General features: G+C 38.9%; 2 protein-coding genes and 1 non-coding gene across 4 annotated transcripts; 1 reads left to right on the forward strand and 2 right to left on the reverse strand.

The window, feature by feature from the left end:
- Positions 1-183: 183 nt before the first annotated feature.
- Positions 184-23400, reverse strand: Cyp2u1 (cytochrome P450 family 2 subfamily U member 1). Of its 2 annotated transcripts, XM_076864683.2 has the most exons (6): positions 22853-23400; positions 8124-8759; positions 5248-5409; positions 3830-3997; positions 2710-2915; positions 184-1889 (listed from the first exon to the last, which is right to left on the reverse strand). In XM_076864683.2, exons 1-5 carry the CDS (start codon positions 23343-23345, stop codon positions 2737-2739), a joined length of 1638 nt encoding a protein of 545 aa, XP_076720798.1. In that variant the 5' UTR covers positions 23346-23400; the 3' UTR covers positions 184-1889; positions 2710-2736. The 2 variants fall into 2 exon arrangements, with proteins under 2 accessions (XP_076720798.1, XP_076720797.1); XM_076864682.2 differs by having other exon boundaries at positions 184-2915.
- A 15736-nt stretch (positions 23401-39136) lies between these two features.
- Sgms2 (sphingomyelin synthase 2) lies at positions 39137-121615 on the reverse strand. The gene is made up of 8 exons (XM_076864237.2): positions 121514-121615; positions 88287-88416; positions 77297-77398; positions 55120-55818; positions 50668-50785; positions 45436-45589; positions 40612-40778; positions 39137-39340 (listed from the first exon to the last, which is right to left on the reverse strand). The coding sequence occupies exons 4-8, from the start codon at positions 55572-55574 to the stop codon at positions 39137-39139; spliced, it is 1098 nt and encodes a 365-aa protein (XP_076720352.1). The 5' UTR covers positions 55575-55818; positions 77297-77398; positions 88287-88416; positions 121514-121615.
- On the forward strand, positions 100239-100342 carry LOC143406606 (small nucleolar RNA U13). The gene has a single exon (XR_013092246.1). It is a non-coding gene; the product is annotated as a small nucleolar RNA U13 (small nucleolar RNA).
- Positions 121616-121896: the final 281 nt, after the last annotated feature.

A 121896-nucleotide genomic window follows, 5' to 3' on the forward strand; every position in this document is an offset into this window, starting at 1 on the left:
ACTTTACTCTGGGGCATATTTTTAAAAGAATTTCCCTCCTGTCTAAAGACCATGCCAATACTGTATTGCGGCCATCTCTCTTTGAAGGTTTGTTTCCTCTGTCATTTCTTAACATGCCATTTGGCAAAAACAAAACTTTGTTAGGAATTAAAATAAAACAAAAAAATCAGACATGACACTGTCTCCATAAAAACAAAAAGTTTAATAAATGCACCCAAAAGTATAAAATATGAAGACTAAAAGTTAGATATTAGGCAGAATTATAAAATAGAGTACAATTACTTTCATAGTTCAGAGAAACCATGAAATGTCAAATTGAAGAATGTCAGTGTATGAGAAAAACATCAACCGTCCTTCAGTCATGTGCCATATAAAGATATTTTTTAAATGCTACAGTTAGAGGCATTGTATTTAAAAGTTTAATAAACTTCTGATTCTGACACAATGTCATGGAAAACAGATCTCTTTGGTTAGGAATACCGAAAATCCATCTATAAAGAGTAAGAAATTTGCTAATGCTGTTATTAGTTCCATTCAAAAAAGCATATGAATTTCATTTCAGGAACAAACTGTCCCATTGCAGTATAGGATAATCAATCTACACAAGTATTGCCTTGTCTAAAATCTGTACAACCTCTCCAGTTCTTCTGCATTTAGTCTATTAGCTTTTCCCTTTTTATTAAAAATAAAATTCTTAAGGCACCTAAAGATTAGCCTGTACTTCATCTACCTGTATTGCAAGTGCTTAATTATATTTATAAAGAGCAAAAGAATGGTATATAGATAATACAAAGAATGTAGAGTCAAACCAAATCAATAGTTGATTACATAATATTCCATCTTTTCTTGGGTTTTTATTAAGCAGAATTATTTTCACTCCTTGAACATGCAGGAGTCTGCCTAGGAATGTGCTCAAAGGAAAAATCCAGCCTCACGTTCAGAATTGCCCTGGAATGCCATTCATGGACTAAGAAGATCTAAGTACCTAAAGTGGTTAATGACAGATGAAGAAGTCAGAGGTAAATGAGATCTGGTGTCTTTACTGGTCTGGAAAACAGAGTCAAGTTCAGTATTTCATCTTTGGCTCTTTTCTTGCCTTCTTAGCTATTGGGAGTAAAAGCAGTCACTCCTTCCCTCCTTGAGGAAAGTAAGTATGAGGCCCATGGATGTGGCCCAGGCTCCAGCTGCTGGGAGCTTACATTCTGTTATATCTAAACACATAAGGCATCATTCTAAGTTAGTTTAGAATGGTTGTTTTAAATGAACAAATGTCTAGTAATTTTTTAAAAGCTGGCTTAAACCAACATTAATAAATAATACATACTGATTTTTTAACATCAGCTCTAAGCAACAAAAAAACAACCTGTAGCATTCAAATGGGATGGGGTATTCCCTTAAGCAACCTTCTTAAAATTCATTCACATGTGGACCGGGCAAGGGGCTGAAAGAGAGCAACAGTGCTACATCCTTGCCACAAGGAGTCAGTCTGGGCTGAAAATGGCTCCAGCTAACTGGGGCGAGCTACAGGCTCAAGAGGTGGTAGTACTGAGAAGTGGCTCAGAGAGCACTCTCCATCACAAGGACTAGTGGTGCCAAGGGATGACACTTCTTCACCAGGTGCCTTAAGTTCACTAGGCCTCAGCTTTATTAGCTTCAACCTGGCACCCTTTTAATGTGGCAACCATAAACACACACAAAGCATTAGGAAAGGCTCAAAAATACAGTTGTTCATATTTTATCATGATTTCTTCCACATAAAGAATATTATGGGAAAATCAAGGAAAGGGCCAGTTATTCTTTGAAGTACATCCTCACTGGAGGAAATACCAGCATACTGGGCAGGACAACTCTTCATTGCACAGGACCACTTTGCATACAGCATCCCCATCCTGCATGTCAGTAAAAGGCCAGGAGCAGGACATCCATCATCATGATGAACCAAAAAAAAAAAAAAAAAAAAAAAAAGAAAGAAAGAAAGAAAAAAAAGAAAATGCACTCACATATTTCCAAACATCCCTGGAAGGGGTTACCACCTGGGATGAGAACTGTTCTTCTAGAGGGATCTTCTTTATTAAGAAACAACGTAGTTCTTTTAATAAAGAATAAGCACACCTTCCTGTATTTGTCCTGTATTCAAGGATCAGCCATAGAGAGCCTGGTGGCAGGGAGAACAGGAGAGGACTCTAACCTACACCCACATCCATTCTGATGACAGTGTCCAAGGGTGGACGCCACTTTCATATTGTTGGAGGTCTTAAAAAGTTGGGAGGTAGATCTTCTACCTCTTATTTTCATCTCTAGACTTTTGGTCAAAAGATATGAGGATGGGGATGCTGTATGGAAAAGATATGAGGTATTTGACCTTCCTTAGTGCTGAGAGGTAGAGAGAAGGCAAGTGTTGCAACCTTCATTGTAACATGATGGATGATGGAGGCCCTGAGGGATGAGAAGATATATTCATTGGTGGATGCCATGACAACTAAAAGCCAGAGTTCCTGCTTCCTGATCGGGTACTTTGGTAAATTAGATACATGTGATACTAAAGTATCCTGCTGAGGAATTCTCCAAGATGGAAGCTCCCATGAGCTCTATCTTCTCTCCAGCTACTGTTCTCTTATCTGAGTCTAACCTGGATCCGCTAAGGTGCTGGACCCACTGTCAATTGCAGTAGTCAGATTTAGAAGAACACATATTTAGGTATCTGTTTACCTTCTCTTTTTTAGGTATCTGTGTGCTTCATCTCTTCGAAATGATTATATTAAATGGATAAGGAGCTGACGTTAGACCAAATCTTCCAGTCAGATTGGGCTTCTTAGAATCCTTAGGTAAAGCAAATGTGAAAGTCTGCATCAGGCTCACAAACATGAGGAATAATTCCATCTTTGCCAGCTGCTCTCCCATGCATACCCGCTTCCCTAAAAATGAGATCAGAAAAAAAAAGTAAAGATTGTAATATCATCCCTTTCACTATTTCTACAAGTACGAATTTATAAGAAATCTCTAAATTTAGTACTTTAAATGCACATGGGAGAGTTTTAAAATTGCCAGTTATACCATAAAATCTCCCATGGTGTATATTAATCAAAATTTTTGTATACCAAGTTCACACTTTCACTCCTACTAATAAAAACCTATCATCTAGACAGGAACCGCAGACAGATCCAATGTGCAGCTACCCTGTCTTTTCCACACGTACTTATGTCTTTCCTTTACTGTCACCTGGAAGATTAAAGGGGGAAAAGTCAGATTAGATTCTTTGGAACCTTGCTTTTCCATAGAAAGGATCCACATTACTAATCTGGAAACCCAAAAGGACCTGGTGAGATTAGACAATCCCCCTCACCCATCAGCCTACAGGTCACAAGTTTCTCTTAACTCCAATGGTTTCCTGTGACCCAAACAATAGCCTAGACAGCCCAGAAAGGAAGATTTCAAGGCATAATTAAAGATCAAAAACCAACTGCCTTCTTTTTTTCTTTTTTAAAATTGAACCCAAGGCCTTGCACATACTAAGTAAAATGTTCTACCAGTGAGATACACCTCCAGCTCTTATTTTGTTTTAAAATTTTGAAATGAACTTAGAGAAGATGCATTATCTAAATTATTTGCCTCTTACATTATCTTGTCAATAAAGAGGCATTCTTAAAACAACATAAAATAATAAAAGATTGTTTTTAGTTCTGCCTCCCCCCGACACCCACCTTTGTGTGGGAGTCAAACCCAGGGATTCACGCATGCTGTAACAGAGCACTTACTCTACTGTGCTCCCAGACCAAAGTTCTACTTCTTTTTAGACTTATACCATTAACAAAACAAAAGTTTGACTGACCTATCCCAAATGGAATAAAGAATTCTTTTTTTAAAAGTTGTCCTTGGTCATCCAGAAATCGATCTGGGTAGAAGTCTTCTGGTTTCTCCCAAATGGTTGGGTCTCTGTGTACTGACCATAAATTGGGTAAGATCAATGTTCCTTTAGGAATGGTGTACCCTTGGAGCACTACAGCAAACAAACAAAAAAACCGCACAGTGTTATTCAACGTACTTGTTAGTTCACTAATAGTTCTCCCTAACTACCACTATCTGACCAAAAAAAAAAAAAAAAGAATCTAGTTTTGTATCTATCTATCTATCTATCTATCTATCTATCTATCTATCCTTGCCATCTTAATTAGCTGAGAGTAAACTGTGAGGAACTTTAGGGTAGGGATAAGATGTTAGTATGGCATCCTTCTACCCATACCATCCCAGGATCTAGCCAGAGACGGGACACAGTAAGTACTCTGATATGTGTTGAGTTAATGCATTCAGTCAAACCATAAAAACATTATGATTAAGTGAAAACACAAAAACAAAAACAATAGAGCATCACAGATGAACTTTCCCAAAGAATCACAAATTCCTGAGAATCATATAAAACATATCTGTTTACAGGGTCTTTTACATCTACAGATCAATCTGATGAGGAAGGTAAATGAAGATAAAGGGTGTACAGGAAAGTCAGCCCCTGCTCTTACTAGCTAACAAGTTAGTTTGCACTGTAAGAGTCCATTATCTAGGGCCAGTGCCCAAAAGACACCATGCACGTTGGAGAGCATCTAATTTGTACCAAAAAAATGGTTAAGTGATCCAACATCATTTACAAGTAACTGCTTGCTACAACTGTCTTGTAGTACATTCAAGCCCACTGAATTATGCACTATCTCTAAAGATGGTAAATTCCTTATTAATAGGGATGTTCAAAGACATCTGGAAGTGACCAACTGGGCATATTTCATGGTCAGTAAGAAGTTGAAATGAGAGACCCTAGACTCAGAGGGGCTCCTTCTAATTCTTTAACATTTATACTTTAGTTGCAGAATTTAAAACATTGAAGTGGGATAATTTCCAGCTAAATCCTTCATTTCCCGACATTTTGACCAGCTCTTCTGACTTCCACGTTGAGGACTAGAGATGCCTTTGTTAATTCTGGAATTGTTTCCTGCCAACACAGCTGACTGAAATGGTGGCACTCTTTGTTTTGCCAGGATAAGCTCTGAAGGCTGGAGAGCTATCAGTCACACTCAGCTAGTGCTGGAATGTCAGTGCAACTAAGGACGGACAACTGAGGGCTGAAACATCCCCCGGAGAGTCCATTATCTAGGGCCAATGCTAATTCCAGTGCTCACCGTGCCTCTCACCCCAGCTCTACAGGGTCTGGGGGCTGTGCTCCCCCCAAGGTCATCCAAAGGAGAAAGTCCCTGCACTTACCTGTTTTCTCTGAGGTCATATGAGGAACGGCGAGTGGCACCACCACGGTTAGCCTCTGCACCTCCATGATGGTGGCTTCCGTGTAGGGCATCTGGGCCTTGTCTGTGAGGGAAGGAGGTCGGTGGGGACCAATGACCCTTTCAATTTCTTCATGAACCTTTTCTGCGTAAAAAGGGAAGAATCAACCAGAAGTTGAGCCTGCACCCATGCACACTTCCCTTTACCACTTACACGTGATTGACCAGCTGGCAGGGCAGGGAAGTGCTGTGCCAAGTGGAGACAGCTATCCCCAGGAGGTTGTACCATGCTAGCGGGGACTTTTAAAGGAGGACAGCAGAACAGATAGAGGGACAAAGGAGTAAGCACCTGGATTCAGGAGCACCCCGAATCACACTCTCATGTGAACAAGAGCTTGACTCTCTGAGCTGACTGTAGCAATAGTGTTAGCTCAAGATGGCCTCCAGTGAACCCTGTTCCATGAGGTTTGCTATTACTGGGATCTGGAATATCCCCTGAAAGCTCGTGCATTAAAGGATTTTCCCCCATAGTGTCACTAAGAGGTGGTGGAAACTTTAAGTGGTACCTAGTGGGAAGTTCTAGTTCAAAGGGGTGATCTTGAAGAGGGCAGTGGAATCCTGCCCCTTCTTCTCTCTTTCATATTCTGACCATGAGGTATGCTTTGCTTTAGCATGTGCTCCCTATATGACGTGCTGCTCTGCCACAGGCCCAAAAGCAATGGAGCCAACTAACCATGGACTGAAACCTTTGAAACCATGAGCCAAAATAAAACTTTTCTTGGTAAGTTGATTGTCTCAGGTGTTTTGTTACAGTAACAGAAAACTGACTAACACAGGGTCCTTATCCTAGTACATTCCCCCTCACATTTTGTAGCAAGTTGGTACAAGTTGTGATCAATGAGAAGGGAGAAGGTCACTTCTGAGATTAGTCTTTGCCACTCATTCTCTCAAGTCACTCACTCTGGGGGAAGGTAGTTGCCAAGTTAAGTATCCTTATGTAAAAGGTCAGAGTAGTCTGTAGCCAACAGTCATGTGGATTGTCAACTTAGAAGTGGGTGCTTCAGTCCCTGCCAAGTCTGTAAACGACTGTGGGCCCAGCCAACATCTTGACTGCAACTCCATGAGAAACTTTGAACTAGAATCATCCCAGACAAGCTGTTCCTGGATTCCTTACCCTCAAAAACTACATGAGAAAATAGTTATTGTTTTAAACTGCTAAATTTTGGGATGATCTGTTATTCAGCAATAATTAATATAGGTCTGCACCAATTCTACCCATGGTAGGAAAAATAACAGCCCCTCCAAGATATCCATACCCTAATATTACCTTTGGTACTTTGTAAATATGACATGTTACATGATATCTTCTTCCATTTTCTGTAGCTCTAACAAAATACCTGAGGCTAGGTACTTTACAAAGACAAGAGGCTTATTTAGCTCAGAATTTTGGAGGCTGAAAGTCCAAGATCAGGTTAGCCCCATCTGTTTGGCTTCTGGTAAAGGCCCCTTCAACTGCATCACAACATGGAAAATGACATCACAGCAGCATCGCATCTGAGAGGGAGAGATCGTTCAGCAAACAGGAAGCCAAAAGGATTCAGGGGCAAACCTGCTCTTTTTATAATACCCACCCTTGCAGGAACTAATTGGTCCTATGAGAACCACATTAATCCCTTAAAGGGTGCAGCCCCACAACTCCATTACCTTGCTCTAGGTGCCACCTCTCACAGGTTCCACCACCTCAACCCTGCACACTGAAAACCAAGCTTCCATCACATAAATCTCTGGGGGGACACCTTCAAACTATACCTAATCCATGGTACCTGACAACAGGGACCACGTTGATGTGATTAAGTTAAGCTCCTAGAGGTGGGGAGATTATCCTGGATTATGTGGATGTGCCCAACCAGTGCAGCCATATTCTGCATAATGATGTTTCAGCCAACGACAGACCCACGGACAGTGGTCCATAAGATTATATTGCCTAGTGACACTGTGGCTGCCTTGTTGTAAGTGCGCTCTGTGATGCTCGCCCAATGATGAAAGCACCTAATGAGACATTTCTCAGAACACGTCTCATCGTTAAGTGACACAGGGTTGTACACAGGTTTGAAGGTCAGAAAGCCTTCCCAGTTGAGTGCAGAGGCCCAGGGAGATCTGACTATGAAAGAATGGCCAGAGATGTGACATGCTGGCTGTGAACTAGAGGAGGGAGCCAAAAGTCAAGAATGCTAGGAAGGGCAAAGAAATGGATTCTCCTCCAGGGTCTTGGGAAAAGAACTGTCAACATCTTGATATTTAGTCCAGTGAGACATATGTCAGACTTCTAATGTAGAGAGCCAAATGATAACAAATTTGTGTTCTTTTAAAGACACCAGCAGCAATAAAAACCAAAGGTTATATCCTGTTATAGCAGCATAGAAACTAAGACACCACCCTTTCCTCTTCTCCTATTTCCTGTTGCCAGTGCTCACTATCTATTGGTCCTGATGTGGTGCAACCAGCTGTGCTACTTTCATGAGCCGCTCTAGGCCTCTGTCTTCTGTTTTCAAAACCAGGTGAGTAGGTTCAGAGGAGTGTTATGATCCCCTTCAGCTCCAAAATGTCCTACCACTGTACATTCCATAGGTAACAGACCTGTGGAGGTTAAAGGGGGGGGGCAGTTAAGACAGGAGTCCTACTGTCTACAAACTCGGGGTTTCACATGCACTTTGCACCAACTCCCTATGGGATGCAAGCATTGATTTCCTCATCCAGCCTGAAGATATTGCTTAGTGCCTGAAGTCACCAGATCACTAAGGTTGCTAATCCTGATTTCAATAATCTGGCTTTGCTATGAATAAAGAATTTATCGGTTACCTTGCACATCAGGGTTCAATGACATATACAGCAGGCACCACAGCAGAGAGTTTGTTGTGGTATCTGTCCCAGCAATAAAAAGATCCCCGATGATATAGAATAAGTAGTCTTCATTAAAACTACTGTGGCTATTATTTTTCCTCTCTTTCTCCATGTGCAGAAGGTACATGTCTATGAAGTCCTGAGGGTTCTCACCATCCAGAGAGTCTTGATGGTCTTTGATGATCTGTTTAAGGAAAGTGGTTATGTCCTTTTCAATCAGTCTTAATTCCTTGTATGGTCCAAAGGGAAGGTAATACAGCCAGGGGCATATGTTGATCAGGAGGAGCTGGCTGTTGAGGCAGATTTCTAACCCTCGTGACATGAAATCTAGCATCCTCTTGAACTCACTGTTGGTATAATCAAAGCGTCGTCCAAAGCACAGGGAGCAGATGATGTTAGAGACGGCGTTGCTGAGGATGGGGAAAGGGCTGAAGGGATTTTCTCCCTGCTTTTGCATTTCCTCCTTCACATACTTGAACTCCTCAATAATCTTGGGCTCCAAGCTAAGCTTTCCCAAGCCAAAATGGCGAAGAGTGGAATGAGAGAACTTCCTCTGTTGTCTCCAGACTGGGCCATAAGGTGCGAAAACAACCCCTGTAAAAGGACACCCGAGAAAGGAAGGTGAGAGAGAAGGGTGCACAACAAGACTGAACAGGACCTGCAGGGGCTTATATTCTGCAGGTTTCAGAGCATTCGTGCAAAGTTCATAAACGGATAAAGACCACCGGTCAAGAAGGATGACTAACAAAATTTAGTCATTGAGATAGTAGTTTATGTTTCTCATAACGACGAAAATCACTTCCACTTCAATTGGAAGAATTTGCTATAGAGCTATTTTGCCATTGATAATAATTCTTGGTAACATGAAGAGCAAAGTTTCAATGTCCAAAACTACTCTGTGCATTTAAAAATCTTTCTATTTCATAAGAGTGAATCCATGCTTAGAAAATCTATCAAGCCAAGCTGGGTGTGGAGGCTCACACCTGTAATCCCAGGGTTTTGGGGGGCTGAGACAGGAAGATTGTGAGTTCAAAGCCAGCCTCAGCAATGGTGAGGTGCTAAGCAACTCAGTGAGATCCTGTCTCTAAATAAAATACAAAATAGGTCTGGGGCTGTGGCTCAGTGGTTGAGTGCCCCTGAGTTCAATTCCTGATAGCCCCCCCCCCAAAAAAAAAAGCAAATATATCAAGGCAGAAACATCCATGAGCAAATCATCTATATTCTAAACATTAGCAACAGAGGGATAAGTACGGTAACAGATGAGGGCAGAGACTATCTCTGATTGTGTTCGCCATTAAAATTCCAGCTTCTAGAATACTGCTGGGTACACAGGAGGAACTTGCTAATTATTAGCTGAATAAATGAGCAGCACAACTGGATTAAAATTACTAGCCTTCAATGTTTAGAATCTTGCAATTGGCAAGTAATCTTAAATATCAGTGGTTGGTAACACTCCTCTTTTATTTATTTATTTTTCATTTTAAATATATATTTTTTAATTTGTTCTAATTACACATGACAGTAGAATGCATTTTGACATATATGGAAGTAACTTCTAATTTGTCTGATTGTACATGATGTACAAGTCATGTAATCATATATGCACATAGGGTAATACTGTCTGATTCATTCTACTATCCTTCCTACATCCATACCTGCTTCCCTCCCTTCACTTCCCTGTCTAGTCCAAAATACCTCTATTTTACCCACCCCTTATTATGAATTACCATCTGTATACCAGAGAAAATATTTGGACTTCAGTTTTTTTTCATATAGTTATTGGCCTATTCTGGCTTCTTATTCTAATAATTCAAGTTTCTAACAATTTGCATGCCTGAAAATGTATTTATTCCACCATTGCACTTCCTCTGAATTTAGAAGACTGTGCTAAGACTTGATTGATGGAGTTATAAAGTAAACACATTATTTCACTTAGCGCAATATTCTCCAGTTTCATCCATTTACTGGAAAATGCCATAATTTCATTCTTCTTTAAGGCTCAGTAATATTCAGTTGCATATATATATACCACAGTTTCTTTATTCATTCCTCTAATGAAGGGCACCAAGGTTGGTTCCATACTTTAGCTATTAGGTAACACCCCTCTTTTAAAAATATCTGCACTCATTAAGTTCATTATAACTACTTGATTACTTGATTCTCACTTGCTCATCTCCCACCATCAAACCCAACAATATTATTCCCAGATGTATCAGTTGTTCTCAAATATTTCCCGTTTCCTGTCACCTATTTTATCCTCCTGGTTTTCATGGTGTGCTTTATCATTTCAGCCAGTTCTTCATCCTTCCCATATCATTTCTGAATGCTTACTCTGTGCTAGGAAATAGGATTGCAGGTACAGTTGAGGATAAAATACAGACCCTGCTAGGTGGTTAAGTCTTCTCATACTCTTTAATACTTTTATAAAAATGCTTTTCAATGTTGAGCATCCATGTGGTCAAATAAATCATATGATCTGTCTATCCTTTGTTTCTTCCTGGACTCTTCCAAATGTGTACAACTCTGAAGTGGCCGCTCCCTAGGTTTCCCATCATCACTTGGGGATTTCCTTAGGACTCTTCTGTGTCGGAATCCATTTCCTGGTTCCTATGTCTTCCTCTTTCTTGTTTTACTCCCAAATTTTGCTGAAGTACTTTCTCTAGTAGTTCCAAGAAAAAATGCATGGAAGGCCAGTTTCTAACAGTTTGCATGTCTGAAAATGTACTTATTCTACACTATGGCACTTCCTCTGAATTTGGAAGACAGCGCGAAGGCTTGATGGATGTCATAAAGTACGGACATCTTTGACATAACTAGACATTGCTAAGTTACTCTCCAAAGTGAGAGCGTACCAAAAATGTACCCACCAGAAGTAGATGAGCATTCTCATTTGTTCCAAATAGTTGCCAAGTTGCCATTACTTGATATTTGTCAACATTATTATTTTTGCCAATGGGAGGACTGAGATATACCTCATGATTTCTATTTGCATTTCTCTGAGGGTTAACTGTGGCTCAGCGCAGCTTTTCATATGGTTACCAGCCTATTTTGGCTTCTTATCCTATGGGTTTATGCTTATCAACCGTACAATTTTCTTCTTATAAATTCTAGGTGCACGGCAGATCTCTCACCACCTGCTTCCCACCCCCCCCACTTACGGTATTTGATAAACAGGAAGATTTACACTTGCATTTATCAATCTTTTTCTTTATGATACGTGCTGTATATCTTACTTTAGAAATATCTTCCTGCCATGAGCTCAGAGAGACACTATTTTCTTATAAAACTTGAAATTCAGCTTTTTTCCCCATGTTCAATTCTCTCTGCCTGGAATTATAATCATGTTAGGTGTTTCTACCTAAATATAAAACTAAACCTTTTTTCCTCCATGTAGATGCTCCACTGTTCAAGCACAATTCATTTAACACCTCTCTCACCCCTGGCATCTGTAACGCTGCTTCTGTCGGGTTTCCTACATACTGGTTCTTATAGTTTAGATTTGAGGTGTCCTCCAAAAGCTCCTGTGTTAATACAGGAATATCCAGAGTTGAGATGATTGGATTACGAGTTGTGACCTAATCAGTCCATCCTAGTTCGAATGGGCTGAGTAGGTGGTAACTGTAGGCAGGTGGGGCGTGGCTGGAGGAGGTGGGTCACTGGTGTGCCCCGAAAGGGTTGTTCTTCCTGTGGCCCTTCCCATTCACTCCTAACCTCTCCCTCTCCCCTCACCCTTCTCCCACTCTCTGATTCCTGAGGCTGACATGAGCTGAGCAGTGTTTCCTCACTGGGCCCTTCCTCCATGATGTGTGCTTCATGGACTGACCTCTGAAACCCTGAACCCCAAACAAACTTTCTCCCCTCTGAGCTGTTCTTGTAAGGTATTCTGATCACATTGATAACAACACTGATAAAACATCAGTTTATAGGTTTTCTATTCTGCTACATTGGTCTATTTATCAATGTTTAAAGATGATGATGATGATGATGATGATGATGATGATGATTTTGATACAGGGGATTAAACCCAGGGCCAATTAACCACTGAGCCATATCCCCAGCTCTTTTTTTGTATTTTATTTAGAGACAGGATCTTGCTGAGTTGCTTAGGGACTCGCTAAATTGTTGAGGCTGGCTTTGAACTTGAGAACCTCCTGCCTCAGCCTCCTGAGTTGCTGGGATTATAGGCATGCACCACTGCACCCAAGATAAAGCATATTATCTTTTTTTTAATATTCATTTTTTAGCTGTAGGTGGACACAATATCTTTATTTCATTTTTATGTGGTGCTGAGGATCAAACCCAGTGCCTCACGAGTGCTAGGCGAACACTCTACCACTGAGCCACAACCCAGTCCCAAGCATATTATCTTAATCATTTATTTTATAATAAGATGCAGACTTTTTAATACGTATTAAATCTAATAAGGAAGCCCCCTTTCCTCCCTCAAAACCTTGTTTTTCAAAATTGTTTTGGGTTATTCTTGCCTTTTTACTCTTTTATGAATCCTTTAAAACCAGCTTGTCATGCTTTGTAAGAAAGCTTTTGGGATTTTTATTGAAAATGCATTTATAGGTTAATTTAAAGAAGGTTTATTGACTTCTTTATGATTGTTGGACTTGCTTGCAATCCAAGGATAAATATAAATTTGGTTAAGATGTTTTAAAGCTTTTTAAAAACAAAACATTGCTGGAGTATTTTCTTAATTAAAAAAAAAACTCATAAAGGAAAATGGCCTATAAGTCCCCTGTTTTATGCTGTACTTTTCTAGATATATTGACTTCCTGAAATGAGCCAGGGTGTAAGCTTTTTAAAAGCATTTGTCTAAAATTAAAATGACTTGTTCCTCTTTTCTTTTTATAGTACATAAAGTTGGTCTCTAACTCATTAATTTTCAGACTGCCCCCCCCAATCAATGTTTTTGGGTTTTTTTGGTCCTGGGGATTGAACTCAGGGGCACTCAATCACTGAGCCACATCCCCAGCCCTATTTTTTTTTTTTTAATTTTATTTAGAGACAGAGTCTCACTGAGTTGCTTAGTGCCTCACTTTTGCTGAGGCTGGCTTTGAACTTGTGATCCTCCTGCCTCAGCCCCACAAGCCACTGTGTCAAGCAATAATTTTAAGCTCTACATTTATCTCTGGGTACCACTTTAGCTGCAATGCACAATTATCATTTGAAGCTTTTTAAAAAATATCTACTTTTTAGTTGTAGTTGGACACAATACCTTTATTTTATTTATTTATTTTTATGTGGTGCTGAGGATCGAACCCAGGGTCTCGCACGTGCTAGGCGAGCGCTCTACCGATGAGCCACTAGCTCCATTTGCAGGTATTTTTATCACTGAGAATAAATAATTTTTTCTATAAGCCTTAATGGCTACCTGAGGTAATCTGTCTTCCACGGTTTTTTGTTGTTGTTTGTTTGTTTTTAATACTGATTTTTGACATTTGATGAGACTTGCTTTTCAGCCTAATTTTAATAACATTTTCAATAAAATAAGGAAGTGGAGGAAACGTCTCCACAGAGGCTAAGATTGAGAACTGGACATTTTTAATGACAAGCTGATGGCAATAAAGTTCAACAGACAAGAGGGGACCGGGAGGTGGTGGCTGGGAAGGCCCAAGGTGAGAGGCAGGGGCGGGAATCAATGGCCTCAGGATCACAGGCTCTGCAGGACAGACAGCCAGAGTGGCTTTTCATCTTAGGAGTGTTTGGCAGAGGGTCAGCCACATCTTGCAGTTGTTGACATCTTTTTTCTTAGGGCTGAAAAGCAATGGTAATTATAGATGTAGACAAAAACATCATTTGCAGCAGGATAATAATATTAAAAAATAAAAAATGACTCCAAAGCCAAAAATCAGGACTCTTGGTCGAGAATGAAAAAACACACGGGTTTACCAGAAAGACCAACGAGGCCATAAAACCAGGACCCAGGAAGGGAGGGTACTGCCACCTCAGAACCCTTTCCACCTTTCCCTTCTCTTGAAGTTTCCTGCTTTCCAACTTCAAACCAGATTTTCCTTGAAACAGGTGATCCCTTGAGATTACTTTTTTCCCAGTCTCACAACCAAAGTAAAGCCCTCTATTTCCTTTTTCTTTCTTTCTTTCTTTCATTTTTTTTTTGTGGTGCTGGGGATTGAACCCAGGGCCTAGTGCATCAAGGCAAGCACTTTACCAACTAAGCATATCCCCAACCCAAGCCCTCTGTTTTCATTGAAAAATTCTGGGGAAGGATTCAAATGCTTCAGTCAGGTATCCCATGGTGATACCAATTTGGGACACTATTTACTTCATGGCTCAAGGTGTCCAGACTCAACTATGAATACAAATTCTTATCCCAAAACTATGTGAGGACAGAACTAAGCTCTGGAGCCAAGCTAGGTGCCCTTCAACAGCTGAATGGAGAAAGAAATTGTGATATATACACACAATGGAATACTACTCAGTTATAAAAAAGAATGACTTTATGACATTTGCCAGTAAATGGATGGATCTAGAGACTATCATGCCAAGTGAAATAAGCCAATCCTAAATAACCAGAGGTTGAATGTTTTCACTGATATGTGAAAGATAAACCACAAAACGGGGAAAAGAGAAGGAAAGAAAAAAAGTTCAGTAGATTAGACAGAGGGGAATGAAGGGAAGGGAGTGGGGACAGGAATTGGAAAGACAGTACAATGGGAATTTGATATAATTTTCCTATGTACATATATGAAAATTCCCAAGTGAACTCTATCATCATATACACCCACAAGAATGGTGTCCTAGTTAGAATAAGATATATTTCATGCTTGTATAATTTTATCAAAAATGAATTCTTTACTGTCATGTATAACTAAAAAGAACTTCTCCCTTCCTCCAAACCAACAAACAAAAAACTACAGTTGTGAATTTTAGAGTTCTGCACCAGACTGACCGCTGTTAGAAAGAGATGAAATATTCTGATGAATCCATCTTTTAATCAGTCTGTCCCTCAACTAATGCTGTGGTTAGGGACATGAGCTAAGGTTAAGTTATGGCATCTCCCATTCCCACCACAGTTAAAGAGAACGAGGACGGAGGGTACAGATAAAAAGTTCCTCAGAAGTGGGTAGCCTCATCGGAGGAACAGGTGGCCAGGCAGCTGTAACACAAAACCCCACCTCCAACGGAAAAAAGAACAGGCTAAATGGAGTCCAACACATCCTCCCAAGGGGTACAACACAGCTCTGAATGATTTTATAGGAGATATTTAATAATATGGAAATATGCTAATAATACTTTCAGAGATAGAAGAAATGTTAAAGACTAGGAAGAGTATGATTCCATTTTGAGTAGGCAAATATATTTTTAAAATACATGTACAAATACAAACAAGACTGGAAAGTAATACATAAAAAATCAATAATGACTACCTCAAAATAATGTTAACCATAGATAATTTTTAAATTTTTTCTTCCCCAGGTCTTATTTTCCAATAACAAACATTTATTATTATAATAATGAAATACTTAAAATATATTAGACATACAATTCTACATTGACCACATGTACATTTTCTACCTAGTGGAACAGAGAGTGCTCTCTGCTGATGACACTTAGTGGTTCCTTCTGCAGGGTCGCAGGGGTGCTCCTATTAGTGGAATCCAGGCCCTCTTTATACAAGTAGCAGACAACTATTCTGCACATTCAGCAACTTATTTTCCTTATTAATTTTCAAATTACCCAGATGAAATTTTATTTTCTATTCATCTTCACTTCCTAATTTTACTTTGCATCTTGTCCTCCTTTGAGGTATTCAATACTGAGTAATAGATCCCTTACTTTTTGAAATTTTTCAAAATCCCCTTTGCCTTCCATTTTTATGGTTTTGGCAATTTGCTTGGGCTCTTGTTCCAAGCCTCTAGCACTTTCTTAATATATTAAGTGCTTTCCTCCATTTTTGTCAGTGATGTTGTCTGAGCCAAAGTTTTCAACCATCAAATGAATATTTCATTTCCCACCTTCACAATCAGTACCTCACAAATATGTGTGGCAGCATGCTTATAAGAGTAAAAAAATGAAAAGTACCTAATTTCTATCAGCAGTAAAATAGAGACCATTTTGTGTATTTCACTTACTTTAATACTGCAAAACATAATATTTTTAAGTAAAAGGCTAGAGGTAGAAAGATACTTTAAGTATCCAGTGTATGTAAGCTAAAAAAAATAAAATTAAATTAAATTAAAAAAAAAAGCTAAATGGGCTAAGTAACTGAACAGACACTTCACAGAAGAAGAAATACAATTGATCAACAAATATGTGAAAAAAATGTTCAACATCCCTAGCAATTAGAGAAATGCAAATCAAAACTACTCTAAGAGCTGGGTGCAGTGGTACATGCCTGTAACCCCAGTGGCTTGGGAGGCTGAGGCAGGAGGATCATGGGTTCAAAGCCAGCCTCAGCAACAGCAAGGCACTAAGCAATTCAGGGAGACCCTGTCTCTAAATAAAATACAAAATTGAGCTGGGGATGAGTGGTTGAGTGTCCCTGAATTCAAGCCCCATACCAAAAAACAAAAACAAACAAACAAAAAAACCTAAGATTTCTTCTCGCTCCAGTCAGAAAGACAATTATCAAGAATATAAGCAACAATAAATGTTGGCAAGTTTGGGAGGCCATTCTCGCACATGATTTGAGTTACCTCCCTTGCTGGGTGAGAGGCACTTGCTTAGAGACATCTTTGTGTCCAGAGCTTTCCCCGCCCTTCTCAGGTCCAAGGGCTTGTCCATGTGGAGGTGTATCTGGCCACTACCCCTAAGACCCAATTGTCTCACCTGACCTTGGGATGCTGCTCCCTAATTTTCACTGGATGGGATTTTCCCCAGAATTTTTTGTTCCCCAATAAATGTCCATTCCCTGGCGTGTTCTCTCTCTCTTTCTCGCTAGCCTCTTCAGTAAACCTCACTACTCTAACAGGTGGCTTGAGGCTGGGGGTACCAGAAGCCGTCCTGGAACTGGTTTAAAGGTAATTAGAGTCTGTGTCTTTAATTCAGACTCCCTTTTGGATTTCTCAGGTAGCCGAAACTTCACTTATGAAGCCTGTGCTGGCGCAGGCTAAAAGCAAGAATATGAGAAAAAGGCACACTCATACATTGCTGGTGGGACTCCAAATTGGTGCAACCATATGGAAAGCAGTATGGAGACTCCTCAGAAAACTTGGAATGGAACCACCATTTGACCCAGCTATCCCACTCCTTGGTTTATACCCAAAGGACTCAAAAGCAGCATACAACAGGAACACAGCCACATTAATGTTTATAGCAGCTCAACTCACAATAGCTAAACTATGGAACCAACCTAGGTGCCCTTCTATGCCCTTCAACAGATGAATGGATAAAGGAAATATGGTATATATACATGTAATGGAATATTACTCAGCCTTAAAGATAATGAAATCATGGCATTTGCTGGTAAATGGATAGAGCCAGATAATATCATGTTAAGTAAAATAAGCCAATCCTAAAAAAACAAAGGCTGAATGTTTTCTCTGACATGTGGATGCTAATTCACAATAGGGGGGTGGTGCAATTGGGAAGAATAGAAATATTTTGGATTAGGCAGAGGGGAGTAAAGGAAGGGGAGGTGAAGTGAGGGGAGGGGGTATGGGGTAGGAATGATACTAGAATGAATTGGACATTATTACCCTATGTGCATATGTGACCACACGACCGATATGCTTCCACATCATGTACAACCAGGAGGAGAAGTTATACTCCATTTTTGTATGATGTGTCCAAGTGCATTCTAGTGTAATGTATAAATACTTAGAACAAATTAAAAAAGAATCTGAGCAAATCTGAGCAGAGAATGAACAAATTTATATTGCTTACTGAATTTTATATTTCAAATAACTAATAATAAAATGTGACATGCACATTGAAGAAACAACCACCCTCAAAGTGAAGCACTGCTTTGCTATCCTTGGCTTTCATTTTGTAACTTCTTTTTCTTTTCTTGGTCAGGAAAAGAATCTGGTAGATTAATCATAGTGAGAGACACAGCTAATACAGAATATCTTTGTGGGCTATTGAGCTGTCTAATCATGTCTAGTCAACTGGTCTAATTTTGAACAGAAAAAAAATATAATAAATATCACCTCACATTCTAGAACTTTCTTGCAAGTGCTGAGTCAACTATTTATACATCCCTGTTTATGACACATCCCCTTCTCTGCTAGCTTCACCAACTTTAGCAGCAAATTCTCTCAAAATGTCATATATATTTAATAATGTTATTGGCCTCTTAGTCCTAATGTCATTTATTTTCTATTTTGATCTACACATCTTAGTTTCTGGGCAATTTCTCATTTTACTTTGTTGACACTTCACTCTTTTTAAAAAAATTTTATTTATTTGTTTGGTGCTGAGGATCAAACCCAGTGCCTCACACATGCTAGGCAAGTGCTCCACCACTGAGCTACAGCCCCAGCCCTCCACTTCACTCTTGAAAAAGTTTCTTTACTGTCTACATTTTCTTATTCAAATGATCTTTCTCTGTTCCAAGTTAGGTCCACAAGAATCTTTGTATCATATGGTCCTCCCTTTGCATTATATCATCAGATATCTTCACCAGTCACACAAATTTCTGTCATTAAATCTTTCACAGCATTCACTCAGCACATATCCACCAGAGCAGCATTGCCTACAAACTCCTGTCTCTTGGAGGAATGCATGCTGTAGCTGAAGTACTAAAGCACTAAGTTACCCTAGGCTCCCAGCTCTTTCCCTAAACAAAGAGGATCTAATAATAAGCAGTGATCCAAGTAATGCTTAGAAATTACCCTTATTATAGATTTTAACCAAACAGCACTGTGACAAACTGTTTCGTTCAGAGCTGGGCATAAAACTGTTAGGATCTGAAAGAAGAAAACTGACTTCCTATTTTAAGAAATCCAGGAAAAGAGATAGAAACACAACACCAATTATAACACAGTGTGATGAGTGTATCAACAGATGCTTGTATGCTTTGTTCATTTTTGATTACCTCTCTATACCAAGCAGTGAGGCCCAGTGGTTAACAAGAGGAACAAAACCTTTGCCCTCTACCTCTAACATTCCAGTGGTGAGTAGGGGTGGAATAGACTAAATACTTTTAAAGTTTGTAATGAGTGATACACGAATGAGTGAAAATAAAGGGTGGTATGTATAAATAAGGGAAGTGACTAAAACGAAACTGAAAAGTGGCAACTGGCCTGAGAGGTGTGAGGGATGGGAAGCAGCCAGTCAAGTGAAGATATTCTGATGCTGAGGTAACAAATGCAGTAGCCTGGGTTGGCACAGGCTTGGCAGGAATGTGTTTAGGAAGGCCAGGCTGCAATGTACAAGCACAGATGGTAACTGACTTATAATGGTTTGTCTTATGATGGTGCAGAAGCAATGGACATTCAGATAAAACTATACTTTGAAAATCGTGTGTGTGTGTGTGTGTGTGTGTGTGTGTGTTTGTGCATGCTAGGTGTTGAACTCAGGGCTTTGTACATGCAAAGAATGCACTCTTCCACAAAGTTACACTCCCAGTCCCTGAACTTTTACCTTTTTCTACACTGGCAATGTGTAGTATGATACCTTGAAGATCCTGGCAGCAGTGAGCTGCAGCTCCCAGTCAGCCATGTGATCAGGAGGGCGGATGACCAAGACTCTACAGTGTGCTACGTTGCTTAGCTATGATGTTGTTTGTAGTAAATGCATTTTTGACTTATGATATTTTCAACTTACAATGTGTCTACCAGAATGTTACCAATCATAAGTAAATAAGTATCTGTAAATGGACAGTAGAAAGAAAGAGATAAAAGTCAAAAAGGCAGGCAGAAGCCAGATTCTACAAGGCATAGTAGGTCAAGTATAGAACTAGGAGAAAATTAGCTTTGGCTGGAGAGAGATGTGGTTTCATGATTTTTAAAAAGATCATTTTGGGGGCTGGGGCTGTAGCTCAGTGGCGGAGTGCTTGCCTAGCATGTGTGAGGCCCTGAGTTCGATCCTCAGCACCACATAAAAATAAATAAATAAAATAATGACTACTGTCATGAACAAATAATTAGAACAAATATAAAAAGATTTAAAAATGAAGGTATTTGTGTATTCATCTACAACAAATACACACGCACATAATAATTTTAGCTGTAGTATGGAAAAAGAATAGCATGGAAGCAAGTAGTCTAGTCAGGAAGCTTTTGAAGTATCAGATGAGAAATAATGATAGCTTGGATGCTTACAGTGGGGAGGGAAAAAGGGGGTGCAGGACCCTTTATTCTACAGTTGGAATGAACAAGGTTTGTGGATTGACTGGAGGGGCATGGGATGGGTCTTAAAAGGAAACTGTGGTCATAGAGAAAAGGGAAGCTCATCTCTACCTGGGGACAGGGAAGCATGTCAGAGAACACAGTATTAAAGAAGTAATATTGAAACACAGTCTCAAAAGTAGGTATGAAAAAAAGAAAATAAGTATCAATGATATGGAGAAATTGGAACACTGTGCCTGGCTGGTGGGAATGTAAAATGTGCAGCTACTGTGGAAAATGGTATGGTAGGTCCTTAAAAATTTAAATAGAATCATATGATCAAACAATTCCAATTCTAGATGCATGCCCCAAAGAACTGAAAGCATGAATGCAAACAGATATTTGCACACCCATGTTCACAGCTGCATTATTCATAGTAGCCAAAAGGTGGATGAACCCCAAGAGTTCATGAGTGGATGAATGGATAAACAAAATATGGCATATACATACAATGGAATATTATTTAGTTTTCAGAGGGCAATTCTCATATATACAACAATATGTATGAGCCTTAAAAATTATACCAAGTGCAAATTTTTAGCTGCAAAAGGAAAAATGTATGATTCTGTTTATATGATATTTAGAGTAATGAAATTTACAGAGCATGTGCACAGTGGCACATGCCTGTAATCCCAGCAACTTGGGAGGCTGAGGCAGGAGGATAGTGAGTTCAAAGCCAACCTCAGTGATTTAGAGAGGCACTAAGCAACTCAGAGAGACCCTGTCTCTAAATAAAATATAAAAAGGGCTGGGGATGTGGCTCAGTAGTTAAGTACCCTGGGTTCAATCCCCAGTACCGAGAGAGAGAGAGAGAGAGAGAGAGAGAGAGAGAGAGAGAGAGAGAATGGTAGTAGCCAGAGGCTGGACCAAGGAAGGGGAATGGGTTCTGAGAAAGAAGTAAAAAAGAGTTCTGTGGATGGATGGCAGATTACACAGTAATGTGGATATACTTGATATCACTAAACTGTGCACTTAAAAATGGTTAGGATGGTAAATTTTATGTGTCTTTCACCAGTATTTAAAAAGAAAAGCAGGTAGGATTTGTCCAAGCAGTCACCAAGATCAGGAGAATCCCAAGTAGAAGCAGCTGCATGTGTGAAGACACAGAGAGGGCGAGGTCTAAACTATGATGCTTGTTTTCAGGAGGACAATTAAGGTATTATGGTAATTATGATTGTTTAAAATCTTGATATAAAACTCTGGTGTATCAGCTCCTAAAAAAACCCCAGAATCTCTTCCTGCCACAGACAGGGAATGCCAGTTCATTTACTTAAATACTTGTTGAGCTCCTACAGGTGCCAGACAGCAATAGCTCTGTTCTCCTACATGTCAGCCCAGTGATGAAGACCTACATGCAGGACCAAGGTTACAAAATTATGTAGTCTCCATTTTGGTAAGTCAGTGAAGGAAAAGTATAAGAGCAACGAAATTGCTTCTAACAAGGGGGCCTAACCACTGGACAGTGGGGTACAGGAAGCAGGAGGAAAAATTTTTAAATTGACACTAACTGATGGGTAAGAGTGACTGAGACAAAGAAGTTTGGGACCTACCAGCCAATAAGGCAAAAGAGAAAAGTGATTTAAAAAAAAAAAAAAAAAAAGGGTGTGTGTTGGAGGGGATGGGGGTAAAGGAGGGGTAAGAGGACACTCTATTCCACTGCAACAGACAACATATTTTCTGAACTACAAAACTGAGCTATATAGATTCCCATAAACAGGAATCAAACAAGCTATGAATCAAAGCATTAGATTTGCTAACAGACTCTGAGAGTGTTTTCTGGACATGCTATGGGAAAATAATTCTGCTTAAGCTTCTGCCCTCAAAACTCATAAAGTGAAAAGAATATCCTTTTTTATTTTTTATTTTTATTTTTAACCCAAGGGTGTTTTATTTACCACTGAAGTACATCTCCAGTCCTTTTTATTTTGAGAGGAGGCACGGTCTTGCTAAGGTGCTGAGGCTGGCCACGAACTTGGTATCCTCCTTCCTCAGCTTCTCTGGCATTACAAGCGTGTAGCACCACGCCTGGCTATTCTCCCCTCCTAACAAGGCCAAAGGTTTTAAACTTTGGGATCACACACCTTGTGATCCTCCCCCCTTCACTCAACTTCCCCATGGGTTTCCTACTTTTGATCTTGGAATCTTAACAGCCATGCATCCCTCAAACTTGGCAGAATCTTAAAGACCCAGGATGGTAGAAGGGCCGCTGCCCCCACCACCCGTACAGGATGCAGGTGTGCGACGGGTTGTGTGCAGGTGGCAGGAAGGGGCTCGATGCACCACCGTTTGGGCGCACCTGGAGCCCCATCTGCCACAGGACTGCCATCTAAACACACCCTTGACCCCTCACCCCTACCCCAGGTCCCGGCGGCAATGGGACCTGCTCACCCTTCTCCTTGGTTAACATGGAAATGAGGGGCACCCTCGGGCGGTCGCTGAAGACCTCCGCCTGCTGTACCAACGCCTCGCGCACGCTGTGGAAGTCGTTGAGCACCACCACCAGGTAGTGGCCGATGAAGAAACTGAAGATGTTGCCGTACACACGAGCCAGTTTTGCCAGGATCACCTGCGGGGCCTGGGTCGTGGGGTCCATCCCTGCGGCCCTCGCAGTGTGGCTCACCCAGCCCTGTCGCCGCAGGAAGGGCGGCAGTAACACGTGGCCAAAGTTGCCCACCAGGGGCCAGGGCGTAGGACCCGGGGGGATATCCCGCGCCCGGTGCCACCGCACCCAGCTCCAGCTCAGCAGCGCGATGAGGCCGCACAGCAGCAGCAGCGCGCCGCCGCTCGGGTCCAGCCGCAGCAGTCCCCGAGTCGCAGGCAGGAGATGCATCGTCCAGGGCGGGTCGTCAGCCGGGAGCTGCTGCTGCCCGCGAGAGGACATACTCCACACGCCGGCGTCGGCACCCGCAGCAACCAAGTTCCTCTAGGTGACCCAGGCGCCGTGTAAGCAAACGCCCGCCCTCGCCCGCGGCCAGCTCCGCCTGGGAAGGTCAGGGGCGGGGCCTGGAGAGCTGAGGGCGCCCTGGATTGGCTGCGCCCAGCACATTCTCCCCGCTTCCTCCAATCAGCGGCGCTCGAGCGGAGCCTGGAGAGGAGGTCGGCGGGTGAACTGGTCGCGCCTTCTGATTTGTCCCAAAGTTTCACCCCGTGTTTAGGTCGGGCTTGATGGTGACAGCCCCTGAAACTAGGATACTGCAACACGACCTTAGGCACTAACTGACGCACTAACTGCCGGTGTGTGTGTGTGTGTGTGTGTGTGTGTGTGTGTGTGTGTGTGAGTGTTTATCACTCATCTCGTCTGCATCCCTCATCTTGTCTGCTGAATACATAAATTTAAACAGGTTCTCGCGTCTGTTTCTGCGTCTGACCTGGGACAAGCAGAATACTTTATTCTAAGAATATAAAAAGAATTTGCTTGGAGGATTTAAGAACTTGCAATATAAAAACAAAAGCAATCTGTTGCGGAAGGTGACAGTATTGTGATTGGCCTTAGACCAAACCTGAAATGCTGAGGTTGCAATTTAAAATATAAATTGCGTAATATTTTAAAAACAAAATCCTTCTTCAGTCTCTCTTGATAATGGCTCGGGAGTGCTTCCCTTTCCGTCTTCTAACAGACCGAACCCTGTAGTTTCTCTTAGATTGGTCATAGAGTTGTTCTGTTAGACCAATATTTTGATCCTTTTCCTTCTCCATACACTAAAAGTTTGATCGCCCTGCACTTAGAAAGGTGACACCAGAGCATAATGAGCTCTCTTCCGTCCATGGTCCATTCTATTTTGTTTCTATAAACAAGTGATTCCAGTAAGATATGTTAAATTTCCAGACCACTCTGTTCTCACACAATTTTTTTTAACCTGTTTTTCCTAAGTTAAGCTTGGAGTTGTGCCCCCTAAAAAACAAAAACACACCTTGCATCTTCTGTAACTAGCCATTAATTGTTAGATTACTTTTCGTGTTCTTTTAATATCTAAAAGAATTTTTAAAATCTAAACTGTCTTCAGATATGATCTTCAACATAGGATCTCATTTTTTCACAGCCCTGCTCTCTATAGTAGTAGCCACTCAATCTTTTCTTACAAGCAATTCACAAATAATTTTAAACTATTTGAAGCTATACCTAATTTACCAACACTAACAGCCTTATTCTTGTGATATTACTACGACACACATGGTGTTTTCCTAAATATTCTCTTACTTTTGTTAGGTTAACAGCTTTGTGAGGCAGAGAGGAATTATCATGGGTTGGATTGTGTGTTCTCACCCCAAATCAGTGCTGAAGAACTAACCCTCAGTACCTCAGAATGTGACTGTATTTGGAGAAAGGCTTGATAACAGAGGTAAAAGTTAAAATGAGGTCATATGTGTTCATATGCGTGAACGTTAATCCAATATGACTAGTGTCCTTGTATGAAGAAGAGGCTAGGACAGAGACACAGAGGAAGACTATATGAGGTCAGCAAGAAGGCAGGGAGACTGTAGAAGAAACCAAGCCTGCCAACGCCTTGATCTTTAACTTCCACATCCAGAACTGTGAGGAAATTACTTTCTGTTCTTAACCACCAGTCTCAGCACTTTGTTGTGGAGGCCCTAGATCAGTGCAGGAAGCTATATTGTTCCTCTTAATACTGTGGGTAACCCATACATGAGGGTGCATCTCAGGGATGAATTTCACCAAATTGCATTCAGGGAATTCTTGCCAGGGGAAGAATATTTCCTTCTCTATCTTCTCTTTTTTAGATAGAAAAATACAATAACAATCAGTAACAATATAGGAAGAGAATAAAAAAAAAAGATCTTTGGGGTAGGGATAGAAAGCAAGAAAGACGATAAAACTTTAACAAGACAATCATTTTATTGAGCCCCCCCAAGACATTTTAAACTAGTCACTTTCCCACTGAAATCCTTCTGGATTTACATGGATTTGGTAACTGTATAACTAAAACATCTAAGTACTTATTATTTTGTTATCAAGAGTGGTGTTAAATTACCCTATTTGTAAAACTACAATTGTCCAGCTGGTTTGTAATTCCCTGGGAGGTACATGCCACTCACCACATTCTTGCAGAGTCAGTGAATTCGAACAGAGAGAGGGCTTATGGATTATGAAGTGTTTGCAAAATGCTAAAAAAGGAGAAGTGTTATTTATTCATACTACTTGGTTGTATAATCCCACTGACCATTTAAAAATTAACCCCTTCATGTGCATGTGTGAGACTGTAACAACAAATCCATTATGTATTATTATAAAAATGCACCAATAAAAATGATAAAATAGGGGCTGGGGTTGTGGCTCAGCTGTAGAGCGCTTGCCTTGCATGTATGAGGCACTGGATTCTATCCTCAGCACCAGATAAAAATAAGTAAACAAAATAAAGGTATAAAAAATGACAAAATAAAAATAATTGACGCCTTCATATCTTTTCAGTTCTCATGATTTGCTTCACATATACCTGAATGTCTTCTATTTATATGTATGGATATGCACTTCTTCAAGTAAGTAAACTCTCCATCCTCCCAAGTTCCTTACCTGAAACTGAGGTAATAAATGTATCTATGTTAAGCATAAAGCTCAAGTGAAATAATCAGCACAATATCTAGCATTTTATTAATAGTGAATTAGGTACAAGCTGTAATTATAGTAGTTATTATTGGGCCTGATACCTTAAATTCAACAGATTGGTGCTATCACTGACATTTTCCCCCACTCCTTGAAGTTTTATGAACCATGTCTGAGATCAGATTGTGAGACTGGACAGAGCATTATTTCCTATACTTAGCATTTATGCCTTCGAGTGTTAAATTAATACACTTACCCATCTTCAATATTACCATCATTACCCTCTACCCGCTTGGTTACATGTATGTACTGTGGTAGCTGCAAAAGACACGAAGGGAGGGAAGCCCTTGAAGTATCTGTCTATTAATGGAAGGTGGAATCTCAAAGGTAACAGAAGCCAATTCCTGAAACTTTTTTATTTGGACAAAATAGTGCCAGGATTGGGAATTTTTTTTTTTCTGAATTTCAAACCAGAAATGGTCCAAGTGCTCTACAACAAAAGAGGGGGTCAGGAGAGAGGGAAACTGGTATATTTATTCAATAAACTGCTCCTGTCCAATAAAAAGGGGTACACTATGGTAGACTCCACAGCATGGATGAATCTTAAAACATACACTCAGTGAATATGCCCGGGCTGGGGTTGTAGTTCAGTGGTAGAACACTTGCCTAGCACATGTAAGGATTCGATCCTTAGCACCACATAAAGATAAATCAAAAAATAAAATAAAGGTATTATGTCCATCTACAACTGAAAAAAAAATTACAAAAAAGCCATACCAAAAAAGAGTAGATACTGAATAACTGCATTTATATGAAGTTCTAGAGCAGGAAAAACTAACCTATGGTGATACAAATCAGAACAGAAAGTTGACTGACGGGAAAGGAATAGGAGAACTTTTCCTGGAGTGGTAGGAACATTCTACATTTTGATCAGTATATTGGTTACTTGGGTGTATGCATTTGTCAAAATCGAAGTGTGCATTTTACTATAAATAAATAAATAAATAATATCTCCATAAAACAAATAAAAAATAATAAATAGAAACCAATATTTTGGAGAAAAAAGACATGATGAAGTAAAAAGACAGTAGTTTTGGTTTATGAGATGTACCTATTGTAAGGTGGGTGCCCACATGTATGTTGTTAAAGTGACAATAGTGATTAGTGGTTTAGTATGTAAATAAAGAAAAATGAAAAAAATGTCATTAAGAGATACATTCCTCTTAAAAAATAACATTCTCTTAATTCCCCTGGTTGTAAATGTTACTGGTTCTCCACATTTTATTTTTGTGTATACCTAAGCCTTGCTGAAATTCTATTTCTCCCCATTTATTATGCAGAAACCATCATAGAAACCACAAGGGACCTCTGTCCAAATCTAACTGGGTTGCCACCGGCATATCATTAAAGTTCTGATTTTGGTTCTTTTTACTTGGTGAAATTAGGGTTTAATACACATGTTCTATGTCCTCTAGTCCCTAACATTCTCCTGCTTATGTGGATTTGCAGCACTTTGAATCTGGCCTTTGATTAAAACAACATGCTTAGCCAATTTAATTGAAAAAAATAATATGTTCAAGGTAAAATATAAGCCAGTTGCTTCAACAAAGCTAGCACAGGGCTGCTACTTCCTGGTTCCAGAGATGAGATTTGGCCCTGTGCCTAATTAGGAAGGCTCTTTTCCAAGTGTTGTTAAGACTCACATTTTAGAAAGGACATTGAAAATTTACCTATTCTTTAGGCAAGAACATATTCAAAGAAAACTGATATTTTATTCATTCACTTATTTAAGGTTCAAATTAGGTTTATTTTTCAATAAAATATACCTGGGGCTCATTTTGAACTTTAAGAAATCGTTATCATTGATGTCACATAAAACACAGTCAACTTCAGTTTTGCATTTATTCCTTAGGTGACTTTAAAACTCTTTAGTTAAATTGAAGACAATAGTAAAGCCCTACAATTTAACTTTTAAAATATAACTTCATTATTAACTAAAGGATGTGTACAACATTGTGAAATGTAACATACAGATTGAAGTGTCTCAGTGACACTCCAGAAAACTAGATATTTTAAAGTAAATATTTCACTCTGATTTTTAAAATACTAAGTTTTTGTAGAAAAACTGAATATACAGAACATTTTAAAGTAGGAAATAATCTCATCTTTTTATTCTTACCATACAAGGGGAATCTTTGTAACTTAATATGCATACATATTTCCACTCTGGAATGTATATATTTAATCATTACAAATATTTCTATTTAAAATGTTTACATATCTGTTAATGTGTGAATAAAGAGATATCATGAACATTTCCCATGTTGTTCTCCCACAAATTGAAACTTCTATATTGTTGTCTAGCGATCAGAACTCTTTTCTTGGAAAGGGCCAGAAAGAAAATATTTTGAGCTTTGTGGGCCATTATGGTCTGTGAACTCTACAACACTGTGAGTGCAGGAAAGCAACCGTTGACAATAAGGAAAAAAAAAAATGAGTGTGGCTCTACTCCAGGAAAACCTTTAACAAGAGGGAGCATCTGGGCTTAGCCTGCAGGCTATTATTTGCTGATATATGGATTTTAAATTATCTCATCCATTGCTTCTTGACCTTTTGGCTAGATCATTTGCAAAAAATTTAGGCTGTTGTTTAAGACTATTTCAAAATGTATTGGTTACTTGATTGTTGACCCTATTTTCAGGTGTTTTGCTATTAGAAAAAATATCTATATAGATATTTAAATGTTTGATTATTTCAGTAGGATAAATACCAAGAAGAAGTGGTACATTTCTAATACTGTTGAAATATAAAACAAAGTGAAAACACACACACACACACACACACACACACACACACACACACACACCACTTTGACCTTCTATCTCCGCAGAATGAAAAGTATACTACCTAACGAAAAGTATATCCTTTCAGACTTCTTAGCTTTGGGTTCACCAACCTGCCCTTTTTCATCGATTTCTGTGTATTTTGAGAATCTTGCCATGCTTCATGTCCTTTTACCACTGTCTGGTATTTCACTGAATGGAATTGTTCATCAATACACATATACTGAGCCCCAATTATCACAAACTGTTCTCGGCACCGGGAATATTATATGAAAAAATAAGTGCTTGCTCTTCAAGGAGCTTACTTTAAGTAGGAGAAGGCAGATGACAGGTGAATGAATGTTTAATGTACCAGTTGGCAATATTATGAGTGAAATAAAGCACAAAAAGGAGATAGCAGCAATGCTCTGTGTGCTGGGGAGAGTTGCCATCTTTTTTTTGGGGGGGGCGGTTACTGGGGATTGAACTCAGGGGCACTTGACCACTGCGCCACATTCCCAGCCCTATTTTGTATTTTACTTAGAGACAGGGTCTCACTGAGTTGCTTAGTGCCCAACTTTTTGCTGAGGCTAGCTTTAAACTTGGTTCCTCCTGCCTCAGCATCCTAAGCCACTGGGATTAGAGGTATGCACCACCGTGCCCAGCGAGAGTTGCTATCTTATATAGGCAGTTCAGGAAAGTCCTCTCTGGAATAGAGAGCTGATCACACACAGGAAGGCCTGTAGATGTCCAGGAGACTTCTACATAGAGGAAACTCCAAGTACTAAGAGCATGCCATTTGCAAAGTTAATTTTACTTCTTTTTTTTTGAATTTCAATGTTTTTATTCCTTTTTCTTGATTAATTACTCTGGCTGGAACTTCCAATACTATGCTGAAACAAAGTGAAGTGGACTTTCTTATCTTGTTCTTGTTTAAGAGGAAAAGCCCTCAGTCTACACTGAGTATAATGTCAGCCACACCTTTTTCATGTATGACCTTTATTGTGTTGAAATTGTTTCTGTTTATTCCTAGTTTAGTGTTTTTAATCATAAAAGATTGTTAAATTTTGTAAGAATTTTTTTTCTGCATCAACAGAGATGACTGTGTTTTTTTCTTACTTCATTCTGTTAATGTATTACATTGATTGATTTTGATATGTTGAGTCTTCCTTGTAACTCCAGGAATAAATCTCACTTGGCTGTATATATACTCCTTTCAATATATGCTGAATTCAGATTGCTAGTATTTTGTTGAGAGTTTTGTGTTAGTATTTATATGGGATAATCTGAAGTTTTTTAAAAGTAGTATCTTTATTGGCTCTAATATAGAATAATTCTGAACTCTTAAAATGAGTTTGGAAGTGTTCTCTGCCCTTTAATTTTCTGGAGGAGTTTGAAGAGTGATATTAATTCTTCTTTAAACGTTTGGTGGAATTGACAAATGAAACTATGGTTTGGGGTTTTTCTTTGCTGGGAAGTTTTTGGCTACTGGTTCAAACTCTTCAGTGTTTGGTTTAGTCAGCTTTTTCACTGTGGTGACTAAAAGATCTGACCAGAACAATTGTAGGAGGAAAAGTTTATTGAGAGCTCAGGGTTTCAGAGGTGTCAGTGCACAGACAATCAGCTCTGTTCCTCAGGGCTTGAGGTGAGGCTGAACATCGTGGTGGAAGAAGCTCACATGATGGTCAGAAAGCAAAGAGATAGATTCCACTCACCAGATAAAAAATGGTGCCCCCTTCAATGCCCACCTCCTCCAGCCACACCCTACCCACCTACAGCTACCATTCAATTAATCCCATCAGGGGGATTAGATCACTGATTGGGTTAAGACTCTAAAAACTCCATCATTTCTCCTCTGAACCTTCTAGCATTATCTCACACGTGAGCTTTTCAGGGACATCTCACCTCCAAACCATAATAGTAGTTATAGATGCATTAAAATTTTCTATTTCTTCCTGATTCAGTATTGATAGATTTTGTTTCTCCAAATGTGTCCATTCCATCTAGAATGTCCTGTTTGTTACTATAAATTGTTCACTGTTCTCTTATAACCCTTTTTATTTCTGCACAGTCAATACTAACATACCCAAATCAGAGGTTTGTCATTTGTTAGAACCAACTCAAAGCATCATTGCTTTCTGTGTTGTGGTGGTGTTGTCATCTTATGTCAATCCTTTTTCCTGCCTGCCTTCCTTCCTCCCTCCCGACTCCAATGCCGGGGACTGAAGCCAGGGTCTCACACATGCTAGGAAAATGTTTTACCACTGAGCTACCCACCCAGCCCAGTCAATTTCATTTTAAATTGTTTCAGCAGCAGGTTTCTCAACACTTTTCTTTAAAAGGTTATTATTTATCAAAATAACTTTTAGACACTTATTTTTACTACCGCCCTAATTCAAAAGTCAGCTCACTGGTTAGTTACTGCTGAAATATGGAAACTTTGTTGCCAGTACAATATGGTAACAGACACATGGCTCTACTGTGATGGATTAGATATAGCTACCTGACACTGGGGCAAAGTGACCATTCTTTCCATAGTCCAAGGCAGCAGGGATAGAGTGAGATAGATTATTTTATTGAATCAACTGTTTTATTAGAAAAAAAAAATTTCCACATCAGGAATGCATCACTCATATTTCTGGAAGTTTCTGGGGAGACAGAGCAACACAATTCAGGTTATCAGTGTGTAAAACATGGGAAAGGTAGGTAGAATAAGACCTTTGGAAATAGAAGCTTGAGTTGGTGACATTAAATTTCACTGACAATGAATTTGCTTTATACTAACAAGCTTATGAACTCAAAACACGTGCAAATTCTCTTGTGTTCAAGGCCCTTTTGAATTGGGAGCCAGCTTTCTCCCTTTTGAAATGTGGAAAATTGAATTGCAAGAAACAAACTGTGAGAGTGTAATTATGACAGGGAGGCAATTAGTTATCTTCAGTGAAAACAAAACTCAAGTTTCAGCTCCAACACTTATGAACCCTTTCATCTCTTGAAATGGGGTCACCACCTCTTACCTCACTTACTTCATAAGGTTTTATGAAGATGAAAGAATGTATGTCAAGCATGAACTGTAAAATGCTGTGCCTTATTAAACATGTGCACTACGTATGTACTCATGGTAGCACCTAATGCGTTACTGTTCTAATTTACATTAGTGAGCAACCCAGTTTTACACTTCTGATATTCTTATGTACTTTATTAGAAGAAAATGAAATGTTAGGTATTAAGATTTGTGAAGCTTCTATGACTTTACTTACCTATTCCTATTTCATGGGTACTGGGAGAAGATACAAGACTCTTAGGTCACAGACAAAGGACTTCGTAACTCAGCACAGCAGTAGCTGAAATGTCAGCATGGTTGCTTTGAATTCCCTTGTTCCCCAAATCCCATGGAGAGAGGTGACTTGGAGGGATCAAGACAGATGCCACACACGTAGTGGGTTTGCCAATCAGTAGAGGAACATTGAGTTTGGGATTTTATTGCGTTAAACAGAAACAAGCCTCTTTAATTTGGGCAATATGCTACCTAATCCCTCAAGATGGATTGCTGCAAGCACAACAGCCTGGGTAACAATCATCAGGGTCATGCACTCTTGGCAGACTCAGCAAAAAAAATGTGTTGGTATAAATGCTCAGGGCCCATAGCTGGTTGCTTCTCCCAGCATTTAGATGAAATAAAACCTGGTGTCTCAAATAGTAAGTAAAACCTTACTATTCTACTGCAGTTCTGCTAAAATAGTAAATAGAAAACAAAAATGGCAAAATAAGTGGCAATGTATCCAAAAAAGTAATCGGCTTCCAGTTCTTCAGAATACCTAGTCATCAAGGCCCTCCCCAATGTTTTCTTAATCTTGCAAACCCAAGATACCATATTTTATGCAACTGAGGTTTGTTGTTCTTGTTGCTGTTTTGTAGTACTGGGGATTAAACCCAGGGGTACTCTACTACTAAGCTAAAACCAGCCCTTTTTGAGGCAGGGTCACCCTAAATTGCTAAGGCTAGCCTCAAATCTGTGATCCTCCTGCCTCAGCCTTCTGAGCAGCTGGGATTACAGGTGTGTGCCACTATGCCCAGCCAGTAATTGAATTTTTTTAAAGTTCTAACTTAGTTATAGGTGAATTTTACAGTACAGAAATTCACCTCTTGATGTCAGGAATTGTATTTATCAGCAGCTCTGGTATGATACACAGTGGAACTCAAGAAGCTAGTGAACAAGTTTAGTTCCTATCTTCCTCTCAGGAGGAGATTAAAAATATTGAAGAAGATGAAATATCATCAAAACTTGCAATCCCCTCTAAACAGATGACATTATCATTCAGATAGAATGAAGTCTCTTTCTGAGTTCAAGATGTAAGCATCTTTAACCTAAAAATCTATATCCATAGATAAAACATGCATATAGATGTTGCTTTTCCATCTTCAAACATGGAGGGGATAGGATGGAGGTAGTACCTCTTAGTGATACTAGCTAAAGTCTTTTACTTACTCTTAGCATGTCCAACACTGGTCAAGACTTGGACACACCACCACACTCTAATTGTAAAATCAACAACTGTGAAGTCTCAACCATGCATGCGTGGTGATCAATTTTTCCTGCCAACCATTCTTTTTTATTTTTTGGTACTGGGGATTAAACTCAGGAGTGCTTTTCCACCGAGCTAGATTCCCCAATCCTTTTTGTTTATTTTTAAAAATTTGAGACAGGGTATGTATGGCTAAATTGCTTGAAACCCTCTTGCTTTAGCCTCTGGAGTCACTGGGATTACAGCCATGCACCACCGTACCCAGGTCCTACCAATCATTCTTATTTTTGTTTTAAAGTAGTTATTACTTACAAATCTTACCATTATTATGATTCAAAATGCCACTTTAACTGGGTGTGTAGAGTTGCCTACTGATTCGTTAATTGGAATTAGCTTAAAAAAGAGAATTGCCATTTTAAAAATGTCTAGAGATTTTTACTCTCTCATAGGAGGGGCATCAAAAGTTTTCATATAAAGAGAACAATGGAACCCAGAATGAATCCACCAATTAATAAGTGCTGCCTGGTCCCCTGTATGACGATCAAGAGTTCACATTAGCCTCTCGTACAGCACATTCTAGACAAGGGCATAAGGGCAGTCTGGGGCCGTGGCCAGCAAAATCAGCATGCAATGTTTCAAAAAGGACAGGACTTAGGCATGATGAGCTTTCCATTCCAGGCCTGGGTGGATGTGGTGGAAAAATTTTACTTTTCTCTATCATTTCCAGATAATATCTATATTCAATAATCCCTGATCTTTGAACCTCAGTATCTTATCCTACTCCCTTTGACCCACTGAACTACTTTCACTAACTTTGACTTTTGGGTAAGGGTCATGCTCTCATCATTCATCAAGGGGTCTAAAAATAACACCCTGCAACCTGCTTTGGCAAAGACTAAGGAATTCAGAGGGCATTGACCTCAGATCCCTTGGTGGAGGCACAAGGAGACATTTCTTTCAGAAATGAGCGACAGGACTCTGCTTTCTTTAAAGAATTAATGATTTTTTGCCCATTTGTAAACAGAAAATCAGAATCATAGAGCATGTAACTAATTTTTTTCCATAAATGAACTTATATTGCTGTACCTTATTTTTTATTTTAAATTTAACGGCAGGAAAAATAATACGGTGCTGTTGACTCATGGTTCCATTAACTGGAGGTTGTCACCTTATTTTTAAAATAGTGCTAGAAGAAAATAACTCTCTGGTAGTTTTATTAAGTACTCTACTACTAAATAAATATAAGAACACATTTTGTTAAATTGAAAGAAACAGTAATACTAATTTTGAAAAGACTGTTGATGTCACTGTGGTTTATTGGATAAATACAAAGTATAGGCTCTTTAAAGCAAAACCAAAGGGATTAAAAACCAAGTACACAAATCCTCTCTTGAATAGAAACATAAATTAGTTTAACTAACAATTAGGCACTTAAAATGTAAATGTAAGACGGTCCTTTTAGAAGTATAAACAGTAGTTATAACTTCTAAATTCCTCCTGAAATGTTTTTTTTTTTTTTTTACAAATACAAAATCACAAGCATGGAAAATATTTCTAAACAATAACAACAAAAATTTCCTCTCATTAAAAAAAAGAAAGAAAAGAAGGAAAGAAAAAAGGAAAAAGAAAAAAAAAAGAACCTGAATTCAAATCATATGATAGATCAATGATTAAGGTACTGGTGGGTAGGAGACAACAGTTTCTGAAATTTACATATTTGATTAATAAACTATTCAATAGCATACAGTAGATATCATAATGAAAATATAGGTCAGGAAAAATAATGAGTTCTAGACTTAAAATTTTACTTTACAACAAGGCACTTAACACATTGAAATAGTACAGTAAATTTCCAAAAGAATGCAACTGGCTACCCCTCAAAACCTTGTAATAATATTTCTTTTGTGAATATACTGTAACATAATCATACAATTTGCAGCATTAATCATTGCATAGGAGGTAAATTAAATAATGAATTCCAACTTGGAAACTAGATTAGCTTATGTTTATAGTTTTTCTTTTAAAGGACAATTTAAAATAATTCCACAAGACAGCACTCTTCTTTCATGATTCATTTAGAACACAAATATAGTTATTAAGTAAAAATAACTCAGAACTTACAAGGTGTCTATTTGTAAAGACTTATCTTTGGGTACCTTTGACATGATTTGCAGTGTTTGGATAATGAAGTCAAGAGCACTTCTTCATAAAAGCAATATTTTCAGCAACTGAGTCAAAGGAGTTAAATTATTGCAACACAATGACATTAAAAACACAAATATGAGGAATCTTTATACATAAAAATAGAAAAGCCTTCCACACATTACACATAACTTATAATAGGCTTGATTTAAAAGATGTAAACTCATTTATTAAGAAATTCCTTCTCACACTTCCTTACACTACAGAGGTGAGTGCGTTAAGACCGGCTTAAGTGTTTAATCAGTTTTACAGTACAAAATTAAAACAACAACAGTAAATGAAATGTTCAAAATATTCAAGGAACAGGATGTGAGCTTTCAAATACAAAGGAAACTTACGAGTTTGAGCATGTAAATTTTAAAAAATAAGAATGACAGCTGACTTGGGGTTTCAAAGTAAACGAAGTGTAGGTAGTTATAAAGGGAGACATTAATGATTGTGTAGCTAGAGGTAAAAATGGTCTGCAAATTTTCTTTGATCATATGGATGAAAGATTCAAATTGCAGCTTCCTATAATCTGAGCACATTTTACAAGTGGGAAGGGCTTGAAATGTCTCTAAAATAACTTTTCCCCCATAGTTTCAGTTGGCAAAAATTGAAAACAAATGCCTTTAAAAACAAAAATACATACTATAAAGTGACCTCTGCTTTCTAAGACATACAACCTATAGCCACAAGGGGGCGCTGGAATACAGCAAAAACCCCTAGTGACCCTAATGCCACGTCACCCACAAAACAGCTTTCAAACTTACTCTTCAAATAGCCTGTCTTCCACAGCAAAACTTGTTTCCCAAGATGCCAGTTAATTAAATGACAAATTTGTCATTTATTCAGATGGAACTGGGGGAAGAATGCTTTCTTTTCAGATCTAGTGGAGGAGCTTGAAAACTAGAATCTGAGAGAACTTCATTTCCATTGGAAAGAATTTAGGAAAAGATATAGCATAATTTATAGGCATTATCTATTATAGCTATTTCATAGAGGGACTAAATTACAAGAAAAGGTTTCAACAGGAGCACAGGCTTACAAAAACGTGGATAATCGATAACATGTGAATCTTCACTGGCAAAGAAAAGATGTTGCAAAAATTTGCTGTTTCACAAGATCATAATTGTTTGTTTTCTATCTATCTCAGAGTAGCATGTTGGGGTAAATCCCATGTTTGCTTTCCCACATGTCAATGAGTTTCACTATTTCTCTTCTTTTCCCATCTTGAATCTTTGAACGACCCCCACCCCTTATTTTCAATCCACATTCTCCCTCAGTACCTGTCAGAAAGCTATGACACATCTTGTGTAGACTACATGGGAACAGTAGTGTCCACATCCTGGGTCATGGGTGTTTCTAAAGTTCTTGAGAAGGTGAAGATATTATTTTTTAAAAAAGTGAATTACTTGATATAAGTGCAAGGCTTACTGTTTCAAAGGTGTCCAATAATCAATACATACGGATTTTTAAATCTTAAGCACTTTTCCTTATTCAATTGGAGAAAAGTGGGTTATCCAAGACACAGATGAGTGAGGCTCTAAGGGACACTAGATTGTTTTATTTGAATTAGAGGCTCAGGGAGCAGTATCCAGGCTTTAGTGTCTGATGATTTTCCTCCTAATCAGACAATGGAATTTAAAATCAGTGTTTTCAAGCAGAACACCTTGTGCTATCACAATTGGCAATATTTAATAGATACACTTAAGCAAAAATTACATAGAATGATGTCTAAACACACAAGGCATATGTTTATTATCATTTTATGTAATAAAAATACTGGAAAAAATCCTTGTGTTTCAAAATCTGCCAAGATGTTTAAGGTTTTAATTCTTATTTAAAATAACCAGATTAGAGAGCCTTCTCCTGGTCTTTGAATTCAACCACTTTTCCTTTAGTGATTCTTCTATTACATAGAGGAGGGGAAAAAAAAACACTCTGAAAACTACACAGAATTTTAGCACCAAAGGATAATGACCTCTCTGAACAGATCTATATTGTGCTTTTCTTAAGCAATTTAATGACCAATTTTGTATAATCAAGGCTGACTAGTGTATAATGATAAATTTAGAGATGTTTCCCATGTAAGAGGAAATTTCACCTTTAATATACTTGTAACTGCCTCATCCCAATCTACTGGCCTCTCCTACCTCTGCCCTCATAGAATGTTTTCTAAGTTTACCAGAAGTCTTACAAATTGACCTTTAATTAGTTAAGAATTTAAGCCAAGAATTATCCAAAAATTTCAATAGCAGTAAATAAAGCACTAAATCTGATAGTATTAAGTCTGATCAGATTTTTAAAATCCACCTGTTTTGCATCACCTCAATGAAATTTAGAAACAATTATCTCCCTTTTTCCATGTAGCTGTGCCTGTCTAACAAGTTGATTCCAAAAGCATATTAAAGTACAGCACCATGTATTAATTTTCACAGGGTAAAAGTCAAATTACTCAGTGGTGGTACATGTCCTCAGGAAGAGTATATGGGAGCTGAGGCTGTTGATAAAAGGCAAAGGTACATTAAACCTTCAGGCTCTGTCTTTTTTATTTTTTTTTCCCATAAAGTACAATGCAACTAGGAAGAAATAATTTTTAATGAAATGTGCCCAGATATCTTTTGGGGTTCCAATTAGGAACCTTAAAACAGACTTTACCCCAGCACCTGAGCTGGAAGGGAAATACATACTTGTTCCCCAAGGGGTGTGAGCACCTGTTCACACACGCATGTTTCCAGCCTGTGCTGGCGCAGTTGACATCCCTGGGGTCCCAGATGCAAATCTGCCAGTCAGGCTGCATCTAAGTGTGTGCATGAGGGCCGTTCCTTAGCAGAAGGAACCCCCTGCTTCCTGTGTATCTGCCATAGATATTTTAAAGTGAAATATTTACACATGTGTAAAATCTGTGGGTGTGTCAAATACTTTCATATTTCCTTGGATCACCTTTTAAAATAAAAAAGATAAAATTGTCAGTTAAAAACACAGGACTAAAAGTGATACATAGTGCATAGGGTGGTAGCAGCAGAGCGCATTCCTAGACTCCCCCCAACCTTCCCTGCAACAGGGTAGAAGCAAAAGTGCACCCAAATGTGACTCGCAGCCGTGGACTGCCAACACCCCCCAAGCCTAATGCTAAAAACTACTTTCAACATTAGGCTACTCTATTTACACAGTGGCTGTATACATCCAGACATTTTATTCAAAACATTAACAAATTCTTCTGACCCTGGGAGGAAAAAAATATCCTGAAAGAATGCTGAAGTAGAAGATTTTAGTGGCGAAAGAATAAGAAAATGGGTAATATGTTCTTTGGCACCTCTTTAACAAGCTCACTAGTAAAATCCCAGGATGGGGGCTTGTCTCCAATGAATGAAGAGCTGCAGGAAAATATATCTTTCTCAGGCTGAATTAAAAAAGAAAACAGTCAAAAAGTAATACTTTGTTCATCTTTCCAATCATTTACACAAAATTTGGTCCACGTCTTCATTTACCAGTCTGTTTTCCTAAAATAAAAACAAAGCTATACCTTTGGTTGCAGCATGAAAACTCTTTTGGTGTAAGAGCTGGTGCCTCTGGATCCTCAGGTAGACTTCTCGTTATCCTCACCAATCTTTTGGACCCGTGAATACTTTTTGCATGATGACTTGAAGCAGCCAGGAGGCCAAGACAGTGGCCAGGAGAAGCAGCAAGGAATTGAGCCTTGTACATTTTTTTCAAAAAAATAAAAGATGGGGAACCACCACGCTCGAGATAAGAAATTAGTCTGTGAAGAGACTTTCAAGTTCTGCAAAGGGGAGGAAAAAAGCGAAATGAGACATCTTTTATGATTTGTCCCCTAACTTTTTTCTTAACTAAATGGTCATTCATTGTAACTTAACAGGGGAGGCCGAGTCTGTATCCCATGGCAGTAACTGCTGTTACCCACTTTCCTCAACTCTGCTGTGACTCTAGTTCTCAACATACCAAGGCCCCTTTTCCTGTTTGAGGCACATGCCATTTCTTCTGCCTATAATTTCAGTAAGAAGGGAGAGTTGGGAATGGTATTCAGGAGTAATGATTTCTAGAATGTGTGAGTGTCACATCTAGCTGCCTCTACTAGAGCTCAGAAGGTTGAACATATTGAAGAGGAAAGGCGAAAAGTTTGATTTGGTAGTGTGAAGAGGCATCTAGAAGGAAGTGTTAAGAAGGAAAATGGAAACGGGAAACTACAGAATAGGAGAGAAATGCATAGAAAAGGTATTTATCAGTGGACACCAAGAGATGGATGTAGGTTTTTCCAGAATGACATATCGATCACTCACAAATTTTCCATACATTGTATGTACTGAACAATATGGCAAAGTTTATTCAGAGGTAAGATAAGATACACAGACTAACTTTATTACAACAACAACAAAAAAAACACATCAAAACTTGAAAAAGAGCAGGAGGCTGGGGGGAACAGATCTACCTTAGACCAGAGGAAGAGAGGAAATAGGGAAAGCTTTCTAGAAGCTCTGCAAGAATTAATAGAAGAAAGAACAGTTCCCCTGGGAATAAGAAGAAGCAGAAATAAATAAGGAAGGAGAAGAAGGGAAGCCAGAGGGCACCAGTCATCCAGAGATGTACCAAAGCCAGTAACTCACAAGATATTTATTTTGCCTGATTAAAAAAGAAAAAACATGGCTGTCTCTCTTTCTAAAAATTAATTTATGTGCTTTGAGAATACAGCAGGTACCAAGCTGTACCATGATACTTGTACAGAGATGGGTCCTAAATTTTAATCTAGTACATCTATCTCTTCAATTCCAGTATAAATCAGCTGAATTATTAAAACACCATAATGTGCTCTGCGATTTTACAGCATTTTTATCTTTACGTGGCATTTCTATTTGTGAAGTTATTTGGCTTCCTATTAAGAAGCGGGTGTGGCTCTAAGTATAAGTGGACTGTTGAACCCCACATCTGGGTGGGGCCAGCAGTTATTCCCATGAAGCTGTCTCAAACCCCACAGTATGAAAGGGGTCCTCCGAATTTCAAGAAAAGAAACCATCCGAGGATCGTCACTGCTCTCACCTTTTCATTGGCCATTGAATGGTACCACCAAAAGAGCCGTGTTGTGATATAATAAGCAATGATCACATCAACAGTGTAGTGTTCATGCGCTACAAGAATGCAGATGATCCCGGCGGCACTCAGGAGCCAGCAGATTAAATGATACCACCAGAAGTGACGAGGCGAATCTGGACAGTGGAAAAATTATAGAGTTAATGAGATTCCCAGAGATGATTTTATCTATCTATCTATCTATCTATCTATCTATCTATCTATCATGGAGCTGGGGATTGGACCCAGGGTCTTGCTTATGCTAAGCAAATGCTCTATTACTGAACCACACCTGCAGCCCCCAGAGATTAATGATTATAATCTGTCCTAATTACCTGGAGTAAAATAATCTAGGATTGGGAAATTACTAGAAGGAGAAAACTGACCCATATGAGTCACTATGAACCATCCAGGATTTGCTCAGATAGGACTGGGCAGGGGGAGGAGGTAGGGGCGGTGGAGGTGGGGACAGACCATGGGTAGAACAGGTATAACTGTCATTCACTGTGAGGGGAAGGCAGTGGCTCATAACAATAGATATTCGAGGCCTTGCCCTCTGCTAATAAGCTGTTTCATAGGGAAGAGAATGGATTTCTTATGAGGTCGGCTGGAATTGGCTCCTCCTGGCTCACATAAGTAACCATACTGAAAAGAGAAGCAGCAGGTGTCAAAAGAAAAGGTGCTCATTCATGAAAATAAGGGGAAAGTGTCAAAGCAGGGGAAATTTCAGGTTATAAATGTACTTTTGTTTCTCCCTTGTGTGTCTGGGGTGGAACAGGGAGTGGCCCTGTAGCAAGCAATAACTTGACTCTTGGCAATTTCATACTGTTATTGCCAATAGCACTGTGAAGCACTGTTCCCTATGAAAACCTTAGGAGTCTTGCCCATTCACTTATAGATTTTTAGCCTTCCTGGTGAGGACACTTAGACATTCATTCCATCGATTAGCTGTTAGAGAGAATTGCAGAATTGGTGGGTTAAACAGGGTGGGAACACCTCAGGAACTTCTCATCCAAATGTTAATGACAGGCACAAATGGAACCTATTCATCTCTAATTACTTGGTCATCTGTTTCATTTCTTTCTTTTTCTATTTTAAAGCTTTATTGGCTCACAATAAAAGTTTAATAATCCAATAAACTGAAATTTATTCCCTATTTAAACTTTTTTATATTCTCAGCTGACATTTTCTTTCCAGCGTAGAAGAATGGTTGACTAGCAAAAGGCTGCATTCCTAGAACTTTAGATGAAACACCAAGGCAGTCATCACTTAAATACAAAATCTCTGTGATAAAATAGCTGTTGCTCTTTTGGTACCAGGTAGAACAGAAAGGGAAAGTAAACTTATATTTGCATTTGAACGTCTGATTTTCTAGTTTTGGATGTGCTATTTATTCACTTGCTTCACTGTACAACCAAGTTCTCCAAGGTAACTCAAAGAAACCCAGAATTTTTAATTTTTTTTTTTTTTTTTTTTTTTGGTACTGGGGATTGAACCCAGGGGTGCTTAACCACTGAGCCACATCCCCAGACCTTTTTGTATTTTATTTAGAGATAGGATCTCACTGAATTGCTTAGGGCCTTGCTAAGTTGATGTTCCTCCTGCCTCAGCCTCCTGAGTTGCTGGGATTTGAGGCATGTGCCACACTATGCCTGGTGTGAATTTTAATGCTGAGAGAGACTTTATTCTTAGGGCCTTCGGGGGTCAGATCCAAGCCCACTGTTGATCTGTTAGGCTCAGCAGATGAAAACTGGATAGGACATATAGATGCTAAATGCTCATCCTGCAGCACCACAAACCCCAGCCTTCCTAAGGTCTCATGCCAACCTTTCCTGATTACCAAGTATTTATGAACAGCTCAAAATGTTCAGGCAAACCAGAGCCATTTTGCATTTTTTTGGGGGAGGTCACAAAAAGGAAAGCTGAAGTAGATAAGGAAAAGGGAAGTACCTTGAATGGTCATTTTACTATTCTTGAACTGAAAGTGAGGTTTTAAGAATAGCTGGAAACCTTAACATTTTTCTATGATGCTACCACTGCAGCGGGACCACTACTCATTAATTCAGAACACTGAGTGATCCCTCTTTCTCCCAAAGGTATTTTAAAATAAAAATGGCAAAATGGAAATCCTCTTTGTTCTCCATTCTAGCCATAATATGGAACTAAAAGATGGTGACACAGGTGGCTGGGGTGTAGCTCAGCAACAAAGTGCTTGCCTCCCATGTATGAGGTACTGGGTTCGATCCTCAGCACCTCATAAAAGTAAATAAACAAAATAAAGATAATGAGTCCATGCACAACTAAAAAATATTTTTTAAAAAAGATGGTGACATAGATTGTAACTGACTTCACTGTCTGTGTGGGATCTCGAACATGGTGGGCACTGAATAATAATGACAGTGGAGTTGGAGTGGTGGCAAGGTTAAAAATGACAATGATCTTGCCTAGTCAGACATTTGGGGTTAAGAGCATGGCTGATTTCTCCAGGCAATTTTTTTTAAGGAGTCTAGGTCCCACTGATAATATTTGCACAATTGTGTAAAGCCCTCTTTTGTTAAACCACAAAATGGTCCTGGTCCCACTTTTTCATTTGGTCTCACAACTAAATTTAAATCCACTCATCACAAGAGAGCAAACAAGAGTCCAAGCTGATTAAAAGGCAGGAGAGCAAAACATACATAAATGATGCATATCATTCTAGAAGCAGACTTTTCAAAGAAACCACTGGAACCTCTACTTCCTCAGAACAACAACACATGGTGTATTTAGAAAGTGACTGTTTTCCCTAATCATATAGAAACAGGCACAAACATGGAAGACCCTGTTTATATACAGAACTGGTTATGAATCGGAGTTTGTAGTATTAAAGATACCCCCAAAGTGGAGAAAAAAGCAGAATATAATCCTTTACATGCTACATGTAAACTCACACAACTTTTAAAACCCCAGCTGATGGATGTCTTGGGAGAAAAATATTTCTACATATTGTGTGACCTTCATCAAAGCAGAAAGTTAACTATAAATTGTCAGGCTCTGAGGTTAAAAACCAAACAATAATGAAAAATATACCTTGTTTATAGATAGGTAGAATATTCCTTGGCAATTCTATAAGATCAGATAACTCAAATTTCCTAAAATCCTAAACAAAGCCAAGAAATGAAGACCAGACCCTCTAGGGTCAGTCGACTTGAGTCTGAACACCTGATCTCCAAATTCTGGCTGTGGTCCAGGACCACAGTCAAGTGGCTTTCTCTGTGCTTAAGAAGAAAGACTGGGGGGAAACAGTGCCTCCTGTAGCAAGGATTAAATGAGTTAATTTGCATCAAGGGCTCAGAATACTGCTTGGCCTAGAAGTAGTAGTATCACCTCTATGCTACTAGTGTTAATTAATATCACTTGTTCCTCAGTTATTTTGGAAAACTGGCCTTAAGTCTCCTGGGATGCTTTCTCTTCATTATTTTGTGGTTTTCAACTCACAGGGCCTTTGCTCTGACCCTTCTGATCCTCCCCACCCCATCCTCTTTCATAAGTTCCTTTTGATTTCAAATTAGAGAGAAGGTCCTACAAATTAAATAAAACTGTGAGTTAGAAAATAACTTCTTATATCCAGATGGAACTTCCCCTGGCAAAATTTAGAGTTAGAAATATAAACAATGCACTTTCTGGAACCAAAAACTAGGTGTTAGAATATAATGATTAAATTTCAAGAGTCTATCCCCTGATATTGGTGTATAGCGAGATTTAGCCACCGACCCCGATTCCCCCCACCCTCACCATATACCATAGAGTGAGTGGAAATAAGGGAGAGGTACAGAAGGCCCTAGGTCTTCAAACCAAGCATGACAAAGACCCCACACATAGCTAAACCTATTTGGATTAATGAAAGGCCAAAAGAGGAGGAAAGAGCGAGAAAGGGATGGTGGGGGGCGGGGAGGTCTCTATCTGCAGAGACTCTTTTTCTTCAGGCTAAGTGAAGAGAACTGAGATGTACATCTAAGAACACTAGCCGGAGGCATCTTGGATCTAAAGATGAAGGTGAGCACCAAGCAGCCTTGTATACATGAAGGAAGAGGTATCACCATTTCAAAAGGACTCTGAGATGATGGGCCCAAATGGGCCCAAACTTCAGGAATCTACAAAATTGTGACCTGACAATGAATAAGACATTATTTCATCAATGAAAGCTACCAGAAACACAAGGATTCTGTATAATGGAAAATGACTATATAAATATGAAAACAGATTTCAAGTTCTTGCCTCCAGGTTTCCTCTGAAGAAGAAAATGATTGGAATTGGCAAAACCTTCCATCAAGATAAGATGTCTAGTAAAACAGAGAGAGTGGCTCAGAAACGATGGAATGAAGTGGGACCCAGAAATGGTTTGGGAAATGAAGGAACTCCCTAGAATCATGGAATGGAAGGGTCAGACAAATAACTCAAAGTTTATTTATTTATAATGGACTGATTCTTTTTGTAATAAATTTAACGTTTCTGTTCTTCTTAGTTCTAATATTAATAAAGCTTTTCATACCTTGAATTGTTTGGGAAGCATGCTAAGTATTAGAGAGAAGCCACAGCCAGGTTTTAAGACTTTGGTGGTCACAAATACTTAGTTGAAATGATCACACACACACACACACACACACACACACACACACACACACACACAAAGTATTTACATCTGTGTTTTTCATAGCTATTAACCCAATAGAATAAGGGCTCTCCCATCCATTTCAGAGCCAAGGGACCCCTCTACTACAACAATCAATTACATGGGATTGAGCTATTACTTACATTCTTTGATGAACAAATATGTAAGTGTCAGCACAACTGTGTGACCACTGAAGAGGAAGTCTCCACACAAGATGTGCGACCCAGTTATGGACAATCCACCACCAGAAATCAACCGGAGAATCCGCTGTATTTTTGCCTGAGAGTCTCCATTGAGCTGAATGACACAAGAAGATTCAGAAGAAAATTTACAAGCTGATAAAAATTATGTTTCAGCCTAAGTGTGTGACAGAAAGGTCACCAGGTTGTGATTTTTCCCTCCCTTCTAACCTAAAATGTCAAAAAGAATCCAAGGGGAAGGTCCTCAAATTAGATTCCATGCATTGCACTGGCCAACTTTATTGACACATTTTAAATTATTCAATATGTTGCTAATAATATGTTTTGGTGGTATTGTGTCCTTGGGCAAAGCTTTTAAAAATATTAATAACCAATGACTTCACCACAGTTATGCACTAAAAAGCGGATCAAAGCTACTTTCTTTCCTTTTTGTAGGGGGAAGTGGAGGTTTGGGACAGTTAATATTTTATTCTGTTGCATACCACATTACTAATATTCTGCAGTGCCTTCGAATCTTGTATTAAGTGGGCAGCCTCAAGTGTACCTAACAGCTATATTAATGTCTGATCAAAACACTACAGTTAAAAAAAGAAGAGCTGCAACTCATTAAATCATTCAAATAGGATTGAAAATGACAGATTAGTGATGTACTGGCAGTTTTAAAAATGACTAGCTTTGATCAGGGAAAACATCCCCAAAAGAACCTATGTGCTGAGGTGTGGGGTCAGGAGAGGGCTGCTGTGGTCAGGGGCATTCTATAAACCTCCTAGAAATCATTATGGTGAAATGGAAAATAATGTTGGGCTAAGGCAGGAAGTGCAGGCAATGGGCAAAACTTTACTAACCCTATTAAACTTTAAGCACACAGGAAGGAGTTGGTCAAAATAGCAGACAGAAAATCGGAATACAGAAATGCTGGGGGGAGCTACATGAAAAGTTTCAGATGAGTCTAGAACAGCACCGAGAGGCTTAGAAAATCAAAGGATACTTGGAGAGAGATCAAGACATAGTGTGAATGGAAGAGAAACACAGAGAGCCCATTACTGACTACTTCTTAGGAACCTGGGGGACAGGCATATAACATGCTGCTTTTTGTACTCAATGACGATCCTTCTGAGAAACTGACCCTTGACTCGTGGCTGGCCCAACCTCCATAGTGGTGCTCTGGTACACTATGTGTACTAGTGGTACACAGTCAAATCTTAGGCAAGTGGATGCATGATACAGGAGGGTCAGAATGTGCACAGGGGGATGAGAGTCTAGGAGGGGAGAAATAAGTCAGTCCCCAAAGCAGGTGGCAAATCATCCTGTCCAGGACAATAAGGAACTGGGTCAAGAATCCTTGCCTAAAAGATCCCTCTTAGGGTACAAAAAGTGTCCTGCTTTAAAAAATCGTTTTGGGGCGGGGGGGGGCACTGGGCTTGTGGCTCTGTGATAGAGTATCTGCCTAGCATGTGTGAGGCACTGGATTCGATCCTCAGCACCACATTAAATAAATAAATAAATAAATAAATAAATAAATAAAGGCATTGTGTCCATCTACAAATAAAAAAAAAAAAAATGTTTAAAAATCGTATGGATCCAGAAAGCCTTCTGGTATTTAAGAGACTGCTGTAAAAAAGTGAACATACCATGATTGCTTGGCAGTTAAGAATAAGGTGCTGCGTAGAAAATGACAACACAAGCTTAGAGGAAGGGTGGGAAATGCAACTGTAAGCTTTAAAGGAATTTCAGAAGCATGCAGACTGTTGACAGAGTTGCATGACTCACTTCAGGTATGCCCCATAGAAGTCATGCGACAAGCTACATAATACACTGCGACATGCCCTTGGTATCGAGGATTCAGTCAAGCCATGTGCTTTATCAGATTGGCCACAATGAGGAATTTCTTCTGATGAGGTTGGAACAACTACTGCCAACACTGAGATCAAATAAAAAGGTACATGCGCTCTGCCCAACCATTGTGTTCCCAGTTTCAAAGGACATATTATTCTTCATTTCAAAACCATAACATTTTTTTTCCTCTACTCACATATCCCAACTCTATGATTTTCTGAAGGCAAAAACACTTAAAGCCCTCAGTCCCTTTACTTGGGGTCAACAATGTAAAGAAATTAGGAGCTGAGATAAACCACAAGCCCCCTTTCCTCTGCATTCAGTGGTATTGGTGGATAGACATCCCTCCCCAAATCCATGGTTTTGTTTTCCAAAGTCTCAGTTGCTCACTGCCAACCACAGTCAGAAAGTTTAAATGAAAAAATTCCTGAAAAAATATTCATTAGTTTTAAAATAACTTTTATTGCAGCATTGTTATAATTATTCTATCATTAGTTATTGTTAATCTCTTACTGTGCCTAATTTATAAGTTAACTTTACTCATATGTACATATGTATGTATGGGGAAAACATAGTATACCTAAAGTTCAATATCATCTGAAGTTTCAGCACCCATTGAGGGTCTTAAAACAGACTCCCCACAGATAAGTGGGGGCTACTGAATGGAGATTCCTGATACACTTGATTATATATGGTTTTTTCAGAACAGAGGAAGGATTCTCTTCTTGTCTTCTTAATTCCTCAATACTATTACTGCCAATCCTAATACATCAATTCATACTTAGTATAAATGCTAAATAAAACCATAAGTAAAGAAAAGAAAAAAACTGGTGAAGAAAAGGAGAATAATGGGTGTTAGGATTAATGGATTTATTTTTTCTAGTTCTTTTCCAATTTACTGGGCCTCCCCATCACATGTCACAAGACTCAATACTATTAATTTCTTTGTTTTCAGACACAGTCTGTGCAGTAACTGGATATGGAATTAAAGATGCACAAACCTAAAGAGAAGCATCAATCAAAACAGCCAAGCAGACTAGGGCTCCAATGTTCCTAAGTGTTCTTACAACTGCAACCTCCATTAAACACCTCCCATAAAAATAACTGAGGTGCAGGAGAGCCCAATATGGGGTCTGCCAAACCAGAAACTTACAGGCTGTCCCTTCCATTAAGGAGAGAGGTCTTTGGCCATCTATGGCCAGGATAGAGGGAAGAGCTGCCCCAGAAAGCTCTCCCAGGGAAGGAACCCATGCTATCCCAGCCAAACATTCTTGGGTCCAAAGGATTTAGAAAAACTAAATGATCTCATAAAATCATTTCATAATCAATAAACCAAAATTTATCTAAATACATATTGAAAAAATACAAAAGTCTTGACTGAAAACCAAAGCTGGGGTTGGTGGCTGGAGCAAATTTTAAGTAAAGGACTTAAAGTGAGCTGCAGGATAGATGAGAGAGTGGGTAAAATGTGGAAGTCACGGGTTCACGATGGTGACTCCTGTGATCACATCTGGTGGATTGCAAACTGCAGGAGCCAGTCACTAGCGGGGACACCCTCTGATAGTGAGTGATTTCAGTACACAGGGCCCTGGCACTGCTCATCATGAAGGGCATGCCATGGAGCCAGAAGCACAGGCAACAGGTAGATTATCTCACAGCCTCCTAACCACAAAACTCTGAGCGGCACTCAGTGCCAGCCAGTGAACCACATTTAGAATGCAATTCCAAACTCCTGTTCTGTAGTACCTCATCTCTAATCAGGCAGAATGATCTGGAACCAGAACCTACAGCTGCCTGTGCTTTGGGAAGAGGTGCTGACAAGTGAACACAGCAGATGATTAGTAAGGAAGCTCCCCAAGTTTCCATCAGGAATGTTTGTGGCTCAGTTATCCCTCGGCACATTTACTGATGTGACTCCTGAAAATTGCGCCTCTCTCATGGAGGGCAATCTTTAATCTACTGTCCTTCCATAATCATAGCAATCCATCCCTGCAAACCTCAAGCTTGCCTTTTTTTTCCTGTGGCCATTTCTTCACTCAACACACTACAACAGGACATTAGAAGAGTTTATTGTGCTTCTGAACTCCTCCCATGCCTTGAATTAGCTTCACTAAAAAGCAGCCAATGTGTACACTGTTTTAATTACAGACACTTTCTGCTTTGATGACTTTGGAAAATTACGGCTTCTCCCAACCACACCTATATTTGGTAAGGGAGACTGCTGGCTTCTTCAGAACAACTCTATTTTTCCTTTACCTCAGACATCTGCTTAGTGTTCAGTAAAATATGATGTTAGACTTCATTCCCTGTCTGGAAAGCACATGATTTGTACGCTTCCATTTTATAAGCAAGTCTATGCAGTTACTGGATATGGAATTAAAGATGCACAAACCTAAGGAGAAGCATCAATCAAGGTATGCAAAGGTCTAAGGGGATTAACGGCTCTCTCAACAGGACAGAAATTGATTGCTGCTCAGGGCAGTTTCAGGAGACATCCCCATACAGTGTCTTTGCAGAAGGCTACCCTACCTTTTACAATTGCTAAAAACTTTGAGGGTCATCCTTGACTGTTTTCTCTCAAATCCATATCCAACTTATTAACATAGCCTATTGATTCTGCCTTCAAAATATATCCTGAATTAAATGATTTCTCATCAATTCCACTGCCACCATTCAGGTTTAAGTTCTTATAGTGAGTCATAAGAGCCTCTGAAACCTGTGGCGTGTACCCCCACTACTGCCCCCCAACTCCCTGCTTTTCATCTAACCCAAAGCAACTGAAATATTTGCTTGGCCTGGAGCTTATATCCAGGCCAAGGGCTGTTCCCTCACCTGGTTCCTGTCCAAATGCTCTCTTTTGGACAGGAAAAAACTTCTTCAAAAGAAGTTTTTCCTGATCTCTGTATAAAATAGTTCCTACCCACTTACTGCTCCTCATCTGACAATCACCTGACTAATCATCATGAGATTCATCTGAAATTATCATCCGTCATCCCTCAATAGAACATTAGTTCTAGGGGCAGGACTTCATTTTGATGATTATTGGGCCTGAGAACATAAGCTCAATATTTGTAGAATGAATGCATGAATGTATAAGAAAATGAGGTTACAAAGCAGAAAAGCAAAATGATGGTAATGTTCAGTTAGCAGAAAATGATATTTTTATAACAAAGATGTACTTTTCTCAATTTTGATTTCTTCCTCCAATCTAAAGAAACATAGAAAATATGTTAGATTTCAGTGAGCACCTATGAAAGTATGTATATGAATGTACCAAACAGTGGGTGTTCAGCAACTGTTTTCTTGATTCCCTCTAAATGGGAATGCAGAGCTGCTTACCTTTGGAGCACATTGGAAATGCATTCCAGGCACAGGGAGAGTAGTAACGTACATTGTAATACAGCGATATAGGTATAAAGTTCCAATGATAAAAAAGAATCTGCGCCCCACTATTGACCTAAAGGAAGAAGAGGGATGGGGAAAGACAAGCTTACTGGTTGCTTTTGTTCTTAATGCAATCAATAAAACCTAAGACAAGAAAGAAAACAGGTTAAAAAATAATTAAGAATAGCATTAACAAAGCAGTTTCACACAATTTAAAGGCTATGAGCTGTTCATTCTGTAATTCCATGGTGATACTGTACTTCCATTTCCAGAAATAATGATTCATGTGCTACAATAAATGTAGGTGATTTGGAGCCCAAAATGACTAAGTGTGTAGGAGTGTGGGCATTAAAGTAGACCAGGAATTTAGATGATCCCCTCTCTCTTAAAAAATGTCCCTCTTTGCCAGCGAATTCAATGACTTCTATGTTTTCAGTCAACTCATTGATTAATAAAACCCTCAAGGACATATCAAAGATATAAGTGAGCCACAGTCACAAAGGAATTAACTAATGAGCCAGGTGATGTGACATAATTGGACACACAGGGAAATGTGACAACCCATTAAACTCAAGTTCTATAAACAAGATTTATTTGGGGACCATCTGAAGGTATTTTGACAACTTGGGAATGAACTATATTTTCTCTGACTAAACAAATTTCCAGAGAATTACATTTTGAAGATGTCCAAAGTGCCCTTATATGTTAAGAACATTTAATAGTGAAGCTGTAAATTGATTTACTTACTTTTATTCAATCTCCATCAAAGAGGAAAAAGAGGAGCTTTTGTATGCAGTTTGATCGTGTTTATTGCAGCACTATTCACAATAACCAAGAAACGGAGATAACCTAAGTGTCCACCAACTGATGAATGGATAAGGAAAATGTAGTGCATATACACAGGGAATTCTATTCATCCATAAAATGATGGCATCCTGTCATTTCTGACAATATGGATGGGACTGGAGATCATTATATTAAGTGAAATAAGCCAGGCACAGAAAGACAAGCACCACATGATCTCACTCATGGAGAATCTAAGAAAGTTGATCTCACAGAAGTTGAGAGTACAGCAGTGTTGCCAGAGGCACAGGAGGTTAGGTGAGCAGAAGGAATGGGGAGAGGTTGATCAGTGAGTTCTAAGCTATGCTTAGACAGGAACAAGAAGTCCTGGTGTGGTATTGCACAGTAAGGTGACTACAGATAACATTAATGTACTGCATATTTCATAAAAAATGTTTAAGGACTTTAAATGTTTCCACTATGAAGAAATGATAAATGTTGAGGAGATAGGTATGTTTAATTTTATTTAAATATTACGTATAAGGAGGCTGGAGTTGTGGCTCAGCAGTAGAGTGCTCATCTAGCATGTGCAAGGCATTGGGTTAGATCCTCAGCACTACATAAAAATAATAAAATAAATATATAAATGTTCAACTACAACTAAAAAAATATTTTAAAAATATTACATATAGGGCTGGGGTTGTAGCTCAGTTGTGGAGCATTTGACTTGTATATGGAAGGCACTGGGTTTAATCCTCAGCACTACATAAAATAAATAAAGGTATTACATTTATCTACAACTAAAAAAATGTATTTAAAAAATATTACATGTAGTCAAACATCACATGACAGCCCATGAATATGTTCAATTTTTCTTAATATTTTTATGTATGAGTTAAAAATCATTTAAAAATAAAGAAGGACAAAAATGCCTAGGTAGACATCAAGGGGTCTGAGTATCCTCACAGCTCAAGGTGACAGTCCCTTTTTTGTTGTTTGTTTGCTCTAGAAGCTCTGGCTCTGGGAATGGAAAATGAGTGGGATTCCTGTAACCTCTGGGTTGCTAGTTATAACTTCTCCAGAACATAAAATATATTATTGCAATTTTCCCACTCAGAGCTACCAGACTTTCCAAAGTAGGACTGATCAAAGACTTCTGGAATCACAGTGAATTTCAGGGTGAGACATGTTTGAAGTTTTTCCTAAGACTGTGGTTCTGACATGGATCAAGTTCTAATTCAGGTAACTGTTGGATATTCTAATTTAAAGAATTATGTACAAATACATATTTTAGCTGCCTGATACCAGTAGCTATTTTAAGAATGTTTCAGGGTTTCTGGGATTTAAAAAAACGAACACTCTCTAGACTATGAAAGAATTTCTTTATTCCAAGACTTGCTATCCTAGCTCTGCCTTTTCTCGTACTGAGCAAGGTAACCAATAGTGCTCTCTCCCCACTTGGTTAAGGGAAGAACAATTCACCCTTTGACTCAACCACAGGCCCCAGAGGAGAGCTGTTTGAATTGTGCTGCCTGCTTTTAGACAAGGTCATGGAATGAGCAGAAAATTATAAGTTCATTATATTCATTCCAGCATTCTGAGTTTAGCTATACTCAGAACAGAAAACTTAGGTGAAACAAGCACCCTGCAGCATTATGTAGAAAAATAACCACTGCTTATGATTTCTTTCCCACAGCTTTGAAAGGTGCTTTTAATAGAGCAAAGAAGAATTTCTCATTGGGCTGGGATGTCTAAAACAGGTAAAGCTGGGTGTGGTGGTGCATGCCTGTGATCCCAAGTTCAAAGTCAGCCTCAACAACTTAGGAAGACCCTGTCTCAAAATAAAAAGTAAAAAAGGGCTGGGGATGTGTCTCAGTCATTAAGTGCCCTGGGTTCAATCCCCAGTACCAAAAATAAATAAAAGAGATATAAAAAGGTAAACTCATGTGACTTGTAACTAAAACACTGGATACCATTAAAATGTATGGTGTGATGGCGCACACCTGTAATCCCAGCAGCTGAGGAGGCTGAGACAGGAGGATCAAAAGTTCAAAGTCAGCCTTAGCAATTTAGTGAGGCCCTAAGCAACTCAGTGAGACCCTGTCTCTAAATAAAATACAAAACAGGGCTGGGGATGCGGCTCACTGGTCGAGTACCCCTGAGTTCAATCCCCAGTACTAAAAAAAGAAAAAAGAAAGAAAAGAAAAAAAAAATGTGTGGCTCAGGTATATGCCCATGAGCTGTGACACAGGGAAATTTAATCTGGTATCGGAGAGAAAATGAATGTCTAGATGATGATTCAAATAAACCAAGATGAAGATTCCATTTCAGGGTGGAGTGCAGCTACTTACCAGACCCTGGAAAATGTCTCTTTTTACATACAGGAACAAAATTTTGCTGCAAATTAAAGGAGAAAACAAACACCTATGGCCTGGGCAGGCCCTCTTACGTTCAGTGTATCAATTCCAGATATTGAAAAGAAAATCACTAACATTCAACAAATCTATTCTTTGATTTTCACATACAGCATGCCTTAACTAAGTAAAACACAATTATCAGCTCTTTTACTTAAAACATGCCAAGAAAGTAGTGTGAAAGAAAATGCTTAAGAATGACTTCAGTTTGTAGAATAAGTTTTCAAGGCTGCACCTGAGGAAGTCTCTGGCCAAGATAGACTGAATTCCTCCAATCACAAAGCAACAAAGAATGGGAGGAACAACATGGCATAAGCTCTCCCTTCTAAAAACCATCTTGTGGCAATCATACTGAAATCTTAATTGACTTGGAATTTTCAAGCTATATCAACTCGGCATGCATCATATATTTTGAAAGCCCCAGACCATGGGTAGTGATTGAATCAGACTCCTATTTCAGTGATTTAACTGCTAGAATCCTAGTAGAAAGCAAATATTTAATGACTGAGATGAAAGGGGAGTTGAGGGGTCTTCGTTTTTTATGGACCAGAAGTCAGAATTCACACAGAGAAGCATGAATAACCGCTTTAGATCTATGTCCAATTTTCAAGTGTCTTCAAAGCAAAAACGCTGGCTACTACTTCCTGATTCCTCCTATTCCAAGACAGGGGTGGGGAACAGCCGAACCCAGTGAACTCTGAGCTCCTTTGTGGTGCTGAGGTGAAACCAGAAGACAAGTTTCCTTTAGAAATCTAAAACCCAAACCACAGGGACCCGGTTCTAAATTCAGTTTCTTTAAACAAACATTTGTGACTGGGTGGCCAACAGGCCAAAAAAAGCAAAAAACAAAAACACCAAAAACCTAAAACTTGAGAACTTTTGAAGACAGGCAAACCTCAAAGCTGGATAGTCATCTCATTATGAATAAAGAGGGAGAAAAAAGTTTCCCAGCCTCCTCCTTTCCCCACTTGTCAAGAGCCTGAAATAACCCAAGCAAGAGTGTATGTCATTCCCTTCGATGGCTCTGGATTTATCATACAAATGCCCTAGCACCCAAGTTGCTAGAAACGAGGAGCCGGGCATTAAATTCAAACACTCTTTGAGTCACCCAGCACAGTACTGCTGTATCCTTGCCAGTTTCATTGCTCAGTTAACACTTTTTGTCTATGTGTGACTAAACTTATTAGGGAAAAAAAACAAGAAGACTTACTTGTATCTCAGAAAGAGCCACTGGGTGATCCATAATCCAACTAATATAATCCCATTGATTTCTGATACAGAAAATGCCCATTTCACCCGATCAATGTAATCAAAAAACTTGTCTGGGAGGGGAGGGCTGAGCTCCTTGGGAGGGACCCTCTCGTGCACAACTGTGATCATGACTGTTGTCAAGACGAGGTTGAAGAGTGCGTACACGAAGGCAATGCCCGTTTTCCACCACTCTAGGGGAAACTTGTTCCTTGACTCCGTGGGCATAGCAATTTGGATATAGTCCGGGTACTTTTTGGTGCCCTTTCGCAGCCCATTGGATAAACTCTTAGCTTTACCATTGCCATTTTTGTTTTCTTCCTCGACGGGTTCAGCAGGTCTTGTGTAGGTGTTTGCAGGATCATTGGATTGATTTTCCAGATGTTCTTCAAGTTTTGCTGTCTCTATGATATCCATTGTCCCCAGTCTTCAGATCAAAAAGGAGATGGTAAAGTTCTTGTTCTTTGTGGTAACTTTTTTTTTTGAATCCTTCTACTTCCAAGATCAACATGGACTCTTATAATTGATTTTGTTTCCTAATACAAAATGCAGAAGGTAGCCATCTGATTATCGTTCCTGCCATGTAGCTGTCTGCTGCACGTCCGCCACTCTTACGAAAGGAAGCCAATTCTCGTTCCCCCGAAAGATGTTACTATCCCACCTAAAAATAAAACAAAACTATGCTCAGATAATAAGTTTGTCCAATTATCAAAATTCCGAAACAAAAACATTCTCAAAATAAGGAAACAAATACCAAAGCCATTTGCTTTATAAAGATATTGTTAGAACACAGTTGACATTGCAGAGATTGAATTTATTTACAAAACATTGAACTGTTTAATCCTGGTATTCCTGTCTCTTTTTGAACTGATGTCAGTATAAATAGGAACATTTTAACTATCAATTCCCTTTAAATTTCTTTAAATAAAAGACAGGACCCAACATTGTAAACACTTCAGACTGTGTTACTTGTTGCTAATCATGAAGTCATAATAAGCCAGAACCTGCCCAGAGATCACATCATTCTCTCCTAAGACTGTATCTTTTCTATGAATCTTAAAGAAAAAAATTAAAAACTCTGGAGAGTTGCTTCAATTGTCCATGCACGGAATAATTGTCAGTCTCCGCATCTGTCAAAATAGTCTATTTTCTGATGAAAACACGGACGTCCTTTTGGTGACTACATTTAAGAACCGATTCCAGAGCAAGACAGTCAAGGTATTTAGAACAGCATGCCTCAGTTTCTCCTTGCATATTCAGAGATGCACACCATGCACAAGAAAAGTTGGCAGCCTTCAAAATAACTTAGCGAAAAGAAATACAGAACCTTGTCTATGTTTCATTTAGAAAGCAAGCTGTTTTAAGGATAAGATCTTTTACTACAAAGACATGGTAAATTAGTAACTGACAATATCTGACGCAACCATCAGAGTTTCTATCCAGCAACAGAAACTGGCATCCAGAGGACTGGCTTGGGGGCACTTACTCACCGTGACACTGAGGAGGAAAGGGTAAGCTTGGCTTAAGCTCCACAGGCTCCAAAGAGCAAAGACTTCTTTGGGACACAGAGCACCACCACCAACTCTCTTATACTAGCTAGCAACATGCTCCAGCTGTTCTTAATTTAGGAAAGCAGTATTTTAGTCACACTATGGAACCACCACCTGAAGAGGTTTTCAAACCTTGTAATTAGTCCCCACCCTGAGTACACTGCACGACTTTAGCATAAACCTTAGAATTTTAAAGGACTCTCTTTTCAGGGTGATTTCAGGAAAAATAGAAGGACAAGAAAAAATTCAACATAGTGACAGCTAAGTCTTTCTTTAATGAAAGAAAAAAGAGAAAATTTAAAACAGCACCGTTAGCAGGTACAGGCTATATTTATTTACAGCTATGAGTGGTAAACAGAATAACTACAAGTGTTTACTGTGCATCTGCTGAAGGATATATGAGGGGAATTAAAGGGGGTTTTAAATAAGCCAAAATACCTGAGTATTCAGCCAAAGAGCTTGCAGTCTAACTGAAGAGACAGAACCAAAGCAACAAACTGTTGGAGAAGACTGAATACATACTATCAAAGGAAGGCAAGGGCTAAACTGATCACTAGGTTAAAATGTAGGCTTAACTGGGCTCAGTGGGGCACGCTGTAATCCCAGCGACGTGGGAGGAGGCCAAGGCAGGAGGATCACAAATTCAAGGTCAGTTGTGGCAATTCAGTAAGACTCTGTCTTAAAGTGAATAAAATAAAATAAAAAAAAGGGGTAGGGATGTAGGATGTAGCTCAGTGACAGAGCAGTCTTGGGTTCAGTCCCCAGTACTAAGGAAAAGAAAAAATGTAGGTGAGTTGTAATTTATTCTGGTCCTGTCAAGAGGTCTCCCCTCACAGACACGTTCCATATCTGAGAAAGCAGAAGCTGGAGGGAAGGTGACCTAATAGAGGACTGAAGAATGACTGGAGGACGAGTTTGGCGGAGAGATGTCACTAGCTTTCAACATCTTGCCTGCCTCTTGTCCCTTTGAAAAACCTCCCGCTATTGATTCATTAAAGCAGGATGAGAAAGTCCAAAGCCCTCTGGCCTCACATATTCTCTAGAGTGCCCTCCCTCGTATATACAGTGGTGTGGGAAGCAGCAGCACTGGGAAAAGGTGCCACTGCAAGATATTTTCAATAGCAAACCTTCAACACCACGGACTACTACTTCAGCAGGCACCCAAGTTCTAATTCAAACCACTGCCTGTCGCTTCATCAACCCTCGCCTGATCCGTCAGAGCATCTTGCCTAGCTATCAGTCAAATTCCCATCAATACTTCACGTGTGCTCCTAGTCTGATGTTCACATGAGAAAGAAGCTTGTGATTTTGAAACCCCATTTCTTCCGAGCTTTGTAAGGTAGGCACCTAATTCTAGAACACAGAATGTGGAACAGAGGAAAATCTAATTAACTTTTTTTTTTTTTTAAATGAGGAAGCACTCAGGCACCCACCTCAGGGGACTACAGGAGGATGACTGAAACAATTAATTGTGAAGAGCTTTGTGCTACTGGGAGTAACAGCACTCTAGGAGTGCAATGCCCATTTGCTGTCATTAGTAGTAGGATTGATATTTTCCTTGGGATTTCATTAAGAAGATTAAAGGTACACAGCACTTTCCTCTTGTGTCCACCAAACCTGGGACTCAGTGATTGTCATCAAGTTGAGGATTACCAGACACTCATTCCTATAGCCATCCTTTCCTATCAGCATCTGGGATCGTGACAAAATTAACAAGTTCTTCTCCACGGATGGCAATTCCATGAGCTCATTTGTTTAGGTTGCTATGCAGGGAGCCAATGCCCAGCTTTCCAAGTCCTCTTATATGGCAAAAAAACTGCAAGTTTACCTGGATAATAGAAAAAATTCAAGATTTTTTTTTTTTTTTTTTTTTTTTTTGGTGGTGCTGAGTATTGAACCCAGGGCCTTGTGATGCAATATAAGCACTTTACTGATTGAGCTATATCCCCAGCCTCCAAAAGTTTGAGATCTTTGTAGACTTGTGCCCCTTTGGAAAACAAATGCAGACACAGAAATATTGAATACACCGATATTGTTGTTAAAATTTTTTAGAAATATGATACATTTCAAAAATGTAAGGGTGGCTTAAAATTAGGAAGTGAACATACTGATACATCACAAACACACGTGAAAAGCAAAGGTGTAATTATCTTGAATGCAGCCAAAAGGGCATTTGATAAAATTCAACATGTGTTTGATTTTGTGGGGGAGACATATTCAATGGAAGGAACAGATTCACAGCTACATGCTTTCAATGACAAATCACAATTTTAATACTATGACTTCTACTATTAAGCGAAAAGTTTCTCACTGTTGCTCCCCTTTTCTCTCCCAAAAAATCTTTAGAATCTTTTTTGTCAAATTATTAAAAAAACATATTTACACATCACTGCATTTCTCTGTTTTACTTATGTCATCTCCACTACCTCACATTGTTTTAGTAAAAAAACAACAACAAAAAAAACAGGCAATTACCAAAATTATAAGAGAAATGCATATATGAAACTAACTATCTCAAAGATATAATATTCACCTGGAAGGTCTGTTCTGTTTACAAATTTAACACACACAGAGCTTCCGTACAGAACCAGTGATAACCAGTTAAAAATTTAATAGAAATATGATTGCTATGTTGGCTATTGATGTAGCCACTATACCAATGGAAAAAATGCCCTCAAGAACTTTGGTTTCTGTAGAGGGGAGTGAGGGGAGGGATTGGGCTGTGGGGAAGGATGGTAGAATGAGACTGACATTATTACCCTACATACACTACACGTATGATTACACTACTGGAGTGACTCAGCAGCATGTACAGCCAGAGGAATGAGGAGGTGTGCTCCATTTGTGTACAATATGTCAAAATGCGTTCTACTGTAAAATAAATAAATCAACAACTAGAATGTCATTTTAAAAATCTCTAAAATAAAAAGAAATTGCTGGGGCTGTGGCTCAATGGTAGCGCACTTGCCTGGCATGTATGAGGCACTGGGTTCAAATCTCAGCACCACATAAAAATAAATAAATAAAATAAAGGTCTGTCAACAACTAAAAAAAATTTTTTTAAAGAAATTGCTAAAAAAAATAAATAATGCCCTCAAATTCTAGTAATTAAAAAGGTATGTTTAGAGCTTATAGGAAGAAAGCCAGCTAAACAATTAACACTAAGATCAAAGAAAACACAAAGCTATACAATATTTCACAGGAGGGAGGCTGAGATATTAACATTAGTCATTACTTTTAATCCCAGGAGTGTGTTTCATTTAATTTGACAAATGTCCTAAGTTTCATCGATAAAAATAGGAACAACACATTTGCACTACTAGACACAAACATAACTAAATTTGGGTGTGCAGCACCTTTACCCTGTGATCCTCTTTTGTAAGTTTTTCCCAAGGAAATAAACGTACACAAAATATTTCTACAATCATTTTTAATAGTTGCTTATAGGAGAAAATCAGAAAAATCCAACTAGTTGAGATGGGATTAGTTCAACAAATTACAGTTACCTTGATATTGTGACGTTCCAGGTGGTAAAACAGGCTGCGCATCCAAAATCTGAAATACTCTGAAATCTAAATTCCTTTTGAGTGCCAACAAGATACTGCACAAGACTGATGGTTCAATGAACACAAACTTTGTTTTCATGTATAAAATTATTAAAATTATTGTATAAAATTATCTTTAGGCTATGTATATCAGGCACATGTGAAAGAAAGAAATTCTGCATTTAGACTTGGGTTCTATCTCAAAGATCTCTCTCTCTCTCTCTCTTTCTCTCTCTCTCTCATACTCTCTCTCTCTCTCTCTCTCTCTCTCTCTCTCTCTCTCTCTCTCTCACACACACACACACACACACACACACAAATATTCCAAAATCTCTAAATCCCCAAATTGGAAATACTTCTGATCCCAATCATTTCCAGATAATGGATAATCAACCTGTGTAATGACTATAAAACTGCAAGACAGAAATTTAAATACTAGAAATGAATATAGAATCCAACTAAGAAGAAACTTTGATTGAAATAGAAAATGTAGGATTTCAATAATTCATTCATTCAGAGGTCATGGTTTGATTAAAACAAACAAACAAACAAAACTGGAAAGGGGCCATGTGACAGATACTTGAGGATTCAGAAGAAGGTGAAAATGTGAAGGGCCACTCCCATGAGACTCCATCAGCAGTTCTGACCAGAGGCAAGGTCAATCTGCAAGGCCACTGACCATGAAGTCAAAGAGCTTACATGTGCTGTTGACCAGATTTGCATGTCCGCCTACCTATGCATTTGTAGTGCTTAAGGTGATAAGATATATTAAATGTGTAAATATAGTTTCAAAATTAACAGAACTTATCTCAGTTTATTTGTGGGTTTAAAAAATAAGAACTTATCTAAGCTTAAATATGGATTTTCATGTTTAAAAGAATTTAATCTGTTAAAGATTGAAGCTTAACATCCATCAAAGAAAATATATTCCTAAATGTTCAAATTGAAATTATGAATAAAATGATGTAGATATGGAGCCTAAATGCTCAAGAAGAACTAAGTTTTGAAGAATTTTATTAAACTGAATGTCAGGTGAAAAAATAGTTGATGAGTTTCTTAACAGACCCAAAAGTTTTCTCATATCTTACATAAGAAAACTTGTCTCCAAAAAGCCATAAAAATGAAGTTGTCAAATGAAACAGCCCACAAAACAACAGTTCTCAGCAAATGTTACTTAAATACCAGGTAATGTACTTGCATTTTATCTAATTATTCCTCACAACAACACTAGGAAATATTGCTAGCCCAATGTTAAAGAAATTGAGAGAAAGTAAGTTGTTTGAGGTCAGACTGACAGAAAATGGCAAAACCTACAGTTAAACCAGGAATCTGACCTCACAAGCCCCTGCTCTTAACTGGCTTACTATTACCTTTAGTGTCTGAGATTTTAATAGGTGAACAGTATAGTCAGCTGAAAAGACCAAGAGACAATTTTGAGGTTTTTCTTTTTTTTAATATACATAAATATATAATAGGTCCTCTAGACAGCATTATTAACAAGTCTTTGTAATTTTGCAAAAATCAATATAAACTTAGAAGGCTGAGGATGTAACTCAGTGGTAGTGTATTTTGCCTAGAATGTGTGAGTTCCTGGGTTTGATGTGCAGCATCAACAATAAATTAATTAAATAATATAAACTTAGGGGGATTTTTTTCCCTTCTTTTTGAATTGGAGATCAAATCCAGGATTCCTGTGCCTGCTAGGCAAGAGCTCTACCACTGAGCTATACCTCCAGCCCCACTCCACCTACTTTTTCTTTTATTTTGAGACAGGGTCTTGCTAAGTTGCTCAGGACGACTTTGAACTTGTAATCCTCCTGTTTCAGCCTCAGAAAAATTTTTGTAATTCATCCCTCTTGTGGGGAAAAAAGCAAAGGAGCCTGCTGACAATTTCCCTATAACTTATAGTCACAACTTAATTATATTTACTATTATTAATAAGCCACCATCTTAAATTTCTAATATAAGTATATTACTTTATGTAAACAGATCCACTTTGGTTAAGAAATCTTACATCCGTACAGTTTTTCCTAAAGACCAGTAAAGACCAGGACATCTTAACTTTTTCTTATTAATAGTCTTAGAGCTAAACTTTCTTGTAAAAATACCCCCATCTAAAATGGACAGGAGGCAATATGCTTATGGATACAAGGATGCTTTATAAGGGATGCAATTCTATTTTGGAAGAACCTGCAAAAGTTATTAATTAGTTTTACTTACAGATTCTCTTAAATCTGAAGAACCATTGCTTACTAAAAATTATCGTGTATTTGTGAAATACTTTCCCAACAAAAGGAACGTGGAAAAGTATCCTTGTCAGATCAAGTTTTTATAATGCCACTAACTCCCATGTAAAATAAGATTTAAATTAGGGCTGAAGTTGTGGCTTAGTGGCAGAGCACTTGCCTTGAATATGTGAGGCACTAGGTTCGAGACTTAGCAGTGCATAAAAATAGATAAACAAAACAAAAAAAAATATTGTGTCTGGGTATAACTAAAAAAAATTTTTAAAAAGTTTAAATTGGGATGGGCAGGCTTCCAAAATATCTTGCTAACACTTTAGTCTGAGAATAGCTTGGGAAAAAAATCTAAAATAAAAGACATAATTGAAAAATCAGCTACCAATGACTATACTCTTAAACTTTGTGGTAAGGAATATGCTTTGGTGGAGGACAGATGTTTTGATCTCTGGCACGTACCATTTCACATGAAGTAGATGGAACTATTTTATTTCGGATTCTTAGTTATTCTAAGAGAAAGGTACACCCTATCAATAGATATAGAAAGTAATTAGTGATTACCTGGGACTGCAGGTGAGAATGGGGAGTGATTGCAAAAGGGCTCTTTGGGGTGGTAGAAATGTTCTAAAATTAGAGATGATGCTTGTGCACATTTGTAAATTTACTAACAATCATTTAAGTTACCCTTAAAACAAATGAATTTATAAGCTTGAATTATGAAGCAACTCAGCTGTTAAAGAAAAAGACATAGCCCACTGGGATTATTTACTATATAATTAGAAAACCAAGGACCATTCCACACTGTTATTAACCTCCAGGTTCACGTTTCCCTTTACAGTATTGTACTTACCAGCTGAGCACTTCTGTAGCAATGATTGCAAACATTTGTAAGATTTTTTTTTTTTTTTTTACACAGACAAGACCAAGAACTAGTCAAGGAACAGTAAACTGTTTAACAAAATTCATGTAAACTGTGCTCCCAAAATAAACTTGTAACTAAATAATGTGAAATGACAAAAAACAGATGAGTTTTCTAGCAGAATTCATCACAATTCATTATGAGTTAGATGACTAAGCTTTTTTTTTTTTTTTTTTTTCCCTTTTTGCAGTTTTAAGGATTGAATCCAGGGCCTCACATATGCTAGGCAAGCACTCTATCACTCAGCTATATCCCCAGTCCTTGACTTAGATTAAAGGGGAAAAATGAGGTCTTTCTCATTTAAAACAAAACAACAACAACAAGAAACAAACTGGTTACTTTAAATGGCTGACATGAAATACTTACCCAGGACAAATATTAGTTGTGCAAATTTGAAAACAGTAAATTGTGGGACTGGCAGTATTGCACAAGAAGGGACGGCCTACAGGTCCCACTGAATTCCTCTGCCTTAGCTAAATTGATCCTGTAAAGGACCTTCAGTGAGATCTGACCCAATGTTTTATAGGATATTCTAAAATTTAGCTTCTTTTTGTAGACAGACTGTTGCCTGTTCAGTTTTCTGTTGGTGATTGGAAAAATTCTGATTATCAGTTCTAATTCTAGGATATTTTAGAAAAATAACATTCTTGAGTTGTATAGGAGAGGAACCTCAAAGGGCGGTGAAGTCACTGGGAAAGATAACTTGACAATCCTGGTATAATACGGAGCATGCAGTCATGTGAATAAGTGAACAAATGCATAAATAATTAATGGCTAAATAGGTGGACGGATTAGACAGCTTCATTAGACAGATGAGTAAACAGGTAGAATCAGACAGCACACAGATAGGCTTGGTAACTCAGACCCTGAAGATGGAAGAGGGCCATACAATAAAGCCAAAGTCTAGGCAATACTTAAAAATAATCTTCTTAAGTTTCACTTCAGATAGTCTACATCAGAGGTTCTCAAAATTAAGGGAGAAGAGTGGGGGACGTGCCACACATTTGAGGAGCTTTGCCCAAATGATGGGAAGTGGTGGCTTTTGCTTGTCTCCACCTCCACTACCCCTCCCGATTCCAGGCACATCTAGTGAAACTTCTGGAAGGTGGAGACGGGGAAACTCCCCATGGGGTGCTTTCCTCCTTTGTCTAGCTGTTTTGGACACTGGGTAGAAAGAGCCAGGCTGTTTTCTCCTTCCCACGCCTTTCTGCATTTAAATGCCAGTGAAGTATGTGATACAAATGGCCTTAGAGAATGAGCTGGGCTGAAGGCTTGTCTTTGGGTTAAAATGCTTATCGACTTCTCACTCCCACCGAAGAAGCTCTAAAGAGACGTTCACCCTTTTAGTAACCTGAACTGCAGCTGTGTGGCATTGGTGGTATGGTGGTGAGCATAGCTGCCTTCCAATAATCTGACCTATAATTTTATCAATGTACCAAAAAAAAAAAAAAAAAACCCAAAACTAAACAGGACAGTTATTTGTTCACTGGCACCCCCCAGGCAACTGGCATTAACCTGCTCTAGGTTAATGGCCAAACAAAACCAGCCAGCACTTGTTTAGTAGAAATACCCTGGGGCCTTTCTCAGAAAGGTTAAATCCAACAGCCGAACTGAACAACCATGATAATTATCTGCTTCTATATTCCCAGCTTTCTTTATGTACTCCTAAGATTTATATACCTAGAAACTGATTCCTTGGGGGGTTTTAATATTTATTACTCTGGAATAGGTAGCTGCACAGATTACCTATCAAAGTGAGAGGTATCTGAAAAGTATTTAATCCCATTTAATAGTTTTGAAAGCGATTTGTCTAATATTAGTGTGAATGCTTTCTCCCAAGAATAATGGCTGGTCTAAGAAAGAAAAGTAGAAGCTGAATCTAATAGCTTAACATTATACTCCCTGACCACACAGCCCTTTCTAAATGACATAGAGGTCTCATTCTAGGTTACCCCCATAGGTCACAATCAAAATCAACAGTCTATTTCCTAGTCATCCATAAAACACTATTAGATTTGGAAGCAGAATCTTATTGCAGGAAAATCAGGATAAGAAATGAAAAGGGGAAAAAATGTAAAAGATTAGTTCCTTTTAAATAACTTCATTATTCTGCTTTAATAATACAACTCCTTTATTTCATGCTTTTCAGATTATTTTAGAAATATACCTATTGATTTCCCCCTCCAGCAAGTGGTAACCAAATAGTGTGTATATTTCATACTATTTCCAATACTCTGCATAGAACAATATAAGCAGGCTACTGAAATAGGTGTTTAAAAATGACTTCTTAGCCAGGCACAGTGTCGCACACCTGTAATCTCAGCAAGTCAGGAGGCTGAGACAGGATAGTGAGTACAAAGCCAGTCTCAGGAAAAAAATAAATAAATAAAAAGTGAGGTGCTAAGCAACTCAGTGAGACCCTGTCTCTAAATAAAATATAAAATAGGGCTGGGGAGGTGGCTCAGTGTTCCAGTGCCCCTAAGTTCAATCCCCAGTACCATCCCTGACCCAATCCATACTTCATTAAAGAACTATCACAAATTAGGAAGAAACAGCAAGAGAACAGCCTTACTAAAGAGATTCAATTTACCTAAAAGATAAAAATCCTGAATCTATCAGAATGCCATTTAACGATTTCAAAGAATGTAGACAGTTATACTGAATTTAAAATATACCTATAAAGTATTTATGCATTGAATTTTCATTTATTCTAATAAATTAAGGGAATGAAGAAACTATCATAAAATGTCAATTTCCAAAATTTTCACCAGAAAGACTGTATATTTTAAAAAATTCACTTGAAGGAAACAAAAGAAGTTTGGCTTATTCCTCATAGTATTTAAGTATTATTTTAAGAACTATTAGTGGCTAAGTATATGGGTGTCCAGAAATTACTGCCAATAGACACATGGTCCCCTAGGGGAAAATGAAGTGCTTTAGAACAAAATTCTTATGTTTTTAGTTTTAGAGCAACTAATCCAATAACTTTCAGACCCATCTCTCTCATAACAGGCAGAACAGCTCACTTAAGACTCTTCATTTTCTGTGATGTACATACACAATGGATTTTCATTTAGACATGAGGAAAAATGAAGTTATCTCATTCACAGGAAAATGGATGGAACTTGAGAACATTATGGTAAGCAAAATAAGTCAAATTCAGAAAATCAAGTGTTGTATGTTTTCTCTCTTATGTGAAAGAGAGGAAAAAGGCGTGTGTGTGTGTGTGTGTGTGTGTGTGTGTGTTTTGATAGACCCAACCTGATCTTTTCTTAAAATTGGGCATCTCACCACAAAACCATGAAAAGATAATTTCGGCTTTACCATAAATTACTGCAAATTCTGAACCTACTTGGAATGCCTGCCCATGCCCTGAACTCACCCATGTCCGGTTTTCCCTGACCAGATAACAACCCTTTCCTAAACCTTAGTGACACCTCATAAATTCTGGCCTTCCCTGGCCGGATAACGACCCTCTCTGAGTCTCTAAGATCTCCATAAATTCTGATGCCGGGGCCAGCAAAAATGTAAACTTGTGTTATGCTCCTCAGAGTGTTGTTATCTGTGACCCCCCTTTGTGTAACTTTTTGGGCTATAAAACTGGGCCGCAAAGAAGGCTCGCCACTGTCCTTGGCTCCCACGATTTTGATGGGCAAGGCAGCCCCGCCGGTGGAAATAATAAGCTTGCTTTAATTTTATTTTAATTGGAGTCAGTGGTCTTTTCTCGTGTCCTGGTCTAACAGTGTGTGTATGGATGTGTGTGTGAGAGAGAGAAAGAGAGAGAAAGAAATCTCATGAAAGTAGAAGGAAGACCAGGAAGACCAGTAGAGTACAAGAAGGGGAACAGCAGAAGGAAATGGAAAGGGGAAATAGTGGGTAATAACATAGACCAAATTATATTGTTATTTTGTGTGCATGTGTGAATATGTAACAAATCCCACTATTACATATAATTATAACACACCAAAAAACCATATGGGGAAAAAGACCTTCATTTTCATTTGTGACCAACTCTGTTGGTTTTCACAGGTGTAAAGTCAAGTTTCTAGTAAATGTGTCTTTTGAGGTCCACTCTACTAAATGTCACCTGTACAAAGCCTGAGCAATCCACCACAAAGTGTAGGCTGCTGTAGGTATAACAACTATCATGCAGTGATATATTTGCACACCATGGATTTTGCAGTGATTCCAAATCAACTGTCTATTTCCCTTTTGAAAAAATCCTAGAACAGGATTTTGCTCTCTTACTTTGCACTTCCCTTCAGAATCCATAATATCAGAAATTTAGGTCCAATATACCCAAGCTGTATCTTTGGCAGATAATTAGATAAAAAAGGGAGGTGAGTTTATAAAAGAAAAAAGATAGTAGAACAAGTATAAAAGAGTTTCTGCAATGACCCTGGGCGGCTTAGTGAGACCCTGTCTCAAAACAAAAAATAGAAAAAGGCCTGGGAGTGTGGCTCAGTGGTTAAGTACCCCTGGGTTCAATCCCCAATACCAAAACAAAACAACAACAACAGCAAAATCCCAAAACAAAACAAAAGGGTTTCTGCAATGAAACTAAAAGAGGAAGAAAAATCGCGAGTTCAAAGCCAACCTCATCAACAGCGAGGTGCTAAAAAACTCAGTGATACCCTGTCTCTAAATAAAATACAAAATAGGACTGGGTTTGTGGCTCAGTGGTTAAGTGCCCCTGAGTTCAATCCCCAGTACCCCAAAGGAAAAAAAAAATGGAAAAAGTAAAGATAGAAAATAGAGTTGTACCTAAATAGTTCTTAGGGGCCCAATGTACGCCACATTCAGTGAAAGCTCTGCTAACAGCTTGGGGACTGTGAGAGACACTGGGAGGTGAGCATCATGCTTGCCATTAAACCTTAAGGATCCTATGGAAAACCAAACTCTGGTAGCGACTGTGTATAGGTGCTCCTACACATGACATTAAAAATGCAAGGACCCCTAAACAAAGCCAGAGTAAACATAACCACAATAAAACACACGAAAACATAACAATAACACTTTTTAGCAGGTACTGTTAGTTATTATGCGACAATAAACATATAACAAATTACAAATTCCACACAAATAATATATAAAATATGAGTATTTATTTGATCAAGGCCTTCCTTTGGGGCCCAGGCTGTCATCTCGCTTTGCTAATTAATCAGTTTTTCATTCTCCAAATTTCTGAAGGCAGGTGATTTCAAGAACCCAGCCTTTGAGCCCCACTCTCAAATACCATTGAGAAAACGTGGAAAAAAACCCAGGAGGAATGGAGAACAACTTTTGCTGTAATCATGACTTTTGTAGTAAGTGGAGAAATAAAGAATAAAATTGAGGAGGCCAGGTCTCATAGCCACAAATCGTTTCCTTATTTCTGTTTGGAGTTGATTTCTCCTATACCTTCTCTGAGAAATGGTAGGTCAAGGAGTCCCTGTGATACATACCTCCCAATTATTAATAATGAGAACTTCCTGCAAAATGTCTCATTGACAAAGTAACACACAAGCATCTACCTTATTGTAATTCATGGAAAAGGGACACTGGAAATTTACCTTGAAATAAAGCCCATTAAAATGCGATTTAAGCTGTCATTACAAAAGTATAAAAACTGCATTAAAGAGTCGGTAGATTCAGAAATAGGCACATTGTTTTGAACATCTCTGTTTTTATTATTGATTTATACCCTTCAAGTTTAATCATTCATAAGCAGTTTTGTATTTCTGTTTTTGTTATTTTTGTTCTGAGGTAAGGTCTCACTATGTTGCCCAGACTTGTCCTGAATATGTGAGCTCAAGTGATCTTCATGTCTCAGCCTCCTAAGTGTCTGGGACTAAAAGTGCACACCACCATGCCTGGCTGTCATAAGCTCTGTTGTTGCTGTTGTAGTTTTTAGATATACAAGATGGTAGAATATATTTTGACACATTATACATATATCTCTTTTTAAACACATGAGCTTTAAAAATGTATATCTCTTGAAACAGTAATTGTATTGATAAGAATTTGTTTTGGAATATGTATTAGATATTAAAAAACAATATTAAAAACAGTAAAACATTTTAACAATCTCAATATCAGCAGTTGGAGACTAAAGCATCCATAATATACACTGAATTATATTTCTAAATTTTTATAAAAAGTAAATCTGAATGTTCATGGTATGATTTACTAGTTATATTTTGCAGTTGGAATCATAATGCTTAGTGGGTGTTTGAGGGCTAACAATAGCTGAAAAAGTCAATTCCTTCATAGAGCTTTTCATGCTGCTAATACAAAACAATAATAATAATGTTAAAGATAAAAAGTACTATGAAAAAAATAAAGTGTGATAGGGCAAAAGAATAGCAGGAATATTCAAAATCAGGGGCACCAGGATTAAAAGGTAATCTCAATTTAAAATTTTAAATGACTACTCATTTTCAGAAAGGGAAAAAAAAAATCAGTGCACTATCCAGTCAAAAAAAATCTATGTTCCAAACTGCTGAGGCTCATAATCAATTTCCAGGAATCTGTAGCTTTTTAAAATTCAAAAGGAATTCCACTGAAAATACTCTGTACTAACTAAGACAATTGTGGATTTTTGCCTGATTCTTTCTCTATTTCTAATTGATCAAGAGGATGTGCCAGTGTGTATACAGATAATGTCTAATTACATTGCTCATAATAATTTTTTAAAAATTGATCTTCCCAGTGCTGTTTTCTAAGAAATGTTTAATCTGTCTGAGGCTTTTAAGAAAAGGTTAAAGATCTAATATTATGAACACAGATTTTTTTTTTTTAAAAAAAAGCATTTTGTGGGAGCAGAAAACCTGAAGCTATCAAATATCTAACCAAAGATTCAGAATTCAATTTGACCTTCAATGCAGAAGGGTATAAACTACAGGTATGGGAAATGTTTAACTGTATCCTGAGTTTAATGAAACAGCGACCAAACAAGATAAGCAGTTGTTTCTAGTCAAACATGTAGCAATTGTTACACTATTGCTAAAAGCCTAGAAGGTTAGGCAAATAAACAGATAACAGATATAGAAGATAATTATTTCTGTTATCCTATTCAGGAAGGTAACAAGAGAAGGCTGGCTCCTATCCCAAGGGCCTTTTGAGTAACTTCTCCCACCATTTCCCCAGCCAGAAGTCACTTAAGAACAATGAGTCATGAAAACTTTAAAAAAATTAGACAAGAGCCTGAAATAATACTTGAAGTTTAGTGAAACCATATGCCATATAGAAAAATTCAGATGATAAAAATTAAGTGGAAAAATAAAAGACTTGTTATATACAATGTAGGATTTTTTTTTTTAAAAAAAGTCTATGGTATGTAGATGAAAACTGAACATAAAATTCCTTTGGAATAATAGTCCTGTTTTTAGTTAATAGCCTTTTAAAATGCCAAGTTCTACTTATCAGTAGTGAGTAGAAAAATCAGAAAATTAGTTACTCCATCCACTGGTCTATCCATGGAGTCAACTCTGATCAGAACTGTTTTCCATGGGGTGAGGCAGTTTTAGAGAAACACAAGATGATTAAAAGCACTGACTCTAACCCCGGACGTAATGCTAAAGGGAATCAGGAAACACTATAAACTCAATGCTCAATTAGAATCAGGAAGCTAAAAGATGTAATTCCACATTTAATCTTATTTCCATTAAACCTAATTTCCATTGATGACCCCACACAAATAAGTGTTTGACTATAAACAATCACTTGAATTGCTTTTCAATATATATGTGTACTGTCAACCTATATTTAAAAAAGGTTCACAGAAATTCTACTTCATTGCTCCTTATTAAAAATATAGCCTAGGGCTGGGGCTGTAGCTCATCGGCAGAGCCCTTGCCTAGCATGTGTGTGAGGCACTGGGTTCAATCTTCAGCACCACATAAAAATAAACAAATAAAATAAAGGCATTCTGTTCATTTACAACTACAAATTTTTTTAAAAAAAATATAACCTAGAAAATATTTTTGTTGTTGTTGTTTGTACTGGGCATTGCACCCAGGAGTGCTTAACCACTGAGCCACATTCCCAGTCCTTTTTATTTTTTGAGATAGGGTCTCATTAAGTTGCAAGGCAGGCCTTGAACTTGCCATTCTCCTGCCTCAGTCTCTAGAGTTGCTGGGACTACAGGCATATGCCACCACCCCTGGCTGAGCTTTTTGTATCTGCTTTTATTTCTACAACATTTTGTGGCATAATCTGTATTAAGAAGCGCACAGGAGACTGGGAGCCCATTTCCAAACTTATATTGATCAAGACCCAAACTGACATTCTGACTAATGTGTATCTAAATTTCAGAGCACTACTGTGAATGGCAACAGTGATTGTGGGTTGATGGGGAACATGTTTAAAGGAAAAGAGTGAATTCCATCTAAGGGTCCCAGCCTAGAGATGGAAAAGGCAGATGCTTACAACTCAGGTCCCCAACTACACTTGTCATTTCCTTCTGTGAGACAGGCACCTCCTGCTTTGCTTCTTTTCTCAGCAAAGGGTACTACCATCCACCAGTTGCCCAGATGAAAGAAAATCTTAGCTATCTATCATCTCAGGTTCGTACACCCACCCTGCCCTGCTTACCTGACACTCACCCTCAATCCTGTCCATTTTCATCTCCAATTTATTGATTTACTGCTGCACTATCAAGCTTGGCTCAGATCACAAACAACTCTGCCTTACAGAGGGCAGGAATGAGTGCAAACACATCAATAGCCAAAATAAATGTGAGGTGGGTTGAATCCATCCACTAAAAAGGTACGTAAAATTATTAAGTTTAAAAGCATTGTGGTAATAAGAATACTGGGTGGTACTAGTACTTGTACATGGTGAAAGTATTAAGAGTAAATAGGTAATGGAGAACAGTTTACAGAGAAGATATAAAGCCATGGACTTTTTTTCACAAGGAGAAAGCAGGAACTTTGCAGTCACTGGATTTAATGAAGCAGACCCTCCCTCTCTGGTTTTGCTCCCAGTCCATTTCCTGCTTTATGAGCCACTTTAAAGCACTCATTGCTTATTCTGACTTAAGAGGGAAAAAAAACTAACAACAAAAACAATAAACATATCAAAATCAGCATAGTATAGTAAACCCCATTTGCTATCACAATTATTAAGGGAAATCTTAATCTAACCTCAACCCTAAGTTTTTGGGTTATTTGAAGCACTCTCAGAGATAATATAATTCCATCTGTAAATAATTCAGTATACCTCTCTATTTTAGAGTCTTTTTAAAAAAAAAAATACCCAACCCTATTGCTATTGTTACAAACAACCAAAGTTAACATCACTTCCTTAATAACAATATCCAGTCAAGTTACCTTTCTCCAATTTTGCTTCTTAGATAGAGGTGTGTCCTTCTGATGTGTATTATTTCCTAGAATTGCTCACAAGGGCCTTCATAATTTGGCCTCTGCTTTTACAGTCTTTAAAACTTGCATTATTCCTTTTCCCTAAATCCTCTGCCTTCAACCATATACACTTAATTTTTGTTCTACTCCCTGGAAATATCCCCTTACCAGGTCTTTGCCTGTCATTTGTAGCAGGCTGTCTCCTCTCATCCAGATCCTCTGCTCAGACACTATCTCAAACCTCAGGACATGGTGCACAGTCATATCCTCCAAAAAACCCTCTCTGCTGTGATTACAAGGGCTTTGTGTGCTCCTGCATCCAGAAATGAAGCCTCTACTACCTAATGACCAAACCTTCTGCTCCCTCTCCCTTAAGTTTCATTAAAAAACAAACACTAATTTGTAGTTTTCAGCTTGTTAGAAATTAACCTTCCCCTATTGGGTGCTCTGTGGCCAAAATTTTCATGGTATGGTTATCATTCTTCATCTTATGCCTTTTGGCTTGTATGTTCATGCACAATTATCATGCAGATCTCCTTCATATGATGATTTATAGGTGCAAAGGAGACTTGTATTCAAAGATCATTTGTCAATACAGGTTGAGTACCTCTCTGAAATGTTTGTGACCATTAAGATTTGTTTTTCTGTTCTTTCTTTCTCATTTTTAATTGTCCTTTTTTTTAAAAAAAAAGTATTTGCGTATATATGAGTTCTCTTGGGAATGGGACCCAGGGCTGAACAACAACAACAAAAAATCACTTATATTTCACATATTCCTCCTATACACACAGCCTTAAGGTAATTTTACAAAAAAATTTTAAAATAATTTTGTGCATTTTAACAGTGCATCACATGAGGTGGTGTATGTGGAATTTTCCACTTGTGGCACCATGTCAGTCCTGAAAAAGTTTTGGATTTTAGAGCATTCTGGATTTCAGATTTTCAGATTAAAGATACTCAAGCTACAATAAGAAAATCTAGAGAATTATTTAATAATTCTTGGTAATTTACAGGATATTTAATAATCATGAAGATTTCAAATGTAAAAAATAATTGTGTATGACAAGGACAAGGACCAAAAGGCTACTGGAAAAAGACTCAAACTGGAAGGCAGGGATTCATAACCCCAGGGCAACGGGAGCACAAAACAGCTTCACCTTATGCTGAAAGTGGCACCGACTTCCTAAACTTATATGCACTCAGAAACATTACTGCTTTTCAAAAGATAACAGACTAAATAAACAGACTTTATAGATATTTTGACTGAAGTACAACCAGAAGGCTATAAGATAACTGTCAAAAGAAGTTTCTGTAAAAAAGCTGACCACCTTGTATAGATTTCATCATCTTTAAGTTGGTGCATAATGACTAGGCAGAAGTAAAAAAATTTTCTGAGCCCATAACAAATCTAATTTATATTGTGAAGCCAACTGATCATTTTTGGCTTTGTTATTTGAAGAAAGAATTTTTTAGAGAAGTATTTACAAATACTATATATGCTTCGAACAATTTTTAACAATTGGGATCATGCAAAGCTAAGTGGAATTTATCATTTCTATGCTATATTCTTTCCACCAAGGAAAAAAATTTGAGACAAGGACTTGTTATGTTGCCTAAGCTGTCCTAGAATTCCTGGGCTCAAGCAATCCTTCTGCCTCAGCCTCAGAGTAGTTTGGGGATAACAGGTGTGTACCACCACAACCAGCCTGAACATCTTAGGTTGATTTGGAGCCTTTTTTATTGTTATCATCTTGATTTTTTTGTTTGTTTGTTTTTAGATTTTTGCAGTGCTGGGTGGGTGGAGCCTAGGGCCTCATGCATGCCAGGCAAGTGCTCTACCACTAGGCCAAATCTTCCATCCCCAAAATATTATTTTTATTTTAGTTTAACAAGATTAGAATGTTTGGGCTGGGGTTGTGCCTCAGCAGTAGAGCACTCACCTAGCACATGCGAGGTTCTAGGTTCGATCCTCATCACCACACAAAAATAAATAAATAAATAAATAAATAAATAAATAAATAAATAAAATAAAGGTATTGTGTCCAACTACAATTGAAAAATAAATATTAAAAAAAGAGGGCTGAGGTTGTGGCTCAGTGGTGGAGCGCTTGCCTAGCATGTGTGAGGCACTGGGTTCGATTCTCAGCACCACATATAAATAAATAAATAAATAAATAAATAAATGTATGTTCACTGACAACTTAAAAAATATTTTAAAAAAGAGATTATAATGTTTTTAAGTGCTTAAAATTTTGAATTTATAACATATTAGTGACTTAATTTATTCATAAAATCTTCCGAAGAATAAGAGTACAGCTAACATTTATATGGTACTTTTTATTATACAAACACTAATAAACATGCTTAACTTACATAATCTTCACAGCTGTATGAGGTATGCATTAGGATTACCACATTTCACAGATGAGCAAAGAGAGATAAGTGAATTGCCCAAGGTTATCAGCAAGTAAAGAGCAGAGCCAACATTTGAGGCTAAGTGTGCCATTCTATGCACTGTTTGAGAAAAGCATCTGCAAATGCACACACAGGTTCAGGATGAATTCTCACAGCAAAGGAAAGGAAATGGGGTACCATGTCTTTGCTGTGTCAGGAGAAACAATGCCAGAGACCAGCAGATTCTCAAAGCCAGCTGTTCCTGGCCACTTCTTCTGGCTGCACACTAAAAATGTTGCAGAATCAACTCGGAAGACATTTATAATATTCCTTTTGTAAATGTGATTCCCAGGCTAGGTTACCTTTCCTCCCCTAACTTTTCTGCTTATGTTTAAGTTCAAATAAAGGGGATAGAAATGCCCTAGAACAGTACACCTAGACACGGTCAGATTGTTGTTGTCAAGGAGGTGATGGAAGGAGGGAAGGAAAGACATTACAAAAGAGTGTCCCAGGAAGACCTTGTGCATATGTCTTCAGGCCCCCATTTTGCTCCAACTTACAGAGCTCTTTGTGTCTATTTTGGAGGAATTATCCAAAAATATCATCTGAAATATGGCCTCCATGGCTACAAAAGCTGATAAACTAATAGTGTCATGGTAAAACCTTGGGTCAGAAGTCAAAAAGATCAGAATCCTTATCTCCAACTGGCTATAAGCAAGCCACAATTAGGTCTGGGTAGGTAATTTAGCAGGGCCGGGATTTAGTTATCTCATTTAGGACAGTCCCACAGATTTCTTAGATGTTTAGTCATATTGGTAAACAAGTAAATAAAATTATATAAAAGAAGAAAAAGGTATGTTATTAATCTCACCAAATACAGCCGAAGAAAGCAAACAAAAATTTCATTCTTAAAGAAAGAAAAGAGGTAGGGTAAGGTAACAGTGATGAAGGAGACTAATGATTAGATGTTCCAGGTACGTTTTCTTAGTGCTCAGAATAACTCTGGGGGCTTGATCCAGTGATGTGATTTGTCAATATCCCCAAAGGCTTAAACAAATTTTTTTTTTTTTTTTTTGGTGATGTTCTTTAGCTTGATGAAGATAATTTATGGGTAACACATCCATATGGTCTTACTAAGGTAATAAACAATCAAAATTCATTTAACAACATGGTCCCTACATCATGCCTTTGCTGTTCTCAGAAGCAAATTAAACACAGATATGTTTGTATGGTAACATCTTAGAAGGGAAGGGAGGAGGGATGGGAATAGGAAAGACAAGAATGAATCAGACATATCTTTTCTATCCTCATATATAAATATGTGAGCAATGTAACTCCACATCATGTACAACCACATTAACGGAATCCTAATTGGAATAAATTATTCTTATTCTATGCACATATAATATTTCAAAATACACCTCACTTCATGTTAAAAAAAAAAAAAAAAAACCCTCGGCCTCTGTCATCTTTGGGCCTGCCTAGGTAAGTCTGGAATTCCGAGAGCAGGTCATCAGGAAGGGAAGCCTGAAACACTGGGACAAAAGGTAAAGCTGCTGTCCACAGGCAGAATTTCTTCTTCAGTTGAGCCTTAACTCCGCTTTTAACTTATTGTATCAGAACTCATTCTCAGATTATCTTCAAAACTTTAGATCAATTTATTACAGATTTTAATAACATCTATGAAATACATTCACAGTAATATCTAGATTAGTGTTTAAGTGAATTACTGGGGACTGTAGCCTAACTAAACTTAAACATCAAAATGACAATCTCATATGCCAAAATAAATAAATAATGTGCTTTCCATTTTTTATTTTGTAAACTTTATTTCTTCCCTGTGGATTTACGTAAGGAGTTAATGGCTACCAATTTATTTTGAGACAAAATGTGTATAAAGTGTGTAATTCTTACTAGTTATAACCTTCTCCTTTAATGTTTTTCATTAAAATGTTTGTATATGTCAAAAAAATATTAGTATCTTATTATCTTAAAAAATATATCTTAGAAGCCCATATTTGGCTTCTAACTCTCACTCTGCCATTTGATGAGAATTTTAACAGTCTCCTTGGTCCTGTTTCTTCTGCCCTACTTCAAACTATGCTAAATAATTAACCTTTGACTTATTATAATTTAAAAACATGATTTACCTTATATCTCTATTCTTCAGGTAAGCACACAGGATAGGTCACACGAGAAAGGAAATCAGTCACGAGCAATCACCCAACAGCTTCCATCCACTATTTAGGTATCTGAATGGAGCAAGAAAGAGGCTGTTTTTGGAGGCCTAATGCAAATCCCCTTTCCCACCAGGACTAAAACCAATTACATAAAATCTTAAGGAATAGTTGCTTCATTCAGGTTCATTAGACAAAAGCATTAAAACTAAAGAAAATAATTTCATAAGGTTGAAGGTTAAAGGTCCAGTCCCTTAGAACAAGACATGATTAACTGAAAGCAAGTTAAACAATGGAAAGTTACTGGGTCAGCTCAGAAGCCAACACCAATGGACCTACAAGTAAAGTACCTTGTTACCAATTGACCATCATATGCATTCAGATGCAAACTTAGTAAATAATAACACTCATTAGTACAAATACTGATTAAAATAGTTGGTGTTTAAAAAGTCTTTCTGGAAATATTTAAACTTGGGAAATAAAAATGTTCCAAGCAATCTGAAATTGCTTGCATACCTTGATTTAAGGAGCCCATGTATTTTACTAGCATCAAAAGCAGAATTTATAGTAGCAAAGAAGACTAGACCTTTCTGATAATGATTTGCAATCCTAGATTTGAAATTTTTCTCTGGGTAGCAGACTGTTCCAATTTTTACCCTAGACATGACATACACACCTGGGTCAAAAAGTTGGAAATGGCAGCTGATGTTCTAATTTTTGCATTAGAACTTTGTTAATTAAAATAACAATTTCTACCTTAAAGACTTTTGGAACAAATAAATATAAACAAATTTAGTTAACTCTTATCAGTGTATATATTTGAATCATGTGAGGAATTATGTGTGGTTTCTCTTTATAAATAAATGATGTTGGCGTAGTGATATTCTATGAGCAAAAGTTAATACAGTTTTCTATCAAGTAACAAAGATTCCTGATGAAGTATCTAAAATTCATGTAAATGGCAACAAATGGGAAAATTCTAGGCCCTTCATAAAATAAACCAAACTTATGAACATTTCCCCCATATCAACAACACACACTTATAGAAAGCTTTTCAAGGTATATGTCCGCATGTAAAACAAGGGCTCCACATTCAAAGTCAAAAGTGAAGCACTGTGTGTTGTGGCTTCAAGAAAAGTGAGAACACTTTAGAGTTCAACATTTGCTTTTCTCTTACTTTTAACAGAGATCCAATTAACCTTAAATCACTGTGCTATTATTTTGCTAATAAAGAACTCTTGATATCATGTTGTATTCTTAAATGTGTGCGTATTGTGTGTGTGTTTCAATTCAAAAATAAATATTTTGAGAGGCTGGTGTGTATATACAGTCCAGTGGTAGAATGCACACTCAGCATTGCAAAAGGCCCTGGGCTCAACCCACAACATCAAATAAATAAATAAATAAATTAATTAATTAATTAATGCTTTCAAAAAGAAATCTTTATAGTTATTGAATAAAAAGATGTCATGTACTTACTTATGGGCTGCCCTTTGGCCATGGGTACAAATTAACAATAATAATGGGTTTTTGAAATAACCCTGAAAGTTCCTCCCTAACCTTTTCCTCTTCTGAACTTTAGAGTCCCCCATTTTCTTGGGAAACCCCGTACCTGAGATATGATCCACCCAGACACCCTGGAATGAGAAAGATTCTGCAAATTCAGGAATAAGAAAGACGCTGATTACCTACATTTCCTCTCTCCAAATGGCATAGCACTCTCGGCCATGTTTAATTGCTATAGAATATCATGAAGGCCCTGCCCAACTCCTAGACCGACATGCAGTCACATATTCCCCATACCATTCCCTAACATTCTCTCCTCTCTTTAAAAAACAAAGTCAAGAGAAGTCACTTGCGATCCAAGGTCATTGGTTCTCTCCCCTTCCCTATGTTCTTACCCATTTTTGTAGCAGGCCCTGCAGTTTTACAGTTCACTGCTTACACAGGGCTATCTCCTCTGCTGGTTATGAGCTGCGAGGACAGAGTCCATGTCTTATTTGTTGGTGGCACTGGCTGTTAGCCAACTACCTGACATTCTGGGCCTAGAATGGCTGCCGCATGAATACATCAGCCCACACACTCAAAGACACCAGAGTTACCTTACCCTTTTCCAAAGAAGCACAGGTATCTTTCTTTTCTACATGAGTCAGTGGTGTGTTTACAGAATTGGGTGCCTATCAAATACAAGTCCCGTCTGACTTTCTATGGTTTACTTCATGTAACTGCAACTTCTATTACAGCATATCTTACATAAATAGGTGGGATATGATGTAAGGTGTAAAGAACACACCATATCTGGCTTCAGAACATCAAAGCAATGCTGATGTAGCTTTTTGATATATAATTTTCAAAGTACGTAATTCTGAAAATCCTTGGAGAGGCTTCTCAAATGATTTATGGTTATAATCTCTGTAATTATAGTCCTTGGAATCATTAAGGAATAAGTAAATCCTTGAACAGGGTCCTGCTTATCTTTGTAATTTCTTCATTCCTTCATGATTCAGCCGTCCGGGAGTTGTGGAGAATGGAGGGTGAGCCACCCCAGCCCCAGAGCTTAGATAATTAGGGACTCTGGTTCCAGAGCTTCCCAAACATGGACATTGAAATGAACAAGCACTTCATGAGGTTGGCATCCTTCTGCCCCCATCTGAGTTACGAGAAGTAAAATTTCTAACAAGTGGCAGAAATGGGATTTGAATCCAGGCAGTGTAGGTTCCACTATGTTCTGTTGTTACTTTCTGCTATTTTTTTTTTTTTTTTTTAACAATCAGGACATACTATGATTTTCCCCTAACAGCAGCAGGTTTGCTTCCCTGAGAGTCTTTCTGGGCAGATGGCACACCTTTTCCCCTTCAACGCTTCCTGGGGGCAGTTACCACAGAGGTAACCGGCTGTTTGCCCTGTGAGGTGACATCCTTCCAAATATTAGCTGGTCCCACCTTCTTACATACAGTTACCAGATCTGGGTCATCTGACTCCCTCAGTGCCTCTGAGAATGTTTATCCACTCTCTGGTGACTTAGAAGAGGGGCATTTCCTGGAAATACTGAGGTTGGACATTTCATTGTAGTGAGGTGTTTAGAGTATGTGAATCACTCCTGTTGCCTAGTAACTCATTTGTGTTTAACAGGATGAAGGCAACTGAAGCACAGGTACAGTCGGGCACAGGGCAGATATTTATTCAGCACAAGCCCCTCCCAACACTGGACTGTTGATTTAATGTTTAAATCTTGACACCGTTTTCCCACTTCCTTACTAGTCATAGAAGCTCCTTCAATCTTTCTTTGTAAGTCAGGAGAATTCAGAAAGTATTATATTCTGCAAAAAATCACCACATTCCTTATAGCTGAAATAAAGGTCACATTATTTTTCCTATTGAATTCTCTTATGGTGTTTGGAGGGCAGGCCGCTTATCCCCAGAGCTTGTATAATTACACACTATGGTTCTAGAGCTCCCCAAATATAGATATCAAAAAATGTGCAGCCAACTTTACAAGGGAGACATCCTTACTGCTCTCATCTGAGGTATAAGAAGGGAAACTGAGAAATCTAGCAAGTGACAGAAAAGGCAATTATAGGATCCTTGCAGGTATAGGGAACTGGAATTACCCAGGGTCATGGAGGTTACTTGTCATCCCTAGAAGAATGAGTTTTCTCATGAATTCACTGTTAACGTAATGTACTCATAAACAGCACTGAGTCACTAATTCTGACCTCATAGTTAAGAGATAATTTTTTTATGGATAACAGGACCATTGACTCATTTGGTGGGCTATATTCCAGACTACAGAATTGTTAACACTCAAATGTACATACTTTCTTCTTCTTTTTATAAAACTTTTTTGAAAAAAATTTTTAATAGTAGATGGTCATGATATCTTTTTATTTATTTATTTGTTTATTTATTTATTTGTTCTGTAGAGGAGGAAGAGTTTATTTGAGGGCTCACGGTTTATTTATTTTTTGAATGTGGTGCTGACAATTGAATCCAGTGCCTCACACATGCTAGGCAACCCCAGCCCCCCCCTTTTTTTCTTATAACAAGAATTGATTAGCACAATATAAATAGTTTCAAAAATTAGGGGATTCACCCTCAAATACCATAAGGAATAGAAATCATGGGACAGCTAGATTAAGGTCACCTTACTAATCTTTTGTCTTCAAATTAAAGATAACATGGTCTTTAAGTCACTGTAGAAGCCAAAAATTTGGAATAAAAACACTTTGGTTTTGCATCCTATATAAAGTCTCCACCAGTTATTACTTTACCCATATATGTTATGGCTCCATCACTTTCCTGGTCATTTCTATACACTAATGGATAGAATTTATTCAAAGGAAGAAAAAATATTTTTTAAAGCCATACGTGATATATATACACACACACACACACACACACACACACACACACACACATATATATCTAGCATGGGTGGGTATTTCCGGTTTATTTATTTTTTATTTGTTGTTCTATTTTATTTAAATGTTATACCTCTGCCCATGGGATATACCTGTTACAGACACAAGAAGGTAAGATATAAGGGTATAACTAAATATTACTTCTAATCTTAAAGAGAAAGTTCTAGATCTTAAATTTATTTATTACTTTCAGACTAAAGGATACCAAAATAATTTTAGAAATTTTTCTTCTTTCTTCTCATCAAATAATATTCATTATTATTGGGGTTTCAGTAAGCTGATACCCATAAGTACTACAAAAGTCAAATAGATAATTTTGCTTTGTTTTTCACAGCTGTAAATGGGTATATGTTTCCTTAGTAAATTTCATCTTAAACATGTTAAAACTTTATCTTCTATGAATTTTTCCCCTTAAATATGTCTCTCAAAAAGAGAAATCTTTCCATGTCTAAAAGCTTCTTAAATTCTACCAGATCAGATTCTTAGCAGATTTAAGAAAAGAGTACTCTCATTATCTAGAACTGGCTAGTTGTAGGTTAGAATAACAAGTGGAAAGAAATATGAGGATAAATTGCTCTCCAAAGTATTTTAAAATCCTTAACCATGTCTAAAGCACGTTTTCCTAATTTGGGGTTCTCATAGTTGACAGGTAGACCTCCGAAAGCTGTAAAAACTATCTTGGCTCCTACATATAATGGAGAAAACAAAGTATTCAGTTCTGTAAACTCTCAAATGGAGTTAGGTCCTGAGCAATGAACTGCCAGCAGATGGCTAAGGATTTAATTAATAATTTGTTGCTGAGGACCTGCTTAATCAAACTGTAGTTTTCTAAAAAAAAAGAATATTTTTTTCAATGTTGTAATTGAATATTTCTAATTATTAAATAGGAGTAGAGTTCTCTACCTCTGACAGTGAGCACAGTTTATTGCATTTGTGTACTCTGAAAGTGAAATTACCATTAATTTTCTCATATTTTGAAAATGTATCTAACCTTAATTTAGCTACCTGTTACGGCCAGGCAAACAAGACAGACCTTGTCCCTGATATCATAGATCTCGTGAACTGGTTGGGGAAACAAATAAAATCACACAGGGAGTAAATGTTTGCAAAATTAAAAGTTCAAGACTATAGAATACATTGCCAAGGCACACAAGCCATTCCGGAAAGTTCAGAGAAGGCTTCTTGGAAGAAACTCTAAACTGAGATCAGAAGGACAAAGCGTCAGGCACATTGGGGTGGGATCAGTAAAGACAGATGAGGTGGTGTGTTCAAAGACCTAAGAAGCAAAGCAAGGTATGCATATTTAGCAATGGTGAGTAAGCTTGGCAGAAATGGGGGAAGGTTGGCTCTGGAATAGCCTGGTAAGACCTAAAATACTTGGGTTTTGTTCCAAGGTTAAATGGAATCAGGGAGCAACACACTCAATTTTGTATTTTTTAAGATCCCACATATGATTTCTTATGCTCAGTGGAAAATGAAATTATTCTTTTACCCAAGGGTAAGTGTGTAGGAGTCTCCATATAACCAGTTTTCTGTAGTGCCAGTGAGATGTTACCATGTGACCAGGGAATAATAGGGGCTCAGCCTAGGAAGTACAATCTGAATTCCAAATCCAGTTCCACCACATTCTAGCAAATCACTTAACTTTGGGAAATTCACTTAAACCCTCGATGCTTCAAAGCAGAGGTAATAATAACTACCTCACAAGGCTGTTATGAAAACTAAAGCATTGAGAATAGAGGCTGCCACCATGTCAAACACAAACCAGTCAACCCTGGGATTGAGAACCATTGTTCCTGGCTATATTTAACATTTTAAAACTATATATATATATAAACTCTGGGGACTGGAGGTGTAGCTCTGAGGTACATGATGTGCTTAGCATACACACAGTCCTGGGTTACAGTCTCAACATCAAATAAAATAAATAAAAACTTTTATCTTTAGAAGCTATTTCAGTTCCTTAGGAACAGCAGCTTAAACAAATAAATCTTTATGTTTAACTGTCTTACACATTTTTCTATTTGAATTTTTAAAAATTCTAAATAGAATGCAAATCCAACAATAATTATACAAAAATAAAGTCTGATTTCTATCTTTGGGCTTTGTGCCATATTTGGGCAAAACTCTCCTGTCCTGCAAATCAGCATTTACATGGCCTAATTGGCCAAAAAGTGGCCCTGATCTGGCGTTTCTAGGACTACTTATTTGCAGATAAGCTTCAGAGTCAAAGCATAATTCAGAAATCAGACTACTTAATTAAACTTCTGTGCCTATGAATCCAAAAGAATTTGGTAAACCATTTTTTGAATAATTATAGAGAAAGAAAGCAAGGAGCTTGTATATCTAAATACAAACATTAAGATAACCAAGAATCAGTCATGTAGCTTCACGACTAAGCATAAAACGATCTAATTCCCAGGGGAGACTTCTTGCCATCTCCATTTTTTAGGTGTAAATGCTAAATCAGTCTATTCAAAAATCTGAAAGACTGGACATTTTACAATAAAACACAGAGGACAAGTTAAGACCTAGTGCTAAAAGTCAATTATGTGCTAACATATCTGTGTCATTTGCACTAATACTGCAGAAGACAGAATATCTAAGTTTTTACAATGCTGAGTGTCTGCAAGGGGTGTGACCACCCTCATGTCAATGACTCACTAGGAGGCTTCAGAAAACTCTGCCTATGGCAATACTCACAGCTATGATTTATTGCTGCAAAGGGATACAAAGCAAAATCAGCAAAGGAAAAAGGCATTTGGGCAAAGTTTGGAGATGACCAGGCACAAGCCTTCAAATGAGCCTCTCCCAGTGGAGGCATATGAGATGTGCTAATTTTACCAGCAACAGGTGTGAAGTAGTGTAGACCAGGGTTTTAAATTTTTATTTATTTTTAATTTTTTTTTATTGAGGTTGGTCACTAACACATCCTCTGCCTGACATAAACCTAAATTCCATACTCCCTGCAGGAAAGCAGGTGCTCAACATATACCATGTTTTTTCCAAAAATAGTGTAGAAGCTGGCTGTGATGGTACACACCTATAATGAGGAAGCTATCTTAGCACTGATTTGTTAATTTTTCCTACATATATTGTTTAGAGAAATTTCTTTATTGCAGAGAAGTATAGTATGCTATTTTTTACATTTTGAAGGGGGAAAATATAAATTCATACTACTATTTCCTTCCATTTGCATAAAGGAATCCAGAAGGATTCATTTAGGTACTGACAACTTGGGAGTCTGAGTCAGGAGGATCACAAGTTGAAGGCTAGCCTCAGCAATGTAGCAAGAGCCAAAATAAAATAAAAAGGGATGGGGATTTAGCTCAGTAATAGGGTGCCCCTGGATTCAATTCCCAGTACGAAACACAAAACAACAAAAATGTGTAGGAATGGTGAACCCTTCCTATCAGGACTGGTGGGAACGCCAAAGGACTGACCCTGCAAGCAGGTCTAAAGGACAGCAGCCTCAGGCCTGCCATTTCAGCTCCCTGCACACTGATTTGTTTCAATTAGCTGTAATATAGGCTCAAGCTATAGTAGAAAGGTACTACTTTTAGTTCAGCTAAGTATATCACATACCTGAGAAACATTTTTATCCTGCTTATTTATCGAATAAACAATGTAGCACTTTAAATAAGGGCAAACATCATCTTCAAATTTATAATAGAAAATTTAAAATGATTTGGCAGACTTTTTTAAATTACCCTCTGGCAACATGTACAATAATTTTTATTAAAAAAAACTTAATTGCAGCTCTATTTGATTTTCCAAGAATTTTCTTTTAAAAATGCCACTGAAAAATTCCGAATAAATATTATTCCCAAATTGGAACTACTATTGAGAAACCATTTAGCCTATCAGGATTGGCAAAACCTCCAGACCCTGAAAACAAGTACCTTCACAAGTTTCTGGTAGAAATGTAGTAAGAAAAGCTACTCTGGAAAGCAGTTTAATGAAATCTGTCAAAATTACACATATACCTTATAACTGCAATTCTCCTTTGCGAGTTTACACAGATGTTATTGCATACATGAAAAGTAGCCTATGTATAGTTATTTATTGCAGCATTGTTTAAAAGCCAGTGATTGGCCTCAACCCAAATGTCCATCAATGGGTCACTATTTACATTGTGGTACATCCTACAATGGACAACACTGTAACTGCTTTAAAAAAAAAATAATGAGGAGCTCTCTTAGCACTGATTTGTTAAATTTTCCTACATATATTGTTCAGAGAAATTTCTTTATTTCAGAAGTAGAGTATGCTAATTTTTTTCATTTTGAAGGGGGAAAATATAAATTCATATTTCCTTCCTTCTACATAAAGGAATCCAGAAGGATTCCTTTAGGTACTGACAACAGAGGCTGGGTGGGGGCTGAATGGCAGAAGCAGAATTTGGTCTCATTTCATAAGTCTGAAAAAAATAATGGATAAAAATTATATACTTCTGGGGCTAGAGTTGTAGCTTAGTGGTAGAGCGCATGCCTAGCACACATGAAACACTGGGTTCGAACCTCAGCACCACATAAAAAAATAAATAAAATAAAGTTATTGGGTCCATCTACAACTAAAAACATTCTTTAAAAATATATAATCCTTTCTCAAGTCCAAGTTAAATTAACCTAGTCCCTTTTTTGGGCTGTTGTTTCAACAAACTTCTAAAAATTCTGGACTGAGTAGAGCAGAAGATTGCTTTATTTTCCAAATCATGTTCCAGCTCTCTCCTTTTCTACTTGTGCCCATCTACCATCTTGCAGGGGGTTTTCCCAGGGTACCTGAGAGAATGAGAGTCCAGTTCTCTATGCCTTCCTGCTCCCATTTGCTTTCTGAGGATATCTGGGAGTTTTTAAAAGATTCTTGAAAGCAAGAATTTGTTTTTTGTCCTCTGCCTCATTTGCTACATGGAAAAGAGGGCCTCACATAGAGAAAGTGTTAAGTATTTGTTGAATAAATGGATTCTTTTCTTCATCCAATGTCAATGGGACAGACAACACCACACAAAGGGAGAGAGAAAATTTGTTGGTGTCAAATATATTAGAAATACTTGCCATTCCTATATTGGCCCAATACAGGCGTTCTGATCCTTGCAACATTCCTAGAATTATTCTGGGTTTTATAGAAGGTGAACAAATAAGCCTAGAGAATGCTGTGTGGAACAATGAACCTTAATTATTCACAACATTTTATTTTTTAATTAACTTGTGATTACATGTACTTTGGGTCCATGTTAGGATGGAAGTCTTTCCAGGGAAACACAACACTAATTAGTCATGAGGTAAAACAATGGCTACCTTAAGTCAAATGAGTTCTAGTCCTAAGGTACCCAGAGGGAAAAAGAAAATCTTTTGCACCAAACAGAAAATCTTTTGCACCAAAAGTGCAATAACTATTTTTATTTTCAAGAATAAAATTATCCTTGAAGTTAATTTCAAGCAGTCTAGCAGTGAATTTATTCACACAATATCGATGTCAATCACACTGAGCACAACTTCTTCCTCCTCAGTGGGCACAGAGACATCTCTTTAACCTTGGAATATATAACTTTTTTTTTTTTTTTGGCACTAGGGATTGAACTCAGGGGCACTCCACCACTGAGCCATATCCCCAGCCCTATTTTGTTTTTTATTTAGAGATAGGATCTCACTGAGTTGCTTAGCACCTCATTTTTGCTGAGGCTAGCTTTGAACTCGTGATCCTCCTGTCTTAGCCTCCTAAGCTGCTGGGATTACAGGCATTCGACATCACACCCAGCCTAACCTTAGAATATGTAACAATAAAAACAGAATAATCGTACTAGTTATACTTCAACAATGTGTTGAATATGTGCACAGCTGACTGATTTACTGTGAAGATTTTTAGTGCCACAAACTTTTCTTAAGCTTGGTTGAGGCCACTGAGCATTCTTTTAGCAGAAAGGTTTAAAACTTTGGGTCTTATGTTCATTTCTCTTGCTGTCATTTAAAACAGCAATCCAATAAGTGAGGAAACATCCATCTACCCGAAAGAGCTCGCCCTTCAAGATTCTCCATAGGATAAAGTAAAAATTCTAAAAATAAAAGTATTTGTGCAATATATTTTGCAGGGCTAGGGGTGGAGGTGGGGATTAAACCCAGAGGCACTTCACCACAGAGCTATATCCCCAGCCCTTTTTATTTCTTAAGATAGGATCTTGCTGGTTTTTCAGCGACCACAAGATCCAGCCCTACACAGGATGCTGGATCTCATTGTCCTTTTCAGTGTTTTACTACTTGCTCCTTACCCTCCAATCCCCTCAATAAAATGATCTAACCCCCCACCCCCCTACACAAAAATAGGATCTTGCTAAGTTGCTTGTGACCTTACTAAGTTGCTGGGGCTGGCTCAAATTTGTGAACCTCCTACTTCAGCCTCTGAGTCACTGGGATTAGAGCTGTGCACCACTGTGCCTGGTTTGTGCAGTATCTTAACTGCAAAAGGGGAGACAGCAGAGAAGTTGAAGAAGTGGTGGCCAGCCAACCTTGAGCTGATGATACAGCATTAGAGAGCACCAATCCTACCATTTGTAGATGATTGCATGGACAAGTCCACCTTGGTCCTGTGGCAGTTAACACTCCAAGTCTTGTGGCAGATGTTCTCCAAGTCTTGTGGCAGATGTTTTCTGAGTGTTGTAGGGCCAGAGGATGCCAACTGTAAGAAGGGGGAATGGTCAGGTTAAGAATGATGCTTTGAGCCATGTGTGGTGGTGCACAACTGCAATCCCAGTGACTTTGGAGGCTGAGGAAGGAAGATCACAAGTTCAAGGCCAGCCTCAGAAACTTAGTGAGGCCCTGTTTTAAAATAAAAAATAAAAGGGGCTGGGGATGTGGTTCAATGGTTAAGCATCGATGGGTTCAATCCCTGGTCTCAAAACAAAAACAAAAAGACTGAAGTTATGGTACATGCAACATTATTTTAAATAAAAGAAGCCAGTCAAAAAGACCACATGTTGCATGATTTAATTTATAAGAAACATACAGAACAGACAAACGTAGAAACACAGAAAGATAAGTGGCTACCAGGGGCTGGGGGAAGAGGAGAACGGGCAGTGAACATGAGTGGGTATGTGGTTTTTCTCCAGGGTGATGTGTTCTAGAACTAGCTAGTGGCTGGCTGTAGATTCAAAATATACCCAAAACACAGAACTACACACTTCCCAAGAATGAGTTTTATGAGATGTGATTACTTCTCAATGAAGTTGTTAGAAAAATAAAAGGAAAAATGTGTACCTGAAATGCCACCTAGTGATGAAATAAACTTCAACCAGCCCCAAAGTTCATACCAGGGTAAGGCCCATCAGAGTAAGTGGCCTAGTGTCACATCTCAGAGGCTGTAGGCTTCCCTCCAGGGGCCACACTTATCCCTTTGAAGAACACTACATATTTGGAGGATATTTTCCTCATCTCAACTTGAACTTTAATCCAGCCACTCCCCTCTGGCAACTCCACCCACCACTACCACTGGCCTGACTCTACTGCTCAATACCATCCTGCTTACCCTAGATCATTTTTTCCTGTGTCCCATTTTCCAAGCTGATCTTTCTAAAAGTTCACACTCCTACTTTAAACCCTTCAGAGTTTCCCCACACTAAAGAGATCTCTAGAGCACTGAGATACCATGTATTTTATTTCTTAGGTATCAGGGGCAAGTCAAATCAAAGCAAATAATTGTTCTTGGGCTTTAAGTTTGTGAATAGTAATAATTTATAACTATTTTTATATGGTATAAATGACACTAATAATATTGCATTTTCTAGATTATATTCAAGTCCATTGCTCTAAACATGGTACCTTCTAGTCACTTACATGTGGGCCCTTGTGAAAGAGGAGAATGGGGCTGCCAGCTATGGCAAAACACAGGTGTAACCCCAGCAACTTGATTTGAGAGGCTAATCCAGGAGGATTGAAATTTTGAAGCTAGCCTAGGTAATTTACTGAGACTCTGTCTCAAAATAAAAAATAAAAAGGGCTGGGAAGGTGGCTTAGTAGTAGAGTATCCTTGAGTTCGATATCCCCAGTATTGGAAGAGAGGAAGGGTGGGGGCGAGGGAGCAGACAGTGAATGGCTAAAAGGTAACAACCGGAAATTGAAGGCAAATACATGCTCACCATTTCAAAAAAAAAAAAATGTTTTTGTACACATCCTAAGGTGGTGTTATGTTATAAAAACGCTCATTTTGAATAGTATCATGAAGTTCGTGATTTATTTTAATATAAAGTTTATGGATCATGCGTAATTTTATAAAGGAATAAAGTAAATGATATAACTTTCAACTGACGGAAGTGAGGTAGAATCAGAGAGCTTGGTAAATACACACCAGGTGTTCTTGATCACAAGATGCAGAGGAAGAGGGAGAATTGTTTCCTGTGACTTAATGTCATTCCCACCTGCTGCCAGGGGCAAGTCACTGCAAAGGCAGCAAAGCCGGTGGTTATGAATAAGGATTCTGAAGTCCACACTTAGCACCTGTGTGACTCCAGGTGAGAGCCCAACCCCCCGGGTGCCTCAGTTCCCTCATCCAATTGGGACAATAACTATGCTCACTTCATAGGATCCCTCAAAGCACTCAAGAATTGAAGGAATTAATAGGAATGAAGAGCTTGGAAATAGCCTCTGGCATTTAGTGTCCTATGCATTTGTTAAAATGGAACTAAGATGGTAAGAGATGGGGGGGGGGGGGAATTCACTGTATTAGTCAACTCTTACACACTGATGGAACCTGGGCTGCATATTTGGTTCTCAACTCCTTTGCTGCCAGAGTCAAAAACAAAAACAAATAACCTACAGACCAAAACTCAGAGAGAGGAAGAGGGAGAGAGTCCATATCTGTATGTATATTGAGGAAGAGGATTGGGGAATAATATTTTGTTCTCTAGAAGAAAACAAAGCCTTCCTTGACACTTAGCTTGGATATGCTCACTGTGGGTCCATCAACAAGAGGTGATGAGGAGCCGGGAAGACCAGGCAAGCCATCACATGGTGCTCTGATAGGCTTTCATTATGTCCCTCCATGAATCTCAAAGACTGATGCTCCAGAAGCTCTTCAGTAAGAAGCCATGCAATGTGAGAGGAATGACCAGCTCTAATGGGCTGGCTCTTTCCAGGGACACAATTACACCAGAAATTCTCAGTCCATCTTTATATCCATTCTCCACAGCCATGCTTCTGACGATCAGGGTTGAGGAGACTGGTCCAGATTTATGAAGCAAATTTCCTAACATCAGGAGATGGCAAAAATAAACCACATGGAAACATTAAGAAACCTGATGCGTTGAAAAGCATCTGTTTTTAAGTTTAATGGATTTGAGAGTCATCATCTGGCAGAAGTCATCATCTCAGGGCATAAAACAACTTGGAAGGATATTCCCATCTGTCATAGTCATCTGAGGCTCTAAGCTCTTGTGGTTAAGACATATTTTATTGTAAATTGGACAACAGATGAATTTTCTTTAAAAGACTGGTTACTAGAGAGCAAACCATAGCTTTAAAAGGACCTGTGCTGGGCATGGTGGTACATACCTATAATCTCAGAGATTCAGGAGGCTGAGGCAGGAGAATCATAAGTTCAAGGCCAACCTCATCGCAAAATAAAAAGGCTAGAGCTGGGGATGTGGCTCATCGGTAGAGTGTTTGCCCAGCACCACCAAACATAAAAATAAAAAGGCTGGGGATGAGCATGATGGCCCACACCTGTAATCCTAGAGACTCAGGAGGCTGAGGCAGGAGAATCACAAGTTGGAGTTCAGCCTCAGCAATTTAGCTGAGACTATCTCAAAAAGAAAAACAGACTGAGGATGTAGCTCAGTGTTAAGAGTGCCCTCGGTTCAATCCCCGGTATTGCAGTAAAATAAGTAAATAATTTAAATAAGACCTGTGCTTCTTCAGATAGTCCCAAACTACCAATAGTCCCTTACCATGATGTAGTTGAACTTCCATGGTTACTCCACAATTCAAGTAATAGTTGAACTTCATGTGCCTAAGCCAACATCCCAGTGATTTGTCATTTTTTCTACTTAATCCAGCAAAGTATATTGTACTTGGAGTTAATTATTTCAAAATTTTTCTTCAGACAGAATGATGTGAATCTTTTTATTTAATAGAAACATAACAATTGTACATATTTATGGGGTACCATGTGATGTTTCCATCATGCATACATCAGGGTAACAGCATCTCCATCATTGCAAACATTTATCATTTCTTTAGGAACATCCAAAAACACCCAATTTTGAAATATATACTAAATTGTTAACTGTAGAAAAGGGTGTTAATCTTAAGGTTGAAATCAACTACAGCAATTTTTTTTTCATTTTAATATATGTGGAGTATTGTTAAAGAAAGCAGAAATAGATTACCTGTGGTTCTCAGGCATTGAAGGTAGCATTCTGCAGAGGAGAGATAGCATTTATAATTAACCCCTGCGCATCCTTGGATAAACATCACTTCTTTGGAGAAGTAGGATCAGGCTTCCTTTCACTTCCCCAACATAATTCTACACTTTTTCTCCATCCTATTTGTTTGCTAATCGCAATCATTTAGTCAATCAAAAGACAAGATTTACTTGTCTTCTTTCTGTGAGACTTTTAAGATTCGTGAGGGAAGGGGCCACACCTGTCAGGTTTTCTGCTATTTTTCAGACACAAAGCCTGGAAGAGTTGATGGCTATATCTGAGTACGTGTTCACAAACTAACTCTATAAGAAGCACATGTCAGCTCCCTGAAGAACACGTAAGGAAGTCACTGAAGCGATCCTACAAAGGAGGGAGGGAATGAAGACATTTAACTCTCATCAAAATGTGCCCCACAGTTGGATACTTGGAAGGTGCATTTCAGAGACAGAGTCCCTGGATGTACCTAAGGCAGATATGAAAGAGAGGGAGGGAGAAAGGGATTGTGGAGGACTGACCCACTAATATAGGCGGGTGCTTTCAGAGTAAAATCTTATTATTAGAACTTAAATGGTGTTTTCTAATTATAGACTCAAACCTAAAATATCTTGAAAGGTCACTCTGTACTTCCCACTGCCTAATGCACACTGCATTCAAAACATCCCCAAAATAGGAATCTTAAAAAAAAAAAAAAAAAAGCCCAGAGAAGGAAGGTTGCACAACAGATTGAAAAGCCCTGTGTTCACAACCTCTGCTTTCTGCAGTTTTTCTATTAGGTCCTCTGTGGCTCAAACAACCCGTAAGCTGGTTCATTCCTCCAAGACACAAAGTTGTTATTGTCACAATCAAATTTCTAAAATCTTCAGAGTAAAAGTCATAAGAAATCATAAGAATGTCACATAATAGTGATCGTTAGATATTTTTAAAGTCTGTCAGGTTTGAAGGCAAATAAAAATGCCTTCAAACCTCCTTCAGTAAAAAAAAAAAAAAAAAAAAAAAAAAAGCCCCTTACACTTGCACATTGAAAGTCAGAAAGTAGTAACAAATATGAAGTAGTAAGCAAACAAATATGAAGTCATTTTCTTCATATATTAAATTTAAAAAAAAATTAAAATTACAAAACTGCTTTCCAGGACTACTATTAAATGCATTTCTTAGGTTTTTGTAAATCTAAGCATGTGAACAAAGATTTAGCTCTGAGCATATTCACCATGACATTGTTAAAAATAGAGAAAAAATTGAAAAAAAAAAAACTTTAAGTGTCTTAAGTGCAAGTGCAAGATATTGCTTAAATAAATTGTGGTAGACACAATGTAATTATGAAATACTCCTTCACCAGGTTCAGTGGGGAGGGATCACAAGTTCATGATATACTCATGGGTACAAAATAATGATACATATCTGACCCTATTTAACCTGTTATTTGAAAGTTGCATATGTAAGCATAAATGTTACTGAAAAAAATAATGCAAAATGTTAACAGGCAATAGACTCCTAGATGACTTATGTTTTTCTTATCTAGGTATTTACTTTTCTAAAATAAACATGGCTTGCTATCATAATTTAAAAGTAAAAGAGGGGCTGGGGCTGTAGCGCAGTGGTGAAACATTTGCCTTGCATGTGTGAGGCATGAGGTTTGATCATTAGCACCACACAAAAATAAATAAAGATACTGTGTGTTCATCTACAACTTAAAAAAAGTTTAAAAATTAAAAAAAGTAAAAGAGAAAAAAAGAGATTAAAATTCCCCCAATTTCCAAATATCAGCTACCATATTAAGTCTCTAAAAAGAATTTATTATGACAATCTCAAGGACTGTTTGGTATCCTATTTACTAAGGATAAAAAAAGCAAATATCATTTTTACTTGTGGTCATTATGTGTGTGGTGCGGGGTAAGCAAATAAAAATATTCAATCCTGGAATTTTATAAGTTTTCCTTTTAGCAAGATGCTATTTGTGGTGATGTACCGCCAAGTAGTAAAGAGGTCAGCCTCTTTGATTAAAAATAGCATAATTATATAGTTGATAAAATTAAAGCAAAATATACATATTTACTATGATTGCTACTCTGGCTCAGATAAAATCATGCCTTTGAAAACATAAAAGAAACTCCAAGTAAAAATAAAATGAGACACTTAAGGGACTTAGGACAGAAAGAAATTTGGGGCCTGAGGATATAGCTCAGTGGTAGAACTCTTATGTAGCAGGTGTGAGCCACTGAGTTTGATCCTCAGCACCACATTAAAAAAATAAAACTAAGTAAAATAAAAGTATTGTATCCACCTATAACTAATTTTTTTTTAATTTGGCCTGGATTGAGAGAAGTGGGTAACATCATAGAAGCTGCCCAAAAGGTTTTCCTTTGCCCAGGTGGAAAAAACAGAAGTTGGAGTGCATAATGAGTCCTCAGAGTAATGGAAGTATGATAAAACCACAAGGATCCTGTAGTGTGCATACCTAAGAAGGTTAAAAGAATGACAGAATGGGTGTACCTGAGAAACCTGCGAGATCTAATTGTGTGCTGAGCATCCAGGAAGGCAGTGTTCTTTCCATCCCCAGTCATGGGAGTCTCTTGGTAGAATGAACTGGAATTACTTACTTGGTAATTCATTTCCTCTATTTTTTTTTTTCCCTCTTTCCTTATCTTTTGTTGTCCTTGCTTGTGAGATTTCTAAGAGGGTGTTTGCTCTGGCTACCTCACTCATTATCAGCAGTTTGCTTGTCTTGTGAGAAACTGTCTTTCAAAAATGAACAATCTGTCCTTGTCAAAACTGTTATAAGGAGGCACTGGGTTTCCCCGTGCGCACCACACCCACCTCAGACCTCTGCACCCCACAAGTTTCCAACATTCCTTCCAAGCAATCCCAAAGCAAACTGCATATCAGCGTATTTATATAAACCCTTATCTCACAAAGCACAATCTTTCACATCATTCTTGAAGTCTCAGAGGAAGGATATATTAAGAAAACAAAATGGGAACCAAGAAATTAAGCCCTAGGGATCCAAAGAACTATGTGGTATTGAGATGAAAGAAACTCTTAAAGTACTAGGAATAGCTGGATAAAGGGGAAGGAGAAACAAGGAAGTGAAATGGGGGACACATTAGAAGTTTTTGCAACTGTATTTTGAGCAAGAGAGAGGAAGATGAAGCAAAGTGCCCAGTAGCCTAGAGAGACGACCGCATCTTGGGGGTGGGGCGGTGGACAGAAGTTCCCCACGTGGAAAGGGAGGGAGGCTCTGCTGGTGGAACTGAGGCACCACTCAAGTTCCAAAAGGTTGTCACAAAATGGGATGGTGCTGCTGACAAAGCAGATCCGTCTTCCACGTGCTTTTACCTTGAGCTTCTAAGTCACGCTGGGCCAGAGCCTACGACTCAGGTGGCAGAAGAGAAAGTGAACTGGGAACAGGCTTTAGTCACCTTGATCTCAGAATATGGCACCTTCAAGGGGCTGGGGTTGTGGCGCAGTGACAGAGCGCTTGCCTAGCATGTGTGAGGCCCTGGGTTTGATCCTCAGTACTACATAAAAATAAATAAATAGAGGTATTGTATTTATCTACAACTAAAATAAATAAATAAATAAAAAGAAAGAAAGAAAGAAAAAGAAGAAGAAAGAAAAGAATAAGGCTGAACACATGGAAAAAGCACTGAGGTCCCCCAACCACCTCCTTCAGTAACCCTGGGTTCACGTGTCTAAACCTTGCTGTTGAGAAAAGTGAAGAATTATTCATCTCTGCGAAAAGGTTAACAAAGAGAAAATAATCCCAGTTTCCCATGAAAGTTCTGAACAAGCAAACATGTATGCATGTGGGCTTTTTCAAGTGGGAATACACAGTATTATTATTTTTTTACTTTTTTTCCGTGTGTGTGTGTGTGTGTGTGTGTGTGTGTGTGTGTTTTGTAGCTGGGGACTGAACTGAGGGCTTGTGCGTGCTAGGCATAGGCTCTACCACTGAGCTACACCCCCCAGCCCTTTACTTGTTTTCCACGGCCCTTTGGTTAAACTGTAACCATGTATTACCTGGTCAGCCACCTTCTAATTGACAGCAGTGAGAAATTTGACAAAAACAAAAGGCAAATGGGGCTTCCTGGGCAAAAGAGCATGGGCAAAGAATATTTATTATAATTAGAAGACCTGATTTTAATCTGGATTCTGATATTACTGCAATCTTTAAAGATCACTTGAATTCTGTGATCCTCAGTGAATTCTACCTCAAGTGTATTCTTCATCCCTGTATCCCCACTACCTAGAAATTTGTAAGGTACATAATAGGTGCTCATCAAGCATTTGCTAAAGAAAACAAATGAACTTGTTGGATTAATAGTCTTTCAAATTTGTTCCAACTTTCTATAATGGTACTATTTAATACAACCACCATAAGCTACATGGAGCTACTTAAGTTAAATTCATTAAAATTAGAAATTCAGTTCCTTAGTTACTCCAGCCACACTTCAAGTGGTCAGTAGTCCCGTGTGTGTCACGGTAATGGACACTGCATAATTTGGGGGACATTCCATCACTGCAGGATGTTCTGAACAGGGCTGTCATAACAGTGCATGACTTTGGGCGAAAGGCAAAACCTTGTACCCACATGAAGAGGGGGCTCTCTAATTCAGGAGACTTTGTGAACCGTTTACAGAAGGAATGCAGGGAAACTCATGCAGGAATGAAGCATCGTTCTCTCAGAAAATCCGTCTGATTTTTAAAATATTTGCTTCTTCTGGTGGCGCACGCCTGTAATCTCAGCAACTCTGGAGGCTGAGACAGATGAAGACAAGTGTAAGGCCAGCCTGGGCAACTTGGTGAGACCCTGCCTCAAAATCAAAAATAAAATAAAAAGGGCTGAGGAATACAGATCACTGGTAAAGTATCCCTGGGTTCAAGCCCTAGGAGAACAACAACAACAAAGTATTGCTTCTCAGGATAGTTTCAACAAATTGTGTTGGGACAACTGGGCAACTACATACAAAAAACAAATAGAGGGGCTGGGCTTGTGGCTTGGAAGTAGAGCGCTTGCCTCGCATGTGTGAGGCACTGGGTTTGATCCTCAACACCTAAAAATAAATAAAATAAAGATATTGTGCCTATCTACAACTAAATAAATAAATAAAACAAATAGAGATACTGATTCAGAATATAACATGAGAAAATCTACTTGATCTTGGGTTCAGCAATAGATACATCTCCATCAAGCATAAGCCATGAGAGAAAAAACTAATAAGTTGGGCTTCATTAAAATTAAATACTACTCAAAAAAAATCAAATACTGCTCTACAAAATGCAGTTAAGAGAATGAAGACAAGTCACAGACATGGAGAAAATGTTTGCAAAACAGATATCTGATCAAGGACTTATATCCACAATACACATAGAACTCACAAAGCTTAAGAAACCAAGAACCCAATTAAAAAGTGAGCAAAAGAAGCTGGGGCTATAGCTCCATGGCAGAGCACTTGCCTAGCATGTGTGAGGCACTAGGTTCAAACCCTAGATCACATAAAAATAAACAAATAAAATAAAGGCATGCTGTCCATCTAAAACTACAAAACATTTTGAAAAAAAAAGTTAAATAAAAAGTGGGCAAAAGATCTAAACAGACACCCCAATGAGAAAGATATATAGATAACAAATTATCATAATAAAAGAGTTGAATACTATCTGTCACTAGGATGCTGTGATTTAAAACAATGAGATACCACTATATACAATAGCTAAAATCCGAAACACTAACACTCCCAAATGCTGTTAAGCATATGGAACTATAATTCAGTGCAGTGAAAATACAAAACAATACAAATTTGAACGACAGCTTGCCATTTGTTGCACAACTACATAGTCTTGTCAAGTGACAAGGCAATAGTTACTTCTCTGTATTTACCAAATGTCTTGAAAAATCAACAATCTGTAAAAAGAAAAAAAAAATGTTGACAACAATTTCATTCCTAACTGCTGAAAACTGGAGGCAGCCAAAATGTCCTTAAATAAGTAAAATTAATAAACTATGATGCATCATAATAAACTATCATGTATACAGATGATGATGACAATGATGATGATGATGATGATGATGATGATTGTGATTATACTAGGGATTGAGTCCAGGGGCACTAAACCACTGAACCACATCACTAGCCCTTTATTTATTTATTTATTTAGGTACCAGGGATAGAACTCAGGGACACTCAACCACTGAGCCACATTCCTGGCCCTATTTTGTATTTTTAGTTAGAGACAGTGTCTCACTAAGTTGTTTAGTGGCTTACATTTTGCTGAGGCTGGTTTTGAACTCTCGACCCTCCTGTCTCAGTCTCCTGAGCAGCTGGGATTACAGGTGTGCGCCAACCATGCCCAGCTTTATTTTTCATTTTTTTAATATTTATTTTTTAATTATAGGTGAACACAATACCTTTATTTTATTTTTATGTGGTGCTGAGGATCAAACCCAGTGCCCCTCCCATGGTAGGCGAGTGCTCTATCTCTGAGCCACAACCTCCACCCCCTTTATTTTTTATTTTTTTTATTTAGAGAAGGGTCTCACTAAGTTGCTGAGGCTGGCCTTGAACTTGTGATCTTCCTGAATCAGCCTCCTGGGTCGCTGGGATTACAGGCATATGTCATCATGCCAAGCTAGAATATCATTAAGTACAGAAAGAAAAGCTATCAAGCCACAAAAACCTGAGGAAACTCTAAATGCAAATTGATAAATGAAAGAAGCCAATCTGAAAAGGCTACATACTATAGGATTCCAACTAGGACATTCTGGACAAAGCAAAACTTTGGAGATAATAAACAAAGATCTGTGGTTGCCAAAGGATAAGGGAGGTTGGGATGAAAAAATGAAGGACAGAGATTTTTAGGACAGCATGATACTGCAGTGATAGACACATATCTTCAGACTTTTCAAAACCCATAATGTAAGAGTGAACTCTATTGTAAACCATGGACTTTGGTTAATAACAATGTATCATATTGTTTCATTAACTGTAACAAATGTAACCCACTAATGTGAGGGCACTGGCATGCAGGGGACACATAATATGGAAGCTGGTTTCTGCTCAGTTTTTCTGTAAACTTAAAACTGCTCTAAAAAGAAAAAAGCCTATTAATTTACAAAAATAGTACTTCTCAGAATTAGCTATAAACTCTCAGCAATAAAGACAGCAACATTTTTTTTCAAAATTAAAGCACTCCAAATACTGATTTAAGCTCTAAAGCAATACCGCAACATTATGAAAAAGCAGCCCCCAGTTACATGCCTTAAGAACAATGATAATCTGTTCAAACATAATCAAGGACTTAAATCTGCTTTATAATTCTAAAATGCTTACTAAGGCCTTCCTTGTAAACATACAGAGCATTCTGAATATGGTTCCATGACAAAACAATAGTAGTCAGGTTGCAACTCCAGCACTGACTTCTACAGGTTTTCATATTCAACATACAAGTTTATACTGAATACAGGCGCATGCCACTATAGCTATAATCCTGGCTACCTGGGAGGCTGAGGCATGAGGATCACAGGTTCAAGGCCAGCCTGAGCATGCTGGCTAAACCAAGTATTCAAATTAAAAAAAAAAAAATAGGGCTAGTGATGTCACTCAGTGGTAGAGCACTTGCCTAGCAAGGGTAAAACCCTGGGTTCAATGTCCAGCACCACAAAACAAAACAAAAAAGGGAAAGAAAAAAAGAAAATGAAAAAAAAAAAAAAAAAAACGGTTGTGGTTTTAGCTCAATGGTAGAGTTCTTGTCTAGCATGCACAAGGTCCTGGGTTCAATCCCCAGGGTCTCACACACACACACACACACACACACACACACACTGAAAAGGCTACATACTATAGGATTCCAACTAGGACACAAATTCGTTAAGATGCTACTTAGTACAGCAAATGGCAGGACCCCTCTTAAGCAGCCCTGCTAAAATGAAAACTCTTTTCAGTGTGTAGCATAAGCCCATATGGGGGAGGGGTAGCACAAATACAAAGTGTGCACTTGCAAAATTATACCTTCCTGAAACCAAACCCAGGAAGACTTGCTTTGCTTCCAAAATGACATTTTTAGGACATCCCTTAAAATCATTCTTGGAATCCTTTTTGGTTCATAAGTTTGATGATGGGGTGTTTAATGCTGTTGTGTGAAATATGTTTCCCTCTAAACTTTGTTATGACTTCAGTAATTACTTGTCTTGTGGGGGAAAAAAAACAACAAGAATATTCTTGATTCACATTAAAGGACCCCTTAATTTAAGAGTTTCTTAGCTGCTTGCCTCAAGGAATCATGCTACCAAACAGGGCTCCTTTCTTGTAAACCCTCTCCTGCAGGAGGGCTTTCTTGCATTTTGGCTTGCTGGTTCCCATCAGGTCCACTGTAACCATGCTCACTTGGAGGCTGTGGACTATGTTGGCAATGCAGGAGAACAGGGTGCAACAACACTGAATGAAATAATGACCATATACACTCCCCTTCCTCCCTGCCAGATCAGAGGCTCCTGGAATACAGGACAGTCACTCTCTCTTTGGAGCATTTCCTATTTTCACTACCAAAGCCCGACTGTTCTCAAAGGCTCAGAAAAGGGAGTTTCTTCTAACCTAGACCTCCTAAGCACCTTGCAGATTGTCACAAACACCACTGGCCTTGTCCTGTGGCCCCAGGGACAGACTCCCTAGGGAGTCACAATAGGCGCTCACTGGCTGGGAGCCTCTTGCCTCACTTCTCCAGAGGGGTTCCCCTTCCTGGCTCAGCAAAGCTGCTAGAGCATGTAAGAGTTCTGGCTTGTTCCTGACTTGAGGGGACAGGGAGAAAGACTTCCCTTCCTCTTTTCTAGGAGAATCAAAATCACTGTCACAACTGCTTATTCGCTTTGTCCCCCAGCTATGGGGAGGAAAGAACAGATGGTCCAGTCTCCATCAGAAACCAAAACCAATGGCTACACAAATTAGCAACCGAAAGAAATGTAATTACTTAATCTTTGTTTGACTGTAGCTAGGTTCCATTTAAAAAGGAGCTATTTGAAGAGATGGACTGAGTGTCATTTCTTTGGATCATTTCAGTATATAAAACTGCATCCTGCTAAGAGCAGACATTCATAGAAAAAAATCTTTTTTAATAACATAACCACTTTGGCCACTCTACCTGGCCAAATCCAAGTTGATTTTTAAGAGGTATTTTAAGCACCTCTTGAAAACTGACAGTGTCTTCATAGTTCACACGATACATACTTGCCAGTAAGACAAAAATGGGACCACAGAAATAACAGCCACAAACCCAAAGATATTTTTTTCTACTATTTTCAAAATTCCACGTAATTATTTTACTGTGATTTTAAATACAAACATCTCAAAGGACTTCCTGAGAGTTTCTGTCAATTATATCTACAATTTAGAATTACATAGGGAACCTGGTTGGTCTCCCTTCACAAAACAGTATTCCAAGCAACGCAGGATGAACTTCCTCTTTAGCACTAACCCACAGGATGTGAGGTCTCTGAGTCTTCCCAGTGAGTGTACCCTCAGGATGAAGGTTGGCTTGAGGACTGACCGCAGTACTCCGACCCCAATCTCCCGTTGCCATGACAGCCTCAGCTAACTCTGCTTCTCCTTGTTGACAAGCACATCCATGGCAATTCACAGCTGACACTGCACTACCTCTGCTACTTCTGCTTCCAAACACAGTGTCAGGAAACTATTAGTAACACTATGGTTTATAAAGTAACAATAAGGCCAGCTCATCAGGCAGCTAGCTGTATTTGTTAACTCCTAGATATGGATAAGGAGTCCATCCAGACTCTCTTTAGAAGATAATCAACTCTTACTTGAATGAATAAAAATGTTTTTGAGGACAAATAATTTTTAAAGAAGCATTTTGTCAAAATGTCTTTCAAGTTTCATGCTGAAAGGATCAAAGGGCTCTTAGAATTCAAACACAGCTAATTAATCACCCGAATAAAAATAAATATGTATCCAAACCTAAGATGGTTTGACAAGTAGCATTCTAGTAAAAGCAAGGTTCAAGTACACCATGTAAGATAAAAAATTCAGCCTTCTTCAGTGATGACAGCAAAGAGGGCCGAAGCTCAAGTGCCTGTACAAACAGAGCAAGGAGAACAGAAAAGAAACTCAGGGACCAGTACTACCCATTACCTTCTGTTTGTCTTTCCCACGAAACCACTCAGAACAACACTTCTCAACCCCATCCTTCTGCATGTAAGTTTCCTAATTTTCCTGCTCTTTGCTCACCTATTAAAGGCAATTTACATTTCAAGAAGGAAACCAAAACAACCAAAAGAAAGATTTTTAAAAAGAGAGGAAAGTGGGGCTGGATTACATTACAGGATAAAGAGTCTTAAAGTGGGAAAAAAAGAAAAGCAAGGTCTACATATGACTAGTGGCCCATGAAGAAATAATAAAGTAATAACTACAAAAGTTTGAGGTCTGCTTGGTAGAATGAGCCTACCCTCAACAATCATGGAGATACAACTGGAAATGACAAGAGGTCATTAAGACGGGTGGGTATATCTTAGTTTCCATGACTATCCACCCGGACAATTAGAACTAGGTTGATCCACATTTCTCTCTCACTTGCTTTAACACACAGAAACAGATATAGAGAAAGGACCCTGGGCTATAGCTTCCTTCTCTTTATTTCAAGTACACTCCCTGCATTCTGCTAATATATACTACCTGAATTATCCTCCATGAATCTATATCTTTTAGACATGTATAATTTCAATTCAATGACAGAAGAGTCCCAATGACCATCCAACCTTAATTTGCTTCCCTTAAAAAGTTACTAGTTGCCCATATTTTAAGTTCAAGTTTCTTCTCTCTTCATATTAACATCATCTACGGAGACAAATGCTATGCTAACTTTGAGATGCAGAACTGATCATCAGATTCTTCCTCTTCATTCCTGTGAGTAGCACTTCTGTCACCATCTCCATCACTCTGTGCCATTAGAGTACTGAAGAGTCTGCCAAGCTAATTAATCACAACTTTCCACACATCCAAATCCTTGGGCTGCAGAATAAGACCTGAATTCCTCCTCTTGATATATTCCACATCTTCCTGCCTATGGTCCTTACCAAGACAGCCCTGGAAATAGCACTACGCTGGATTAAAAAAACTAGTTAATTCCACCTTTCCTAATAATCTTGGTTTTGCACCTACACATAAAGAAGTTAGACTCACTAGGCCATCTAAGAATTTTCAAGCTCTTAACTTCCAACCTTTTCATTCTACCATCCCCAGCTTCATGAAAATTTTTTTAAAAATGCCATAGTAAGTTGAATCTACTAATGTTGTACCTGCTATATCTGGTCTGTGTCGGGAAATTTGTACAATCCATTTGAAGATCCAAGGACACTAGGCTAAACTCAGCGAAAGTCCACTTCTCACTGTCCCCAAATGAGCCCTCAATAGGGTATTTTGATAGACCATGGATTCTCAATAGGGGTATCTTAGTTTTGCTTTCTGTTGCTATACAGAATACTTGAGATTGGGTTATTTATAAGGAAAAGAGGTTTATTTGACATATGATTTTGAAAGCTGGTAAGTTCAAGATCAGGTGGTCACATCTGGTGAAAGGCTTCTTGCTGGTGGGGACTCCCTGCAGACTGGCAAGAGGAGTGTAAGCATGCCAGAGAGGTTTTTGCAACAAAGCTACCCCCTGTATAATCAATGAACCCATCAGTCCATAAAAGGATTTAATTGAGTCACAAGGGACAGACACTCATGATCCAATCACATCCTAAAGATCCCATCCCATTTGGTCCCACCTCTAAGTACCTGGCACTGGGGATTAAATTTCAACATGAGTTTTGGGTGAAAACACTGTGATCAAAAGGTGAAAATTTGGTTTGTGATTCTTCAAAGGGCATTCAAATTTCACAGGATTAGGAAATTAGTTAGGAAAACCTATCTAACAAGCTTCCTTAGAAAAGTGGTATTAGTAGAAAAAAAAAAAAAGAGAGAGAGAAAGATAGTGATAGAGGAACCCAGAGAGGGGCTCAACTTTGCTGAGTTGGTTAAATCATCCCAAATTTCCAAGCCTGAGTCTCAGCTTGATATTCACAGGGCTTTTTGTTTTAGCAACTACAAATAAACAGCATCTTGTTTTTTTTTTTTTTTTTTTAATTTTTTTTTGGGGGGGTTGGAAAGAATATAAATATTTTGAAATGAAAGACTGTCCATCGAAATGGCATTTTTGACTCCTCAGGATGTTCAAGTTCTAAAAGATCTTTCCTATCCCTGTGGCTGTTTTTCTGTCATCAAGTGCGTGAATAATGGAACTGCTAATAGAGAGATGAAGCAATGAACAAACCCATTCCACATTTATGAGGGGAAAAAAATCTGCATCAAGAGATGAACATATGTATTAGGGAGAGAAAAAATCAAACATGAGATATGGGAAAGTTCTTTCAAATAAAAATAGCCAGTGTTTGTACAATATTCCTCCCCGCCCCCATCAAAAAAAAAAAAATCCCCTGCCTATTTAGGAGGAGGTAGGTCAAGAACTACTCCAGTGAAATGAATATTAGTGAAAATACAGCATGGGGAACTAACTCAGAGCTGTCTTTATCAAAAGAATCTTTTGACTTGCTTATAAGAACAAAAAGAAATATCTTCCTGCAGTACCATGACATCTGATCAAAATCTAGAAGCTTAGTTGGAAAAAGTAAAAGAAAAAAAAGTGTCTGTGTCATGTGTAAAGTTATGTGAATTAACACAAAAATACATAAATTACTTCATTCCCTCAATTTTTTTATTAAATGTAGTCTTTAATTAGGGTGGCCATATATTTTAATGTCTAAAGTAGGCCAGTTGTGAAAGAGCCTTTAACATCCAATCTCTTAGACTGGGTTGGCCTGGACCAACCAGGACATGGGATCACCTTAATCGGGGAAAACTGCAAGAATTCAAGAAGTGGAAATCAGATGGAATAATATGCAAATGTGTCAACTTTATAAAGTTGAGTTTTTAAAAAAGGTTTGAAGAGATGAATTTTAAAAAAATGATGTCCACAAAAGATTTTCTCCAAATGGGGCAACATTCTATTAAACAAAGGATGAAAATTAAAGAATAAACAGAAAAGTATTCAAATAGGGAAATAAGCTCCAGTAACATCATAATCTTCAATTAATATTTTCTTTAAGAAAGGCAATCTTGCCAGGCATAGTAGTACACGCCTATAATCCCAGTGGCTTGGGAGGCTGAGCCAGGAAGATCTCAAGTTCAAAGCCAGGCTCAGCCAAAAGTGAGGCACTAAGCAACTCAGTGAGACCCTATCTCTAAATAAAATACAAAATAGGGCTGAGGATGTGGCTCAGTGGTCAAGTTCCCTGAGTTTAATCCCTAGAACCAAAAGAAAAAAAGAAAAACAAGAAAGGCAATCTTTTCTAAAGACACAAGCAAACTTCATATAAATGCTTCCATACCACTGTCTCCAGCAGGATTGATTATTTTTGTTAGTAGGAAACAGTTGCAGGAAAACAAGATTTATATTCTCCTGTCGCTTCTACCCCTCCACCTAAAGGAACAGCCTCCATGAGCAAGGAGCTTACTATCTCCACAGCCACTGGTATAATGAGAGCAGGATAATGAAGTAAAAAAAAAAAAAATGGTGGAAGTAGAGTAGAAGAAAAGACACTTCCACACTACCACGGTGGCAAAATAACTATCAAAAGAGAGAGAGAGAAAAAAAAAGGGGAGCCAGGTATGGTGGTGCAGGCCCTTTAATTTCAGCTGCTCAGAAAACTGAAGCAGGAGGTTCAAAAGTTCAAGGTCAGCCTGAATAATTTAGTGAATAAAAAATAAAAAGGCTGGGCATGCTCACTGGTAGAGCACCAAGCATGTGGTACAGCCAAGCATGCACATGGCGCTGGGCTCAATCCCCTGTACCGCAAAACAACAAAAGCAATAATGGCAAAGGAAAATTTGCTAGGAAGAACCCTTTTGAAGGCACCGCAGTCAATTGCCACCCCACCAATAGACACCAAACTTTCTAGGGCTTCAAGACACTCGAGTGTACAATGGAGCAAAAAAGTTTCAAAAATGGTGAAGTGAATGGAGAAGATGTAGAGATGAGTCCACCCAAGGGATTCAGAGATAAAGCAGAGATTTCTGAAAATAATCAAATGATTTCCACAGGTATTCCTAATGGACTTGTAAGCAGGTACAGAGTACAAATGAGATACCCAAAAGAGAAAACTCAAGCTAAGCAAGCTTCACTGGCTTGGTAGAGGAGAGAGGGGGATGGTGGAGGAGGAGGCATGGAATCCTGGGCCAAAGACATCCCAGACCCAGAGGAGGCAGTGGCTGCCAAGGCAGGTGGAGGGTGGGAGGAGGGCAGCAGTCTGACTGGGAAATGGGAAAGTCCTACCCTGCCTTTGCCTCTGCCCAAAAGAACACAATGGGAGATAATACAAGTAAAAATGTAGTGTTCAAGAATTTTCCAGGGGCTGGGGCTGGGGCTGTAGCTCCATGGCAGAACGCTTACCTAGCACATATGAGGCACTGGGTTTGATTCTCAGCACCACAAAAAAAATAAAAACAGATAAAATAAAGGCATACTGTCCATCTACAACTACCAAAAAAAAAAAAAAAGAATATTCAAGGGTGCTAGTGTGTAGCTTAGTGGTGGAACACTTTCCTAGCATGTGTCAGGCCCTGGGTTCAATTCCCATCACCGCCATTAAATAAAAAAAGAAGAAGAATATTCAGCTCATTAATCCAGCAAATATGTATTGAATATCTGCACCATGCTAAGAAATACAAACCTCTTCCACACATTGCTAAACCCAACAAACTCTGTGTTCTCATCATATTCAACTCCTGAAGAACTTAACAACAGAACTGATGTGATGACTTCAAACTCTTCATTTGGCATCTAGAACATGGCTCTTCTGTCCCCTAACTCACTGACAACTCCTTCCCCTTAATTCACTTTGCTATTCCTCAAAGCTTCACTGCCTACAAAATCTCCCTAGGTGTTCCAGATGTCTCATGACTTCATTATGTACCATTTCTATGTTGTCCCTGTCCCTGCTCTCAGCCACACATGCAAGTCACAATCACAACTGGCTAGGTGACATGTCTTCATGGGGATGACTAAAGAGCAACTCAAACTAACCAACCGCTAAACCATAACTCCATTCTTTACAACTCGCTCCCCCACCAAAACTAGAAAAAATGCCTGATTTCTCCTACTCTCTGTCACACATGTCATACATATTACCCTAAATCCCTGAAACTCCCAAACCTATCCACCATCTTCCATCTCTAATGTCATCAACTTACTTGGAGCTGCATCACAGAATGTTGCTACGGCTTCCTAAAGGATCTCCTGTCTTTACTCTTACCCACTTCTAGCCCACTCTCTGCCCAGCAGCCAGAGGACTGCTATTACAATGTAAACCAGATCATGCCCTTCTTATAACACTTCATAATGCCTTCTCATGGCATTTGTAATGAGATTTAGACCCCTTACAAAGTATGCAAGCCCTACCCATCCTGGACCTGCTAGCCAAGCCACATCTATCTCTCACCTATCCTGCTGCTCATCTGCTGAAGCTAGACCAGACTTCCCACTCCTTGTAAAAATAAGCTCTTTCTCTGGTGCACATGGTGTGTCCTCTGCCGAGTGTTCTCATCCTTCAAAATCTCAGTGCAAATCTCTCTCCCTGACTGCGCCACAGTTGGCAGCCCCAGTCTCTCTCTACTTCAAGGAACTAGTCCCAATCTAAATTTACATACTGATGAGTTTTCCTTGCATATCATCCTGGCATTCTTCCTTTCTTTAGCATCTTTGCCTCTCTTCACACACATATTCATACAATCTCCATTAAAGAAAACTTGAGTGTTGTTCACTGCTGAATCCCCAGATCAAAAATGTCTAGTATATAGCATGTGCTCAACCGACATTGTATGGAATGCACCGATCAATTTCCCTAGGAACTGAGGAAGGATGTACCTCAGCCACCTGTGTACAAGTATCTGCTAAAGTCAATACATTTATGGATTCCAAGGCAACCTGTCCAGAGAACCTGGGGAGAACAGCAGCTTACCTGATGGCTGGGGAATTGTCAGCTATGAAACCCTTCCTTTGTACCCCCAACCCCGCACAGAACTGTATGGTCTCCCTCATCTTCCCCCCTGCCCCATCCCTGCTCTGAATCTATTGTGCTGGTGTCTTCTTACATTCCAATGGTTTCTGTTCCAGGCAGACTGATATTTGATATCAAGTAATGATTTCTCTGATCCAGGTTTTACAGTGGCCTTGATTCCTAAACTGTCGCAATAAACATCTGAACAAGAGCACTAATGAGTAAACATCATGTCACATATAAACAGGGCAATGGCAGGGTGAAGGCGGCAGTAGATAACAGGTGGACGACCAAGTGCCAGAGGAGTAGATGTCGTGAAGCCCTAGGGCTGAGACTGGTGCAGACAGGAAGGCATAGGAGCCGGCATCTTTCCTAGACCCACAAATCTAATAATCCAGGTTTTTGTTTACAGGCCAAGGCATGTCTGGCCTTGAAATTCACAAATTCAAGCAACTGATAACCTTAGAGAAATATCTCAGCGCACTCTTTGGTCAGTTCAGTCATACTGGCAAAAGGTACCAGAACCAGTTTTTCTTTTTCTTTCTTTCTTTCTTTCTTTCTTCATTTTTCCCCCCTGCAGTTCTGGGGATTAAGCCTAGGGTCTCACATATGCTAGGTGAGACCACTGAGCAACATCCTCAGCACTTTTTTTTTTCCCTTTGGTACCTGGGCTTGAACTCAGGGGGACTCAACCACTGAGCCACATCTCCAGCCCTTTACGGCCTCAGCCTCCAGAGCGGCTGGGATTACAGGCATGCACCACTGTCCCTGGCTCCCCACGCACTTTTTATTTTTTATTTTGAAACAGGGATCTTGCTAAATTGCCCGGGCTGGCTTTGAACTTGAGCTTCTCCTGCCTCAGCCTTCCCCATAGCTGGGATGACAAGTGAGCACCACTGCCTCCAGCTCTGAGCCGCTCCACGGTAGAACATGGGTTTTGAACTACAATTCACCAAAGTCATTCAAGAGCAACTGCTATGGTTTGAGTGGGTCCCCGAAACCTTCATGTGCAAGAAGCCTGTTCCCAGTGTGGGTTGAAATGTGGTAGAATCTTTAAGATGCAAGGCCTTCTAGAAGGTAATTTAGCAGGCATTGCCTTCAGAAGGAACCAATGCCATCTTTGGGAGTGGGTTAGGTCTCTTGGGACTGAATTAGTTACAGAAAGAGCAGTTGCCAAGTGAGGCCACCCTACATTTGGTCTCTTGTGTATGCACTGTTTGTCACTCTCACAGGTGCTCCTGCCCTGTGATAACCACCCATCATGCTGTCACACAGCATGAAGCCCTCATAAGGTACCAATGCTAGCACTATTCTTTTGAATCTCCAGAGCTGTGCGTTAAATAGGCCTCTTTTCTTCCTAATGTACCCAGCCTCAGGTAGTTTGTTATAGAAACACAAAATGGACTAAGATAGCAGCCATTAACAGATTTTCTTCAGATACATGTGGGATAAATTGGTCTGAACTATACTGCCCAATACAACAGCTGCTAATCATAAGTTGCTATTGAGCACTTGAGATGCTGACAATCTGAAGAGATGTGCTATTAAATGTAGAGTACATATGAGATTTCAAATGCAGAAAAAATGTAGAAATTTCAAGAATTTTTATATTGATAACATTAAATATGATAATTTGATGTATTAAATTAAATGTATTAAATCAATTTCACCTGTTTCTTTTTACTTTTTGCAATGTCGCTGTTGGAAAACTCAAGTTACATATGTAACCACCATGGGAGGCTCATATCTTATTTTCACTGGACAGCACTGGGTTCTCAGGGGAGGGTTACCTCCTGAGCGCAGGTTAGCACAATGATCTAGAGTCTGGTGTTTTCAAGTCCAGAAAGTATTTCATTAGTTCGCCCAGGAGAAATAAGCTCTGGAGCTCTGGTTCACATTAACAAAAGATCCAACAGAGAACATCATCGATTAATTTCTCAGTGATGGGAAACAGAACAGATACCCTTCTGGTCTCAGTGAAGGTTAATTACTTGGCCACTTACATAGTGAAGGCATCCTTATTCCACTACAAAGATGCTATGGTTTAGATGTTACATGTCCCCCAAACACTCAGTATTAAAGGCTTGGTCCCAGAGTGGTGCCACTAGGAGGTGGCAGGAGCTTTGCTCAGAGGATTTAGTGGGAAGTCCTAAGGTCATTGGAGTCTTTCCCTTGAGGGGGACTATGAGACCCTGGACCCCCTCCTCTCCATTGCTTCCTGCCATAAGGTAAGTACTTTTATTCCACCAAATGCTCTTACCATGATGTGGGTCTTACTATAGGCCCAAAGCAATAGGGCCAACCAATCAGAAATGAAACCTCTGGAACTGTGAACCAAAACAAACCTTTTCTCTTTATAAATGGATAATCTTGGGTATTTTGTTATGGTAATACAGGAACTAGAAGGGAAGAGCAAATTATTAACTAGGAGTGGCTTAATGAAGACAAAATGCATGTAAATGAGTCAGTCCTACAGAGCACTGTACCCTTAACAAGAGCACAGGACATATGTATATCAGAGAACTGAGGACCTTTTCCAAAAGCATTTTAGAACACACAGCAAGACTTCACTTACATCAGGTTTTCTCCAAACCTTTTGATAAGAGGAAATAATCAATCTATCTTCTATACACAGGCACGCATGCACACATACACACATGTGTATCCCCTAGTCTAACAAAGAAACTCAAAATCTACAAAGAATACATTTAAAAGAACTGTAAATATGAAAATAATCTCTCTACAGTTTTTGAGTTTCCAGAATCACCCAGCTAATTTTCCACCTATGTTTCTTAAAAAGTACAGTATTGTACTATCCTCTGAGTTCATTTGTCTCTCCTTTTTTTTTTTTTTTTTTTTTTTTTTTTAAACTGGGTGTTTAACCCAGGGGTTCTCTACCACTGAGCAATACATTAGCCTTTTTTTTTTTTTTTTTCCTTGAGACAGGACCTCACTAAGTTGCTGAGGCTGGCTTCAAACTTTCAATCCTCCTGTCCCATCCTCCCAAGTTGCTAGGAGTACAGGCATGTACCACTACACCTGGCTCACCTTCCTCTTTCAAAGCCAACAATGGACACTGGAGTTTTTCTAAGGATGCCAGTTCTCGTGTCCTAACCTGCTTCCCTTTTTCACTTACATTGTGTCTACACTGGACCCACCCAGATGACTATAAGGATGGCCCTTAGAAGGGCCTTAGCCTAAATAACTCCATTTTAAAATAAAACTGCAGTCCCCACCAGGCACGCCTATGGAGCCTTCCAACATGGTCATCAGGCATAGCCTGATAAAATAAGTCGCTCTCCACAACCCTGATAAAACTCAGAGGGAAGTCTCTGTCATTTGCCTTCTCCCTGATAAATGCAGAGGCGAGAGATCAGGCAGAAACCACCAGACCAGATGTCCTGACTTCAGGACGACAGACATCCCTCAGAAACCTGGTAACAGCTGATAGGGACTGAAAGGGTGGACAGAAGCCCCCAAATTTAGCATAAACGATAGAGCAAATGAACAGACATTCAGCCAGCCGACATTGAGGCACAAAAGCCCGAGAGCCTGATGAGGACCTGGACTGACATCCCAACCCTTCTCATCTGCCTGAACCTCTGTGTTGTCCTCACGGCTCCCAAACTTTGCAGCATCCTCTTGACTCTGGTGAGTAAAGGACTTCTCCTTACAACCGTCTCCTCATCCAGCCGTCAACTCCACACCCCAGGAGAAGCCTCTATCAGTTTCTGACCTGGTCACTGCAGTCTGAGTGTACATCTGCTGTACTTAAGACCTAAGACTTAAGAGTTTAAAACTAGCACTTCAGCTTAGTATGCAAAGGGAATATCTGTAATAAGTCTGTCATGATTAAGCGTGTTTGCAATGCTTGGAATTAATTTAGAATTGTTTGCTTTGAATTGATCATGTCTGTTGCAGTGCCCAGCATTAAGGATTGTCATTCCTTAAGATTATACTCGTCACATAGCCCCTGAGTTGTTTAGCAGAGGAAATAGTAAACCAAAAACAGTGCACTAAAAATTGCACATAGGCCTGAGATCTTCCTCACTAGGGGCAGTCCTTAGTAATATGTTGCAAATGCACATGATGTGTGTCAGAGATGGAAAGCTAACTGAGAAACCCTTGGCACACAGTACCCATTACTTGTGAATGTTCATGTGTTAAGCGCACATTAGGCATGACACCACAAACCCTGTAATTACTTACAAATGCAAAGAAAGTCATTAGCACTTCAGAAATTTATGTAACTGTGTTGTGAATTTATCTACCTTCTTTTCCTAGGAGAAAGAAATGTTGTACACAGAGAAAACCATCAGCATTTAAACATTTTTTCTAGCCAAATCCAGACCTTTGCTGGAAATTCCCTAAAGATAGACATGGTATCAAAAAAGAAATTAAAAGGGATTTGGATTGGAGTATATTTCTTCTATGTATGTCAATATTCAATATAATAAAATTATTGCCTAAAAAAAAAAAAAAAAAAGAACCTATAGAGTGAAATTGTATTGAGTGATTTGAGTGAATAAAGCATTGAAAAGGGCAGAAGTGCATGGACATTCTTTATCTCTCCCCTTGACTACATATGTTGTACTTTTGCCCATCTCGACATGACCTAGGATAATCCCCACTTCTCATTGCGATGTAACATGACAGAGGCCCAGGTTCTGAGATTAGCATGTGAGCGTTGCTGGTGAGCCACTGTTCTGCCCACTACCCACCCCGCACCCCACCAGTAATTAGAAAACAGTGAAAGAAACCTCATGTGGACAAGTTCCTTTCTTCTGATAAGGATTTTAAACTACTTTAAAAATTAAAAACTCTAAAGCTGAAAAAGCAAAACATAAATTCTGTCAAATAGCAGATCTGAGACTTCTGCTTTTCTTGCTCAGCTGAGAGTGCCCATCTTGGAAATGGGAGAGGACACTGCTCACTTCCTGGATTCGCACCAGGGCTGACCAAACGCTCAGAAGCTTTGAGAGAGAAATGCTTGACAATACCACTCTGGAAATGAAGCCCCCAAGTCTTTCACTGAATTCTTGTATCCAATGGCAGCGTACAACCCACTTGAATAACAACATTCCAATATATGATCAAGATGTAATCCTCCCCATGTGGTAAATGGTAAAGAATTGACAGCAAGTTTGGACAAGCGTGATTTTTTCCTTTGATAAAACTGCATGGGCGCCAGGCACAGTGGCACGTGCCTGTAATTCCAGCGGCTTGGGAGGCTGAGGCAGGAGGATTATGAGTTTAAAGCCAGCCTCAGCAAAAAGTGAGGCGCTAAGCATCTCAGTGAGACCCTGTCTCTAAATAGAATACAAAATTGGGCTCAGTGTTGAGTTCAATCCCTAGTACCAAAAACAAAAACAAACTGCATGCACAAGTGGGGCCCAAACTGAGACACTTGTTAGATCTACATCAACAAGGCAGAGGTTAGAACATCACAGGCCAACTGCCTGCTTTCTTGCTTGGTAATTTGTATCTATTACCAAGCAGCCATGACTCTGGATAATAGACCAAATCTGAATGCTAATTGTGCTGCCAAGAAGAGGGTGTTGAAGTTGATGGAGGCTCTTCCCATACGTAATACTCCTTGCAAAGGACCCATTACACTCTCTCTCTTTTGTGATGCTGGGGCTTGAACCCAGGGCCTTGGGGTTGCTAGGTAAGCACTCAGCCACTGAGCTACACTCCAAGACCCCAACTGCCTGCTCTCAAGACCCAATTCTGTTGTGTACTGTGTGATTTTTAGCAAGTGATTTAGCCACTCTCTTGTCTCAGATGGGGATCCTTCAAGCAGGGATGAACATATCTGCCCTTATGTTTTAAGAGTAAATGAGGATGAGTTCTAAGTACTCAGGACAAACCCTAGCACCTCATGAGCACTTAAAGTATTTGTTAAGTAAAAATTTTAAATGTCCCTGCTAGCTGCCTATAACTTGCCAACCAAACTATTGCAAGGGAGCATACTTCTCAGTCCTAACTAATCCATCATAGAGGACATATTTTATATACAGGTTAATATGTGCAATGATGTGCTTCCAGAAGTGCTCTAAAATACTAATTTAACAAAAACAAAAGCCCTCCACTGCTATTGAAGTTTGATAGCAACTACTGGGGTAGTAATGACTTGGTCGAACAACTCACTGAGCAGACGCGAATCTCAGAAGACAGTAGCAGCTGTGTTAAATAACCGTCTCAGGGCCTCCTAAAGAAAGACGCACAGCACTGGCGAGGACAGTGGGGTTTGTGATGCTTAATGGCCCCGGCATTTTCTGGGACAGTGGTGTCCATGGTACAACACTCTGTGAGGGACAGTACCAGTTGTGCTAGACTAGCCCTCCTGGCATCTGCTGAGAGGAGGGCAGGCATATTATAACTGCACTTCCAAAGCTTCTCAGCATTCACAGCTGATGTTACATACTTCTTATGAACATTCTCAAAATACAATGGCAGTATACAACTCACTTCAATCATTTTATTTTAACCCCAAAGGGAAGGGGAAGGGGTTGGTGGTGGGGGGATAGGATCCAGACCCTCTCAGCGCAGGCAAGATATAACACATGGATATTTATTACAGAAAAAGACAAGTTACCTTAATGAGAAATATCTGATTTTGCCCAGGTATGGTGGTCCATAACCTGTAATCCCAGCCACTTGGGAAGCTGAGGCAGGAGGATCACAATTTGGAGGCCAGATGGGCAACTCAGCAAGCCCCTATCTCAAAATGAACAATTTTGCTCAGTGATCGAGCACCCCTTGGTTCAATCCCCAGTGCTGCAAAAAAACAAACAAAAACAAAAAACCCCTGAGCCACTGAACATTTACTTTGAGCCAGGCATTACTCTCAATGTTTTATACCCACCAAGTCACATTAATTCATATGGTCACCCTAAGAGGTAAATGAACCTAGTGATAAACCTAGTGATGATCATAAACCTAGACTGCCACACAAAACCTGTCAGTTCTCCTTATGTATTCCATCATGACATAAAGGCCAAAGAACTAAAAATTATAGACATCAAATTCTTTATCAAAATAGAGGCCCCCAAACCTGATATCTCCAAAGAGATGTCAGACAGCCAGGAAGGATGCTGGGAAGGGCATAGGCATCCCAAAGTGCTGGGCTCACTTTTGAATCCCTATTTGCCTCCCACCACCTCTACAGCCTTGGGTGCAGACCCTTTCTACATTGTTTCTAAACTTCCACAGCAGAGACAATTTCTATTTTGCAGGTCTATCTGGAAACAAAGACAGTGTTTCACCTAATCCACAGGAGTGCCTATCTCATGGGATCTACCATTATATAACCACCGCTCTTTTACCCACTGCCTTCATATTCTGTGTATGGTGGAACTCGAAAGCCAACTCCACTGTTTGACCTGCATTTACAAGGCTGAACTCCGCATCAGCCAATGCTGCCAGTCTTCCTGAAGGTCTGCACTTCTCTGTGGGGATGGGCTACAACAGAAAGGTCTTTCTCGGAAGTACCTCAGTGGGTTAAGTGGCCTAAACCACTTACTTGGTTTTTGACCCTCTTCCCTCCCCCTAAATAAAATCTCATTCTTTCATATTATCTCAAGATGTTCGATCAGACTACCTAAACTAAAAATATCCCCAGGTGAGGAAAAGAATCCTTATGCCACCTCGGTGGCGTGGGTCTGTGAAGAAGTGACATTGCAGTATACTCATCCACCTTACCCCACCCAACTGGGCCCTCCAGGATCACAACACAGCCAGGACCACAGTTCCATTGGGGGGAGGCACCACCCTCTGGCATATTCCCTTCTTTCTGTCTGTAGCTGCCTTCCCACCTCCAGGGCTCTCCCTCCCATTAGTCCCTTCTAACGGGTGGAAAAGCTTTTTTTAAAGTTTAATTCCTACATACCTTGACTTTCCAATCATCTTAATGAAAAGAGGTGATTAAATTCTTGTGGTAGGTACTCATCCCAATTTTCCATTGGCATGACGTCTCTGGTTCCAGGGATTCAATCGGATAGCAACCACCTTTGTTCAGATACTCACTGAATACCTTCTGGGCCTAGGCAAGTAAGGCCAGGTAAACTTGGAGCTGGACACCCCCAGGGCAGGTATTTAAACTCCTTTCCACCACTGCCTGAGGCTAGCCCTGACATCAGGTGCTTTCTCCACAGGTGAAAGGAACCAGGAGACATGAACTTCAACACAGCCCACCAGCTGGGAAATGGCACTTACCTGAAGGACCTCAGAAGTCTCTCCACTTGCCCTGAAGTAGCCTGCCTTTCATTTCCCTTTGAAATGATTTTAGTCTGTGACTCACTTTTTTAAAAAACATTGTATACATACAAGAATCCAGTTAATGAGTCCCTGCTTTGGGGGAGGGGGGAGGTTACTGAGTGTGGAACCCAGCAGTGCTTTATCCCTCATCTACAAGCTATACCCCCAGTACCCCCACATATACCTTATTTATTTATTTTTTTTAATTTTGAGACAGGGTCTTGCTAAGGTGATGAAGCTAGCCTTGCACTTAGAATCCTCCTGCCTCAGCCTCCCAAATCACTGGGATTAAAAGTGTTTGCCAACATGCTCAGCTAATTAATGCTTCTTGAAAAAGAAACAAAAGAACAGTTGAGTTTGGTTTGAAATTTTTAAGTTATACTATCAATTTAAATGAAATCCACGAAAACAGAAAATTATAAGACTGCATTTCAAGTTGTTTAAGCAAAACACCAAATGATATAAAGGTTGGGCAATAGGGCAAACCAATTAGCAAGTAACCTATGATCCCCTTGACACTTAATTTTATTAGCTGTTTCTTTAAATTTTACTTTGGGTCACAAAGTCATTGTTGGAAATTAATAAATTGAACTGATCTGGGTGTCTGGATGAAGAGGCTGAATTTGACACTGCTTATATGAAAGCATGCTTTATGAAAATCATAAGAAAAAATTAACCAGCATTAGAAATGGGACTATAAGCCCAAGGCAAAATTAAAATTTTTACTCAAGGTGACCTATTTATTTGATATTGATGCAACTTATTCTAAACCTAGTGATAAATCTACTAAATGAAATGTCTGGAAATACTTTACTTCACTGGTACTAAGGAAGTAAAATTTCTTTGTGAGAGCTGCCTGGCAAAATTAGCCCTGTCCACTGTGTTATAATACCTCAAAAAATAAGTTTAGCTCCACAGGCCAATAACAAAAGCACAAACAGTACTTTAAGAGAGCTCCTATGTTCCCTTTTCATCAGATAATCCCTTGAATAACAAGCTACTACCCCGCTGTGCAGCTCCACAGAGGTTGATCCTCTTGCTGAAATCTTATGAGACACACTAAAGAAAAACAGAAGTTAAAATTCTTTTAAGTTAAAAAGAAAGGAGGTTGGGCATGTTGACACACGGGGATAATCCCAGTGGCTCAGGAGGCTGAGGCAGGAGGATTGCAAGTTCAAAGCCAGCCTCAGCAATTTATCGAGACCCTGTCTCAAAACATAAAGGGTTGGGGTTGTGGCTCAGTGACAGAGCGCTTGCCTAGCATGTGTGAGGCACTGGGTTCGATTCTCAGCACCACATATCAATAAATGAAATAAAGATCCATTGACAGCTAAAATATTAAAAAATAATAATAATAAGACATAAAAAGGTCTGGGAGTGTGGCTTATGGTTAAGTGCCCTGTCGTTCAATCCCTGGTACCTGGACTGGGAATGTACTTCAGAGGTAAAGTGTGTGTTTAGCATATGCAAGATCCTGGGTTTGATCCTTAGAAACATATTTTAAAATAATAATAATAAAATACATAAAAGCGGGGGGGAGAGAAGATTCTGTATTTCTGAACATGGTTTTTTAAAAGGCAGCTAAATTACTTGGTTCAGTGGCCCACATCTGTAATCCCAGCTACTTGGGAGGCTGAGATAGGAGGATTGCAAGTTGATGTCCCACCCAGGAAGTCTAATGAGACCCTGTCTTAAAATAAAATAAAGATCTGGGATATAACTCAGAGGTAGAGCACTCCTGAGTTCAATCCCCAGTACTGTGAGGTGAAAAAAGAAAAGGTAACCAAATTAAATGTATTTCACTTTTTAAAAAGTGAAGTAAATTATAGAAGTAAAATTTCCTTTTTAAAAATGAAATACTCATGGATCTCCAGATAAAGCTAGGAAGATATTTAAAGCAGAGCTGCTTAAAATAATGACAACTGGAAACAAACTGTGTGTCCAATGATAGGGGATTAGTTGAGATGCAGGCAGCCATGTAGTAGAAAAGATAAAACGATGCTATAGAAGAGCATTTTAGAGACTAAGTGGTGTCCATATGGGGGGGTGGGGGCAGAAAATAAAATATAAAGAACAAACCCAGTTTTGCAGAACACAAATTCCTAATTGTGAGACTTCACAAAAGTTACTGAATTTCCATAAATCAGTTTCTCCCTCATAAAAAGGGGGTAATAAGAGTACCTATCTCTAAATGTTGGAGTGGGGATTATGAGATGTTATAGTTACATGAATGCAGGGGACACGTTTGGCCCAAAGTAAACTCAGTATGTTACCTCTTTATGTTGTGTGTGCCTGAGTGGAAAACAGTGAAAAGATATAATGTAAAGTGGTTTTCTGGTGGTTAAAATTTCCATAGTAACACACTGCTTATAATATGAGGAAAACTAATAAATGGGATATTTGCACACAGTGGTAATCCTCTTAAAGATCTACCATAGTGTTTTATTCACGGTAAACAAGTCTTGATAGAGCTAAACTGAGCCTTCAGATTTCATTTAAACAACTTGCTCTGGACCATTTAAAATGGTTTAAACTTAAGAGGTAATTTGTCTTTAATGTGTTTTTAAACGGTAAAGCTAGACAGACCTGCATTATTCAGCCTCATAAGGATTTATGAGCCTCAATTCAAGAACCTTCAGAAAGCCACTGGATTTCTCCTTATCAGTGAGAGGCAGCCTACTACAGTCTAATCACTTATTTCCTTCTAATTCCCTAATCCTCTCCTCTTTGACTCCTTTTCCCTCTTCATAATTGAAGTCTGGGGTTTCTCTCTACTGGACCATAGGTTTAAAGGACAATAACAGGGATTCCTTCCTCTTAACATCAGTAGCATCTGGCAAAATGGCTGGCATATAGTAGTTGCTTACTAAGTGTTCAGCAAATAAATAACTTGAATAAATATCTCATAGTAGTAATTCAGGCTTCAATTCTACCATATGTGAATAAAAAAAAAAAGATCAGTAAGCCTTAAAGTCTGAAATTTAGTCTGAAACTCCAAAATTCTTAATTATATATATATATATATATTTTTTAGAAAAAAGAAATATCTTGCTGGTTGTGGCGCATGCCTGTAATCTCAGCAACCTGGGAGGAGGATCACAAGTTTGAGGTCTGCCTCAGCAACTTACTGAGTTCCTGTCTCAAAATAAAAGGGACTGGGGTGTGTAGCTCATTGGTAGAGTGCCCCTGGGTTCAATTCCCATAAGTAATAATAATAATAAATATCTTACCTCAAAGTATCACTTTAAAAAAGTTCTCATTTGTACTTCACTACGTTAATATACATAAGATTATTTCTATTTTGTCTTTAAATATTTCATTTAAAGTTCCACAAACACCCAAGAGAATTTGAGTAACTTCCTTAAAACAGCAGTTAATAAATGACCACCTAAATAGTGGGTCTGGTCGATTCCCAAGTCCATGATCTCTCTATACCATCAAAGTTGTTGTCATAGTATAAGAACAAATGCTTCCACTAAGATCTAAGCAAAAGCTTCAGATTCTTCCAAGTCCTGAGGCTTTTACCAGGATCTGGGAAAAGTGAAACAGAGCAGTTCCCAGGAGCAGCAACCTAAGGGTCTCCAAAGGGCTCCCTCCAGGTCATAACTCAACCAGCTTTACTTAAAAATGAAACTAAAGAAACCAAATTAAATATTAACCAGTAAAAGAAACGACCTCACCCAGAAGACTATCAGCAGACCCAGGAAAGGTTTATAAAAAGGAAATTTTACTCTGCTTCTTAAAAAAAAAAAAAAAAGGGGGTGTGTGGGGTGGGGTGGGGTGGGAAGGGGTAAAGTTGTAGAGCTCTCCACACATCCCTTCTTCCTGCAGGCTTGTCACTTTCAGTCACTGCCCTGACGTGGTTTAAACAGTGAGTGGCAGTTCCTATGACACAGGTGGGAATCAAAACCTTCTCAGGTATCCACACTGAAACGTTTGACTTCCTGAAAATATCACTTTCCTCTTTCTACGCCAAGAACTTGCCAATGGATTTCACATGCTAAACCTCAGCCCACCAGGTTTACATATGTGTATAAAAATCTGTGGAAATTAACTGATCATTACCTAAACCAGCTGGAATGTGGTCTTATTTATATATAAACAGTTACAATTTGTTGGAATCTGCTTTGTCCCAGCCATTATGATTAAGTCTCATGTGCTTTAATCATCACTGTTGTTCTCATTATTAATCCTGATTGAATCCTCATAATCATCCGACGTAGTTATAATCCCATTTTACTGGTTCAGAGAGCTTCATATACCTGAGAACCCACTGGGACGGAATTGAAAAGTTAAGGACAATTCAAAATCCATGTCCAAGCCCCAATGATACTAAACAGCTGATTCTCTTCAAAATTTAGTCAAAATGGTTTTAAGGTCATTTTTGAGGAGGCAAGACTTAAATGAGAGGAATGGCAATAAATAAAAATAAATGATTACAAAATCTGAGTTGGTTTCTATTCACCGGCTATCTGTACCCACAGATGGTGACTAGGGGGTCCAGTCCCACCTATCTAGCCTAAGAAACCAAGTCTCACTTCAAGGGGTGCAGATCTGATAGCCAAACGTTGAAAGGTTTCCGTGTTAGCAGCCCAGAGCTGTGTTCGTTCACACATCATCAGTAAATGTCTCTCGAGATGAGAAAAAAAAAAAAAAGTCCCTCCTCCACCACCCGAACTTCAGCCCTGACCTCTGGAGTGGCCCTGGACAAGCTATGGTTTAACCTGTGTGTTTCCAACGCCAGCAGCTGGTTACCCGAAATGGGCTGCAAATGAATGAGCTGAAATATCAGAGCAAGGAGACTGAGTCACACAGCCTTCCTCAGGCCGATAAAAAATCCGAGGAAGGATGCCCTGGGGCGGGGCGGGTGGGGGCCGAATATTAGAGCCACATCTAAGGCTGGAGATCTACCTCCCCCCTCCACTCCCCACGCGCTTAGCAGGACGCGCAGCCCCGCAGCCCCGCAGCCCATCCTCCCCGCGGCCCCTCCGGGCGCTCCTTACCCGCTCGCCGTGGAGCTCGCGACACTCCAGGCTGTAGGCACTTGCTCCCGGGAGGAGGATCTGTCAGGGGACCCAGCCCGCTGCTGCAGCCGCTGCGGTCAGTCCCGGGCACCGCCACCCGCAGGCCTAAGCCGCCAGAAAGTTTGCTCGGGGTCTAGTCCTCACGCACCGCGGCTCCGCGAGGGGAAAGAGCTCTCCCGGTTCCTCCCGCGGTCGCCACCCGCGAGGCCGCACTCGGCGGCGCTGCACCACTGGCCGGGCTCCGGGCGGCCGAGGGCGGCTCCGCGCGCTCCGAGGGCGGGGTCTCCCCGCCGGGTTCAGCCCGTGGCGCGGCGCAGCGCTCGGTGTTTACCGCGGCCCCGCGGCCCGCTCTCCCCGCTCTC

The sequence above is a fragment of the Callospermophilus lateralis genome, chromosome 8, assembly GCF_048772815.1.
Source record: "Callospermophilus lateralis isolate mCalLat2 chromosome 8, mCalLat2.hap1, whole genome shotgun sequence".
NCBI lineage: Eukaryota > Metazoa > Chordata > Mammalia > Rodentia > Sciuridae > Callospermophilus > Callospermophilus lateralis.

Excerpts from the sequence above, each read along its gene's own strand:
- Cyp2u1 (XM_076864683.2), bottom strand. The coding sequence starts at position 23,345 with ATGTCCTCTCGCGGGCAGCAGCAGCTCCCGGCTGACGACCCGCCCTGG. Across the intron at positions 8,760-22,852 it reads CATGTTAACCAAGGAGAAGG|GGGTTGTTTTCGCACCTTAT; the intron begins GTGAGCAGGTCC and ends GTCCTTTTACAG. Across the intron at positions 2,916-3,829 it reads CTTTATTCCATTTGGGATAG|GGAAGCGGGTATGCATGGGA; the intron begins GTCAGTCAAACT and ends TCTCATTTTTAG.
- Sgms2 (XM_076864237.2), bottom strand. The coding sequence starts at position 55,574 with ATGGATATCATAGAGACAGCAAAACTTGAAGAACATCTGGAAAATCAA. Across the intron at positions 50,786-55,119 it reads TGGCTCTTTCTGAGATACAA|GTCAATAGTGGGGCGCAGAT; the intron begins GTAAGTCTTCTT and ends TTCTTCCTTTAG. Across the intron at positions 45,590-50,667 it reads ATTTCCAATGTGCTCCAAAG|CTCAATGGAGACTCTCAGGC; the intron begins GTAAGCAGCTCT and ends TGTGTCATTCAG.